The 128,622-nt window shown below is 44.2% G+C and overlaps 12 protein-coding genes across 13 annotated transcripts in view; 5 read left to right on the top strand and 7 right to left on the bottom strand.

Moving 5' to 3' along the window:
* The first annotated feature begins 39,230 nt into the window (after positions 1 to 39,230).
* LOC129592401 (cyclin-dependent-like kinase 5) lies at positions 39,231 to 41,807 on the top strand. The gene is made up of 3 exons (XM_055488424.1): positions 39,231 to 39,747; positions 39,818 to 40,464; positions 40,572 to 41,807. The coding sequence occupies exons 1-3, from the start codon at positions 39,420 to 39,422 to the stop codon at positions 40,602 to 40,604; spliced, it is 1,008 nt and encodes a 335-aa protein (XP_055344399.1). The 5' UTR covers positions 39,231 to 39,419; the 3' UTR covers positions 40,605 to 41,807.
* A 491-nt stretch (positions 41,808 to 42,298) lies between these two features.
* LOC129592402 (kelch-like protein 18) lies at positions 42,299 to 43,641 on the bottom strand. Its single transcript, XM_055488425.1, has 4 exons — positions 43,577 to 43,641; positions 43,164 to 43,229; positions 42,531 to 42,716; positions 42,299 to 42,453 (listed from the first exon to the last, which is right to left on the bottom strand). The coding sequence occupies exons 1-4, from the start codon at positions 43,638 to 43,640 to the stop codon at positions 42,422 to 42,424; spliced, it is 348 nt and encodes a 115-aa protein (XP_055344400.1). The 5' UTR covers position 43,641; the 3' UTR covers positions 42,299 to 42,421.
* Positions 43,642 to 44,053: 412 nt separating this feature from the next.
* On the bottom strand, positions 44,054 to 48,980 carry LOC129592393 (kelch-like protein 2). The gene is made up of 5 exons (XM_055488411.1): positions 48,658 to 48,980; positions 48,300 to 48,424; positions 46,015 to 46,160; positions 45,634 to 45,937; positions 44,054 to 44,179 (listed from the first exon to the last, which is right to left on the bottom strand). The coding sequence occupies exons 1-5, from the start codon at positions 48,879 to 48,881 to the stop codon at positions 44,157 to 44,159; spliced, it is 822 nt and encodes a 273-aa protein (XP_055344386.1). The 5' UTR covers positions 48,882 to 48,980; the 3' UTR covers positions 44,054 to 44,156.
* A 1,300-nt stretch (positions 48,981 to 50,280) lies between these two features.
* On the bottom strand, positions 50,281 to 52,802 carry LOC129592392 (kelch-like protein 5). Its single transcript, XM_055488410.1, has 7 exons — positions 52,603 to 52,802; positions 52,097 to 52,373; positions 51,748 to 52,036; positions 51,157 to 51,676; positions 51,036 to 51,109; positions 50,582 to 50,659; positions 50,281 to 50,504 (listed from the first exon to the last, which is right to left on the bottom strand). The coding sequence occupies exons 1-7, from the start codon at positions 52,791 to 52,793 to the stop codon at positions 50,281 to 50,283; spliced, it is 1,653 nt and encodes a 550-aa protein (XP_055344385.1). The 5' UTR covers positions 52,794 to 52,802.
* A 3,700-nt stretch (positions 52,803 to 56,502) lies between these two features.
* LOC129592390 (kelch-like protein 3) lies at positions 56,503 to 60,820 on the bottom strand. Its single transcript, XM_055488409.1, has 7 exons — positions 60,630 to 60,820; positions 60,217 to 60,493; positions 59,909 to 60,143; positions 58,708 to 58,734; positions 58,126 to 58,626; positions 57,142 to 57,327; positions 56,503 to 56,643 (listed from the first exon to the last, which is right to left on the bottom strand). Exons 1-7 carry the CDS (start codon positions 60,818 to 60,820, stop codon positions 56,612 to 56,614), a joined length of 1,449 nt encoding a protein of 482 aa, XP_055344384.1. The 3' UTR covers positions 56,503 to 56,611.
* Positions 60,821 to 62,873: 2,053 nt separating this feature from the next.
* Positions 62,874 to 65,072, bottom strand: LOC129592389 (kelch-like protein diablo). Its single transcript, XM_055488408.1, has 4 exons — positions 64,894 to 65,072; positions 63,664 to 63,940; positions 63,287 to 63,595; positions 62,874 to 63,197 (listed from the first exon to the last, which is right to left on the bottom strand). The coding sequence occupies exons 1-4, from the start codon at positions 65,070 to 65,072 to the stop codon at positions 62,874 to 62,876; spliced, it is 1,089 nt and encodes a 362-aa protein (XP_055344383.1).
* Positions 65,073 to 69,023: 3,951 nt separating this feature from the next.
* Positions 69,024 to 75,172, bottom strand: LOC129592428 (kelch-like protein diablo). Of its 2 annotated transcripts, none has more exons than XM_055488460.1 (8): positions 74,940 to 75,172; positions 72,433 to 72,460; positions 72,247 to 72,370; positions 71,831 to 72,107; positions 71,468 to 71,771; positions 70,579 to 71,208; positions 70,235 to 70,321; positions 69,024 to 70,141 (listed from the first exon to the last, which is right to left on the bottom strand). In XM_055488460.1, exons 1-8 carry the CDS (start codon positions 74,958 to 74,960, stop codon positions 70,134 to 70,136), a joined length of 1,479 nt encoding a protein of 492 aa, XP_055344435.1. In that variant the 5' UTR covers positions 74,961 to 75,172; the 3' UTR covers positions 69,024 to 70,133. The 2 variants fall into 2 exon arrangements, with proteins under 2 accessions (XP_055344435.1, XP_055344436.1); XM_055488461.1 differs by having other exon boundaries at positions 71,831 to 72,098.
* A 3,485-nt stretch (positions 75,173 to 78,657) lies between these two features.
* LOC129592468 (gonadotropin-releasing hormone receptor-like) lies at positions 78,658 to 82,826 on the top strand. Its single transcript, XM_055488513.1, has 7 exons — positions 78,658 to 79,098; positions 79,622 to 79,755; positions 80,429 to 80,588; positions 81,052 to 81,265; positions 81,744 to 81,932; positions 82,101 to 82,181; positions 82,448 to 82,826. The coding sequence occupies exons 1-7, from the start codon at positions 78,751 to 78,753 to the stop codon at positions 82,588 to 82,590; spliced, it is 1,269 nt and encodes a 422-aa protein (XP_055344488.1). The 5' UTR covers positions 78,658 to 78,750; the 3' UTR covers positions 82,591 to 82,826.
* A 1,947-nt stretch (positions 82,827 to 84,773) lies between these two features.
* On the top strand, positions 84,774 to 86,224 carry LOC129592483 (histamine H1 receptor-like). The gene is made up of 3 exons (XM_055488529.1): positions 84,774 to 85,451; positions 85,742 to 86,056; positions 86,145 to 86,224. Exons 1-3 carry the CDS (start codon positions 84,896 to 84,898, stop codon positions 86,192 to 86,194), a joined length of 921 nt encoding a protein of 306 aa, XP_055344504.1. The 5' UTR covers positions 84,774 to 84,895; the 3' UTR covers positions 86,195 to 86,224.
* A 3,128-nt stretch (positions 86,225 to 89,352) lies between these two features.
* On the top strand, positions 89,353 to 105,854 carry LOC129592398 (thyrotropin-releasing hormone receptor-like). The gene is made up of 8 exons (XM_055488419.1): positions 89,353 to 89,460; positions 89,536 to 89,845; positions 89,990 to 90,279; positions 100,354 to 100,586; positions 104,295 to 104,449; positions 104,715 to 105,237; positions 105,345 to 105,570; positions 105,642 to 105,854. The coding sequence occupies exons 4-8, from the start codon at positions 100,383 to 100,385 to the stop codon at positions 105,701 to 105,703; spliced, it is 1,170 nt and encodes a 389-aa protein (XP_055344394.1). The 5' UTR covers positions 89,353 to 89,460; positions 89,536 to 89,845; positions 89,990 to 90,279; positions 100,354 to 100,382; the 3' UTR covers positions 105,704 to 105,854.
* Positions 105,855 to 109,948: 4,094 nt separating this feature from the next.
* On the top strand, positions 109,949 to 110,941 carry LOC129592388 (melatonin receptor type 1A-like). The gene has a single exon (XM_055488407.1). The coding sequence runs from the start codon at positions 109,949 to 109,951 to the stop codon at positions 110,939 to 110,941; it is 993 nt and encodes a 330-aa protein (XP_055344382.1).
* A 9,602-nt stretch (positions 110,942 to 120,543) lies between these two features.
* Positions 120,544 to 128,622, bottom strand: part of LOC129592387 (uncharacterized) — a 10,103-nt gene continuing 2,024 nt past the window's right edge. Inside the window, exons 3-4 of the mRNA XM_055488406.1 lie at positions 122,289 to 122,598; positions 120,544 to 121,834 (exon numbers count right to left, since the gene is read on the bottom strand). Coding sequence (XP_055344381.1) covers positions 120,635 to 121,834; positions 122,289 to 122,598 — 1,510 coding nt within the window. The 3' untranslated portion in view covers positions 120,544 to 120,634. The remainder of the gene's footprint in view (positions 121,835 to 122,288; positions 122,599 to 128,622) is intronic.

The raw sequence follows: 128,622 nt of genomic DNA, 5'->3' as shown, positions 1-128,622 counted from the left end.
TTTTGCAACCGTTAAGTGCGTGTGCGAGATTCACTGTTTTAGCTTTTGTAACTGAAGGGCGTGAGCGCCGGATGAAACTTTAGGCTTTGTAACTGAAAGGTGCGCGTGCGAGATTAACACTTTTAGGCTGTATAACTGAAAGGTGCGTGTGCCAGATTAAACCTTTTCGGCTTTGTAACTGAAAGGTGCGTGTGCGAGAACCATACTTATAGGCTGTATAACTGAGAGGTGCGTGTGCAGGATGAAACCTTTTCGGCTTTGTAACTGATAGGTGGGTGTGATTCCTACTTTTAGGCTGTGTAACTGGAAGTTGCGTAAGCCGGATGAAACCTTTTTGGCTTTTTAACTGAAAGGTGCGTGAGCCGAATGAAACGTTTTAGCATTGTAGCTGAAACATGCGTGTGCTGGACAAAACCTTTTCAGCTTTGTAGCTGAATGGTGGGTGTGCGATCCACAAGTTTAGGCTGTGTATCTAAAAGGTGCGTGTGCCGGACGAAAAGTTAAGGCTTTGTATCTGAAAAGTGCGTGTAATTCATATTTTAAGGCTGTGTAACTGGAAGTTGCGTAAGCCGGGTGAAACCTTTTTGGCTTCGTAACTGAAAAGTGCGTGTGCCAGATGTTACCATTTACGGTTTTGCAACCGAAATGTGCGTTTCCGGAATCCACTTTTTCAATCTTCCGCAGCTGAAGCCTTTCTGTGTGAACCTGGCCCCGGCTAAAACCCGTTCGGTTTTATTGAAATTTAGAAACTTGTTTACTTGGAATTGTTGCCTGACCGAAACAACCTTTGCGCTGCAGCGCGGCGCGGAAGCGCCGCGCGCTGTGCTTGTCCTCCAGTATATTAAAGCAGAACTCTCTGTTCGGAACACCGACCGCCTCCAAACCTTTCTGATTGGCCGGAATCAGCCTTGCTTTCCTGATTGGCCGGAACCAGTCTTTCGTTTCTGATTGGCCAAAACCGCATGTAACTTCTAAGCGTTCGCAGCCTTTCGAACTTATTGCTTTAACGACATGGTATTCACTAAGCTTTTCAAACCTTAGAACAGTACCGTAGCAAACTTTCCTTATTCAGCTCATTCTACCTGTACACCTAAGATTACCAAATCAGCCAAAACAAACTGATCAACCAGAACTACCAGATCAGCCAAAGCTAGCAGATCTGCCAGATAAGTTAGAACAACCAGATCATCCAGAACTACCAGATCACTTAGAACCAGTAGAAGTTTCGATTTCAAACTGACTAAGCTTTGGAAAACTTAGTAAAATTAGTAATTTTACTAGGTTTTTAAAGGTTTATTTCGATTACTAAGGAATGAATAGTAATCGTGCTGAGCTTTGGAAGGCTTACTCTGGTAAACGGTTTACCCAACCAGGATTTTTGTAACCGCGTGCGCGATTAACTTGTTTAGCTTTTGTATCCGAAAGGTGCGTGTGCCGGACAAAACCTTTTCGCTGAAAGCAGCCGAACGACTTTTTGGACTGGAAATCTTAAAAAAGCTGTAGCCTATACGCATTAGTCTTTACTAAGCTTTCGAAAGCTTAGTATCGGATTTGGCAGATCCCACCAAAGGCCACGGGTGCGGGGCCCACTGTATTAAGCTTTTATCACCCCAGAGGGTCTGTTAAGTTTTTTGTCAGTGAAGGCATTTCAAGCCTTTGGTCATTGAAGGCAGTTTAAGCTTCTGGTTACCGAAGGCCTTTTAAGCTTTTGGCCACCGAAGGCAATCCAAGCCTTTGATCACCGAATGCCTATTGAGCCTTTAGCCACCGAAGGCTTTTAAGCCATTGGTCAGCGAAGGCTACGCGTGCGGTACCCGCCTTATTAAGCCATTGGTCACCGTAGGCATTTTAAGCTTTCGGCCACCGAAGGCGTTTCAAGCCTTCGCTAACCAAAAGCCATTCAAGCCTTTGGTCAACTAATGCCTATAGGGCCTTTAGCCACCGAAGGCCTTTAAAGCCTTTGGTCACAGAAGGCCTTTTAAGATTTTGGTCACTGAAGGCATTTTAAGCCTTTGGTAATCGAAGCCTTTTGGGCCTATAGCCACCGGAAGCCTTTCAAACCTTTGTTACCGAAGGTTTTTTAAGCCTCTGGTCCCCGAAGACCACGCGTGCGGTACCTACTTTTTAAACTTTTGGTAACCAAGGCTTTTTGAGGCTTCGGTCACCCATGGCCTTTTAGGCCTTTGGTCATCAAAGGCCACGCTTGCGGTACCTTCACTTTTAAGCCGTTTGAAAGCGTGGGCCTCGTTAGCGCGGCGCGTAAGCGCCGCGCATCCTGCTTGTCCTATATATTAAAGCAGAACCGTTATTCCGGAACGCTCCTGCTTCCAAAACGTTCTGATTGGCCAGAACCAGCCGAACCTTTCTGATTGGCCAGAACCCGCCTAGCGGCTTTTAAGCTTTTGCAGCCACTTAAACCTGTGCTTTTGCGCGTTTGTCGTTACCAGGTTTCCGAAACTTAGTACCTTCACCTGTGAAAACCTTCGCCTGATAAACCGGATCCCAGCTTCAGCATTTCTTCTTACTAAGCTTCCAAACATTAGTTCTTTAAGAAACCTGATAACTTTAATTTACTAACCGGTACCGTCTTTTTAGCCTTCAATTACCTTGCAGTACCACCTTTTAAGCCTTTAGTAACCGAAAGTCCCGCGTGCGGTACGCGCCCTTTTAAGCCTTTGGTCATGAAAGGCCGCGCGTGTGGTACCCGCCCATTTGAGCTTTTGGTCACGAAAGGCTGCGCGTGTACCCGCCTTTTTAAGCCTTTGATCACCGAAGGCCGCGCGTGTGGTACCCGCCCATTTGAGCTTTTGGTCACGAAAGGCTACGCGTGTACCCGCCTTTTTAAGCCTTTGATCACCGAAGGCCACGCGTGCGGTACCCGCCTTTTTGAACCTTTGGTCACCGAAGGCCACGCGTGCGGTACCCGCCCATTTGAGCTTTTGGTCACGAAAGGCTACGCGTGTACCCGCCTTTTTAAGCCTTTGATCACCGAAGACCACGCGCGTGGTACCAGCCTTTCTGAGCTTTTGGTCACTGAAGGCCCCGCGTGCGGTACCCTTTTTTTGAGCGTTTGGTCACCGAAGGCCCACGTGCGGTATTCGCTTTTTTAAGCCTTTGATCACCGAGGATCCCGCGTGCGTTACCCGCCCTTTTGAGCGTTTGGACACCAAAGGCGACGCGTGCGGTACCCGCCTTTTTGAGGTTTTTGTCACGAAAGGCTACGCGTGTACCCGCCTTTTTAAGCCTTTGATCACCGACGGCCACGCGTGCGGTACCCGCCTTTTTGAACCTTTGGTCACCGAAGGTCACGCGTGCGGTACCCGCCCATTTGAGCTTTTGGTCACGAAAGGAACCTCGTGCGGTACCCGCTTTTTTTTAGATTCTGATCACCGAAAGCCAGGCGTGTGGTACCCGCCTTTGTTAGCTTTTGGTCACCGAAAGCCAGGCGTGTGGTACCCGGTTTTTTAAACCTTTGATCACCGAAGGCCACGCGCGTGGTGCCCGCTTTTTTGAGCCTTTTGGCCACGAAAGGTTACGCGTTTAGTACCCGCTTTTTTGAGACTTTGATCACCGAAGGCCACGCGTGTGGTACCCGCCCATTTGAGCTTTTGGTCACGAAAGGCTACGCGTGTACCCGCCTTTTTAAGCCTTTGATCACCGAAGGCCACGCGTGCGGTACCCGCCTTTTTGAACCTTTGGTCACCGAAGGCCACGCGTGCGGTACCCGCCCATTTGAGCTTTTGGTCACGAAAGGCTACGCGTGTACCCGCCTTTTTAAGCCTTTGATCACCGAAGACCACGCGCGTGGTACCAGCCTTTCTGAGCTTTTGGTCACTGAAGGCCCCGCGTGCGGTACCCTTTTTTTGAGCGTTTGGTCACCGAAGGCCCACGTGCGGTATTCGCTTTTTTAAGCCTTTGATCACCGAGGATCCCGCGTGCGTTACCCGCCCTTTTGAGCGTTTGGACACCAAAGGCGACGCGTGCGGTACCCGCCTTTTTGAGGTTTTTGTCACGAAAGGCTACGCGTGTACCCGCCTTTTTAAGCCTTTGATCACCGACGGCCACGCGTGCGGTACCCGCCTTTTTGAACCTTTGGTCACCGAAGGTCACGCGTGCGGTACCCGCCCATTTGAGCTTTTGGTCACGAAAGGAACCTCGTGCGGTACCCGCTTTTTTTTAGATTCTGATCACCGAAAGCCAGGCGTGTGGTACCCGCCTTTGTTAGCTTTTGGTCACCGAAAGCCAGGCGTGTGGTACCCGGTTTTTTAAACCTTTGATCACCGAAGGCCACGCGCGTGGTGCCCGCTTTTTTGAGCCTTTTGGCCACGAAAGGTTACGCGTTTAGTACCCGCTTTTTTGAGACTTTGATCACCGAAGGCCACGCGTGTGGTACGTTGGCCACCGAAGGCCCTTTAAGCCTATGGTCACCGAACGCCTTTTAAGCCTTTGGTCACAGACGGTTTTCTAGGCCTTTGTCCACTGAAGGCCTGTTAGGGTTTTGGTCACCGAAGGCCTTTTAAGCCTTTGGTCACTGAAGGCCTTTTAAGCCTTCGGTCACTGATGGCTTTTAGACCCACACTTTTAAGCCGTTTTTAACCGTGGGCCGCGTCAGCGCGGCGCGTAAGCGCCGCGCGTCCTGCTTGTATATATTAAAGCAGAACCGTGATTCCGTGACGCTCCTGCCTCCAAAACCTTAGGATTGGCCAGAAAAAAACCTTACGTTTCTGACTGGCCGGAACCCGCCTAGCGACTTTTACCTTAAACCTGTGCTGTTACGCCCTTATTTTTACTAAGCTTCCGAAATTTAGTGCCTTTAACTGTAAAACCTTCGCCTGATAAACCGAATCTCACATTTAGCTTTATTCCTTACTAAACTTCAAGACCTTAATGCTTTAACAAACCTGATAACTTTAATTACCTTAACAAACTTTGGCGCACCCACCCTTTAAGCCTTTGGTCACCGAAGAACACGCGTGCGGTACCCGCTTTTTCGAGCCTTTAGTCACCGAAAGCCACGCGTGCGCTACCCGCCTTTTTGAGCCTTAAGTCACCGATAGCCACGCGTGCAGTACCCGCCTTTTTGATCATTTGGTGACCGAAAGTCACGCGTGCGGTACCGCCTTTTTGAGCCTTCAGTCACCGAAGGTCACGCGTGCGGTACCGCCTTTTTGAGCCTTCACTCACCGAAGGCCACGCGTGCGGTACCCGCCTTTTTGAGCCTTCAGTCACCGAAAGTCACGCGTGCGGTACCCGCCTTTTTGAGCCTTTGCTCACCGAAGTCCAGGCGTGCGGTACCCGCCTTTTTGAGCCTTCAGTCACCGAAGATCACGCGTGCGGTACCCGCCTTTTTGAGCTTTTGGTCACCGAAGGACACGCGTGCGGTACCCGCACTTTTTAGCCTTTGATCACCGAAGGCCACGGGTGCGGTACTCGCTCTTTTAAACCTGTGGTAACCGAAGGTTACGCAATATTCCACGCTTTTAAGATTTTTGTAACAGAAGTATTTTGGCTTAACCTGTTTCTAGATACATTAACTGTATTCGATTTTCAATAAGGCTTATTTAGCATATGGAACCTTTTTACTTCGATTGGTTTAGCAAAAAGAGCCCAGCCGACAAGAACCGCCTTTGCACTGCAGCGCGGCGCGTAAGCGCCGCGCGCTGTGCTTATAACTATTAAGACAGAACTCTCTGTCCGTAACGCTCCCGCCTCCAAATCGCTCTCATTGGTCAGAACCAAAACACTTACTAAACGAAGTGAACCTACTGAACAAACTCACAAACTGTAGTGAACCTGCTGAACGCACTTACTAAACAAAATGAACCAGCTGAAACCAACCAAAACCTTAGCGAACCAGCTGAACCCAACCTAAACCTGATTGAACCACCTGAACCCAACCGAAAAGTTAGCGAACCGACTGAACCCAACCAAAACCTTAGTGAACCAGCTGAACCCAACCTAATCCTCAGTGAACTAGCTGAACCCAACCTAAAACGTAGTGAACCGACTGAACCCAACCAAAACCTGATTGAACCAACTGAACCCAACCGAAAAGTTACCAAACCGACTGAACCCAACCAAAACCCTACTGGACCAGCTGAACCCAATCAAAACCTTCGTGAACCGACTGAACGCAACCAAAACCTGATTGAACCAACTGAGCCCAATCGAAAAGCTAGCGAACCGACTGAACCCAACCAAACCTTAGTGAACCAGCTGAACCCAACCTAATCCTCAGTAAACAAGCTGAACCCAATCGAAAAGTTAGCGAACCGACTGAACCAACCTAATCCAAAGTGAACCAGCTGAACCCAACCTAAAACTTAGTGAACCGACTGAATCCAACCAAAACCTAACTGAACCAACTGAACCCAATCGAAAAGTTAGCGAACCGACTCCAACCGAAAAGTTAGGGAACCGAGTGAACCGAACCAAAACCCTACTGAACCAGCTGAACCCAACCAAAACCTTCGTGAACCAGATGAACCCAACCTAATCCTCAGTGAACCAGCTGAATCCAATCGAAGAGTTAACGAACTGACTGAACCCAACCTAAACCGTAGTGAACCAGCTCAACCCAACCTAATCCTCAGTAAACCAGCTGAACCCAACCGAATCTTTAGTGAACCAGCTGAACCGAACCTAAACGTCAATGAACCAACTGAACCCAACTAAAAACATTAGTGGACCGACTAAACTCAACATAAAAATTATTGAACCAAAAAAATTTAACCTTATTCTTAGCAACGCGACTGAACTTGACCTAAGCATTGTTGAACCAAATAAACCTAACCCATTTCTTAGTAAACCGCTTAACAACGTAACGTAACCACGCTAGAGTACGTTCAGTGACGCTACCACTCGAGAGCAAGCAGCGGAATGTAAGCACACGAAAGAAAGCTGTGTGGCCCTATTGCAGAGAGCAATTAGCGCAATTTTACCGCGCGAGAGTAAATGGCGTAACGTTACGACGCTAGAGTAAGCACAATGACGTTACCCCGAGAGAGTAGGCAACGCAATGTTACCACGCGAGAGTAAGCAACGTAAGGGTTGCCAGTTAAATAGCGTAAAGTAGATAAAGCTACGTAAATCTATTAGTGAGAGTAATTAGTGTAATCTTCCCACGCGAGAGTAAGGAACGTAACGTTACCACGCGGAAGTAAAACAAGAAGCGTTACAACGTGAGTGTTAGCAGCGTAACGCTACCAAGCGAAAGTAAGCACAGCAACGTTACCATGCTAGGGTAAGCGAAATAACGTAACCACGGAAGAGTGAACAGCTTAATATTAACGTGAAAGTAAGCGGCTTAACGTTACCACCGAAAGTAATGAGCGAATTTTAATTTTTAACCACTCGAAGCAGCGTAGCGTTATCTCGCGGAAGTAAGTGGAGCAAAGTAAGAACGCGACAGTAGGAAACACAACGTGAGCAAGTGAGACGAAGCAGCGTAACGTGATTACGCGAGAAAAACCAGAGTAAAGTTACCGCGCGAGAGAAAGCTGCGTAACTCCACCACGCAAGATTTAACAGCGTAAGGTTACCACGCGAGAGCAGGCAGCGTAACGCAACCACACGAGAATCTATGTATCTACTACGTATCTACTACAGTAAGCTACGTATAATTCTTGCAGAGGGTAACCAGCGTAACGTTACCACGTGATAGTTTAGCGGCGTATTATTACTACGCGAAAGATAACGGCATAACGTGATCGCACAAGTCACGTCATAACGCGAGAGTTCACGGCTATGCTAACGGTTAGGTAAACGAAACTGTTTGCGTTAAATATTCTGCGTAAAAACCGAACACACTATACAGTACAGCTAGCTTGTTAGTTGAAAAGAATAACGTGCTCTAGTTAAGGACGTCCGCTAAGTTTTGAAATGCTACCCTTTTAATACATAAAAACTACAAATTAATCCACCTTCGTTGGATCCGCGGCGCGTGGCGGCGCGGTCGTTGTTAGTCTTAACTATTAAGACAGAACTCTCTGTCCGTAACGCTCCCGCCTCCAAATCGCTCTCATTGGTCAGAGCCAAAACACATACCAAATGAAGTGAACCTACTGAACAAACTCAAAAACTATAGTGAACCTGCTGAACACACTTACTAAACAAAATGAACCAGCTGAAGCCCACCAAAACCTTCGTGAACCAGCTGATCCCAACCTAAACCTGATTGAACCACCTGAACTCAACCGAAAAGTTAGCGAACCGACTGAACCCAACCAAAACCTTAGTGAACCAGCTGAACCCAACCTAATCCACAGTGAACCAGCTAAACCCAACCTAAAACTGATTGAACCACCTGAACCCAACCTAAAAGTTAGCGAACCGACTGAACCCAACCAAAACCTGATTGAACCAACTGAACCCAATTCGAAAAGTTAGCGAACCGACTGAACCCAACGGAAAAGTTAGCGAACCGACTGAACCCAACCAAAACCCTACTGAACCAGCTGAACCCAACCAAAACCTTCGTGAACCAGCTAAACCCAACCTACTCCTCAGTAAACCACCCGAACCCAACCTAAAAGTTAGCGAACCGACTGAACCCAACCAAAACCTGATTGAACCAACTGAACCCAATCGAAAACTTAGCGAACCGACTGAACCCAACGAAAAGGTTAGCGACCCGACTGAACCCAACCAAAACCCTACTAAACCAGCTGAACCCAACCGAAAACTTAATGAACTGACCGAACCCAACTAAAACCTTCGTGAACCAGCTGAACCCAACCTAAACCTGATTGAACCACCTGAACCCAACCGAAAAATTAGCGAACCGACTGAACCCAACCAAAACCTTAGTGAACCAGCTGAACCTAACAGAAAAGTTAGCGAACCGACTGAACCCAACCAAAACCTTAGTGAACCAGCTGAACCCAACCTAATCCCCAGTAAACCAGCTGAACCCAACCGAAAAGTTAGCGAACCGACTGAACCAACCTAATCCAAAGTGAACCAGCTGAACCCAACCTAAAACTTAGTGAACCGACTGAATCCAACCAAAACCTGATTGAACCAACTGAATCCAATCGAAAAGTTAACGAACTGACTGAACCCAACCAAAACCTTAGTGAACCAGCTGAACCCAACCAAATCCTTATTGAACCAACTGAACCCAACCGAATCTTTAGTGAACCAGCTGAACCGAACCTAAACGTCAATGAACCAACTGAACCCAACTAAAAATATTAGTGGACCAACTAAACTCAACATAAAAACTCTTGATCCTTAAAACTTTAACCTTATTCTTAGCAACGCGACTGAACTTGACCTAAACATTGTTGAACTAAATAAACCTAACCCATTCCTTTGTAAACCGCTTACCAACGTAACGTAACCAAGCTTGAGTACGCTCAGTGACGCTACCACTCGAGAGCAAGCAGCGGAATGTAAACACACGAGAGAAAGCTGTGTGACCCTATTGCAGAGAGCAATTAGCGCTATTTCACCACGCGAGAGTAAATAGCGTAAAATTACCACGCTAGAGTAAGCGCAATAACGTTACCCCGAGAGAGTAAGCAACGCAATGTTACCACGCGAGAGTTAGCAGCGTCAAGTTACCACTCGAGAGTAAGCAACGTAAAGGTTGCCAGTTAAGTAGCGTTAAGTAGATAAAGCTACGTAAATCTATTAGTGAGAGTAAGGAACGTAACGTTACCACGCGGAAGTAAGCACAACAACGTTACCATGCTAGGGTAAGCGAAATAACGTAACCACGCAAGAGTGAACAGCTTAATATTAACGTGAAGGTAAGCGGCTTAACGTTACCACCGAAAGTAATGAGCGAATTTTAATTTTTAACCACTCGAAGCAGCGTAGCGTTATCTCGCGGAAGTAAGTGGAGCAAAGTAAGAACGCGACAGTAGGATACACAACGTAAGCAACTGAGACGAAGCAGCGTAACGTGATTACGCGAGAAAAACCAGAGTAAAGTTACCGCGCGAGAGAAAGCTGCATAACTTTACCACGCAAGATTTAACAGCGTAAGGTTACCACGCGAGAGCAGGCAGCGTAACGCAACCACACGAGAATCTATGTATCTACTACGTATCTACTACGGTAAGCTACGTATAATTCTTGCAGACGGTAACCAGCGCAATAGTTTAGCGGATAGTTTACCGCCACGTGATAGTTTAGCGGCGTATTATTACTACGCGAAAGATAACGGCATAACGTGATCGCACAAGTCACGTCATAACGCGAGAGTTCACGGCTATGCTAACGGTTAGGTAAACGAAACCGTTTGCGTTAAATATTTTGCGTAAAAACCAAACACACTATACAGTACAGCTAGATTGTTAGTTGAAAAGAATAAGGTGCTCCAGTTAAGGACGTCCGCTAAGTTTTGAAATGCTACCCTTTTAATACATAAAAACTACAAATTAATCCACCTTCGTTGGATCCGCGGCGCGTAGCGCCGCGGTCGTTGCTAGTCCAGTATATTAAAGCAGAACTCTCTGTTCGGAACACCGACCGACTCCAAACCTTTCTGATTGGCCGGAATCAGCCTTGCTTTCCTGATTGGCCGGAACCAGTCTTTTGTTTCTGATTGGCCAAAACCGCTTGTAACTTCTAAGCGTTCGCAGCTTTTCGAACTTATTGCTTTAACGACATGGTATTCACTAAGCTTTTCAAACCTTAGAATAGTACCGTTGCAAACTTTCCTTATTCAGCTGAATCTACCTGTACACCTAAGATTACCAAATCAGCCAAAACAACCTGATCAACCACAACTACCAGATCAGCCAAAGCTAACAGATCTGCCAGATAAGTTAGAGCAAACAGATCATCCAGAACTACCAGATCACTAAGAACCAGTAGAAGTTTCGATTTCAAACCGACTAAGCTTTGGAAAACTTAGTAAAATTAGTAATTTTACTAGGTTTTAAAGGTTTATTTCGATTACCAAAGAATGCATAGTAATCGTGCTAAGCTTTGGAAGGCTTATTCTGGTAAACGGTTCACCCAACCACGATTTTTGTAACCGCGTGCGCGATCAACTGGTTTAGCTTTTGTATCCGAAAGGTGCGTGTGCCGTATAAAACCTTTTCGCTGAAAGCAGCCGAACGACTTTTTGGACTGGAAATCCTAAAAAAGCTGTAGCCTATACGCATTAGTTTCTACTAAGCTTTCCAAAGCTTAGTATCGGATTTGGCAGATCCCACCAAAGGCCACGGGTGCGGGGCCCACTGTATTAAGCTTTTATCACCCCAGAAGGCCTGTTAAGTTTTTTGTCACTGAAGGAATTTCAAGCCTTTGGTCATTGAAGGCAGTTTAAGCTTCTGGTTACCTAAGGCCTTTTAAGCTTTTGGCCACCGAAGGCAATCCAAGCCTTTGATCACCGAATGCCTATTGGGCCTTTAGCCACCGAAGGCTTTCAAGCCATTGCTCAGCGAAGGATACGCGTGCGGTAGCCGCCTTATTAAGCCATTGATCACCGTAGGCATTTTAAACTTTTGGCCACCGAAGCCGTTTCAAGCCTTCGCTAACTAAAAGCCATTCAAGCCTTTGGTCAACTAATGCCTATAGGGCCTTTAGCCACCGAAGGCCTTTAAAGCCTTTGGTCACCGAAGGCCTTTTAAGATTTTGGTCACTAAAGGCATTTTAAGCCTTTGGTAATCGAAGCCTTATGGGCCTATAGCCACCGGAAGCCTTTCCAGCCTTACTCACCAAAGGTTCTTTAAGCCTCTGGTCCCCGAAGACCACGCGTGCGGTACCTTCACTTTTAAGCCGTTTGAAACCGTGGGCCGCGTTAGCGCGGCGCGTAAGCGCCGCGCGTCCTGCTTGTCCAGTTTATTAAAGCAGGATTCCCTGTGCGAGACCGATCCCGCCTCCAAATTTGATTGGCCAGAACTAGCCTCACCTTTTTGATTGGCCAGATCTTACTGTACGGCTTTTCAGCTATTATAGCCTCCTAAACATTAGCTTTTACGTGTTTGCCTTACTAAGCTTTCGAAACTTAGTATCTGTACTAACTTTGACTATCTATCCAGATCAGACCGATCAACCAGATGCTTCCTCCAGCTTTGGTTCTGAGTCCTGACCAAGTTTTCGAAACCTTAGTAGTGTTTCAGATTTTACTTAATTAGCCAATTCAGTTAGATCTGGTGGAACTACCAAATTCGCCAGATGAGCCAGAACTATCAAAACTTGGCAGGTTATCTTGAACTTCCAGATCAACCAGAACTACCAGATCAGCCAGAACTGCCAGATCAGCCAGAAGTACCAGATCAGCCAGATCGGCCAAAACCAAGTAGAATTATCATTTCTCAGACCGCTGAGCTTTGGAAAGTTTAGTAAGCCTCTAAGCATTTAACGAATATTATAACTGAGCTTCCAAAACTTGGTAAACGAAGTTTTAGGATTTTTGGTGCGGTTTTGCAACCGTTAAGTGCGTGTGCGAGATTCACTGTTTTAGCCTTTGTAACTGAAAGGTGGGGGTGCCGGATGAAACCTTCAGGCTTTTTAACTGAAAGGTGCGTGTGCGAAATCCATACTTTTAGGCTGTATAATTGAAAGGTGCGTGGGCCAAATGAAACCGTTTCGGCTTTGTAACTGAAAGGCGCGTGTGTCGGATGAAACCTTCAGGCTTTGTAACTGAAAGGTGCGTGTGCAGGATGAAACCTTTAGGCTTTGTAACTGAAAGGTGCGTGTGCCGAGAGAAAATTTTTAAGCTTTGTATCTGAAAGGTTCGTGTAATTTATATTTTAAGGCTGTGTAACTGAAAGTTGCGTGTGCCGGATGAAACCTTCTCGGCTTTGTAACTGAAAGCTGCATGTGCCAGACGATATCATTTAGAGTTTTGCAACCGAAATGTGCGTTTGCGGAATCCCTGTTTTAATTTTTCGCAGTTGAAGCCTTTTTGTGCATGCCTGGCCTCGGCTAAAGCCCCTCCGATTTACTAAAACTTATAAACCTGTTAAAATGGGATTCTTTAGCTAAAAGACGCAGCTGACAGGAGCAGCCTTTGCACTGCAGCGCAACGCGTAAGCGCCGCGCGCTGTGCTTGAGAAATATACTAAAGCAGGATTCGCTGTGCGGGACTGATCCCTCATCCAAATCTAATTGGCCAAAACCAGCCTCACCTTTCTGATTGGCGAGATGTTACTGTACGGCTTTTAAGCTTTTACAGCCTTCTAAACATGGGCTTTTACGCGTTATCCTTACTTAGCATTCGAAACCTTAGTATCTGCACTAACTTTGCCTTACTGTCCAGATCAGACCGATCAACCAGATGAGTCCTCCAGCTTTGGTGCTGACTACCTTTTCGAAATCTTAGTATCGTAGCAAATTTTTACTTATTCAGCCAATTCAAATAAATCTGCCAGAATTACCACATTTGCCAGATGAGCAAGAACTATCAAAACCTGTCAGATCCTCCTGAACTTCCAGATGAGCCAGAACTACCAGATCAGCTAAAACAACCAGATCTGCAAGCTTAGCCACAACTACCTGATCAGCCAGAACTTTCGATTCAACCAGAGTCAGCCTAAACTACCTGACCAGCCAAGACTACCAGATCAGCCAGAACTACCAGATCAGCCAGAACTACGACATCTGCCAGATTAGGCAGAATAGGCAGAACTTTACCGGAGCTGCCAGAACTACCCGGCACCCGTCATTTTAAGCCTTTGCTCACCGAACCCCACACGCGCTTTATCCGCCTCATCAAACCTTTGGTTACTGAAGGTCTTTTAAGCATTTTGCCACCAAAGTCCTTTTAAGCTTTTGGCCAACGAAGGACTTTCAAGATTTTGGTCGCCGAAGGTCTTTACAGCCTTTGTTAACTGAAAAACGTTTAAGCCTTTATCACCGAAGGTTTTTTAGCCTGTGGTCACTGAAGGCCTTTAAAGCCCTTGGTCAGCTACGCGTGCGGTCCCCACACTTTTAGGCCGTTTAAAACCGTGCGCTGTGTCAGCGCGGCGCGTAAGCGCCGCGCGTCCTGCTTGTCTCTTATATTAAAGCAGAAATGTCTGTGGATCACCCGACCGCCTCCAAACCTTCCTGATTGGCCAGAACCAGCCTTACGTTTCCTATTGGCCAGAACCAACCTTTTGGCTTTCAAGCGTTAAACTCTTACTAAGCTTTCGTAACTTAACTGCCTGTACGAACATTTACGTAATCAGCCAGAACAACCAGACCTACCTTCAGCCCTTGCCTTACAAAGGTTTTGAAACCTTAGTGCCTTTACAGCCTTTCACTTGAGAGCCAGAACCACCAGATCTGCCAGATAGACCAGAACTACCAGATCAACGAGAACTACCAGATCAACAAGAACAACCAGACCAGCCAGAACTACCAGATTAGCTAGATCAGCCATATAAAACCAAACTACCAGATCAGCCAGAACTACCCGATCAACCAGAACTACCAAAAACCCAGAACTACCGGATCAACCAGAACTACCAGATCAACCAGAACAACCAGAGCAGCCAAAACTACTAGATTAGCTAGATCAGCCAGATAAAACAAAACTACCAGATCATCCAGAACTACCAATAACCCCAGAACTACCAGATCAACCAGAACTACCAAAAAAGCCAGAACTACCAGATCAACCAGAACTTTAAAGAAACCCAGAAATGCGCACTGTAAAGCCTTTTAGACTTTTTGACGTCATCCGATGAACCAGATGCCCGGTGAAACCCTTTAAGCTGTGTAACCGAAAGATGCCTGTGCCAGATGACACCTTCTAAACTGGGTAACTGAAAGGTGGGTGTGCCGGATGAAACCTTTTAGGCTTTGTAACTGAAAGGTGAGTGTGTCGGATTTAATCTTTAAGGCTTTGTAACTGAAAGGTCCATGTGCCGGTTGAAACCTTTTTAAACTGTGTAACTGAAAGGTGTGTGTGCCGGATGACATCCTCTAAACTGTGTAACTGGAAGGTGCGTGTGCCGGATGACATCCTCTAAAGTGTATAACTGAAAGCTACGTGTGCCGGATGAAACCTTTTTGGCTTTTGCAACTTAGAGGTACATTGGCGGAATCTATTTTTTTTATTCTAACGCAGTTAAAGCCTTTCTGTGTACACCTGGCCTCGGCTAACATCCTTCCGGTTTCTCTAAATTTTAGAGAACATATTTACTTCGCATTATTTAGCTAAAAGACGCAGCTGAAAGGAACAGCCTTTGCACTGCAGCGCGGCGCGTAAGCGCCGCGCGCTGTGCTTGTCTCTTATATTAAAGCAGAAATGTCTGTGGGTCACCCGACCGCCTCCAAACCTTTCTGATTGGTCGGAACCAGCAGATGCTTTCTGATTGGCCAGAACCAGCCTTACGTTTCCTATTGGCCAGAACCAACCTTTTGGCTTTCAAGCGTTAAACTCTTACTAAGCTTTCGTAACTTTACTGCCTGTACGAACATTTACCTAATCAGCCATAACAACCAGACCTATCTTCAGCCCTTGCCTCACTAAGGTTTCGAAACCTTAGTGCCTTTACAGCCTTTTACTTGAGTAGCCAGAACCACCAGATCTGCCAGATAAAGCAGAACTACCAGATCAACGAGAACTACCAGATCAACCAGAACTACCAGATCAACGAGAACTACCAGATCAACCAGAACTACCAGATTAGCTAGATCAGCCAAATAGAACAAAACTACCAGATCAGACAGAACTACCCGATCAACCAGAACTACCAATAACCCCAGAACTAGCAGATCAACCAGAACTACCCGATCAGCCAGAACAACCGCGCGCTGTAAAGACTTTAGACTTTCTGATGTCATCCGATGAACCAGATCCCGGATGAAACCCTTTAAACTGTGTAACTGAAAGGTGCGTTTGCCGGATGAAACCTTTTAGGCTTTGTAACTGAAAGGTGCGTGTGCCGGATGTAACCTTTTAGGCTTTGTAACTGAAAGGTGCGTGTGCCGGTTGATACCAGCTAAACTGTGTAACTGAAAGGTGTGTGTGCCGGTTGAAACCCTCTAACCGAAAAGTGCGTGTGCCGTATGAAGCCTTTTTGGCAAAGTAACAGAAGGTGCGTGTGCCGGATGAAACCTTCTCGGCTTTGTAACTGAAAGGTGAGTGTGCGGGATCCACCTAAAAACTGAAAGGTGCGTGTGCCGGAAAAATCCTTTTAGATTTTGAATCTGAAAGGTGCATGTGCCAGATGAAACCTTTTCGGCTTTGTAACTGAAAGGTGCGTACGCCGAATGAAACACTTTAGGCTTTGTAGCTGAAAGGTGGATGTGGTTCATACATTAACGCTGTGTAGCTGAAAGGTACAAGTAGGGGATGAAACTTTTCAGGCTTTGGAGCTGAAAGCTGCATGTGCCGGATGAGACCTTCTCGGCTTTGTAACTTAGGGTGGGTTTGCAGAATCCGCTGTTTTAATTTTTCGCAGCTGAAGCCTTTCTGCGTAGACCTGGCCCCGACTAAAACCCCTCCGATTTTACTACAACTTATAAAACCTGTTGACATGGAATTCTTTAGCTAGAAAAAGCAGCTGACAGGAGCAACCTTTGCACTGCAGCGCGGCGCGTAAGCGCCGCGCGCTGTGCTTGTCCCATATATTAAAGCAGAGATCTGATTCCGGAACGCTCGCGCCTCCAAAACGTTCTGATTGGCCAGAACCAACCTTACGTTTCTGATTGGTCGGAACCCGCCTAGCTACTTTTAAGCTTTTGCAGACCCTTGAACCTGTGCTGCTACGCCCTTATTTTTACTAAGCTTTCGAAATTTAGTGCCTTTACCTGTAACACCTTCGCCTGGTAAACCGAATCTCACATTTAGCTCTATTCCTTAGTAAGGAATAAATTATTCCTTACTAAACTTCGAGACCTTAGTGCTTTAACAAACCTGATAACTTTAATTACCTTAACAAACATTGTGGCACCCACACTTTAACCCTTTGGTCACCGAAGGTCACGCGTGCGGTACCCGCCCTTTTAAGCCTTTGGTCACCAAAGGCCACGCGAGCGGTACCAGCCTTTTTGAGCATTAGTCACCGAAGGCCACGCGTGCGGTACCCGCCTTTTTGAGCCTTTGGTTACCGAAAGCCACGCGTGCGGTACCCGCCTTTTTGAGCCTTTGGTCACCGAAGGTCACGCGTGCGGTACCCGCCTTTTTGAGCCGTTGGTCACCGAAGGCCACGCGTGCGGTACCCGCCTTTTTGAGCCTTTGGTCACCGAAAGCCACGCGTGCGGTACCCGCCTTTTTGAGCCTTTGGTCACCGAAAGCCACGCGTGCGGTACCCGCCTTTTTGAGCCTTTGGTCACCGAAAGCCACGCGTGCGGTACCCGCCTTTTAAGCCTTTGGTCACCGAAGGCCACGCGTGCGGTACCCGCCTTTTTGAGCCTTTGGTCACCGAAGGCCACGCGTGCGGTACCCGCCTTTTTAAGCCTGTGGTCACCAAAGGCCACGCGTGCGGTACCCGCCTTTTTGAGCCTGTGGTCACCGAAGGCCACGCGTGCGGTACCCCCCTTTTTGAGCCTTGGCCACCGAAGGCCACGCGTGCGGTACCCGCCTTTTTGAGCCTTTGGTCACCGAAGGTCTTGCGTGCGGTACCCGCCTTTTTGAGCCTTTGGTCCCCGAAGGTTACGCATTTTTCGTCCACGCTTTTAAGCGATTTGTAACAGAAGAATTTCGGTTTAACCAGGTTCTAGATGCAGTTACTGTATTCCCTTTTCCATAAGACGTACTTAGCATATAGAACCGTTTCACTTCGATTCGTTCAGCAAAAACAGCCCAGCCGACAAGAACCGCCTTTGCATTGCAGCGCGGCGCGTAAGCGCCGCGCGCTGTGCTTGTCCAGTTTATTAAAGCAGGACTCTCTGTTCGAACAGATCCCGCCTCCAAACCTTTCTAAATGGCCAGAACCAGCCTTACCTTCTGATTGGCCAGAATCGATCGTACGGCTTTTAGGCCTGTACAGCCTTTTTATCTTCGTTGCTATCAGGCCTTTACTTAGCTTTCGAAACCTTAGTTCCTGTAAGAATTTTTACGCGAGTAACCAGATCTGATGGATCCTACCTCCAGCCTAACGCCTTACTAAGGTTTCGAAACCTTAGTGTCTGTACGAACTTCTACTTGATTTGCCAGAACCACCAGATCAGCCAAAACTACCAGATCTATTAAGTCAGCTATACCACATCAGACTCTACCAGATCAAACTGTACTACCAGTGGGTGTGTCAAACTGTACTACCTGTGTTTCTCTTGAAGCATCCAGAAATGCCGTGTTCAAACCCACTACTCAGCTCTCAAAAGTTTATTAAAACCAAGCTTCAAAAAGCTTTGTAAACTAAACTTTGGACAACTCAATAAACCTACTAAGCATTACAAACTTTAGTAAAACTATGCTTTAGAAAGCTTCGTGAAACTATGTAGCTCCGAAAAACTTAATGAAGCCTTCCCGCACCATAGCGCAACCAATAGCCTCGCGTGCGGTACCATCCTCCCTTTTAAGCCTTTGGTAACCGACAACCACGCATTCGCTACCCAAGCCTTTGGTAACCGAAGGGCTTTGAAGATTTTTGTCGCAGAAAGCCTTTTAAGCCTTTTGTCACCGAAGGCCTTTTAAGCCTTGGTCGCCGAAGGCTTTGGTCACCAAAGGTTTTTTAAGCCTTTTGGTCCGGAATGAACGCGTGCGGTAACCCCCATATCAAGCCTTTCGTCACCGAAGGCAACACGTACGGTACCCACTCTTCTAGGCTTTTAGTCACTGAAGGCCTTTTAAGCCTTTGGTCACCGAAGGCCTTTTAAGCCTTTGGTCACCGAAGGCCTTTTAGGCCTTTGGTCACCGAAAGCCACGCGTGCGGTACCTGCTTTAATAAACCTTTGGTAACCGAAGGCCTTTTAATCTTATGGTAACAGACGACAACTGAAGGCCACACATGCGGTTCCCACCTTTTCCGGCTTTTTGTAAATTAAGCCACGCTTGCGGCACCAACATTCTTAAGGCTCTTTTAACCGAAGCCCACGCGTGCGGTACCCACCTTTTTAAGCTTTTTGTAACCGATGACCACGCGTGCGGTACCAACTGCTTTAACCTTTTGTAACTGAAGGTTCTTGGTTTTGCCTGTTCCTAACTAACCTTATTTCGCTTTTTCTAAAACCTACCAAGCTTTTTAAACGTTCTAACTGGAATTCATTCAGGGAAAAATGCAGCTGACTGAAATCACCTTTGCACTGCAGCGCGGCGCGTTAGCGCCGCGCGCTGTGCTTGTTAAATATTAATGGTGGTCCGGAAACAAGACGTTGTTAAGAAACCGGTGTTTCAGTAATCCGAGCACTGTGCGTAATCTTACATTATTATTAGTTTTGACCTTACATTATCACCTATTGTACTTACCTTACATAATGTCGATCTTTATTGGTCAAATCAAAGCCATAATACACCGATTTGAAGAAAATAAACACGCTAAACTATAACAGAAAAATTTCGTTCGGCTTTTCCAGTCCTTCCATCGTGCCCAGCACTGACGCCGCATTTCCCCGTTGAATTTCTATGGACAAACGCTGCCGCAGAAATTCGTGCGAGCGTGCTTCTCCGGTGTGCTGCTGCAGTTTTTTTCCCAGTTCTTTGATGATGGCGATCGCCGACGGTCCCCACGGGCCCAGTGTTTCAAAAGCGATCGGAACGAACAGGTAGCGGCCGGCCAGATAGGAATATAGTCCAGATTTCCTTAACTCTTCCTGCATGGCGGCCGCTCCAGCTGTTGTGGAAGTGGCCTTGACATGCGAAAGCGCAACAGTGTATACACAGGTCACATCTCAAGCGAGGCAAATCCGCGTTTCCATGCGAAAGTCGTGCAGCCATCAGGGCGGCGTTCATTGGTGTGAGAAGTGCCCCGCGGCTCCAGTTTCGCGGGCACACCGGCGGATACAAAGGCTCTGAATGCTGTTCAACGCGCCCTGACGCGGATGCCGCCCGGCGGAAAAGGCACATGACAGCCGGTCGTGTTACATAATTACATTGTCACCTTACATTATTATTATTAATAACCACTGTTTTCACTCGTTACGAAGCCAACCAATCACAATGGTACAGCATCCCGTCTGCATAATCGATTCAAAACGGTATTGTCTGGTGCTATTAAAATATGAACTTTAGGTATGCAGATGTGCATAATCTGCTTATTTAACTTTTTTTACCGTTTCGGCCATCTCGACCGTTTCGAAGCTTATACGCCCTTCCACATGCAAAGTTTCTATCCGAAACAACAACAGAAGTCAGTAGAGCGAACCACAAGAACGTAGCAAACTCTCCCAGAGCAAAAACCCATCTAGGACCAGTCAAAACATTGCTTTATCTTATGTGCATAGGTTAGAACAAAACCGAATCTGTAGTCTCTTTCTAACGCCTATCCCCCGGACTGCCCCGGAGCCGGTCTACATCATGACAGAATGTCTATATGGTGGGTGAAAAGAGTCGGATTTCGTGAACATTTCACGCCGTCAAACATTGACCGTTAACAATAACTGCTGCGGTATTAATCGCTTATCGAGTAGGACAAATTCCACCAGCATCCACAGGCGGCACTGCCTTAATGACACCCGGGAGGTGCATGGCTAACAACACGTTCTAGTACAGTAAAAAGATACAGTTAAACGAACAATTTAGATTAGCTGGTTCCGTATGCAATAATCACAAACGCCTTAGGCTGTCAGAAATACCGGGAATATAGAAGTCGATCAGAATTACTGGGCTCAAACTGCTGCTGCTGCTGCTAACAGAAATATTGGGCTCACACTCACAGCAAAACTTGCATATATGCTAACCAAAGCATTTTATAAGAGCGCTCTATATTATAAAAAGAGAAGCTTTAAATAAGGATACTTCTATGGGAGAGTTTGTGCACGATACATCTAAATTTTTCACGGCATGTTTTTGAACTCCCATCGTTTTTGAACTCCCATAGCATCCCATCGTGTTCTCACATTATACGTTCTGTGATCTCGATGTATTACTGTATACAACTTTAAGTTGCTTAATTATTGTAGGACGTGTAGTTTTTAGTGTGAGTTCGAACAGTTTTAAAACAGAAATGCGCTGGAACTACTGTACATCTATTTTTTGTAGTTATTAGAGATCTGCCATAATGGCAGAACAGATGGCAAAAGCATTTCTTATAGATGCAGGTATTTACTTGGATTATACGGTAGACGGCAAGTACACTGATTTATGCATGTGTATTTATGCCGCTGCATATTACTGTACGACGTTCTGATTTACAACAGTCCAAGCGCATGCTATGCCTACTGGTTACTGATTTTTCTTTTGGTCCACAGGCCACAGTTAAGCACCATAAAGTGTGCATTTTATACAGAGTATATACAGTCGTAATACAATTGTAATAGTACTTGCACTATAGCGTTATAGGCACTAACTTTTTCCGTTCACGTATTTCTACTTTGTTTTCAATCGAAGTCCCATTTTACAATCGATCTGACTGGCTTTCTGGCTGTCAGTATCGACTCGACATCTCGCTATTCAAGAAATCCGAACCCTGCTTTGTACCAGCCACATTGCGACTAATATCTATTGTACAAATTTTTTTATGTCACGGTTGAAACAAAAGATTTTGTGTTTCGTGATACATACCACTACCAAGGTGTGATAAGATAGATACCCGGCGAAGCCAGTTGTGCACCATGTAGAATACATTTGTGGTTAAAATGTTGTCATGGATTCAGCTCGGCTTCTGCACAGCCTGCATTGATACCCACTGGCCATCGTCAAAGTTAGTATCTTAATCTCAACATTAAGAGCAAAAACGTACAAAAGCACTGATTGTTGATTAAAAGATTGATTTGTCATCCAGATCATTGTTTTCCGAATGATGCGGAAAGCAGATTCATTGCGGCCCTCACGCTCACCATGCTCGCAGGAGCGGGGAACATGCATCGTGCCCGAAGAGCTGAACGCTTCTGTGCGGGGCATGGAATACGATTTTAAACACACATACTATTACCTGACGTTGAGATTCTCGCTGGTCAATCTTTTTATTGGCATAATTACCGCATTCCTTTCCATTTCCAACCCGGAAGGTGCGAAAGTGAAAGTTTTGTACTCCCAATAAATTTTAATTTTAGAGTAACAGCGGGTAGGTTTAGGTAATCGTGCTCATATTTATTCATAAAGCACATTAATTTTAATGGGAAGAAAATCATTAGAAAGTATACTTCAATGATCAGAAACACTGATATGATGCCGAAAATCTGCTAGTGCATAAACGGAAGCATTTCTATTGGCAAGCACTGTTACTCTCCTTCTCCAGGTGTGCCCGGGGATTTCTCAATGGGATACATCTTGGATGCGTGGGTGATTCTTTGTAATACCGGTGGAGCTCTGTGCAGTTTATGGAGAAAAGGAGTATTAGAAAAGCCTTGTCCTGGACGAACCGCCACTTCTCGGCCTATCCACCCAAAACAGGGTCTATCATTCTGTAAAGTTTACATGTTCGGGATGATTCTTAGCGTCTTTTTGGCTCTGGCCACCGTTTTTCACGGAGCTCTACAGGATGGAACATGCAAAGCGGACATGTTAATTCTTGTGGGCGATATCAGTTTCATTGCGCAGGGGACATGTCTACTGATGGCCGCGGTATCTTTGAGGCGGGGCCATGTTCCGCGCACGTTCAAGGACTGGTGCGTCGACGCGAACAACTCTCCCGGAAATCCGTTGCCCACCAATACGGAATTTTTAATTATGTGGATGATTTCTTCCTGTGCCGTTGAGTTGCCACTTCTACTACTGTCGTCGCCGTTGTTCATTATCTACCAGATGGAAGGTAGGTGCCGATCACTACGAAATCGGTAACTGACTTAATTATTAAGCCGTATTGCCACTCGGTGACCCGCCATTTCTTCCCACTAGGGTAGCGTCTAGCTAAACGATCTCAGTTCTCTTGGGCTTCTTAGGATTTCGTAGGCTTTTTAGCCGTCGCTCTCGTGACGGTGTACGTAGTGCGGTCGACTTATCATCCTAGAGTCAGCTACTTTGTTTATTGCTTTCACAGATCTGCAGAATACCGGGCAAACTATACTTTGGGTAATTTCCCGGGCACGGAGAATATCAAGCAACATTTACGGATTATCTAGTTTATTTCTACGACCAGAGTATGACGCATCTGCACCACACCCGTACCGTTCTCTCAAAGCTGTGTACATAAGCCGCCTTCACTATTACGTATGCTACCTGATCGTCCGAGCATTGCTCAGTGTGGGTGCGATCACGGAAGGTGCAGTAGACAACTCGGCTGGGCATCGCAATAACACATGGACGATGGTCGACGAAGGGCTCTCCCTCGGGATGCAGGCATGCCTGACAGTACTTGGCCTTTTGATATGGTTACGTCCAAGACATGAGCCGGCACCCGCCCTGACAGTCCCGCTCACGATCCGTGCGCAAACTCCCGTCGATACCACGAACGACGCCGATGCTTCTGCCGTCGACGAAGTCATAGATAACTTGCTGCTGCACGTCCATGCGCCGAGCGATAACGTGCCGCCGTATATAGCAGTTGTGTTGCCACAGGAATCGGATCTTCCTCCTTCGTATGCGGAAGTAATGGAGACGACCACAGGATGACCGCGCATTCATCGGTGATGAAGTTGTTGAGAAACTTCGATGGATCGTGGATATTTATTGGAGAACACAGAAAAAACCTGGACCTGTGCGGAAGTTTAAATTACAGTATAGAGCAAATGCTATGCGATTGTAAATTTGTAATACGGACGGATTCTATCAAATATAAAGCAACACGATCACGAATTTTGTATTGAGAGTTGCTATTAGGTCGACATAACGGGTGGCTGAACAAAACGGCCTTCTCGTTCACCAACAGTGCGCTAGGTCTGCCCAATGTCTGATGGACGATATTTTAGTTTCATTGAAAAGATCCATGTTGCAGCATGCAAAAGTACGTAATTTCATAACAGAAACCGAAATTTAACGGTTTTATAAATTTTTTTAAAAACAGGGTGGAGTTGGATAATGGCCTGGAAGCAAAAGCCCTAGATAACACTCATTTTTGAATAAAACGGCTGTTATTTTAACTACTGAGTCACTGTATGTTGTTACTACTTCGGGTATGGTTTTCGTTATTGTAAACAACCGCAATATCATAGTGACCGTGTTTGGTCAAAGAAACGGAAGAATCGAGAGCCCGCATGAAGCCGGCAGAACTTTTAACATGTTAAACGAACGGCAGAACTTAACAGTTCTGCAGAAGTGTTACTGTAGCGGCTCCACCAAGTTATACCACAGCGTCGGTATACCGGAAAAATGCACGTCCAATACACACACGCTAACCGGGCAAAATGCACGGTTTCAATTTTATGTATTGTTTACGTTATTTACCCGTATTATTCTATTTACTCACTTTCCTGCGCTCTAGAATTTTAAGTATATTTAACTGAACTTTTAAGTGCCTGTAAGTTTTATTTTATTCCATAAATCACTCTGGTAAACCGTTCTGTAAGTCACAGGAATCATCAGTGTCTAAAATACTGTCGCTAAAAAAGCTAATCTCTATTTCACAGTCGCTTTTCTCACAAACATTTTCAGTTTCGAAATCATTACTTTCGGAAGTGTTCTCCTTATTTTCTTCAAAGAAATCAGAGCTCTGAAATTCGTCATCGGGCACATCACTTTCCAGAACCTGCGCTGCATAAAATGACTTCCGAACCAAGTCTGGAGTCACATTCTGCCAGGCGCGTGAAATCATGTCTATGAAGTCCTGACGTCCTGGTTTCTTCAGATATCCAGATTTGGTCACTTCGTTATGTGACGCACGCCACGCTTGATATTCACTACGGAAAAGAGTTTTCATGGATTTATTGACACTCACGTCCAAAGGCTGATAATCTCCGGTGCGGCCAGCGGGAATGAATATCTGCTCGACATTTCGGTCTCGTAGTAGGAGCTCCGACGACACTTTCTTGTGGACAGTGGCTTGATCACGGACAAGAACTCGTTTTTCGTTGTCTTGGGGAAACGTATACTTGATCCAGTCATTATCCATTTGCTCGGTCCACCAGGTAGTGTAAGAGCTCTCCACGAAAACGTTCCCAGGAATTTTCAGCTTGGACATGATCGCATCGGATAGGGTGCCGTTTTTTCCCCCCTTCAAAACAACCACAGCGGGGTATTTTCCTCCGTCAGCGCGGATCGTAAGCGAAACGGTTATGCCCTCTTTTTCGCCAGGGGGTTGCTTTACGGTTACCTGTACAAAGTTACACATATATTTCACCTGTGATTTTAAATGCTTCGTCACTGCCCCTCCGGGGGCACCCCAAAAACCACAACAAATCGACAATTTTATTGGCACAAAAAATCAGAGCTCTGTGTCATCGTCACATTACATTAAAAATTGCTAACACTGTATTACAAAATTAAAATAACTTGCTTCTTTCACTCCAACAGGCGAAAGTGTCTCTGGCTTTGGAGAGACAAGGCGGATCATCGTCTGGTCGAAATTAAACACTTGGTCCGTAGGTGTACGATCCAAAACGAGCGAGTTATGCAAGCGCAAGAAATATTCAAGCTCTTCTTCCTAATTTAGAAAAATTTAATTATTGTATCAGAGCTCTAACTTGCAGCTAATTAAGCACTTTTTAAATTTACCAAGTCTTTTTCCGTAAAAACAGATTTTCGAGCGTGACGCGTTGGTACACGGTATCGCAGACACCTTCTTTTGAGAAATTTTGTCATCCAACAATTTGACGCTTTGAAATTCGTATCTCCCTTGGCTTCAGCTAATTTCAGAGCTCTTTCTTTCAGTTCCATGCGCGTAACAATCAGGCCTCTCTTTCGCTCAGCCAGGACAAAGTCGTACAAGTCGTCTTCGATGTCACGATGCTGCGGCTTTCGAACATACTTCTGCTTTCTTGGGGGCTGGTTGCTTTTCAGCCTTCTATAAGCAGATTCGTATTTTTTATTTTTGAAAATAAAGTTTTAAAGATTAATTTCAACAAGGAAATCAAGGAACCTACCTTTTCCAAAACATAAACGTCTGCCATGGAACTCCAATCTTCTCTGCGTAACTTCTTGCGCTGATGTTGGAGGCAGCATAACCCAACATGAAGGCTCTGATTTCTTCATCAGTATACCGTCGTTGTCCACGTGCCATTAAGACTAATTAGAGCTCTGAGAATTACGATTTAATTTTCGGTATATTCAAAAAGATGTCCGCTGCATAAAACTTTCTTGAAATTTATCAAAAAGCATAATTTCAAATTGCTAGTGTGAACCGTGCATTTTGCCCGGTTAGCGTGTGTGTATTGGACGTGCATTTTTCCGGTATACCGACGCTGTGGTATAACTTGGTGGAGCCGCTACAGTAACAGTTCTGCCGGCTACACCCGCCCATTGGGTTCGTTATTTATTGTTTCTGTAAGGGCAATGTTTTGACTACATTTATCAGAAATTGTTTACAACACAGTAGCATGTTTTTCCTTACATAATACGTGTGTCAGATATAACGCGTGCATTTAACATAATTATAGTACACTAATCTTTGCGAAGTTACAGTAGTTTAAAAAGTAAAAACATGGGAACAAATCAGGGACGTTGCCGTTTTCAACAGGTAGCAGCAAACAGCGTGTTTCAAAAAGTAATGCATAAACACAGCGAGAATTAGCGGCAGCATCATACAGACAGCAAATACAAATAAAAGAGCGACATCGGTCGGCAACCTCTCTATCGCTTTCCCGATGCCCACGGAAAATGGCCCGCGCTAAAGCGCTGAGTCTGAGTCTGAGTCTGACCACTAAAAGGCTGAGTCTGAATATTAAAATGCTGAGTGTTCCTGAGACTGCTAAAGTAATATCTCGATAACTTTAACTCTTGACCGGAAATATGCGCCATATGGTCCAGCGAATCCGCAAGTAATGTACAAGTACAACTGAAACATTTTAATCGGCAACAACCCATTCGGAATCAAATACGGGACGTGTACCGTTGGTTTTTACGACTATAACTTGCAGCAACCCGAATGTAGAAAAGAACAAAAGATTTAACCATAATAATTATTATAGCCGCTATCAGACATTTCCGGCTAAAATAAAAAAATTTATTTCTTTTACAACTATGTAATTACTGTACCATGTGTACTAAATAATATGCCGGAAATGTGCGCATGTAACCAGATCTAAGTACGTATAGTAGTACGTTATTAATTTGCATTCGCTTTCAAATGGCGGGACGGTATTGAAGTTGGGCGTTTTGCAGGATGTCGGTTGTTTGAGAACGGGCTGTAGCAGGCACATCCGGTGCGCTGTACCGCTCAGCGTGACAGTCCCGAATACCCGTGTAGCGGGTGTGCGGGAGCATGCCAGCTGGCCGTTCCCCTGCAAGTCGAACCCCCCAAACAATGGCCCCAAATTAAGGCTTCGGGTAAAGCGATATGCCGGTTAGTGGAACTTCCTGGCGTATATAGGATGCGTAAGAGTCAGATCTCCAGCGTCCGGCACGCTGAATGTCGTGAAATGGTGTTCCATTAGCAGATGCACTTAAAGCGGCACCTATCCGGAAACTGTGTGGGGTGAACAGATGATTATTATGAACTCCGTGTAAAGCCAAAGACAGCTCGCGAGTAAAGGCACATCTCAGCACCGGCAGGCCATCGGCGGTGAGGTACAGGGCAGTGTGCGACTTTTTAGACTTTTTCTAAGTGCTAGGTAGCTTCGCATCGCCCGTACAGCACAAACTGACCGACCGGAAGCCTGTAACGAAATGCGACAACCTTCGCGATATTGGTCAGTTTTAGATGACCGGAGGTGTAAATAAACCTTCCCTTTTGCATATGACACATCCTTGAACAATATAAAGTGGCTTCCAGATAATGGGATAATTTCACCAATGCGCAGAAAAGCGAAGAAACACAATGTAAACATGCTCCATTATAACTGTTTTTCATAGGGTGACAGAAGGGAGGAGCAGTCGATATTAATTTTCATAATTCGCATATGATTGATAGTAATTGGTAGTCTACGATCAGAAACAGTACCGCGCAGACGCTTGTAACCAATGAGACATTGTGAAATATTCGGTGCGTTAAACTCAAAATTGAGACCGCATTCTCTGAATGCATTAAAAAGTGCTGATAAATAAACTTTAGCTGATGAATAAGATAAGCCGCACTCGAAGAGAAATGCCACGTAACGTAATACGGTAGATTTAGTAATGTTTACCGAAGACAAGCAAAACCTTCTGCAAAACTCAAAAAATCTGTTTAACGCACTCTGATGAGTTTTCCGGGAAGACGTCGCAATATGATTAGAACGCAGTTTATTAATAGTTGAGTCAAGAGAATTTAGTGATGCATCAGGTGATAATCGTAAAGCTCGCGCAAGATATTTTCCGGCACTGGCGTTGGGTTCAAATCTGCATTTGGCGCTAGCATGAGAAATCGATTTATCTGAAAGCGGGACAAAGCATCAGCAATCTTATTATCGATACCGGATATGTGCTTAATCGTCATTGTAAAATTAACTCGTGCTGCTATGGCCACCATTCGCCGCATTAGCTCCAATACAATTCTGCTTCGCGATTTATAATTTTCTTACGCCTGAGATGCACCAAGATTGTCACAGTGGAAAATTACTTTTTTCCTTTTAACTGTGGTCCCCATAATGTAAGCGCTACAAGTATGGGAATGATCTCAAGGCACTCTATGGAAAATTTAGCGTCCAAAATATTAGGTGGCCAGCGTAGCTGAAACCATGCGCCGTTAAAATAACCACCGCACCCAAGCGTAGAAGAAGCATCAGTAAATAACTGAATCGCATCGCAGCGAGTCCAGTTGACCTCTAAGAATTCTGCTGTGCCGTTCGATTTAGGAAGAAACTCCAACCACCAATCAACATCTTTGTGGAATTCGTCGTCAAGAAAAATTTTTTCGCATTAGTACTGTGTTGTCGAGTCAACTTGCCACCTTTTTTTACAGTGAGTCGTATCCGATTAGCATATAACTTACTGTAAGAAAAGGTGGCAAGTTGACTCGACGATACAGTAACTGATGACAGATTAGCAATCAGCCTTCTCGTAAACAGCCGACCGACCGGCACACATTTAGACGCAAACATAAGAGAACCGATTAAGCTCTGAAGTTGGGTACGAGTACATACAGTTTTCGTCTTCCACATATTGAGCATGGTCACAATTTCAGTCAGCTTGCCATGCGGTAAGCTAAGAGTTTGCGAAACCGAATCGAAAAGGATGCCGAAATTTTAGTTTGGTAGATGGGCCTTCGGTTTTTTTAGTAGCAAGCGGCACGCCCAACAAAGTGCAAAGGTCACTAAAATTAATCATCAGCTGAGAACAAAGATGTGAGTCAGATGTAGTGGCTAGAAAGAACTCGTCAACATAATGTAACATGTAAATATGACCAGTTTCATGCACAAAAATCCAGTGTACAGCATCAGAAATCAGACAGAACAAATACGGAGAAGAACGCGAACCGAAAGGAAGAACAATATCAATGTAGGAAAGGCCGTTACACTGATAGCCAAGCAGATGCCAGTCAGCCGGTCTAACAGGCACCAAACGGAACGCATGCTGAATGTCGAATTTAGCCATCAACGCACCTTTACCCAGCTGGAGAAGAAGACGTGCTGCATCGTCGACTCTGCAAAATGTTAGCGAGTAATCATCTTTGTTGATATAATCATTAACGCTTTCTCCAGTTGGGCGAGACATATCCATCAATATGCGGTATTTTCCATCTGGTTTAGGCCTGACGCCGAGTGAATTAATAACAAATGTACTAAATGGCGGAGTAATAAATGGTCCAACTGAATGCAGTAGTGAAACTTCCGTATCATTTTGATTTTGGAGATGCTGTGAGTACATACGAGCGGACGCTGCATTAGGAGTAGATAGAGTACGAACGGGACCGCGATGACCGATATCCTCTCCAAAACGCAGTATCTGCAGTACTAGTGAAACGTACGGTCGATCCGGGTGCATTTTTAGAAAATGCGCAAATGTATCCGCTTTTAGTGGCGTAATGATGCTACTGGGCACCGTTGCCTGCTTTTGCTTTGCACTGTGGTTCACGATGTTCCCGCTGACCGCAGTTGGCACATCAATGTTGGCGGCCGTATCGTATCGGCAAAATAGACCAGTTGTGCAGTGTTCTTTATTCCAAAGGTGGCAGACTTCGTCGATTTTAGATCCCCCGTTGCCGGCCGGAGGTTGAAAAAAGACTGTCCAACCCAGGAGGTACGGCGGCTGCCGGCATTACTGCGCAGCAGCAACGGACATTCCGGTCGGATATGGCCGAATTCACTACAGTGGTAGCACTGGATGACGTTAGTTCGACTCGCACCAATAATGGATGATCAGTATCATGCCCGACAGGTTGAGACAAATATTCTGTATAAGCATCATTGTTCTTTCGGGACCACTGCAAAACGTCATCAAGGTTGCGACAGACTGCAAGCCGAAACTGCCGGTCGTAAGCAAGCCATTGTTCGGTTGCAATGCATTTCAACGCGGCTGTCTGAGCAATGTGATCCATGTAATTAGACATCGGCAAGCTCAGTTCCGGATGCACTGCACACCGATACATTTTAAGATCATTAAATGCTCTGAACCAGTGGTGGAAATCGCGAATCGGTTCGGTCTTTGCCGCAGATGCCTTCGACGTGGATGGTGCATGTGACATGCAGATGTTGGGCAAAAGGTCACTGAGGTTTACGAACTCTTTCTTGCTGAACAATTTGTACAGTGAAGGTTTGTCAACGGGTGTCAGCAAAATCTTAACATTTTCCGGTAGAGAATCGAAAATTGCAGTCGCTTTACGGCTAAGAGTCGTAGCAGCATTACCGGTGAATGAGACGCCGGGATCATCGCTTACGGTTACTGCATTACCTGGGTCAGACACTGGTGAGAGGTCGCGCAGGCGGTGTTGTAAACTAACGGACTTGCCGGAGTTCTCGATTCGAACACGGCTTGATAACGGGGAAAACGACCGCACACTGTTGTCGGATGCCGGAACTACTGTGGCGACGGATGCCGATAGATCAGCAATCTGTTTCTTCAGTAGTTCTAATTGTTGTTCCATTGCCGATTTCTTTTTGGTGATACCGGGATTAGTAGTTGCGCTTCGGGTGCTTTGTCTTGTGTTGGTGACACCACGTCCGGATCCGCGAGGTCGCCCACGCCCACGATTCGAACTGCCACGTCGCCCGTCGGGTGCCATAATATGTGCGGGTACAGAAGGAGTGCAAATAGAGAAACACGAGATGATGTGTGCAGTATAGCAATACTTTCCGATCAGTTCAGACGAACGACTCAAACTTGCGATCTTAGTCGATGAAAAAATTCTTCAAAAACAGTTTGGACTAGCAGTTTGCGCTAAACAAACGTTATTCGGAGCAAAGCTGAAGTCAAGTGTAGACATGTAGTGAGATGTCGAATATGAATGATTAAACACGTGCTATACAGCAGTGTAAGGTAATACTCTACTATAGCGTTATGTGTAGAATGTTGCCACGGAAACCAGCGGAGGACTGCCTGGGAAAACAACTGCCGCTCATGCAAATTAACCACAATTAAATAAATTTAATTTATCTATATGCACTGACTAGTAAACCTGTGCAACAAAGCTCCCCATATTACAAGTAACGCTAAACAAAGTAATGTACAACTGCAAGAATTTATTTGACAACAACCCTTGCGGTAATCGAATACGAGACGTTAGTACAAGCCCAGTCTAACCACAAGTTTTATTGTAATCAAGCGAAATTGGAGTGGATGGTTTGTACCAACCATCCACAAAGAAACCGGCAGCTGCCCGGAGAAAGCAGTGAGCAAAGATTTTTTTTCCAGGAAAGGATGAACATAATTTTGCCCAAAATTAACTAAATGTTCTTTGACGGAAAGAAGTACATGTTCTTTGCCGATGTCATTTAGGTGTCAGCCAAAAACTATTGCAACATTTATGCATACACCACAAGGGCCACAACTACTGAATCTACATCGCCCTGCTGATTAATAAAAAAACGCCCATACAAAAGAATCCACACAAGCTCATTAAAGTCAATAGTATCGTACTACAGAATACAATCAATACGCATTATATAATATTGGTGAAATCTCCGCATACCACCTTTTACCACCTTTGGCTCCTCGTACAACCTTTCATACCACGTTTGGCTCCTTATACCACTTTTTGTTCACCACTTTCGACTTTGCATACCACTATTTAATTTTTTTAAATTAATAGAAATAAACCTGAACATAATATGATATTCGTCTTATCGTGTCAGCTTGGTATGATACTTCATAAAATCTAAAGATTATAATTACAAGTACAAAACCGAATTGCTGGTAAATTTTCGAACGTTTAAAGCGACTTAAAAGATGTCTGAAAGACAAAACTGCAATGGTGTCGACTGCGGCCGTTCGCTGCGGCTTTTGGATACGATCGTTTCCATAAAAAAAGCCCAGCAGAAGCATCGTACACTGGAAATGGTATCCGAAAATCTATAGCGGAGTGTTTTGAAAAGAAAGAATTTCTACCGCTTAAAAAACGCACCGAAAGAATTAAAGATCCAGGATTTGATTTTATAACCTTTGATTATGCAGCGTTATGCAAAGCGCAGTGCGTCGATATGGAAGGGGCTGCGCTGGTAAACCATTCTGATGCCCCATATAACATTATCCTTTCGTAAATCTAATACGCACTTAAATACAACGGGAACATAATAAATGGTGGTATGCGGAGTCAAAAGTGGTGTACAAGTGGTGGTATTAAAAGTCAAAGGTGGTAAAAAGGAGGTACTAGGAGCCAACGGTGGTATAAAGGTGGTATGCGGAGCCAACGGTGGTATAAAGGTGGTATGCGTAGCCTTCACCTATAATATTTAGAAAACAGCCACAACGAAGGGGGGCGGGGATGACACAATTTGTACCGACAAAACTGTTATGTTATGTCGGATTGCGACAAAATACTTCCAAGACAAATTTTGTATTTTTCGAGACAAAAAACACATTTAAGGGTGATTGTGATCCGTGCGTTTCTCGTATGAGTAAATGACTAAATGTACCGATATTACTATGATTTATATGTTCAACAGTAAATTTATTTTTATTTTGGCCGGAAATGTTTAATAGCGGCTATAATAATTAGTACTAGTAGACCCCGCGCAAACTGCGCGAAGTATCGTATAGAAGTATCGTAAAATATTCTTTATTTTGGCCATGGTTCACTGACAGATTAGTGGCAGTACGTTAGCGGCTGTTAGCCTGTATCACAGCTTACTAATTAAATGTTTATGATCATTTTGAGAAAACACTGTCCGGTTCCGCTGACTTCAGAAATAACCCTACATTAGACCCGAAAATTTGAAAATTTCCAGGAACATGTCCCTTCTTTTTGCAGTTACAAAACACAACTTTTTAAGCTTAAACTCCCAAATCGATCAGCAGCATGTGCCCATTGGTTGTCAAGAAGTATAAATAAGTAAGAAACAGTTCCATAATTACTGGAATTTTTGTAGCCGTATTATTTCTAATGGTTCAGATACCATTCGGAGCTTCGTTAAGTTTTAGTCGGTGCGTTTTGACCGACACAACGATCCAGTGATACGACGGTACGACCACCGATATTAACCTTTAGGCTACTTGGAATAAAAATACTTTCCAATGTCCAGTTTCCTTTTACTGCTTACACACTAAACAATATAAACCGGATGAAAACTTCAAAAATTTCGTTGTAATCTTTGGTGAACTTTTTATCAATAATTCACGTCGAAAACTTTAGCGCAGTGTCTTGCTTGCTACCCCCACTGCAGATAGGCGTCGCCTGTGCTTCTGCATTCCGTTACGTGCCTGTAAAAGTTGCTTTAAATTTGCCAAAAATCTCGCTGTTACCAACAATATACACTGACATTCGCCTAGTATTAATCCCACCACAACATTGCCAACTCACTCATTGTCGCTTGACGCTTACGTCCGCACGGATGTTTTAAGTAATACAGCTCGTCGCACGGAGGCGCACCGGGGAGGGAATTCCCCGTGTTTTTTTAGTTTTGACCTTTGATGGGAGATGATCGGACGGATTGTTTAATTGTTTTATAGGCTTGGTTTGGTTTGGTTTGGTTTTTAATGCTTAATGTCTACAGATACAAGGAATCACTCCTCATCGAGATCTATAGACAAGTCAAATAATTAAGACGAGAAAACAGTGCAACAAAACCGACAAAATAAGGATTATTACATCAATTTCAACAAAGATCAAGCTTATTAAGCGTGTCAAGGTGGTCTTTAACAGAGGCGATTTCCTTCCATGAAACGCTGTCCAGAGCTGCCTGAAACGCATGTAGTGAGCGATAGGATGATGCGTCCAAATCGAGGTCATTCCAGATTTTGGCAGTCCTCCATGAGAACGAGTCTTCACTGGCTAGCACTTCGGTTTCGCAAAAAGTGGTATTCGCAGCTTGAATCGGGAATGGATGGCGCGACATCCGGTCTGCATTTCGGGTGTTACCTGCAATAGTATTGGCGGCAGTAACTGACTCATAACTAGTGAAAAAGGAGTTGCCGAAGGGCATCATGCCGAATAACAGCTTATACGCAACAAACAAAGAGGTTTTAACCCGACGTAACTCAACGCAGTCCCAGTTTACCTCTTGAAGTCGGCCACAGTAATCATTACGCGCGCTTCCCAGACGTAGTCTTTTTAAAAATTTCAAAACAGATCTCTCTAGATCTTCTCTTTGCGTTTTAAGGAAAGGTTTTACCACTGGACTGCAGTAATCCAGAAGAGGAAAAATCAATGCTTTAAATAAACAGATGAGAGCTGCGGAATCATAATGATCGAACAGCGACAACATGTAACCAATACGCTTTCGAATCCTGGTGCATAAATTACTGGTATGCTCACTCCTATAGCTTAAAATGCGTTTTTTTCTACGTTTTTTCTACGTTTTTTAAAACACAACTTGCATTAGCTGCAGTGCATCTCTTGAGAGCTAATCTGGTTTTATCTGTAAACAGGCAGTAGCGTGAATGAGTCTTTCAGTTTATATTCAGCCATTAACAACAATGTCAATGCCTGACGGCAGTTTTGGCGCTTGCCAGTTGCACGGATTGAGTTTTTTTAGATGAGTTGAACTGTTGAGATGAGTTGGGCAGTCAGACCTTAAATTAATCAAAATTCTGCAGCAACTGCATAGTCCGTCAAGGCTGCTGTCGAAGTCTCTTCAGGTATGCCAGGTATGATTTTTCCATCTTCGCAGCATACGCACAGTCTCCAAGGTGGCTGCTGAGGTCACTGTAAAATGTAGATATGCCGGTTTTGATTTTCCCATATTCGCAGCATTCGTAACGTTCGCCAAGGGTGCTTTATAAGTCAACCAAAAGTAAGCCTATTCAAACACATGCAAGGTCTGATTTTTCCATATTCGCTGGTTTAAATACTGTGGTGCCAAGTGAATTCCGCACTTTTTCGTACAGCATGCGAGACAAGCGCTGTATGGGCGGCTCTAGCGTTCAGCGGGTTCACTGTCTGCAGGCTTATGAACTGCCTGAACAAGCAATTTGAAAAAATTCACATTCAGTAGTACGTGTGGGTACGACAAAGCTTTTCGAAGCAGCAGCTAGACAATACGTGATACAGTTCACATGTTTTGTAAACATAAATTGTAAAAATGTTTTTTTGATTAAATTCAAGTCTATCAAGTCTTGACAGAGAGCCGTTTTGAAGCAGGAACGATTTTTCAAGAGTGAGCAACGCTCGGCCCTTTACTACTGGCAGCCAGACGCTGTTCAGCGCGTTCAGCGAAGGCTGAACCCCATATACAGCTCTAGCGTATCACGCTTTACGAAATGGTGCGGAATTCACTTGGCACCACAGTAACTATTTATCGAATCTGATTGGTTCTTCGAGTAGGCGGTGACTTTTTCTTCACTTTTGGTATCTGCTCCGATACATACCGGATCAGCCTCACTGGCTACTATGTATTTGCTTTGCGTATGTATACAGTACTGTATTTACAGTACTGTACGTATACAGTACTGTAATGTTATCATATCCTGGATACCTTGTAACCTTAACATGAACTTGGCGAATCCTGCGAATATGTGCGAATACTGGAATGTAGTATGGATAATAACGTACGTACTACAACTACCAAGTACTGCAACAAATACTGTAAGAACGTAATACCGAAATGTAAGTACAAAAGCTATCAACAATAAATTTTTAAATATTCTTGGTTGAATACTGCAACCAGGAGAACCAGAAAAACATACAACTAAATTAACTAGCTGTATTCTAATAAGCGTAACCCAAGCCTCATTGTATCAATTTGTATGACTGTGTACTACGATTAGTAGACGTACAATAGCGCGGGGTGGTCCTATGAATGAATTATTGGTAATAACAACTAGTAATAAAGCTTATTTGTACGACCAAAAAGAAAATGAGCGGTATATAATAATCATTATATTTAATCATGAGCAACCACCAAACACTCAAGTTCGTACGGAACCAACAGTGCTGGGTTTGCTATGGGCATCATTACATATTACCAAAACGTGTCAAGCCGACTGCAAAGCAGATATATAATATTGGCACTAATTCCATGTATATCCCACCTCGTTTTTCCTCATTCGCAGCGTTCGCAGTGCTCGCCAAGGGCACAACAGGGATCAAGTGCATCGCATCACTAATTCAAAGTAATTAATATTATTTCATTAAAATATTAATCCACTCGACTAAGTAATCAGAGCAGCACATCTGTTTTTTGTCCTAAAAGTGGCAGTGACGTTCGCTACGCAAAAATGCGTACGCTTGGGCTTAGGGGTTACTGATCTCATATGGAGCCCATTCGGGTTGCTGCAAGTTAATAGTCGTAAAAACCAACGGTGCACGTCCCGTATTTGATTCCGAATGGGTTGTTGCCGATTAAAATGTTTCAGTTGTACTTGTACATTACTTGCGTTGCATGTAGTACGGGGATTCGCTGGACCATATGGCGCATATTTCCGGACAAGAGTTAAAGTTATCGAGATATTACTTTAGCAGTCTCAGGAACACTCAGCATTTTAATGGTCAAACTCAGCCTTTTAGTAGTCAGACTCAGCCTTTCAGTAGTCAGACTCAGCCTTTTAGGGGTCAGACTCAGACTCAGACTCAGCGCTTCAGCGCGGGCCGGAAAATCACTTTATTTGGGTGGGGCGGAAACCAGTCGCGTGCTTCAGGCAGTGGCGCACCATCTTGACCGTCTGGCTGCTTCTAAACCGGCAATTAGCACAGACCAGCTGAGCGTCGCTAGCCAGACACCGATGGCCTGGGCTGAAAAGATGGGAGACTGTGCGAGCGTTAATACCGACGCGGCGACCGATGTCTGCAATGTCCATGTTCTCGTCAAACAGCTGAATGACCAACTGCTGTTGTGCGGATGTGACCTTTGAATGGGCTTTCCTGCTACCTTACAAGCAGGAAGCATGCATGAACGGCTTAAAGATTAGTGTGCTCGGCTATGGTGTGGCAGGATCATGGAGATACCTCGCTGCGAGAATGTTTTGCCGACCAGCAACAAGTCCCGCTGGACATCATATTTTGTAACGCCGGCGCGCTTAGCGATCGCTGGCGCGCTGAGTCCCTGCTGGAACATGCTGTAGATCATGTGACGCTGCTGTGCGGTGGTTTTGCGTTGGAGACGCTGTCGCTGGGCTGGCTGGGGATCGGCGATCTGGGGTGCTAGATCGGGGAACTCCGGAGACTGACGATGGTCACTGGCTGGGTCCGCTGAATCATGGGTCACGATAGCTAACGCAAACAAAACACAATTCTCAACTCGCTGCGGTGGCGTTCCACGGAAGCCAGTTATTTTATATCTACTTTCACGTGCTAACACTGCTTCTACCATTTCGGCGAGACGATTGGAGCGCCGCAGCGAAATTCCCAATTCCATGATTCCGAACAATTCTGTCGAAATTCAGGCGAGATCCACGCATCGATTATCTTACTTCAGGAAAAATGAATGCTACTCTTCAATCAGTTCGGTACATCCAAAAAGCCAGAGGCAGGACAAGATATGTCATAACAGATTGCATAAAAAACGAGAAACTAACAGAAACAAAATTAACAAATAGTACGTACTAACGCTGCTACGCACGCTCTTCGCTCTCGAGAAGGCTGATTTACGCTAATCGGCATAGTGCATACCGAGCAATATGGTGCACCGAAAGGGTAAGAGTTTGGCAACCAAATGTTTATTTGTAAACAACTTTTTTTAAAAATGCTGCAAGAAAATGTTTTTCATTTTGAGAAAAATGTTTGTAAACAAATTTTTATAAACAAACGTTTTTTGTTTACAAACAATTTTTTGTTTACAAACAAATGTCGGTAAACTGTAATCAAATGTTACGGATAAACCGCAACATAAACCTATCACCGCAAACGGACACTGTCCGCCGGACAGTGTGGCTGCGTTCAGCACGTTCGACTCACCAAAATGCTGTGTCTGTCAGTTTCGGGCGTATTGAAAATGAAGAACGATCCAGTGGATGTTGTGTAAATATTAATCGTGTTACAGTTTTTCGAAATTTTCGTAATTTTGAAGTTCACTAAATTTGTGATTAAATTAGTGATCATGTGTTGTTCCGATTAAACATTATTTGCACAACGTCGTGTGCTGCGTGAGCAGTACCATGATTCTGCAGTTTTGTAGAACATTTTTATTTTTTTAATAAGGTGTTTCGTTTCATTGGTGGTGATGGTGGCGGGAAAGGCGACTGAAGATCCGGATTTGATTTGATTTGAATATTTATTTTTGAAGATGTCGTTATTATTACAAAGGAGATTCCAAAAATAATTTTCCCTATTTGTATTAGATTAATGTAGCTGAAGACGAATCGGCTAAACGACGGTGTACCGTGGAGAGTATGGCTGATTCGAACTCACTTTCCATCAGTAAGAAGCGTGAATTGGCTGAAGTATCGGCTGCTATGAATTTGTCTGGGGGATATGTTGTTGAGATCGCGCTACCGTCGCTCCTACAAGGCATTCTCTTAATTTTCTTCAACTTTTTACAAAATATTTTAAAGAACCTAAACTGCAGGCTATTTTGACTCTGTGTGCAAAAGAACTACCACAGCCTGTTTAATCTCTCTCTTGTGAGACTGATACTGTATCACTAGTATGTAAGAGATAAAACAGATACAGATGGAAAAGTTTATATCAGTATCACATGTACAAGTGCAAGACAAAACACGGTGGCTGCAGCCTTATCACTTTGTAATTTAGCTCGCTAGCAGCAAGAATTTAGCAACATTTCAACAAGCTATGTAATCTAAGAGCCCATATTATCGAGCGGGAGATATAAGCCGATGCATGGTTTTTAGCTTTAGCTGCTGGATATACGCAGTTGTTTTGTTTAAAATTCATTTCCTCGGCCTTCACTAGAAAATTTGGATTGTGTCTGGGATTTCTTAATTATTTATCATGACTTCGCCAGATACCGTAATCGAGCGGAGGGGTTCGGCAATGGAAGCACCAAGTTTCAGTCGACACTTTCATTACGGCGCACAAGATTTCGTCTGCATGGGGCGTTTTACATATATTTATAAAACAAGGTGCGCAAACAACACTGTTGCCATCAGAGTTGTCAATTATAACGGTGACACATATGAAGAAGCTGTAAGGCAATGCACCCGAAATTTTGACAATTTAAAGCAGTTTCAACATCCCAATTTAATAATGTATCACGACATTCGGGTTTCCTCAACACCAATCGGAGCAAAGATTGAATTTATGACGGATTACTGCCCAGGTAGGATTGATGCGGCGGTATGAGTGTTTTATGCTCCTTCAATTCTGATAATGTTGCCGATGTTTTTTAGGTTTGGATCTCGGCAGGCGCATCGCGACTCTTCGAAACGACGCAGTGATCCTTAACGCAGTCACAGTTCTGACGTATGTGGAGCAAATTGCGTCGGGGCTCAGTTTCTTGCATGAAAGAAATTTTATGCACGGGGTACTTTCACCTGCGACAATATTGATAAAGCGGCTTAACAATGCAGAAGACAGACTATTAATCGGCAGCCTGGAAAATATTTCTCCTGTCAGCCCTACCCTCGAAGACGAGGAGCAGGAACTCTACTATGATAAATTTCACTGGGATTATACATCTCCGGAACTAACGAACTATATTAGAACACCCGACTTTAGCACATACAAGCAAAACGTAAGAAACGAAGGAGCTCATGGGCTGAAAAGCGATATCTGGAGTTTGGGATGTGTCTTTCTACGGTTGGCTAACTGTATAACAGGCCAGCACGAGAAAGCCCTCTGCAAAGCGGGTAGAAAAGTAGTTATCGATGCTACGGTTGAAACCGATCGTTACATTTCCTTATTGCTCAGCGGGTACAGCCATTATATTTCTGAGACGATACCAGACGCCATACGGTACTGCATTCAAGACTGTCTGCATAGAAAAGTTCAACGAAGGATGACTGCCATGCAACTTTTGTCGCGTTTAAATACAGTGGTAAGTTTGCTCTTTCTAGTTGCCATGTTGTCAAACGCCAGTGCAACTGTTTTAATAAAACACCATTCGTTTGTGGCTTTAATCAAACGTTTTAATGTATTGTACAGATCACAGAGATCCGAGAACTGGAATTGCCATAAGGGCTAACCAACAGCGAAAGAAATGTCACGACGACTTATACACGTTTCCGCCAGGTGTCCGTCAAGATTACCTGCCATGAACAAGGAGATAATATTGAGCTCATGATTACTCACTACATATTGCGTCGTAATAATGATTATGTGATATCGATGAATTACCGTTTATCGTATGCGATCGCGATCCATACATTTAAAGAGCGCCTCAGTCCACCAAAGTCATTCTATTATTTCTAGTCATTTTCAGTCAGCTAATCAGTTACGAGGGCCCTTTCATAAGTTTTAGTCTTTGCTGCACGGTTTTGAACTAAATCAAATTTACTTTTTCGAATCCATAAAATCTACTTCTCTACTCTGTCTGCTCTGCAGGCATCTGCTCCCCAATTCTTGAAACGAATTCAAAGAAAAATGACGCGGTAAAGAGGAGATCGAGCCATAAAAATTCTGTTTCTCTTCTTTTTATGCTTTTTGCTCTTAGACATCTCATATTGCATTTAAAGTGAAAATTATTTTGAACTAGTAGAAGGTTAGGCTATGTGGATAAAATGGCTGCGTCAAGATATTCTTGCGTGATGTTGCAAAACAAATGAGAGATAGGACGAAAAGTGTAGGTGCGAGCTATCTTGGGGTTGCCCCGTGCGGAGGCTATACCGTGTCAAAGTCAATCTTCTCCAAGCTTATCTGCGAGGAGCTGCAGCGATTCCTTGAAACCATTGCTTCCTAAATGTTTAGTCCCTCTGCTATTGCTTTCATGGTTCAACGAGATTATTATTGTTCGTGGCTGTTTTAGAAGAGACGTTGTCTAGATGTAAACATTAAAGTATGGTTCCTCAATTCCCTGGTCTACGTCACAGAAGATTGCCCAGCTCGAAATAGCTTAACCAGTCCACAAACGTTAGAACGTGATGGCAATGAATCAAGGAAAAGAATAAATAATTCGCCAAGAAATAAAACTCCAGTGTTCTTTTCTAGCAATTTCTTGAAATATGTAAGGAAAATCCGCGGTCGGTAAAATGTTAACTCATTATTGACGCGAAGCATTTTGAGCCCGGGTGCCTTTGCACGAACAGATGCCAGTCGCCAGCCGTGGGAGGTATCACCTCGGCCATTGCCCTATGATCTAGTTATGAATGCTACAGTTTTTGAAAAATCAGATCATAATTTTATTAATTTTGGTTCGTATCAAAGGCGAAAACTTATGAAAGGGCCCTCGGACAATAAAAACCTGCACTTTGGTCTTTTAACAGTTCTCGTGTTCTGGTTCAAGTGGCAAGAAAAGTATCACTTTCGTTGATACCTAAGACTGTTATTTAGTAAATTTTTTTATGCAATCTCTTTTTCGAACTGATACGGTTTAATTAGACACTCGACATTCTAACCAAACAGAATATATTTAGGGACGTTTAAAAAAATTCAAACACGCTGAATTCTGAAATAAATGAGAAGTCGAAGTGATCACTAGCACATACCTACTTTACAAGCTGTATTTCTGAAACAACACTGTACCATCAAGCACTTCACAATACGCAGTCATTACAGACCCATACGAACAATGCGCAGCGCACGCGAGACTCACACCCAATCAACCGAAGTATCCAAACTGAATCGTTAGTGAGCTTAGTGATAATTGAACTTTAATCTATTTCTATCCTATCTAAAAAATAATGCTGAAAAATAAAAAATAGCAACCAGTCAAAAAAAATCTGACACTCGACAGCCGCTGGAACAAAAACTGAATACGAAACTGGGCTCCAGGAATCATCAAACAAATACCACATTAATCTTATTGGTTTGAAGGGAACCGTGCTGTTCATACACTGTCACTTCTCCATTTCCATATTTGAATTCATACCTACAATACAGCACATACCTAATCTCCTGTTAAGTCAAAACATTAACTAAACAGTATTTTTTAGATAAATAGTCTACCCGGCTTCATTGTCATCACAGCGCAGCCAGAGAGACGCTTCGCTTCCGGCATCTTGCAGCTGTGCAGAGTCCATGTGTCTATGTCTTCGCTGTAATATTCGATCGATTTGTCCATTCCGCCCATGACAAAAATCTTTCCGTCCACACACGCGCTAACAGCCCAATCCCGATGTCCGATTGCGTTTTCTGAATCAACACGAATAAGAACGAGCGCAGGGCAACTTGCAGTAAAGCTTGGTAATAACCAACAAGTACCACTTCAATAGGTACAAACACAAGTACATGTTGAAGGTCTTGTCGAAGTACAAGTCCTAGTTATTAGTTAACCAACTTAAACATCCTTCGCACTTGTGACGTTTCGCTAAATGACTTCACGAACCGAGCGCTCAGCGGTAGGTATGTGCGGATAGCTATCTCGTAAAGAGAAGCTAGAGCGTCTCTCAGATCCGGTATAACCGACTGCGCGACCGATGGAAAGATGGCTGAATTATTCCCTTACAGCAGGTATATGCAACTGAGTGTCCGATTCGTGAAGCCGTACAGCCAAAATGTTTGAAGTGCGAAGGACGTATGTATTTTACATGTACAAATACGTGCATGTACAACATATAAAACTATGAGTAGCGCACATACGTTTTTTCTGCCACTGACTGGCAACGGGATCGTAGGCCTCCACGCAGTGTTCCGTGTGCGATCCACCTATATGTTCAGTAAATACGCTATAGCCCACTGTCATTAGATGAACTTTATGAGGATTATTAGCGTGGGCCTCATAGAAGAGGCGAATCGAGTTACGATAAATCGCGAGTCCCGCGAGGTGGCTTTACATGGCCAGTGCGTGTCAGCCAACTCGTGCGGCTGAGCAACCATACCAAAGCTAGATTCGCTTAGAATTTGACCTATGCTTAGACACATATCTTCAAAAGCAAATCCACTTACATCGGCTGTGGAAAATTAGCTTTGGACGGATAGAGCAGGTCTGCTTTTCAGAAGATGCCAACCTTCTGATAACAGGACAACTACCTCGTACCATACTCATTCCTTACCGATCACGTATATCAGTCCACTGAGACCCACGCAAGCAGAGCAGCGGAATCGAAACGTCGGCATGTCCACCAACTTTACCCACATGTATTCGTTGCCGGATCGTAGGAGTAAGTGCTGTTAACCGCTTGCCAACTTGAATTCACACCACCGAACACGAACAGCCGACTGTTAAACGCTACCATGGCAAATGCCGTCAGTGCCACCGGCAGATGCGCCACGGATTGCCAACGATCATACTCTGGATCGTACGACTCCATCGATGACAAAACCCGATCATGCGAATTCGTTCCTCCAGCGGCGTAGATGCGACCATTCAGCGCCGCCACGCCCATTTTACTACGCCGGTTTATCATCGGTTCGACTTCGGTCCAAGCATTGCGAACGCTATCGTATCGCCAGACTCGATCCTCGGACTGGGCAGTCGGCGAATGACCGCCACGTGCAAACAACGAGCCGTTTTCCAGCACTGCCAAGCCGGCCCCTTTAATGTTGTCTGGCAAACTTGAAATGCTCATGACACTGGAAACTGATGGTATGAAGACGTCCACGTCAGTGCATTCCCCACTTCCCAAAGCCGGCTCACCAACGTACATTCCATAAACCTATCAACCCCAAAACAAGGCTAACCCTCTTTTGCCGCAGTATTCTCCGGTGGTCGAAATAGTAGCCTTCTGCTCTTCAGCCTCATTGGATCTGGCTGCTCCATGCGCCAAACAGCTCTGTACTAATCTACCGCAATTTTCAGAGTAGCCATCGACTATTTTCCGGCATTAAAAGTTACGGGAAACCTAAGCACTTTTAAAAATCTACGAAAGCCAAGGAATCTGCTATTTTAAAATCTGGAATTCGCCGAGTTTAGCTTCTTCTTCGTTTTGTACTATGTATTGTGTAGCGCAATACGCAAAGCGGCTTTCATATTTTCGAAACTGTTATGGCTCTTCCCCTAGATACAGTACGAATATGCAAATTTTCTTACTTTTCCTACAATGCCATCACAGTATGCCAGTCAGTCAACTGACATTCTGACCTCGAATGGTCAGCGGAAGTTTCTGCTTCCTACTCCTACTTACTACCCTGCGCAGTAATTCCTAACTTCGTATGCGGTTTCTTTCATCTAAACTAATTACTCTGTAGTCCGTCTTGACTGGCTTGCTCTAATAAAATTACACTTCCTACTTAAGAGTCCGTCAAAATATATTATCAGCTTCCTGCGTCTACTTAATCACTCAAAGCAAAAGAAAACGAAGTGGCTATTTTACCGCACTATGGTCGGTAAAATAGCCTGTGACTATTTTGTCGCACACTGCGTTACAATAGCCTTTAGCTGTTTTGCCGCAGTATGGCAGGCAAAATAGCCTGTAACTATTTTGCGGCAGTTTCCGGTTGAAATTAAACTGTAGTTTAAGCTGTAGTAGTGGTTTAAACTGTAGTAGTTTTAATCCAGGAAAACCGGGTACTAGAAGGGATGAAACTATAGTTTTGAAAATTGGCAGTCTGGGACTCCAAAATTCAATTAGAGAAAATATTTTTTTTTAATTTTAGCGACCATATGTCAAGCAGGAGATGACCATGTCGGATTCACACGCATGGTAACCATGTTGCACCGACATGTTATACATTGCCGCTTATAACAGCTGAAAAAAAAGGTTTTTGTGGTCTGTTCACCTTTCATTGAATGGGCTTTTTGGCGCCAATTTGAAACCGAATAGAAATGGCTGTCAAAGTATCCTTTGCGAATAGACACTCAGTGAAGCCGTCCATTCTCGGCTAGATCCATGCGCAATATTTTGTCCCAGTTGTAAAAGAACCTTCCCAAGAATGTGCTTCCTTCCCAAGAATTCCAGCGAGATAAGTCGGTTTCCGGCAATAACTCAAATTAAGTACAAAATATGGTTCTAGATAAACGTACCTTTACGGTGGCAAATTAGCTAGGACCATAGTCACGGCATAGTGCGGCAAAATAGCAAAAATCTGTTTAAACGCAGTGTGCGGCAAAATAGCAAAAGGCTATTTTGACGCACGGTAGAAAAATGCGGCAGAAGAGCCTTAGTCTTACCATACGATTCCCGCGGTCGAGAACGAGACATGACGGGCTCTGCTTGACGGTTGGGTAGAACGCTAACAATCCCGGATGGCAGTGGCAAAGGGGGAGTCGCTGAGTTGATAAGGCCATTGAAGAGCGCCAAGAAATACTTCTCCAAGGAGACCGGCCCCAAAAAGACAACTCGCACAAACTGCAGCAGATCGGAGAGGGAAGCCTTCCGTCCGGCTTGATCGTGGTCCAGCCAGCGCAGGACCGCATCCAGCACGTCATCCTCTTTGTCCACGCGCAGATCATCCGACGTAATCAGATCAGCAATCTACAGAGTAAAAAGCAAGAGATGTCACTGTACTGTAATTCTTGATTTGCTGCGAATCAGTGAAAACTGCTGCACACCTTGTCTGCATCGATAAGCAGAAAGTCAGGACACTTTGAAATTTGATGAAAACTACGAATAACCATGGTTTTGGCTTTCGCGGCCAAGGTTAGATTATTATGTCGATCGGCCAAGCACTGAATCATTAAGGCCATGGCTAGTTCGGCTTTATTCATAACAGGCCATTTTGCAGAAGTAAGGCGCTTTACAGATTGAAGACTGCTCTATCCGATGGTAAAAACATTGAACTGATAAAATTCCAGGGTTATGAAATATAAATTTTTTAAGTTAGCTGCCTAAACTGAGTAACGATGCTAGCAGTGACTGGCCCGGCTCACCATTACGAACGCATATGCAAGTTAGCGCACCTGCGATGAAATCAATGGAGAGCACAGAATCGGGATACGCATCTTTTGTTCTACTGCCAGCCATAAAACGGAGCACTGGTCAGCGGAATCAAAGCAAACACCGAAAGACAATAGATTTTGATCACACTCAAGTGTGGTAAGAAGCGGGCAATGGCTGTCTGGATAGTCACTATGGTTTGATATGTGTGGTGGGCTGAAACATTCAACATGCCCATGAGTGATATAAACTTGCATGAACTTTCGAAGACTACCGTTCAAATTGCACCAGATAAAGTTTGAAAACTAACTCCTAATTCAGGCGATCTAACATAATTTTTAAACTTGATGCACTGGGTGTGGAAATACCTTAGAAGTATAATTGCGAGAGCGATTTTGAAAAAAATTGTTTTAACTCAAGTTATTTACGAAAATCGAAACCCTAAATGTGTTTTTTTAAGTTTGTGAAGTTTAAAAAATTTTTTTCAAAAAAAGCCCTCGCAAGGTGCAGGAGGTCTACGTTTACGATTTTCTGGGTGGACTATCTAAAATTCTGTATGGTTGCCTGAAGACTAGTTAATTTTTTAGCGTGATTTATTCAGTTCACATTTTAAACTGTGTGTTTAAAGCCAAACTGTGTGTTTAAACTGTGTGTTTCCGGTTTTAAGTTGTGAATTTTTCTCAATTTAAACTGGATATAACAAAGTATCAAAAAAGAAAATACGATTTCAAAAAACTTAAAAAACCGACCTTCTTCATCTGAATAAAGCCAAACGGCAGGGTGTAAAAGGTGGCAGTGGCACCTGCCACGCAGTTGCCACCGGCAATGGCATGCGCCATTTCGCGACTGGCAAGCGGTAAAACATGGCAATTTTCAGAAATGCAAAAACAGCTAGAAATGGTTGTGCGACCAAGAAAATTCAGTTTAGAAAGAAACAAATTTCAAAGGCAGTGATACCGCTTATTTTTGCATACCCCGGCGTAAGACCTTTACTGTGTCCATCAACACAGTGAGCGCTGCAACACCGTACAATGTTCTAAGTTATTACAAAAAGTGGGGTATAAATTGTGGCAAATGCACCGACTCACCTAACTGCATCTGCCACACATGGCTTCTGTTCACGTGGCAGATGCACTTATTCCGTATGTTAATTTAAAGTTTTCCTTCTCTGTGTAGCCACCGTTTCATCGGTAAACTGCATGGTCACTTCTTGAGCTTGTTGGTATTTCTTAGGTTATTTAGGTTTCGTTGATTTCTTAGATGTCTTAGGATTTATTTCTTAGATATAAATTTCTGATGTGACGTGAGCTATGGTTCGAAAATTAGACGGGTGCAAACTGTAACATATCGATATCGGCTAATGAAAGTATTCAAAATTGAAATGCAAAAATTGCATTTAGGTTCAGTTTTGTATGTGGCAAAGTGTTCATTTCCCGGGCAGACATGGTAAGTCGTAGAGTGTTTTCTCGTCGTAAAATCTGTGCCCGGAACTCGGCTACCAAAACAATGGTACGGTTGAGGCTGATTTTGTTATATCCCAGACCACAGAGTTTTGAATTGTCTTATTTTCGAATCTGGGTATCATAGATTACAAATACTTTTTTTACGAACATAAGCAGTTCGTTTTGTAACTGCGATTTTGTAGTACGGATTCTACGATGACGATTTTGTAATTCTATCACATCAGACGCAGAAGATGTCCATGAAGATCTAGTAATGAGCTGAAGTTGAAAATAAAAACGGTATTTTTAGTTTTCTGATGATTGCAGTTTTATAATTTCTTTAGTTACTATAAAACATAGTATAGTATATTAGCGGTTGCCAGTTGCCATGTTTTACCGCTTGCCACTACGCTGCCAGTGCCAGTGGCAATTGCCAGTGGCAGGTGCCACTGCCACCTTTTACACCCTGCCAAGCCAAACTAGCCATGGCCTTAAGCAACTGGAGATATCCATGTGACTTTCCATAAAATCCCAGCACAAATCAGCAACGGGTCCAATGTCCAGAAACAGGGCCGCTGTTAGAATCGGCTGAACATTATCCGCATCGATCCGGATTTCCAGCGTGTAGGCATAATTGATTAGCCTGAAATTGTTGCACAGAGTAACCAATTATTATATATTGCCTTCGTCAAAAATTAATGTTATGATTGGAAATGATCTATAAAGTCTAATTGTTCCCTTTTTCAAACCGTTTCACGTTTCCCTTTGCTTGCCTTAAACACAACTACAATCACAATCACCAGGCCCACAATCACCAGGAACCCCGCAAGAATCGTGCATTTGATCACATTCAGTTTAACGCCGTTAGTGACTTACTCGTTCAATGTGCTCGTGGAAATGTTCTTTAGTTGGACGAACGATTCGGAAGACTCTTTGAGGCCCTTCGTAAACATCGTGCGGAAATACGGACTGTGCGCGCTGAGAACGTTACGATGACAGGGAATGCCAGCCGACGAATCCTCCGCGCCTTTCACCATAACATCACACAGGGCCCCCTTGGCCTTCGTATCCTGTAGTTCCCGAAAGAATTTTTCGGCCATGACAGAGCAAGTCTAATTTTGTTTTCACTGAATCTGGGTAAATTGCACAAATACCAGAATAAGTACTACGCAGTTATCGAAATCCTTCTGCTCAAAAACAACACGAAGTAGTTCAGCGCGACAAAGACCAGCAACTGGCAGACCGCTGGAGTTTTAATGTGCGCACAAGCGCGGATGACGCTAAGCTGTGTGAGAGATACAGTTTATTCTAGAGACAGTCGTAACGGTGCGCCTCATGGAAAGTGCCGGTGCCGGACGCCTTCTTCAGCGCTGTGGGCGGTTGTACATGCAGGGAGCACTATTCGCATACAGAGTGTAAATTGCACTACTGTCCGTCTGTCAGCTGGGTCTGAGTCACTCTGATTTGCGCTTTTGGTCTATAAGCAGTAAGTTACTTTATTGGGTAGTATACAAATGAACACTGGTAAAATAGGCAGTTTATACTGAACACTAACAATAAGCAGTTATTAAGCGCATCCAGCCTTGTGGAAATTACTCCAACAGTGGCCCAGCACATATTAACGAATCTGGCACGAGAACTATTACGAATGCGTTATCCCGAAAGCGTTTTTGCATATGTTGAATAATTCGTGACATTTTGTAGCAGAATGATTTGTAACATCGAGGTGAAACTTGTTTGTGTGCGCAACGATGACAGCAGGAAATTTCCAAAACTTTTAACGCAATCAAGTGTACAGAGTACCAAAATGTCTGATTACTTTAAAATGTAATAGTCTTCTTCAAATTCTGCACTTATGTACACAGTGAGCGGACATGAGTTTGAAGATGGTTTTGCGCTGAGTTCGAGTAGCACAGTTTTCCGGATTTTAAATGTTCTAAAGTGTTGTGGGGTGCTCGAAAGCGAATGGATCCGCTTGTACACAAATTTGGTACGATGTCCCGGTAGGCATACAGGTGGTACCAAAACTGAAAGGCGCACTGTTGCAACCATCCCGACTGTTCGGAAGCTTGTACGCGTTTTAGTAAACAAAGTTTGTTTCACAAAGAACAACAGAAGTAGGACGCACCACAAGGACACTGCACCACACTTTCCAAACAGAGCTATGTACTCTGTACATCACGGACCAATTCAATTATAGCATCAGCGATTGTGCTGATTTGTGCAAACGTCAAAACAAAGCAGAATCTACAGTCTATGTTCCTAAACACTTAATGAAAGTCTGTACTGTCTGCACACCGCTCAAAAAAAGCCCTGTCCAACACGGAAATTCATGAAATCAGGCAGTAAACAATTTCAAGAATCCCTTTCTAAAACCATCACCATTCTAGAACGAATCCATGGCTTTTTAAAATGCTCTAACTCGTCAAACGCTCCGACACTGGAGTAATCAAACCGCTAACCAAAAGTGCCACCAAGACCATTTTCGGCTACAATTATTCACAGTGATTTGCCGGCGTTCAAGGTCATCACAGCGCAACCCGTGAGTTCTCTCTCTTCCGGCATCTGGCAGCTGTGGAGAGTCCATGTGTCGGTGTCTTCGTCATAATATTCGATGGAAGTATTCTCAACATATTCTTCAGGTTCATCCACTCCACCCACAACATAGATCGTTCCCCCGACGCAGGCACTGACCGCTGAGTAGCGGTTTACTATCATATTTTCTGAAAAGGTATGAAAGAAAACGCAATACCGTTACTACACGAACGTGATGTCAGTCGTGTACGGAAAATTTGCGCACTCTTTTTATGCCACTGATCGGTAGCTGCATCATAAGCCTCCACACACTGTCCAGTTTCAGCCGCATCCGCCGACCTACCTGCAGATAGCATCTCGTTTATCATCATATGTACAAATATAAGAGGAGAAAAACTGGCAAGCAGGCGGTCAGTCGTCCGCTGTGCAAAACAAAAATTACAACAATAACCAGTGCACAACCGAGACGCATTCAGTACGGACAAATATCCAACACTGCGTTGGAAGAACCTTATAGTTTCGTCACTGATGATTCTAGGTAAAGTTCATAAGCCGGCTACTGCCATCCCGGACCGCTCCGATGTGGCGTGCCAGATCGAGAAATCGAAGCATCTGTTAAAACTAAGCATCTCCTTTTGCCCTTTGCATCCAACCATGTATAACTCATTTAATGCATTACGATTTTAGTTAGTCATACTGCACTGGACCATAATCCTTACCGATTACGTAAATTAGTCCGCTGGGGCTCACGCATGCCGTACACGAACGTCGCTCCGTCGGCATGTCGGTACGCCTGGTCCACACATCTTCCACAGGGTCGTAGCAGTAGACACTGCGGACCTCTTTTGATTCTGCAGTTTCTCCTCCGAATACAACAGCCGATTATCAAAGACCACAAGCCCGAAATCCAGCAGCGCGACCGGCAGAGGTGCCACCAACTTCCATTTGTTCTGTGTCGGGTTGTACACTTCCACGGATGACAAAGAGACGGAAGTCACGCGACGACCCCGTGTTCGTGCTCGACGATCAACACCGCCCACAACATAAATACGCCCATTAAGCGCCACCACGCCCGCTCCGTAACGTTTCTCTCTCATTTCTTGGCGCTCGTTCCACGTGTTGCTGCTTGTGTCATACAGCCAGACCCGGCGCTCCGACAGGCCCTTTGACCGTCCTCCGCATGCCAAGATGATACCGTTCTCTAACATCCCCAAGGCAGGCCCATCAAAATTTTCTGGCAGATACGTTAGACGCTGCACGACTGACGTTGCCGGTATGAACATCATCAACGCCATACGAGTTTTCTTTCCATTCTCTTTAGGATTCAACTGACCAACGCAAATGACTGCCTTTGGCACGCCTGAAGTCAGAAAAACGAAAGCAGTGAACGACTTGTCACTATCAATGTAAAAGGGAACTTTTATAATTTACCGTACGATTCACGGGGGCGACATCGAACTGTGATGGCGTCCGCTCGATGGTTAGACAGTGCACCAGTGCTCCTGGACTCCAGTGATAAAGCAGCAGCTGGTGAGTTCATAAAGCCGTTCAAGTTCTCCCGTGGCGTAAGACTAAGGAAGTCTATCCGCACAAACTGCATTACATCAGAAACATGCGCCTTCCGTCCGGCATGGTCGTAATCCAGCCAGCGCATCACTGCATCCAGTACGTCATCCTCCTTTTCCACGCGCAAATCGTCCGAACCGATCAGGTCTACCATCTGCAAAACAGGAGATATAACTGCGCTGCAAAACTCTCAGTGTGATGCGAATCAGTGCACCTTCTCCGCGGTGATGAGTAGAAAGTCAGCACTCTCTGAGATCTGGCTAAAGTTGCGAAGAACCATAGCTTTGGACTTCCTGGCCAATGGTGGATTGTTAAGCTGGTCGGCCAAGCAGTGCACCATCAAACAATTGGAGATATTCATGCGCTCCGCCACAAAATCCCAACACTTTTTAGCGACGGGCAGAATGTCCAAAAACAAGGCCGCTGTTAGAACTAGCTGAACGTTGTCCGCACTGGGCTCAAATTCCAAAGTGTACGCGTAGCTTATCAATCTGGAAATATTTGAGTACTGTAGCTCTTTTGCCTTCGTTAAACACTGACGCTGTGGTTGTAGAGTAGTTTCTACTTTAAACATAACGAAAACATTCAAATTATTCCCTTTCATAAACCCTTTCCCTGTTATTTGTTCCCCAAACAGGCAACAGCCGCAACACAGCCACAAGCAACCCGCAAAGAACCAAACATTGGTATATACTGACATCAACGCCGTGTGCAACTTACTCGTACAACGTGCTTGTGGAAATATTTTTAAATTGAACGTTGGGTTCGGAAGACTCTTTCATGTCCGTAGTAAACATCGCGCGGAAGTAAGAACTGTGCGCGCTGAGAACGACGCGGTGGCATGGAATGCCAAATGATGAATCCTCCGCGCCGGTCAAAACAATATCACACAAAGTCCTCGTTGTCTGCATATCCCGCAGTTCTCGAAAATATCCCTCAGCCATGAGAGAGGAAACTTCAACCGTAGTTCAACGAATACTTTCTATAAGTATAACAAAATCGTCTAATTATCTGTGCATTAGTACCCTGCAAGTATGAAATCGTCTGATTACTGGTAACTATGCATACAGTTCTGATAGTGAGAGACGAGAACTAACCAAATGACTAAATATACCGTCAAAGTTAACTCTTTACAGTTCTGGCAGATGTACTTCTTTTATTTCAATAGCTGGATAACAATATCAAGGTCTAGTTACGATTAAACAACTTAACATTCTCAACAGTGCCAATCACAGAAGCCGCGTTACCACGTTGAATTGCTAAGGAAATATTCTGTTTCAAATATTCAAGACTACGAATCTCGCCGGTTTGTAACAAAACCCTCTTTCCAATCTCATTAACAATCCTCTTTCCCGATGTACCCCAACTGCCGAAGGTTTCGAAGCCGACAGCAGCAAACTCGTATAGTCCTGACATGAAGCTGTATTTCCGTATTTTCTCGGCTTCAGCCTGGTCAGCGGCCGCTCCAGCCTTTACACATGTATGATTGGCACTGCATCATTTCAGACACGTGCATATTAATTCCATGGAAAATATCAGTGCCGGAAGTTGCCTCCAGAGCCCTCTGTGTGCGGTTGCCCAGCGCACACACGATTCATAATATGTATCGCAAAGCACGGCACTCACCGCTTGCCATTCCTTGGCTTAGAGATGGCAGCGGCTGGCTGAAAGCCGGCTAAGCCGCGGCTTAGCCGGCTATTAGCCAGCCGGCTAAGCGTTTTTGGAAGCCGTAGCCGACGACAGGCCGGCTGTCTACGCCGGCTAAGGATTCCAGCCGGCTGAGGCTTAGCCGGCGGCCGCGTCGGCTTAGCGGCTTGCGCGGCTTCGTTGTCAAGCGATTGGCGCCCTCGAAAAAACGCATTGCGATTAGCGCAAGGCGCCGCACACTGTAATTCTGTTGTACGTTTCGCCGTAGTTCGGTTAAACTGTTAAACCATCAATAACTGCTGGTTAGGCAGGAATTCCTGTCTCGCGAATGCACATTTGAACAGTGCTCAAGGCTTGGCTTCACTCCCTGATTGTTGCGAAAATCAGCTCTAAAATGATCTTACAATTTTTATTCAATCTCGTAATGCAGTTCTCCTTGTTTTGATACGGTTTAAAAATTTGATCCAGATTCTATACCAAAAAGAATGGTGATTCTGTATGAATTCAAACAACTGATACGGATGTTCGAATTCTTTAATATATCTATCTAATGACTTCGAGGTCATCATATGCAACTAGTAGCACGGAAAAATATGCTCAAATCGAATTCCATAAAACTCGCGCTGTACTTCTGTCATTACCGTCATCTTAAAGATGTACGCTTGGCCGCAATCGAGGAAGCTAACGAGATGTGCGTCATCAAACACTGAATGATATGAGGACGTCTGTTATGTGCTCGGGGACGGCAGTCGCCTGGCAACGTTCGCTCAGCCACAATAAAATAATTAGTCTTATTATTTACAACAATTTTTCAAAAGCTGCAGGGCGGTTCAACAACTAATATTGGAACGGGCTTTTACTTTACAGTTATTATTCTTATGATCTATCTTTCTGAATAACGAACAACAAAATTGATAAGAAACAGCCGCAGAAATAATAAGTCAGTCCTTTAAAACTGCTTTACGAAAACGACTTCAAGGCTTCAGATTCAACTAAAATGAGAGTCATTAGTTTCGAATGGTATGCGCGCAAACGGTTTTCACGGCAGTGTATATTATGTAAATTTAGCTGCACAGTGCCATAAGGCAATACAAACGTGTTATGAGTGCGCGAAAGCGGAAGTTTTCGTACATGTACACGAATTTGGTACCATGTAGCCGTACCGGGTTACTTCCCTTAACTACGACTCTACGAGTAGTCATGTTTCCGCATTCTGGGCACTTGCACAATAAGTCTTTGCATTTCCTGCATGTCCCACTGAAGGTTAAAGCGCCAAAACGTCTCAGATGTTTTGGACGGTTACACGCCGTTGCGGCGTTTTTGCCCGAGTGTACAAATGCGTATATACCGGCGGGCGTATAAATCGTTAACTAGTATACAACCGAATTGAATCACAAAACCATATTCAATAAGGGCAAGATTTTTGACACAACTGGAACAAAATTAAAGTACACTTCGTGTTGCGCTTCGCCCCGCCTGGTTGTGTTTCAGCCACCGCAAAACCGCATCCAGCGGAAGAGTATGGTTACGCAGATTCACCGGTCATTTCCGACGTTAAGACGTCGGAAATGTCCAAAGTATCGGTCGCTATTAATTTGTCTGGAGGATCTGTTGCTGAAATTTTTGGAAATGTGTCTTCCACGCAGAGTTAGGCAGAGGCAGCAACAAATAATGGTTACTGTAACATTATACTTATTTGAATGTTTTATAGTTTAGGTGCTTGGTAATTTCTCTATTTAGTTAAGTCGTGATTCGGTTATTTTTTCTAGGTTTATTTCTTGGCTTTTTTGTCCTACCAGCCTGTTGGGGACATCGTGCTCCCTAAGTTAACGAGGGATGCAGCAAAGCAGTCAGAAGCGCCCCATTGTTTCCGTATCGGCGTAGAAGAATCCACCGGATGGCTGTCGTGTTTGGAAATTGCTCAACGAAACACTTAGCCCTCATTTCCTTGGTTTAAGGGTATAGTATAGTAAGGTTACATTTGACCAGCAGGACAGATCTACTCAAACCGTGAAAAATCCTTAACGATAACCTTTTCTGTGTTGCTTTGATTCGATTCGTTTGATTCGGCACTAACAGCGCGGTTATTCGTTTTTAATTGTTTTGGACGTGTTGTTAATTTAGGGCACTAGAAGGGTTGGGACTACATTTTTGAAAATTGCAACTCCGCAAAGAAAAATTGAGTTTCAAGAAAAATATTCTTTGACATTTTAGCGACCGTATGTCAAGCAGGAGATGACCACGTCCAACTAACGCGCATGGGAACCATGTTGGGCCGACATGTCATTACATTCCAAAAATAAATTCGTAAATAGATAAATTTGAATAAATTAACTTTTAAATAAATCAAATAAAGGTTGGGAAGTGGGAGGCAACCAGGACAGCCAGAATCCATACATTGTAAGCTCCACTGTCCAGTACTGGTATGAAATGTCGGTTGAGAGAAGTTTTCCTGGCATATCAGACTGAACGTCGACGTCTGGAACGTCTTGCAACGTTTTTTTTGGAAAGTCCTGTTTTAGTTTTTTAACGTGTTTGTTTCGATTGTCTTTCGGAAGGTACTACGTTTTTGCTGTGTCAAAGATTAGAAAAATTCCTACAAAAGAATTTTAGTAATATCCCTGCCACTGATGCAGGTGACGTGCAGCTCCCCTGTCTTCTGTATAGCCGCATTGTGTCCGTAACTCGATGCGTATTCCCGTGTTATTATTGCTGCAAAATCTGGTGTATAACCTTTGTTTCAACTTATACGAAGAAATGCCCCTTGAAATTAAATATCCGATAACTAAGAAAAGCATGTAGGACAACAGTTCCAGTCGTCAGAACAACTAACAGTTCCCATCGCATACAAAAGTCGCTTTCCCGCGATTAAATTTCACATTAGTGTTGTAAATAATGAACATACACTACGTAAGTTTTACTACAAACAGAATAACCATGAGAAATAATCCATACGAATACTACTCCGAGCAAGAATGTCAACAACCGATGCTACAGAACACGCACCGAACCGACACGCAACAGTGCTCCCGGTCCCAGGAATCCGCTTCTGGATATTACCGATGACCCGCTTGCGAGGATGTTATTTATCGACTCCATCAGCCAGACTCGCACCTGCAAGGAACAATACACTCTTATAACGGCGAACAAGTGATAGCAATGCGATGGCCATTCACAACCAAAAGACTTCGATGGGATGCTACTTCGATGATTTTTGCATGCCGGGGTCGGGGTCGCAAAGTGAGTCGTTGCATCAACAACGCAAAACCAAACTGCTACGATCTGTTAATTTCATCGACCTAGTGCATTTTGTGTTAAATAAAACTTTATTAACTTCTGGGAAAATACTGTTTTTTTGCATTTCCATGGGTTTAAGGAAAAGGAACATCCTTAAACCCGTGAAAATGCAGTGTTATTGAATTCTAGAGATTTGTCTTCCGTGTGTACCAATCCCGGTAATTTCGGATCTCTATGACAGTAGTGACCGGAATGCGAAGACGAATTGTGAATGTAAGTTGAATGAAAAGAAATCCAAAATCACGAAAGCACTGACAGACTAGTAATCTTTACGAATTGTATCGGCTGGATGAAATACTACTTGATTCAACCCACTTGGCTTCATTGACATTACAACGCAACCGGTGAGATACTTCGCTTCCGGCAGAACGCATTTATGTAGGGTCCACGTGTCGGTATCTTCGTTGTAGTATTCGATCGACTTAGTGGTTCCGCCAATGACAAAAATCTTTCCGTCCAGGCATACACTGACAGCGGAATCCCGAAGTTCGATGGTATTTTCTAAATCAGTTCGGAATTAGGGTTACAGATTTAAAGCGGACCACACAAAATGGAGCAGCTGACTGCACCACAAACTGACGATAAACTAATGGTCTGTCGGTAGAGAGATACAGAAACGTACGTTTTTTCTGCCACTGATTGGTAGCGATGTCATAGGCCTCCACGCAGCGCCCGTTCTCAGGGTTATACCCACCTGCATGCACGTTCATTAAAATTATGGTCGGTTGAGAATCAACGGAAGTTAAATTACTGTTGAAAATGCTTCTTCCCTACATAAGATTATCACATTAATTCATTCGTTGTTGGTTATTCGCTTATCGCTGGGCATCGCATGCCCTGCAGTAGCGAAGGTGCTTATGACGTCAAAGCAGAGCCGTGATATGATGATGTCTTTCACCACCGCAATACAAAATAAAAAGAGACCGAATAAACCAGGCACAATCGGTGGTGCTCGCAGCAATCTGTACCACCCCCGGCGTCACTTAACTTTCACAGTTGTAATTCACCTCCGCCAATGGCGGTAGACTTCCAGCTCTACAAACGGCACTCCTGCTTGTCTCGCATATCGGTAGCGGGTAGAGAACGACTCACCCGAATTCAAGAATGCTATAAATGCTTTAAGACTTTCATAAAAATATTAAGTGTGGTTCGAGTAGTGGCAGGCGCTTAATACAAATATAACCGCGCAACCGAGCGCATGCAATGAGAGGACACAAGGCGAATCCGCGCAGCCACAATTTCTGTTCTACCGTAATTGACATAACGGGTAACGACACTCGTTCCTAACCTTTTACATACCGATCACATAGATTAGTCCGCTTGTACCCACGCACGTAGTGCAACGGGACCGTGGTGTCGGCATGTCGGCCATTTGGCTCCATTTATAAGTGATTGAGTCGTAGCAGTAAGAGGTCTGCACGATATGCTGACGCGAATTCGTGCCACCGAACACAAATAGTCGATTCTCAAAGGCCACCATCGCGAAGGCTGTCCGAGCATGAGGCAGACTAGCCATTAAATCCCAATCATCTCTCTGCGCATCGTACAACTCCATCGACGACAATACCCGACGATCCGAGGCAATTCCTCCGACAGCGTAGACGTGGCCGTTCAACGTCGCCGCACTCAGTTCATAGCGATGATGGTTCATTGACTCGACTTGGGTCCATGTACTTTTCGCTGTATCATAGCGCCAGACTCGGTCTTCCGAGGCGCTGGCACCAGAGAACCCGCCACATGCCAATATCGAGCCATCCTCTAACAGCGCTAAGCCGGGAGCCACAATATTGTCTGGGAGGTCTGCGATACGCAGAACACTCGACGTTGATGGTATGAAAACATCCACAGATAGAGTATCCCCATCGTCGCCATCCAACTCACCAGCGCAAACAATGGCTTTCCACAAACCTATCACCACAGAATCAACGGTAAAAAGCCATGTTAAATCTGGGAAGGACAGAACTGATATCCTCCCCCAAAATTCCTTAATTCGACCCTCGACAGAGTCAGATGCGCCGCTTCCTGCACGTTGCCGCCGGAGACACGGCAGCTGGAGGTCAGCAATTGTACTGCAGTCATTTTTAGTTAGGACATATTGTAGCCGTACAAATGAGATCTGTAGTGAAGATGTACATCTCATTGGTGCTAGTTCAACCGGAAACATCTGAATGTGTACTTGTACGAGATTACCAGTTCTAACGTGGATTTTCTAGACTTCTGAGATTGTTTGAATGTTCTGAAATCATTCTTGCTCTTGCCCTTGCCCTTGCTCTTCCCCAATGACTTTTCAGCTGATTAAAAATGTTTGTGCACTTTGACAATCGCGCCGGTATCGGTTAACATGCTCGCAATTGCATAACTGACTTTTGGGTAATTCGCTAACTCGTAACATCGCCGACGGTCACCGACGAACCATCAAACCTCGTTTTATCGTGGTACGGGTGTGTAACCCACTCCACTAGTGGCAGCTTAGAAGTTGCCGTTGCAATATTATCATGTAAACTATGCAGATTGAGATCTATGTTGCCCCGTATGGGATACACTGAACTAGCGAACTATGTCCTGGCCCGGATACCTTATACTGTCATACTTCGGCCGGTTGCAACATCCGTGTCACCGTTTCTGCATCGTCGGTTTCTGCTGACAAAATTGTCCTGAATGTATCCTAGTCAACACTTTCTAGTCATAAAGATTTGTAGATACTTTATGCTTTTCGACCATTTACAACCTGTTTCCTAATTTTTGACTCGGAGGTGAAAACAAGGGCTCAGTTACACACAGCCTTACCGAGAGTGAGTGTGCTTTTGGTTTGGTGCGTTCACATAGATTCATTCACATTTAAATCAGCGAGATGGTCAAAGGTATGCGTGCAACGGTAGTACAGCAAGTACAGGCGCATATAACCACACAGTCCACACTCACTGCAGTAAGTTCGAACTAAAACTTAGGAAATTGACTGTATTATCGCCAACGGCCCCGAGGACCTAAATAGAAGTATAAACTAGCAACACTGTCTCACCGTACGATTCGCGGGGTCGACATCGAGCCGCGATTGCCCCTGCTTGACGTTTCGGGAGCTCACGGTTAACGCCGGAGGGCAAATCGGGAGCAGGCGCGCTGTTAACGCTATTCAAAAGCACCAAGAAATACTGTTCCAGGGAGGTAGGACCCAGGAAGCCGACTCGCACAAACTGCAGCACATCGGAGAGCTGCGCTTTTCGGACGGTTGTGTCGTAGTCCAGCCAGCGCAAAACCGCTTCCAACACGTTATCCTCTTTGTCCACGCGCAGATCGTCGGATGCAATAAGCTCGGTCAACTACAAAAATGGCTTCTGAATTCTATGGACATGCTATAACCGAAACATCTCCTCATTGTTTTGAACCAAGGACCTTTTGTGTGTCGATGAGTAGGAAGTCAGCGCTCCGTGAGATTTGGAGAAAATAGCTGAGAACCATGGCTTTGGCTTTGGCGGCCACGCGTGCATTGCTGTGCCTATCTGCCAAACAGTGAATCATCAAGGAACTGGAGACATCCATGTGCTTCTCCACAAAATCCCAGCACAAGTTGGCGACGGGAACAATGTCCAGAAACAGGGCCGCAAGCAGAATTGACTGGACGTTGTCTGCATCAATCTTGATTTCCAGTGTGTAGGCGTAATCAATCAGCCTGGATAAATTAAGTCATTGCGGAAGGCAATAGCAAAACGATTACGGCAATCAATTTTATTTGCAATAAACTATAATAATATAACAACAATACAACATTATTATACCCACAAGGACCATGTGCGGGTGCAACTTACGCTTTCAGAGTGCTCGTGGAGATGTTGTGGAGCTGCACACTGGATTCGGACGACTCTTTCAGACCACTCGTGAACATTGTGAGGAAATACGAGCTGTGCGCGCTGAGTACGTTGCGGTGGCACGGAATGCCATCTGACAAATCCTCAGCGCCTTTCATGACGACATCACAGAGAGCCCCCTTGGCTTTCATATTTAGTAGTGCCCGAAGAAATTCCTCAGCCATGACAGAGGATGCTTGGTCTTGGTTCAATGGATAATGCTGGAGTAGTTGGTAGGAAAAAGAAGTACGGTACTAGTTCTGGGTAAACTCGGTTCACAATCAACGTAGAGAATTAAATGCACTCCTTCGAAATATCTGATGTCTGGGTTCCTTTTTAATAGCTTTATGTTAGTCTGCACCGAGCGCGAAGCGTGAGGTGCTACTCTATGCCTTCGTCAAGCGATGCACGCATTCATAGTATTCCGTAGCAGAGTATACGCTTCCCGTAGCAGAGTTAGTCTGTCGCCCACGAAAAGCGTCGGTCACGCTTTTCCAGTTCCACAAATTTTCATTTCCATTGGCAGTGGTATTTCATAGCGTACGCGCTGTTTCAAGGATGTCATTAACATCGTTTTCTAATGGTATTGGAAGCGCGCAATAATACTTGGTGTCGTTAATACTTTAGCACGAAATTTTCTAGTCAGAATTTCGATAAGACCATTTGTTTTTATCCACGGCGAAATCTTTTTTGAATGTCTTCCTAAATGTAGTGTTCTGTAGTGCTTTACTGAACGTTATTTCCCAGATTGACAGTAGATCACGGGATCGTAACAATAAACTGAAACACGCCAGCGCAAAACTTGCACCAGCGAGCTTATATTACATATACGCTGGTTACACCATCCCGGAAGAGCGCCATCAGAACTGGGTTCGCGGTGCGCCATGTCGATTCGTAGTTGCACATTCCCAGCGGACCGGCGCTCGCGCTCGGTGCAATGATGTGGTTAACAACCACCACTAGTTTATAACTAATTGGACAATATGACTGTATGAATAACTGCCCTTGTTGTCGACTACAAGTCATTAAGCTGCAATCTATCCAGTTAATGGCATTATGGCAAGATTGACACTCGATGCCTCAACCGTATATGCCATCCTTGGGCGGGTGGCAAATCAGCCCGGAATGTTAGGAAATCAAACACCTCCACGTTTTTCGGAACCGTGATTCATGAATTCGTTCTCTTGTGCCCAAATCGAGCTATATCACTCTACTGCTGGATTATTTCCCGTTGATTGCCCGGCTTCATTGCATTCAAGAAGTCCAAAGAACCGTTAGTAACGAGTTCGGAGCAAAGATACTGTATTCAAAAACACTCACAAAGCTGGATTTGAACGAAATTTATTGTCTTCAGCACTATCCGAGTGAACTTTTAATGACAGTAGATTGTAAACATTTCACATAAATAAAAACCAAATATCAAAGCAAAAAACAATACTTCGAAGTACAGAAGTGTACGTAGCGCCCGCGAAGCACAGTATGCAGCGGGGAAAAAAACATGTCTTCCAGAGGAGGATTTGCCAACACGCGCTGAATGGGAACTGCACCACGGCAGTGCTCCATGAATTTATTTAACGATTATCTCGGCGCTCTTCAGGCAGAATACAACTACTGGTCCCCTTTGTCAGTCAAGTGCGAACCTACAATGAATGTAGAAAATCTGCTGGTAAATCAGCTAGTACTATTATGGCGTTATCCCCGTTTATTACCCGGCTTCATTGTCATCACAGCGCAGCCGACCAGGGAATTAGATTCCGGGATCTGGCAGTTGTGCAGCGTCCACGTGTCCGCGTCTTCGTCGTAATATTCGATCGATCTGTCTTCTCCGTCCAGGACAAAAACCTTTCCGCCCACGCACGCACTAACAGCTGTAATCCGTTGCCTGATGGTGTTGCCTGAATCACCAAGTAAGAGATGTATCAGGCAGCGACAAAATATCCAGTCACGAGTGCCGAGCAGCAAGATCGAGCCGTCGGCATATCGGCCATTTTATTCCACAAGTTCTCTACGGGATCGTAGCAGTAGACACTGTCAACACTTTCCCCATGTGCGTTCAGTACGCCAAATACGAACAACCGTTGATCCAAAGCCAGCATGGCAAACTCCTGAAGTTCATCCGGCAAAGCAGCCACGAACTGCCAACGATCTTCCTGTGGATCGTACGACTCCATGGACGACAGTAACCCATGATCAGGATCCAAGTCATCACCCCCCGACAGCGTACACGCGGCCGTTCAGCGCTGCCACACCCATTCCATAACGCCTTTGCTGCAGTGGTTGGAGTTCCGTCCAGGCATAACCAGCGTTGTCGTAACGCCATACTCGGTTCTCCGAGGCCTCAGGGCCACTTCGTCCGCCGCATGCCAATAACGATCCGTTCTCCAGCACCGCCAAGCCGGGCGCATCAATGTTGTTGGGCAGACTAGCGAAACGCAGCACACTTGACGCGGATGGCAGGAAAACAATCACAGAAGAAGACTCCTTCCCATGTTTCAGACTCCGCAACGCAGACAACAGCTTTCCTGAATCCTACCACCGGAAAACTGCCGGTTACTAGCAGAATCAGAATTAAAACTTTAATGGCGCAAACTAGTCAACAAAGGAAAAGACAGGAATACCGTACCGTAGGATTCCCGGGGTCGACATCGAGAGGCGATGGCTTCAGTTTGACGGTTGGGCAGGGCACTGGCCATCCTGGACGACAGCGGTAAATCCACGGCTGGTGATTTGTTAAGGGCATTGTAAAGCGCCAAGAAATACTTCTCCAGCGAAGCAGGACCAAGGAAAACAACCCGCACGAACTGCAGCACATCCGAGAGATGCGCTTTTCGTCCGGCTGGGTCGTGATCCAGCCACCGCATCACCGCTTCCAGCACGTCATCCTCGTTTTCCACGCGCAAATCATCTGACGCAATCAGATCGACCATCTACAAACAGAGGGATCAACGGGGCTGCAATAATACTTTGCTGCAGCATAAACTAAAGTGGTTTGCACCTTTTCTGCATCAATGAGTCGGAAGTCCGCGCCCCGTGAAATGCGGACAAAATTTCGAAGGACCATGGCTTCGGCTTTTGCGACCAATCGCGCATTTTGATGCCGAACGGCCAGACAATGAATCATCAAGCAACTGGCGGCATCCATGTGCTTCTCCACAAACTCCCAACACAAATAAGAAACGGGCACAATGTCCAGAAACAGGGCCGCTGTCAGAATCGACTGAACATTGCCTGTATTAATCTGGATTTCCAGTGTGTAGGCGTAATCAATCAACCTGAACAACGAAAGTCTTGATTGAGGCGTTAGCTCTCCCAGTGATAAGGTCATAGCGCACTTAACAATAAAAGTACGTCCATAATTTTATCGGTTAGTTACCCTTCGAAAACTTCGCTATAGTCTCGGTATACGAGTAAAATTGCAACAAGAATACAGAGGAGTGAAAACAGGACATTATTATATGATTTCGGCAACTTACTCCCTCAGGGTGCTCGTAGAGATATTCTTCAGCTGGATGTTGGATTCGACTGATTCCTTCAGTCCGCTCGTAAACATTGTGTGGAAATAAGAGCTGTGCGCACTGAGTACGATTCGGTGACACGAAATGCCAGGTGAAGAATCGTCCGCGCCTTTCAGCATAACATCACACAAGTCGCCTGTGGACTTCATAGCTAGTAGTCTCCGAAAGAACCCCTCAGCCATGTTTGATCAGGTAGATGTTGGTATTTGGTAGCAGCACGGTCCTTCTAATTCAGATACACGTTTAGATGCTATGGTAGTAGACTGGAATAGCTCGAATATCTCTCGGCTCGCAATCAAAGTTGAAGACTGAATGTGCATTTGGAACTTCAACAACTGCGAAACCGCCGAAGGCCGGTAACTACTCTAGGCTGACTGGAAATCCTATAGCCGTATAGCGCTGGCAGGCGACCACAAATGCAATGACTATTCGAAAAATTTATAAATCCGACTGACCTTGCAGTTCGATTAGTATTTAGTTTTAAGTATTCTGACTCCCGGCTAGTTGAAATGCAGTACAACAATCGCCCTTGTTGGACTGCGACTGCAAGTGCATTAGCTTCACTCGATCCAAATGCCTTTTGAATATTTTTATTGGTCGGCGTATCATCGTGTACGTACTGGCTTCGCCAACCAATAGAAAAATTCTAAAAGCTGTACACATCTAACGCCGCACGGGTTCGCGTCTGCTAGAAATGGAGTCCCACGCACTCGACATAACCCACGTTCATCCCGAACAACGCGTCCTCCAGGTGGCCCTGCGCCTGACTCAGTTCAGCGTTGCGGTAATTAACATATTTCTCAGGAGCCGATACAAGGTTGCGGACATCCACTTTCCTCAGTACTTCCTGGGTTTCCGCTACCAGATGGAAGTTCTGGTTCCGTAACATCGTTGAAAACACGCTGATACGCTGATACGGCGCTGATGCTTGCTTATCCGCACAATCCTGATGCCTGTGATCTTTTTCACAAGGATCACAGCTTCGTACTCGCTTTCTTAGGAATATGATTTGTGGGCGGCGGTGGCATTTGGCCCATCACTGAAAAAGGTTATAGGTGGACAGATTTTTTAAGAAAGCTCTTAGGCATGCCTGGCATGGTAGTCGGCGTAAGCTATTGTGTGACGCATCTTCGACTGATCGTTAACCACGACAATTACCACGCGTGAGCCCAGGACACTTGGAAACTTCTACCACTGTGGCGGAAATTTCGCGATTATGGCGGGTTCATGAAGCACTGTTCTGTTGAATTTCGGTTACCGCACCATGTGGCAGACCTGCCTTTGGGAGTGTTTGCTTTAATTTCTGGCATTGTACGATGGGAAGCAAATCAGTTTATCACGGTAAGTTAGCCTATTCAATGATGGTTTACCCAGTCGGTGTAGCGTTTGATTTGATTCAAGAATTAAGGGTTGCATTAGACCAATGCAACCCTTATGTCCAAGATAATTGTGGATATATCCGGAAACGTTGTGGATACATCCTATATCCCGGGGCTTTCTCGTGGATATTACCATCCTTGATCCTTGGCATTAGCAGTTCAAAACGGACGCAACAACGCTTAATAGCTCACATCAAGGCCAACGTAAACGTACTTTAAGTTTAAAAAAAATAGCGGTTAGCAACAACACTGCGTTGCCGCGGCCTGACAAGCGCACTGTTCAGCGCGGTTTTTTGCATATTATTTCAGTGCAATGATAAGGTGAATCGGTCGATTAGGACTTTACGTATACATTAGAGAGATTCATTTCTGTTGGCTTACCGCAAATCAGACTTACCAAAAGCCAAGTGGCAGTGAGTAACAACAAATGGCGCGTAAAAAACTACCCAATAATGCGATAACATAACAACTGTCACCGCCGCGATAAGTGAATGACCGAACTTACACTAAGTCAGCCTGTTGATAAACAACCGAGTGCATGTACTTTATGCATCTTCCCATCGCACATGCAAAAAAGGAGCACGAAAATGTTACTGTAGATCTAATTACTTGTATCTGCAATACATTGGTAAAGCTAATTATTGCCGTCTTGAATGACTACCTAGTTAGCATTAATATTGCTTAATTGATAATTATTGCACGAAATTACCACCTAACTAGTAATGAATGCCATCTCGAAGTCATTAAATCAATGGTAGCATATGCATCTCTCTGCGTTCGTAATTATGTTAAATCTAAATTTGTTACTGCACAGCGTCGATAACAGTAGAGTATAACAGCATTAACGTGCGAAGCAGTGCATTTGCATTGCACTCACCGTGTACACCGTGTAATACGCGCAATGCATGGATAACTCAACGATGCCCAACGGAAAATCTAGTCGAGACTAGATTTACCGTTGGGCAATGTTGCCTTAAAGTGGGCATGTGTCGACTGTTGCAACAAACCAATGCACAACGCTTGCGTTATCTCTGAATGACACATAGGAGCATGACGCAGAGCCCGTTGGGCTGCATTATCATAAGGCAGTCAGAACTGTAAGTACCTATTGATTTGGCCAAGTCAGCCATAGAAAAACCTGCCAGGCACCAGCGCAGAGCTGCTATAGCTAGAGCAAGTGCACGTATCGCGGAATATACCAGCGTCGGATGCTATCTGAGGCGTTTTGGGCGGCTGCAAGAAAGTGAAAAAACACACCCGTACATTACAATACATCTGCACGTGTGGGTCTTTTCTTATCTTTCACAGACCTTTTGGTTCCATGCTTGAAGGGAAGCCGGCTGACTTCAGGCCTCTAGTAAATTCCGCGCTGATTACGTCGTGTCGCGTTAGTCTTCCGACAGACCGCTTACAGCGCAGTCCATCCCGGGCTAACTCGTCGACCGACCTACCACAAAGTGTGGAGCACACGTGTCGAGTAACGATCGCCGATCGGCGCTCCCATAGGTTATACTGTGTTACATCAACTGAAAGTGTTAGATCGGATACGGCAATTAAGCAATTAGTTACCGAATCTTCGCCTTTAAAGAGATTTTCTACGCATGTACTAGACAAATTTGGTACCATGTAGGCATGTACCCGGTCTCTTTCCTTGATGTACAGCTGATACACAATCAAAATCGCACCGACCAACCGGTTAGTTTAGCGAAAAGAAATATTGCTTTGTTGTGCTTGGATCCCGTGTTATATGTTTTGTTGTTATTAACGGAGGGAAGGTATAGAACAAACATTCCGCTGTTAATGGCGGCCCGGAAGCGTGACGCTGCTAATAAACCGGTTTTCAGTATTCAAAACAATGTGCGTAATTTGTTTGCGTCACCTTACATCCTATACGAGGACATTTGGGTGCTGTGAACATACCCTGCACGATTAGGCTGCGATGAACAGCCAGCTAAATTTATAGCCGTTTGCATTCAGACTGTGATATCAGTAGCGTTGCGAGCTACGGCTAACCAGCTGTTCATCGCAGCCTAATCGTGCAGGGTATGTTCACAGCACCCAAATGTCCTCGTATATTAAAGCAGAGATCTGATTCCGGAACGCTCCCGCCTCCAAAACGTTCTAATTGGCCAGAACCAGCCTTACGTTTCCGATTGGCCGGAACCCGCCTAGCAACTTTTAAGCTTTTGCAGCCCCTTAAACCAGTGCTGTTACGCCTTTATCCTTACTAAGCTTCCGAAACTTAGTTTACCGGTAAAACCTTTACCTGTAAAACCTTCGCCTTTATCTGTAAAACCTTCGCCTTTATCTGTAAAACCTTCGCCTCATAAACCGAATCTCACATTTAGCTTAATCCCTTACTAAGCTTCAAGACCTTAGTGCTTTAACAAACCTGATAACTTTAATTACCTTAACAAATTTTGCGGCACCCGCCCACCCCGTAGCCTTTGGTCAACGAAGGGCACGCGTGCGGTACCCGCCCTTTTAAGCATTTGGTTACCGAAGGCCACGCATGCGGTACCTGCTTTATTAAGCCTTTAGTAACCAAAGGCTTTTTAAGCCTTTGGACACCGAATATCGTTTAAGCCTTTGGACACCGAAGGCCTTTTAAGCCTTTGGACACCGAAGGCGTTTTAAGCCTTTGGTCACGGTCACCGAAGGCCTTTTAAGCCTTTGGTCACTGAAGGCCACGCGTGCGGTACCCGCCTTTTTAAGCCTTTGGTCACAGATGGCCACGCGTGCGGTACCCGCCTTATTAATATTAAGCCTTTGGTCACCGAAAGCCACGCGTGTGATACCCGCTCTTTTAAACCTTTCGTAACCGAAGGTTACGCATTATTCGTCCACGCTTTTAAACGTTTTGTAACAGAAGAATTTCGGTTTAACCCGTTTCTAGATACAGTAACTGTATTCTCTTTTCAATAAGACTTACTTAGCATATAAAACCGTTTCACTTCGATTCGTTCAGCAAAAAGAGCCCAGCCGTCAAGAACCGCCTTTGCACTGCAGCGCGGCGCGTAGCGCCGCGCGCTGTGCTTGTTTATTTTATTGGCTGACGTTACTTAATTACCACTGTTTCCACTCGTTAGGAAGCAATACAATTATGATGATACAGTATACCATTACCGTCTGCATAATCAATACAAAACGATGCTTGTGCAGTCGCCGTTGTTAACCACATTCCTGCAGGAGCTCCGATCCCATTTAAAAGGTACTGGATTTATTGAACTGAAAAAATAACTACGTGTACGGTGTGCGTGACGCTCTTCGTGGCGTTCGACAAATTTTATGCTCTTGACGCTTCATTTTATGCTTACTTGCAGCCTCTCGCTGCTTTCGATGCAAGTTACTGAATGTTTGACGCGGAGCACAAGATTACTATGTGGTGCGCTTTTGTGTACCCGTAATATACCGTATATATTCTTTTTCGCTGCTCAGTCTTCCGACAGTTTCATGGCTTACACGCATTTGTACGATCCACAAATGGTTTCTTTCCCAAACTACAACAGAAGCAGGTTCAAGCAGCAGAACGCCCACAAGAACATTGCAAAACTCTCCAAACAGAGACACATTCAAGGACCAATTCAATCAAAACATAATCGATTGCGCATACACCCAAACAAACGGAAGCTTCAGTCAATTTTCACAACAACTAAACTGGACCAGGATGCAAATAGTTTCAAGGATTCCTTACTAAAACGCCTTACTACGATTTGTGGAAGAGAATGCCGATCTCCTAGAGATCATCCACAATGCGCATTCACATTCGTCAGATTCGTACCTGTAAACGAAGGATCCATTGTCAAGACGGAAATCATGCGGATTTTGACAACGGCAGGTAGAAAGAATATCAGTCCGCAGTCCATCGCATAATGACATTAATTCTTTTCATGTGGTGCTAGTTTGCACGTACGTTGACCTTCTCGACTCTTTCTCGTAGCATGAGATATAGAGTAACATGCGCTGGACATCCGCAAATAAAATAAGTTATCGCTATGGGTAGTCCAAGGTACCCAGTAACCACCACCAGACTGATTCCATAATTATAAGGAGTATACTGATCCCGACAAGCGCGTTTCAAACTGTATTAGCAAACCACGAGCCAGAAATGCCGCCGCAACCAATTTCGACTACAGTTATTTCCAGCGCTCACCGACGTTTCGTCGACCGACACCATGTCGACCGCACTACATCGACCCTCACGAGGGCGACGGCTAAAAAGAGGTTTCTTAGGTATACTAGAAAACTGAGCTGGTTTAGCTAAACGTTGGTTCGACGTCGTGACAGGTCGACATCGTGTCTACTCGACGAAGCGACGGTCGACGAATTTTCGTCGACGAAATGGCGGGTCACCATTTCCAGAAATTTACCAGTGTTCAATGTCATTACAGCACAACCCGTGAGGACTCTCTCTTTCGGCATCCGGCAGCTGTGCAGAGTCCACGTGTCGGTGTCTTCGTCATAACACTCGATCGACGTATTCTCGACATATTCGTCAGGTCAATCCACCCCACCAACAGCATAGATCGTTCCGCCGATACAAGCGCTGACAGCAGAATGACGATTTACGATCATATTTCTGCAACGATATGTGAGAAAATGCAAAAAAAAAACAATAATTACTTGACACAAATTTAGTGCTAGTACTATTATGTTCGAAGTATTTACGCACTCTTTTTACACCACTGATTAGTCGCGATGTCATAAGCCTCAACCAGATATCCACATTGTTCACCTTCATCAGCATCCGCCGACCCACCTACAGATTGCATTCCGTGTTTGTAAAATACAGGACGGAAATAAGCGGAAATTTATGTGGTCGGCCCACGGTTGAAAAATGTGGAATAGTAGAACGAAGAACACATCCAATGCTCTGTTAAACGTTTGTCTGCACAAGGTTCCGTTAAAACGAACGATTAATTTCTTATCCTACACTGCACAGAGTAACCGACTGCCAGAATTTCGAATCCCAGTTAGTTGTCCGTTGGGGTAATTTGTAAGTACTCTATTCCCTACCTATCACATAAACCAGTCCACTGGCACCCACGCAAGCCGTACAACTACGCCGCACCGTCGACATGTCGGCCATTCTGCTCCACACATTTCCTACGGGGTCGTAACAGTAGACGCTCTTCACCTCTCCATTGAAACGTCCAGTTTCCCCTCCAAACACAAACAGCCGATCATCACACGCCACAATAGCGAAATCGACCAACGCGGTCGGCAGAGAAGCCACAAACTCCCACTCGTCATCCTCTGGATCGTACACCTTCATGGAGGACAAAGTTACGGAACGACCCTTGGTTCCAGCTCGTAAATCAACACCGCCGACAGCATAAATACGACCATTAAGCGCCACTACGCCCGCTCCATAGCGCCGGTGCCCCATGGCTTCGACTTCCTTCCACGCAAAGTGAGTAGCATCATACTGCCAGACTCGGCGTTCCGAGAGATGCTTCGAACCTCCTCCACATGCCAGTATCAAGCCACTGGACAGCATCGCCAAAGCAGGAGCATCGAAATTTTCTGGCAGATTTGTTAGAGGCAGCACAAGTGAAGTTGACGGCATGAAAATGTGCAAGGACAAGCGAGTCTTCTTCTCACCACCCTTCATCTCACCAACGCACACAATCGCCTTCGCCGAATCTGCAGCATAAAAACGGCGTTTACGTAAGTAAGTTTTAGCCGGACAACAAATTAAGCATCACTGAAGCAGCGAAAAACACAAAAATCACGGCTCACGCCAAACTTTAGTGTACAGATCGTGCCGTGACCATCATTTTAGGCGATAACAGTGCTGTATTTTCGTTGCACCTGGACCTCTAATGCTCAATTTGTAGCCTGGTTTATACACTTGTCCGCTATAAAAGCAAAATAAACGCTGCAAAATGATCCGATAGTTTACCGTATGACTCCCGGGGACGACTTTGAGATGTCATGGCCTCGGCTTGACGGTTGGGCAGAGTTTGAGCAATTCCGGACGGCACTGATGAAGGGGCAGCTGGTGTACTGATAAAACCATTGAAGAGCAACAGAAAATACTTCTGCAGTGCTGCAGAACCAAGGAAGACCAACCGTACAAACTGAAGCAGCTCGGAAACCTGCGCCTTTCGTCCGGCTGGGTCGTGCTCCAGCCAGCGCACTACCGCTTCCAGCACGTTATCCTCTTTGACCACGCGCAGATCATTTGATGCGATTAGTTCGACCAACTATAAATAGAATTGTGTATGAAGTATACAAAACAGCTCTTATGAAACCTGCTGAGCACCTTATCTACATCAACGAGTAAAAAGTCAGCACTCCGTGAAATTCGGAGAAAATTGCGAAGAACCATGGCTTTGGCTCGCGCAGCCAGTCGCGCTTTGGTATGTCGATCGACGAAGCGGTGAACCATCAAGCAAATGGTGACATCCATTTGCTCCTCCACAACATCCCAGCACAGACTGGCGACGGCAGGAATTTCCAGAAAAAGCGCTGCCGCCAGGATGGATCGAACATTGTTGACGTCAATCTTGATTTCCAGTGTGTAGGCATAACTAACCAGACTGCATGCAGATAAATGCGGTAATGCAACTAGTTTTACCTAAGTAGGTAGTTAAAAGCTTTGGAATCAACCAGTCTCTCTATCCACTAACTGCACAGCATCATGAACTCCAGTCACCGTGTTATCTGTGTGCAACTTACTCTTTCAGTGTGCTCGTGGAGATGTTGTTCAGGCGGATAGTAGACTCTTGAAGACCACTGGTGAACACTGCGCGGAAATATTTGCTGCAAACACTAAAGATGTTCCGGTGGCAGGGGATACCAGCTGAGGAATCGTGACGTTTACAGCTAAACTGTGTGAGCCACGACGATAAATCAGCGAGTTACCGTATCGAATTCGCCCGTGAATTTCCACCTGTGGGCATCGGAAATTTTAAACTGTATCAGATTGCTTAATCAATGCAACGTCAGATTTCCACCGTCAACTTGCACTTAGCAGTTGCTGTGCCTGCGCGTTACTGCTGAAATTCATCGAAATTATAATTTTAATTTCTTGAGTGTTTTCGAGTTCGCTTATCATTTATTCGTGATTTGTTGTCATGGAATCCAATATACCGTGTGCGAAGTCCTTTGAAGATGGCTTTTCCTATCAGCCAACGCTTGTGCAGGTCGAAATCGCGAAACACAAAACCCAGACACGACATCGATGGACATCTGCAGAAGACATCAGGCTGCTGCGCCAGTATTTGTGCACAGTTAAGGACCACACAGGAAAGGCAGACGAATTGTGGCTTAAGATGCACCAGCGTCTTATCGAGTTCGAGCCACTGAAGGAGATATCTCAGCCTGCAGTACGAGAACGAAGCCAGAGACTTGCTGGAGATTTTCGCAAGTCAAACAGACTCGACGAATGGCGCACTGGAGATCCTGGAACGTTTAACGAGCAAGAACAGCTGCTGTGTGAGATACTCGAATTCGAGGCCGACGCTGCTAAACGCGCATCCACGCAGAAGCCGCAGACAAAAGAGATGGAAAAGCAGGCGCGTGAAGACTTAAAGTTTCAGGTGGCAGCAAAGTACAGCATGAAGAAACGAAAGCGCCTGTCTGAGACTTCTGAACCAGACTCAGACGAACCGATCGGTAAGAAATGTTATTGGATCGTTTTCGAAACCTGTTTTATTTAAATCAAAGCATTTAATATATCTTTTTTATTATTATTTGGTATTTTTTATTCAAGCTGTCGAAATCGATGTTTTTTTGTTAGATAATAAAATTGTAGATAAATAATGTCATTGTTTTGCCAGATGATTTTGATGCTCGTGTGAACGGATACGGTCCCTTCGCACCGGACGACGAGAATGGAAACAGTGGTCGGCTTCCCAAGCGTGAACGGATGAGCTGGAACGGAACGGTGCAGAATTTTTTGTCAGACTCAAAATCGATGCGAGACAAAGAATTGCAATTAAAAGAGTCAGCGTTAGAACTGGAAAAGAAGAGAGAAGAACGACTGCCTGCAAAACAGACTATGAAACTCGAAATTCGAAAAGGAAAATTGGAAGTTGAAAACAAGAAAGAAGACAATCGCTCGGAAGAGTTGAAAGTACAGGCGTTGAATGCACAACTTTTTGCTAAGTTACTGGAAAAATTTTCTCGTTCAGACTAATCTAGCATCGATTGATGATGTTTTTCTCGAAGTCGAGTATCTCATTACGGTGGCTAATACTAAAGTCAGAGATTAAGTCGTAGTTTTGCTATGACAGTTTTTGTTGACTTTAGAACTGTTGTACTCTGTGTTTACCAAGAAAACTGTTAGAAATTATTTCCAACGCTGATCTGTGTAATTCCGGTGTTTTATTTTGAACAGGCACGCTGAACGTTTATTTTAACGATTCCGTAGATGAGATACAAATATTCGAAATCGATTTATGGCTGCTCAACAGAAACAGTTCCACAGAAAACCAACAATCTATTCTCTGTTGTTGTTTAGGTAAACTTCCAGGGTCGGAGGGACTACAGAAAAATAATCAGCAACTTTTCCCCCGTACCCCAAGCAGACACGATAATTCAGTAGTAAAGTTCCAACTGTGTAGAGAAGTCCAACTGGCTGCAAAAATATTTTGAGATTTTTCCGGAAATCGAGGAAAGCAAACTGTTGGACTACTTCTCCGAAACCCCACTCAACTGCGATACGACACGCTGACATGGCTTCGTTAAAATCGTACTCGATCTGATTTTTTTGCTGGTTTAAAGGGACCCTCGAGATACGCCGAAATCGGATAAGCAGGGTCTCCATAAAGGCGAAAAATTTTTCCCATTTGCCTTGCACCTCGCACCTCGCACACCTTGCATATTGTAATTCATTCAAGAAATTAAGAACTGCTTTTCGAAATCGATATTAAACACTCTTGATTCGTTATTCACGTGTTTCGTAACACACCCTACGCGCGTTGCGCTATGTAAAAACTTAACAAGTGGACACTTCGCGCTAATTTTTAGTTCCACTCTTATTATGCGTTCAGCGATGCGTTCAGCTAATGAAAAACTTATTAATAAATCCTCTTTACGTACATGTGCATCTCAGGGGTCCACTAATAAATACACGAGCACAACCCAAAAAAACAACAGTATAAGGCATCGTAGTCTTTCACACACGCAGCATTAGGAACACAACTCTGTTATCAGACACCAGCACGTGGTAGTTTTTGGTAACAAGCTGAAAATATTTACTGGGATGTTGCACTAAAGTTTGTAACTGCACAGAGTTACTTCTGCAGTTTCAATGAAGCAAAATACGCGGTTGGGAAAATACTGACACCCTCCTAACAACGTCCCCAACCCTCCCCCTTAACGCACCCCATGCATATCCCATATTTACGGTACCTGAATATGCATACCTTGTGGTAATGTTGCCGCATTTACATAAGTAAAATGGACGACCGAAAAGCAACAGCAAAACAAGCCAAAGACGGAACAAAACCTTGCCATTTTAACAGGCTTTTTAAAATATCCAGGAAATAACAATGCGATTGCACTTCGTGGTTTTTCTGTTTTATTGCGTACCAGTAAAATACCTAATACCAGCCTGGTGAAAAACTCTTATCAAGTGCGGATCATCATCGCCGCTTATTTTGCTGCAAACCCTACTTCTACAGAGACTGCCGCTTGTTATCTTTGCATCTTACTGCGCGCAGGACTCGGACTTCGCACCCAGGAGAACGAATTAAATCTTGCTTGCATCTGGAACGTAAAGTTTGAGTATGACTGTATAAGTAGAGTATATATGGAGAGATTTAAGTGTGTTCCACCGTTTCCGGTTAATGTTGGTGCCAGCCAGCCTGTGGTTTACTATGTGGCTGTACTGTTTTATATAAAGCGCTGCTGTTAATGGGAGACCTTCCCGAACACGTCCGCGTCAGATCAACTATCATCAACATACACTTGGTAACATTAGAATCCTTAGAAATTCAGCTCACCCCCAAATAAAGAACGCGAGTTTACGGATTTCTGAGTAACTAACACAGACATGTTGGCTGACGAAAATTTGCTGATAGCCTTCTGGCCGACACGTGAGATGCTGACAGTGATATCGTTTCAGGATTTCGTTCAGTGAATTGTTGAAGAGCTAAATTATCGCCGAGTGAGCAGATTAAGTCAACAGCATGCCAGCCACGGAAACGTAGGTCATAGAATGGATATACAGAACTAAAAACACAAAAGTTTCGTAGCACTCCGGTTTCCATAGACCAGGGAAGTTATTTCGATTAAGTACGAGTATGTATATGACTGTATGTTTATTAACGTACGGATAAGTCCCCTACACCGCTCACGCTGGGCGCCGGCTCGCTGGACTTTGAAGGAAATCTCTCGTTGGACTAGAACCCTATCGCATAGCGAGAGGGTTCTAGAGAACTTCTCTGTTCGTTAAAATCGAGGAGGTGCAGTTATCTGACTTATCTGGCCTCTTATTTGATTTTGGATATTATTACTGCCGCAATCCATGCAAAAGTGCAGACTCTGACACAAATTCGCGACGGATGCTATGTACTTGGCACCTGGAAGATTCCAGCATTTTCATGCCTAGTAACGTAGTAAGCAACATGCCGCAATGCTGTGTCCCGGTAGTACGGGTCATAGTAAATGGCTGTACCGGTAAACCCGACGCCTATCCTTGTGGATGACTTTTATTACGGCTGCCAGCTTTGTTAACTGCTGCAGCAAATAACAAAGGCTACTACTTAAACTCACCACAGCTGGGATGAGTTTAAGTAGTAGCCTAGAGTGCGAAAAATGCGAGTATATATAAAATCAAACAATTAGATACTTCGTCTACGGTGTAATGACTTAATTAAACTTCTCCTTTGGCTGGGTAAGTGTTCCCTGTAATATCTCACTTGAAATTATGTAATTAAACCCGTTAACGACAACCTCTCTGATACTGCACTCGTGCGTTGTGGTGCCGTATTATGCGGGAAAGCTGGGTTACCTGTTCCAGTGCACTATTTCCAGTAGCACGATGACTATCATTTTTTGTCTGGATAAACGCCACTTTTATGCAGACGAAAACAATTTTGGACACTTTAAAATACATAGATAACAGAATAAGAAAGTTCAAATAAGGCAAAAGCACTCATGAACAAAACATCGACTGTATTATATGCCGTACAGTAAAGAATATGCCGTACATTAATAGGTACATCAATAAGATACCCGGTGCTGTTTTTGTGAATTTTTTCGCTTTTTGCTGCTGATAAAAAACAGTAATTAGCTTTTTAAAATGGTAAAATAGCACCATAATATATTTTCTCTGAAGCAGATCTCAAAGCAAAGCTCTGAAAGCATCAACAGCTGTAAAATTTGGTTGGTGTTTATTGTCCAGTGAACCTTAAAACTTTATGAGGTAAAATCATCGGGAAGATCGGTACAGCAGTTAGCAGAACTGCTTTATAGCGGTTTGTCGTATGTCTCTAGTTCACCTCATTCATCGGTGAATTTCAGTCATTTCGAAGAACCATGCCGGTTATGCAGGATCCGGAAATGCTTTGGAAATTGCATTAGTCTGAATAACAGGATATTACCACTTCCGCCTTTGGGTTTAAAGGATGTTTTAATAATTGTTGTATTGGCAGTTAGGTATGCAATTATTTGCAGCTGGCTGTTCCCTGTGGACGTGGACGGACAGCTTCTTGTGGATATTATCCTTTTAGGGTAGAATGCAAACACGAACGTTGGATTAATTCACGCTTAACCTTTCGAGATGTCGTGTCATTTTCTCTCTGTGCTATTGTTTCACACTAATTTTATTAGTCAACAAGCACAAACACATTAAATGTGTTGATTGTGTTCCGTGTATTTACTTCCTTCATCCCTGCTCGGAAAGCGCCGGTGGCTGATTGTTCACTACGGCGAAAACGGATCATCACGGCTGCCAGTAAATAAACGAGAGCAGTATGTCGTCACGGATTTATTTGTAGCGACAGCAGAATGCCTGGAAAATGGTTGCTAGTTTGCATGTCAACTTTTTAAAATTACCAACGAACGAAAGCTATTTTTTTAAAAGCCCCCCCCCCTTCCAGGGGGCCCATATTCTAGAAAATATTAAATTCTTCTTTGCTTAGTGCTTCGTTCCAGAAATACCCGAAATAAAATTCTGTGAGAGATTTATACCAACATTATTTTGGCTGGTTGTTATTGGTAGAAGTCTCCATTTTCCAAGCAACAATACCAACGCAAAGTGTTGTGGTTCCAGTTAAGTCTTATGCGTTAATTCATTTACGCATCTTCGGTTATACTTTTGTCATTTGCGCAGCACTATCTGTACTCTAGTCGGGACGAACAGTTCTCGTGTGGCGTACTACGGACACAGCCATCTGCAGAGCTTAAAATTAATGAAAATATTGATTTCAAAACCAGCGTTGCAACGTCTAAAAAACTTTAAGATCAGCAAAACAGGACGGGATAGTATAACAACGGCCTACTTTTTTCCATTTTGAAAAGGGTTTGTAGCGTTTTCACGAAATGGGATGTTACAGAACGCCAGAAGCTAATTAACAACTGAACATTTGCGCATTATTAAAGATGGTTTGGTTATTTATGTTTCGAAATGCACAAAATTCCACTATAGATTACAGCGACCGGTTTGTTGCACTCAGGTTGCGATTCCATAGGCTTGACCAATACCGTAATGATGGGGCTTTGTTGACATGCATACATACAATTAAATTGTGTATGATGCCATATATATTCGTATGCATGGCAATAAAGTCCTTTGAGTACGGTATTGCTTTGACATCGCTTTTCTTAAAGATATGTACTAGTCTACCTTGAAATATTTTTAAAATTTCGGGAAGGGTTTTGCCCCTATACATTAGATTGAGAATGGGCGGAGTACTGGGTGGGCTGGTTGGTGCCAGCCAGTTGGCCGATATTAATACAACGAGATGGTATACGCCTATACGTGACGCAGAGGAGTCGATGCATTGCTCCAGACAGGCTGTTACATCCAGCAACACTCCTTGTATTAATTTCTGATTTGCAGCAACACGCAAAGGCGCACTTCAATCCAAGCAGCCAGCGTAGCAGACTTAATCTTCCTATGGCTCTTAGGTAGCAAACACACCATTCCTTGCCTGTGCATCCTTAGCCTAGCGATATCTCTCAGACCGCACCGAAGCGCGCTTAATTGAGACGCTCACGATTTTCTATGGCATGCAGAAAGCCAGTGCCTACCTAGCATCTGGAAGTTTTCTTTCGTTTTTCAAGGAGACTCCGTTATACACCGTCTTTGGTAATTTGACTTTTGCACTGGTGGTGCGATCGGTCATGGATTATGCGGAAGGAGACGCCGCTTTTTATGCCCGTTTAAATTGCACGAGAAATAGTTCGGCGGATGTTCTGATGTTTCTCAACCGGAGTGATCCCGGCTACTTGACCCAGAGATACCACTACATCAGCATTCTGCTCGTTCTGGCTGGTTTCGGTGTGGTGCTCAATGCCAGCATGATTGCGCTCCTGCTGAAGAGTGCCATATATCGTCATTCGACACTGAGCATCTTGGTAAGGAAGCAACAGATCGTTCTACACATTAGAAAAATTAAAACCAGGTTTTTAACAGCTGAGACACTTTTGTACTTACCTGCAAAAAAATGGCGCGTCGGCGGAAAACACTAGCGTAATGTGAAGCTTAATAGCAAACCATAACATACGCTGCACTGGTTTCACTCTCCTGGGTAATGACGAGCACGAGCCCCCCCCCAGGTTGCACAATTTTGATTATATCAGAGGTCAGGCGAGCCCGTACTTGTAAAAACTAATTAAGAGATTCAGTTGTTAAATCTGCTTACGAAACTTAATAATCTTTACCATTACCGCCTCGCCTGACCTTTGATGCTGTTAACGGTAGCACATTCCGACTGAAACGACAAAATTTAATATATGTTTTTGGTGCTTATTTGTGCTGTCGGCTGTTTTACATATTGTGAGTTATATCTCCGTGAAAAAACTTACGCTAAGAGCTAGCTAACGGCATTTACCTATACGCTGCAGCGAAGTAATTTGGTACAGTATTTCCAATTTCCAGTTACTGCAACTGTTCGTGGCTAATTTGATGGTATCGGTGTTCTGTTTACTGGCCGACGGGATCTGGAACATCACCGTGCAGTGGATGGGTGGGGATCTTCTCTGCCGCGTCATCAAATTCTGCCAGATGTTCAGGTGGGCTTTGTAACTATCTCACCATTGATTTTACTTTGCCATTCTCTTCATCGGCCTACATACTGCTGTGTTAATGTCGACTTCCGTGTCGTGCATATTTTTATGTAGCTGGCAGGATGTAACGATTAGGCGCGCTATGTACCTTGTAAATGAATCCACCTGTGAGCCGTGGCGCACGCTCTGGGCCCACTTGGAAGGCTCGGCCTTTTTAAGGCTCGGCGAGAATTCGCAGAAATTACATGCACACGATATATTGGAGAAGATTAAAAGATAGTGCGAGCTATTGTGCGCGCTGGTCCCGTGTTAACTGCGTTGGTGGTGGTAACAGTTCGGATTGACTGATTACCGCCTGCAGCCCTCACGCTCCATGCCAATATCCATCAATTAACGTGCTTTTCATTTACTCGCAACTTGACGTGCAGATGTATTGATTAACTGGAATTTCATTTCGCTCATAACTACCCAAACCGAATGTGTGGCGCATAAATGGTTTTCATGGCAGTGTACACAAATCAATCAAATAAAATTAAATCAATAAGTAATATCCAGTATCATAAAACGTCCAAAAAATGTTTTTGGTTTTGCGCGAAAATGAAAGTTCGCTAGAACGTACACGCGCTTGGTCCGATGCATCGGAATCACGTGCCTTAACGTGAATGTAATACTGTTCCAGTTTATACGCCACCACCTTAATCCTCACCGGAATGAGCATCGAGACCTGCATTACTGTGACCTTTCCACTGAGTAAATCCAGTAAGTCGGAAAGTCAATCCCGTGTGAAAGTTATCACCGGATTCGCCTGGCTGGTGTCTTCGATGTGCAGTGTGCCGCAGGTACAATAATTTAATCAGCAGTGAGAAAAGGCGTCAGAAAGGTTATTTTTATTGTATACACAAAAACTAATCATTTTTTAATATTTTTGCATTAAAGAATGCCCTTATCAGCCACAGAATTTTTGCGAACTGTCCACGGAAAATAAAATAAATAATATCTCTTATAATTTATGTAATATATTAAAGGTACACAAATTCACATGCAAATACTATATGATATTTAGATAACATTAAGAGAATCTGTTCCATAATCAAATGCGCAAAGTTGCGCATACATCCTTTGATTAAATTTCAGAAATCGGCAATTCGAATGACGCAATTTATGATGTCTAGATTTAGGATTTTACGTTAAATGTCCAGAGGATGTTTATGTTGTGGCATGAAAGTACTCAGCCATTATTAAAATCTATTTAAAATAATTACGAAGACGTTCTACATTGGCATTGAAACAGTATTTCTGCAGGCAGTGATTTTCCATACGGATCGCGCTCCAATTTGCGCAAAATTCTATCAGTGCGTTACGCATGGCTTTTACTCCAGTGCCGATCAAGAGCTCGCCTACACCCTAGCAACTCTCATCATCATGTGCTTGATTCCGTTGTGTATTATTGTTATCTGTTATTTGGTCATTTCCATTGCCATCACACAGGAAGCCCGGATTGCGGCTGGAAGTCCTGGTAGGCGTTAAACTGTAGGAAGTAAACAACCCAGAATATTTCCGGTTGCAGTTCGGGGAAACGCTAATAACCGGCGCTAAGGCCATAAAGTTTGAACTACTTACTCGGGGCCATAAAATTTGAAGCACTAATAAATACGTATATGCGATATTACCATTATGTTACCAATTACCATCATCTGGCATTAATTATTTACCTCCTATAATTTATAAATATTAGACTGCAATATACAATATGTAGTGCAACTACATCGCAATTCCGAAAAATGCCGGTTGCAAGAGATTCAAGATTAGGCGGGTGGTCAGCCGGAAGTTTGTGTGCTAAACGCTGACGCGTGTGATTTGACCGCGGTATCTTAATTTAGGCAGTATAAATGAAATTTTGGCGTCCGTTGCACCTGACAATGGCTGATAAGTTAATTTCGATTTCGACCCTTATTACTGCCTTTCTACATGTACTTTGAGAATTTTATGCACAGATTCTGCCACGAATGTGCGATTGTGTATGTGCCACCCAGAAGAAATCAGCATTTCCATGCCCAGTATGCAAAATACCGCGATACTATGCCACGCTAATACGGGCCACGGTAAACGGATGTACCGGAAAACCCGGCAAATATCTTTGTGGATGACTTTCATTACGGCTGCTAGCTTTGTTATTTGCTGGGGTAAGTGTAAATAGTATGCGCCTGGGCACGAAAATATGTATAGTACAGCACATCGTACAGTACAGTACAGTACAGTACAGCAAGCAGTCGTGGCACGAACATGTTTCCTGTAATATTCCTTGAATTTCTAATTAATCAGATGTCTGATATTCCCTTCGTGCGTTGTAGCGCCGTACTACACCGGAATGCTGGGATACTTATTCCACTGGACTATTTCCACTAAGACGATGACTATCATTTTTTGCTTGGGTAAGCGCTACTATTATGCAGCCAAAGAGATTTAACAAAATGTAAAGCAGATAGGAGATCAGACAGATGTAAAATGAGAGAAGAGTATATACCAAAACATCAAAATAATATAGATATAATATTAGCAGACAAGAAAAAATTAACGAGATACCGTTGTTACTTTCTGTGTGGATTGTTTTGCTTTTGGCTTTTAAAATACAGTAAAAAGATTAGCTGAGCGAAGAAATATTGTTGCAGCTTTATATATTGAATTTTGATCCATTTAGGAATGAGTTTTTCGGTGATCAACCCGATTATTTTTGGTGGATTCCTGCTGACACGTCACTCCACATGGCAACAACAGTGGCAATTCACAGCTAGGCGACCTTCTGTATTCGCGTCCATTTTCTTTCGAGAGCATGAAATGTAATCTGAATAATTCATTTTGGTGTTGGTGTCTCTTCTGCCATGCTCTGTAGATAAGACGCTTATTGTACGAGGAAAAGCTTTCTCTAGCACAAATGTGCAATGGCTACAGAAGATTACTACTATAGAAAAGAATTTTGATCATTCTCTCGAAAAACTCGATTTCTTTTGTTTTTTAATGCCTCCTTATTAGAACGAAAATTGCTGTTCTACCACTCAACAAAAAATTATCTGGGATGTGGATACAATATGCTTAACCATTCATTTGCATAGGAGCTGGCGCTAGCCAAAGTCTCACTTCCTGGAACGAGATTGATATGGCATTCGGCAAATGCTGCCGAATACTCCATGAAATCAATCTCGGTTCGTGAAGTGACCCTTTGGATATCACCAGCTCTTTGTAATCCGATACGTCAGAGAGGCTGCAACAGTTTTGACAATTCGTTTTGATTTTATTCAGCCGTGCTGGCATATTAATAACTAATTCATTACTGAACGAAGACGTTACGATGGAACGCCAGAACGGCGTTCAGTAATACCACATGCGTTCAGTATATAACGTGCAAGATAATACTGCCGTCCAGAGTTTGAATGGAGTCAAGCTGGATGCGAATGAAATGGCTCTGTCAAATCTGCGGCAAGTCTGAATGTAAGAAATGTAAATAAAGTAAATGTAATAAAAGAAAACACAAGTGTCACGATGGTTTACCACGTTTATGACCGTATAGTTAACTCACCTTTACAGAGACGAACATATAAACGTTAGCAAAAGTGCATTTTCAATGCCAGTTTTAGGCACAGTCTTTTTCACGAATTTTACCAAAATCCTCGTATTAAATTGTTTCGTGACTTGTCGATTACTTTGCAAACGCACTGGCGTTACGTTTGTACATTAGGAGCAAAACGGCAACTCGTCACTCGCCACTACTATTTCGCAACGCTGATTATGCGTGGTAAGGAATAAGCGATTTGGGTGCGATTCAGCTTAAAATTAATCGGTGACATAGTTTTATGCGATGTGTGTCAGTTCAAGGCTTTAATCAACGCTCTTTTGTTAGGTATTCCAAACAAAAAATTGCGCATTAATTTTAAAGTTTGTTAAAAACCAGTAAAAACTCATCAACAATTATTGATAGAATTAAATGGCTTCAGTAGTCTGCTTTTACGAAGGGTAAATCTGTCCATTGTAACATTGTGAAGCATTTGTTCATATACGTACTCAGTAAAACAGTCAGACTGATTTATTTCTGTATAACATCTTCTCCATCAAGGGTTGGTGAAAGTTAGAGTGCTGGCCCTGCTGGGTGTACACATGAGCAACATCGTATGATTTCATATGAAAACAGTACGAGTACACTCATTAATATTAACAATTATTATAAGAATCGTATTTACACCAACAGACATAAATACAGATACCTATGTAATGAAGCATTAAACGATGAAATTTTTCCACCTTTCCTGGAATAAGAACGACCCTTGGAGCGAGGAGGGAATCTTTTCAATATAACTTTCTTTGGTAAGTAATTTTACAAAGTTGAAACGCAAGCCAACGACGATTTTCTAGAGTATACATTCGGTTGCCAACTTATCGTTACAAATAAACCCTTGACGACCATCCTGTTTTGCTTAATGTGTTGGCGTCAGTTATGACCCGTTTTCGAAGTAGCAAATAATTAGTCATCGGCACTTTCCGAGTAGACATGCTGGAAATACAGAAATATATACTCATTTAATTGTGTTCGTGCTTAGTGACTTGACTAATCAAATCTATATGAACAAAAAGCACAGAGAGAAACTGCCACGACATCCAGAAAGGTTAAGTTTGAATTAATTTGACATCCGTCTTTCTAAGTTAACACGAATAATGAACGCAGCTTTCCGCTTACGTCCGCAGGAAATGGCAAACATATACGTTTAAACCGTCATATACGCAACCGCCAATACAGCAATTATTTAATCATTTTATGAACCCAGCAAGGGAAGTGGTACATCCTGTTATTAAGGTTTATGGCAATTTCTTCCAAGCACTTTCAAATAAAACCGGTATAGTTTGACGAAATGACGGGTTTTCGCCGATGAGCACAATTACCTAAGCCTTAAGGATATTTGACATATAATTATAATATATATGGTAGTTCTGCTAACTGCTATTTCGACATTATTATTTAAATGTTATACCAACTGGCTGCTTTTACCTCCAGCCCGTATTTACGTTTTGGTGGATATTGATATCAATGATATCAAATGATATCAATTTTCAGATCTTTTGATTATCCTGACTCATTTAATTGAGGATATAAAAAAATATGGAAGTGCAAAACCTCAGCGCTAATGCTTCTATTAATTTATCCATGCCCCTTTACAACCCCAAGCTCGCAGTTACTCTTCAGTCAAGCGCAGCCAACTGGATTAAGTTGATTTTGACCGCTGCATCGGTTGGGCTGAATGCCGGTGTCGTCATCTACCACATCCTCCGTCCCAAGTATATTACGCCTTTCACTACGTATTTGTTAGCCTTGTATATTGGCAACTTGGTATTTCTATTCACCACCTGGCCACTTTCCATTCTTCGGGACTGGATGGGGTACTGGACACTGGGAAGTCCGTTATGCATCTTCAGTTTGTACATCAGTAAAGTGTTTTCTGCTGTCACCGTTTCACTTCACGTCTTGATTGCGATAAATCGTTGGTGGGCTATCAAATACCCTATATCGTACCGCAACCGGCACAATAAGGCTGTGGCGGCCTGGATGTGTTTTGCAGCTTTCTGTTGGCCGCACACGCTGGGGCTGGCGGGATTTGTCGTTGAAGTGGTGCAGCATTACCAGCCTGTCCTGAATCCTCAATGCCGACTTTTCTATGGTTCGTTCTAATTTTACTTAAAATTTTTATGCGGCTTACGCTACACAAACTACTTAACAAGGTTATTATACTTAATACTTTGTAGTATTATGCACCTGAAAGCAGTATCAGCTGTTCCCTTAACACCGGTGATCTTTGATGCCATACTCCTGGAAATGTGCTGTTATCACTAATTCCACTTTGCTACATGTAAAGCGCATCTAAAACACCCTCCTCACAAATTCATAAGAAACTAAATAAGCGATATTTTCGTAAAGAAGATTCTGAGTAATCTTACCATCTGTATGCAGGCAGCATGTTGGATTGGAATCGCGCAGAAAACATCATCTACCGCCATATCCCATTAATAATCATTGTTGTGATCTACTTATTCCTGACCAGCAAACGATGGTGTAACAGAAAAGCACGAAAGCCGGGAGCGGTTGCGGCGATCGCAGTCTCTGGTCCTGCCAAAAAAAGCGCGGTTGTCCACTGCCCGCCTAACCCGGAAAGGAACCGCGCAGCCAAGGACAAAGTAAAGCCGTTTCTTGTGCTGACACTGACCTGCTTTACCGTCGTTGTGTGCTGGTTGCCCATACAGACATGCGTCTTTATGTGGCATTTTAGTACGAAACCTCCGAATATTATTCTTGAAATTTGTGCATCTTTGTACGCAACCCAGTCTCTTTTTGATCCCTTAGTGTTTATTTTTAGCTTGCGTCGCACCGGCCGAAGAGCCTCACTGGACCGATCGTAGGCTATAATTACTTTTACTGCAGGCATCTTCTAGGTAAAAATCTCAGCGTTAGCATGAAAACATTTATAAGATTAAATCAGAGGAAATTGATTCCAGGTATTTCTATACAAATGGTAATAATTTTTGCTAAACAGCTTCCTCAGCTTAGAAATGGAGAAAGTGAGCAACTGGTATGGCGATAGCATTTTCTACGTGGTCGTTTGGCACTCAGTAAACCCGTAAGCGAAAAGGAGCCTCGGTGTTTTTAATTTGTTGCTTTAAGCAGGTTAAATTTTTGAGCAAATATATGATTATAATACCTACATGATATCACATGTACCACCATAACAAGAACAAGTAGAGGCGTTTGTTAAAAATAACTTTTAAGAATTCATATTTGGCTCAGTCTTGTTTCGAGTCACACTGGACTTTCACTTGCACCTTTCATAAAGTGCAATGACATTCCGAGAGTGCGCATAGTGCAACAAAAGCTTTAATTTAATTTAACTTCTTTCATTTACTATGAAAATTTGTCGCCGCAAAAATGTTGTACAGTATATCAGCAAACCACGAAATGGCAACCAGGCTATAGCTCTGCTTTGTCTGCGCTGAAATTTTGCATCGGTCCCGTTGCACGCACAGCTGTGATTGCTGCCGCTAGTTATACTGTTGGTAGTGGTGAGGAGAACGACGCTCTGTTGCTCTTGTTCATCCTTATGCCGTTTCGTCGACACCCTTGAGAACTCGCCACCTTCCACTGTACTGAGGTGAGGCCCGTGAGGGATACACAAATCACCGCTTCATGCTTTCGTAGGCTCTCATCGATCTTGAGATAAACTACCACCGCCGCCAACAGCGCAGTGCAGTAGAATAATAACAAATCCGCCCCAAATATCACCATGCCACGGACATGAATCTGATTCATGTGGTACACTTGCGGTAAACGAAATTCACAGAACTCACGATAGCTGCCTTAAGGTACGTTGCGTTGTCGCGCAGGAACCAAGCTTAGTGGCTACCCAACTGCTGCTGATGCATTAATGTTCACTGTTTTCGGTGTTTATTTTTCCTTGGCACCGCAGTGCTGCTCCACAGCTTTAACGAAAATATTCAACCGCATTATCCGCGGAACAAAATGTGCAAATTATGACGACCAAGATGGAATCAGTTATTAACGCAAAGAGGATGTTGACTAAGATGGAACTAATTATCAACACAGTGTTTAGATGGACAAAGCTGCTAGCAAAAGACAGTGTCATGCTAGGGGTTGTATGGAGCAGCCGCCCTATGCTGATGTAGAATTCATGCATTTCCTGTGGAAATGGTCAGTTCGTGCCTTCTTTTGTCCCTTATTTTTGCTTTTCACCTTTAATAAGTATCATATTCCAGATAAAAACTAAGTACCAATAACAAAATTTATAACAGAAACACTTCCTCTATGCTATCCTGGTCAGGGAATTGTTCCCATTACACGTATTGCATTTCCACGTTGTATTTGGATAGATAGTCGCTGCTTAAAAAATGATGTATTATATTTGTATTTTTTCCTTATTTTTGTATTTTTTCACTTTGGGCAATAAACTTTTTTTTTGTAGGAAGCTCTTGTTCTCCCACTTTCACATTTATCTGTTAATCTGAATGGGTGACCTTCCTGTGACAATAGGATTCCTATAAAATTGTTCACCCTGTAGGACGTTTGACGAGTCCTGACGTTTGACGAGTGCACGACTACAAACTTGTAGAATCGTCATGCTGCCATCATTCTTGCATCATTGTCAGTCCAACTGCTCCAACACAACGCTGCGCACCGAAAGAAGGTACTTTTACGCTTACCTGGGGATGCGGATACGATAGTCACCCCTGACGCCTTCGCACGGCTTCAACGACAGTAATTACAGACTAAATTCAAGCATGACTGCCGGACGGATGATCACGGATAACCATGTTCTTTAAATTGTAAAGAGCAACCTGTAATGGACGCAGTCTCTTTACCTCTGTAGCCACGTTTGAAAATGCCCTCAGTCCTCAGAGATTTTCCGAGTTTAAAAAACCACCGCAGCAATCATGCGCTGATTCTCAACTTGTCAAAATGAGACACCATGAACCGCACTGAATGTCGGCATTGCACTAAGCCATATTTGTGAGAACCAGTTAAATGAGTCAATATACCTCGTATAACCAAAACAAGGAACACCCATAGAGAAAGCAAAAGCACGAGTTTTACAAATGCACAAACTGCTAATTTCAGAAAGCGCCTGAATAGATAACACAGCGATTCTGACGGAATGAAAGGAGAATTTGTTAAGGTTTTCGATAGGGGTAAGTTTTTAATTCACTGTAATATCATCATGCTCCACCGTGGAGCATGATGATATTACAGTGAATTTATACGCCTTTCCGGCCGTAAGCCATTAATCGCCTCATTGTTGTATCGGTCACGCTTGCAATCAGTATTTGACATACCACCATACTGGATTCTGTATGGATCAATAACTAGGCTACTGCCGCCAATTATTCCGTGCAATTTCATTTTATCAGTGGTTTGTGGAATAACGGATGTGTCAGCAACCAGTGAGCCGGCAGATGCTTTTATAATACGACCACATCGCGTCGTTCCTGTACATTACGATCGGGAAAGCCAAGTGCCACTGTTAGTCCTCCCGAAAAAAGGCTCCCTAACGCTTTCTTATAACGAAATATAAATGCGGTCTACCGGACCCATGGATACTGTTTGCCGAATGTCCGGTGCTATCCGGCATCGAGCGGATGTCCCACAAGCAATCAGGGAGCAAGGGCATCATGCCTGGCAACGACTCTGTGGAGTTGCACCTGACACTATTGCAGAATGCATAGCCGTTTTCGATGAGTGCGGCGATAGCTCTCTTGTGTTGCCTGGCAATGCCTGCTACTCGAAAATTCACGTCAGGAATAAACATTCTGTTTTTTTTTCAAAATCACGTACATTTTAAATTTAAGATTGCGTATATATAGCGAAAATTTCTGCGTTGGCTGCATGATGTCCCGTAATGTCTAAAAGATCAGAATAACTGAATTACTTGTTTATGTACGCAGTGCGAGTACATGTTTAATATCATAAAAATACCGATGTTTTATAGACACCCGATTCTGGGAGACACTCGGAGAATTCTGGGACACCCGATTCGACAAATTCGATCGCCTTTCATCGCCTTTGTCCTACTGGCCGCAGGCTAATAACCCACATAAGAGGATCAAACAGCATCTGTAGCATATACAGCGTGTGGCAATATTGTGCCGCTGTGAAAAAGCCAATTGGTGGGTTCGTATGCAGCACCATGTGGCAGACAGAAATAATATCCAATACAAACTGAGCTAAAATTTACTGAATAGATACGGCAAGGACAATGGAGCGGACGACTGCCGCTCTCGGACGACGTCTTGCTGCCAAATCCCATCCTCCACGCACTCATCAACCCCAAGCAAGAGTAACGTAGAGCCGTCAGGCGCATGGAAACAAACGGAAAGAGAAGGGCTAACACTGCAAGGACGTTTTGGTCGGCGCAGCGGGGCTCTCCGGTGTCATGCAGCGCGCAAGCATGTCGACAAATTACCGTAGAAAGGTGCAGAAGTATTCAAAAATCAGGAACCGTTGAGAAAGCTCAGCGCACTATACAATCTCTCCTAACTGGGAAAAGCAAGAGTAGGTCGCTTTTAATAAGGCAAACTTGCAGTACGGTGTCATCATAAACAGAGCTGTTTTCAATCACTTACAAACGTGATTCATGCACTGTAAAACAAAGATGGCTAATTAATTAATCTCAACATGAATTTTTTTCGTGTGCAGGACAGCTAACGTAACAAACTAATATATGCGGCCCGGGTGAACCGCCACTGAACCAGCACTGAACTAGCATGTACCAGGTACCGGGGCACATTCTTGCCGGTCAAAATCCGAAATTGCCGAACCAACCGACAGAAAAAAATGCTCTGTCGCATAACGTCACCTCCCGTGTCTATGGATAACGTTACTTCCCGCTTCCGCAATAAGCCGACATCCATCCATACTGGCTAGTTGAATTAAACGACGTTTGCTGTGCGGCGGCCAAATCTACACAAAAAGCCTCCCAAAATTATGTAAGTTTTCTAATGCTATATCTCCCACTTTAAGCGCCTTCAACTAAAATTACCCATACTGTTACTTATGCCCTTCAAGGAGGAATGAAAACAAGTATAACTTAATAATCATCGCACAGTTATGGTAATAAAGAAAGAAACACGCTATATTAATCACAACAGCAAAACTTCGTTTAAACTATCCACTCCGTCCATCGTGCCAAGGATAGATGCTGCATTTCCGCGCTGAATCTCCAACGATAGTCGTTGACGCAGATCCTCATGTGATCGACGCTCTCCTGTGTGCTCCTGAAGTCTTTTGCCCAACTCCTTCACAATGGCGATAGCCGACGGGCCCCAGGAACCCATCGTCTCGAAGGCGATCGGAGAAAAAATGTAGCGCCCTTGCAGATAGGCGTACAGTCGGGACTTCTTTTCTTCTGCTTGTACAGCAGCAGCACCTGCCGTAATCGACGTAGACGGAAGATGGGAAAGGGCCATTGTGTCGACGCACGTCACATCCCAGGCCAGACACACTCCTCTTTTCCAGGCGAAAGTTGTACAGCCGTCAGGTCGTTGATCTGTTGTGGAGGACATGCCGCGTGGTTCGAGCTTAGCAGGGACACCAGCTGAAACACAAGCGCGGCACAAAATACTGTTATGCCCTCCATGGCGCGCATGCCTACCGGCCGAGTAGGTGCATGATAAACCGTGGCGGCCCAACTTGTCAACATGTTTGTCACATTTGGTGCAGTTATGTGGCTCGCAGATATCCGCTCCCAGACGCAGGCCAATCGAAATTTTCATCGTTTCGTCGTCGAGCAGGTTGCCGATGTGGGCCGAAGGAAGCGCATTCAGCCAAATACCGGCTTCCGGTCTGGACTGTGCAAGGAGACGGGCTGTGTTGACGCTGTCGCCGCGAAACAAGTCCAGTAAAACTGAAACTGACACATTACACAGCGGTAAGTCCCAGGTTTTCTGAAGCTTTCGGAAGGCAACTTCGGGCATTTCCGGTTGTCGGGCTTTACCTTTCCACATTCAATTGCTTCGGAAGCGTCCACTGCCGGTAGGTGAGGAAGCATCGACGATAACAAACACGATACGGAGTGAATCGAAGCCAAAACGGCTGGAAGTGATAATTCCTCCGCTCGTCGTATGCCGATACCTCCTCGACTGACTGGAAGGGTCGCTTGCCTCCAACACGGGTAGTCGTCGTGGTTCACCCGCACGTTACTGAGTTCTTGGAAACAGGAGGGCAATGACTCATCAATTTGATACAGCAGATGTGGATGCTTCCAAGCATTGCAACATCTAAGCACATATATTATTTTCAGGGCACCCAAGCAGTGTCTGAGCAAATATAGTGCATGATGGCGAGGAAGAAGTTGCAGGCGCTCACAAGCTCTCCCTATTGCACTTGATTTCGCTTGCAATGAGTCTTCAATCGCATCGTCTAGAACCGGGGCACCGAGCAAGGTTAAAGTCGTACTGGACACAACACGGGGCTGGGGATGATGTGAAACGAAATCATCGATGACTTCCTGCCGTTCACTCTCTGAGCCTCCCCATACAAAGTGTTCACATTTAGCCTCATTAATCTCCAATCCAGTGGAGCGTGCGCCTGTGATAACCCGTCCAAAATTTTCTGCTAGTGTCGCCGGCGCTCCGCAGGGTTCCGTCATCAAGGTACCAAGCGTTGAGCACAGTATCCAGGGTAGCGATAACACGAAGCAATGCCAGGCAAAACAGCAGTGGGCCCAATGGGTCGCCTTGTTGTACTCCAGACTCGGACGAAAGCACCGTCTGATCGATGAACAAAGAAGAATGATGCCCATACGCTGACCAATAGTATTCGTCGTATTCGGGGAAATGTTGATGCACCGCATCTAAAATCACTTCTCGGGATACAGTATTGAAAGCATTGCGAAAATCGATCTTCACGAGTGCTTTAATGCTCTCCGGTGAGGACTGGATGAAATGCCTGGTGGCGTGAACGATGGCTTCAGCCCGCCCCGGACGTTAAAACCAGACTGGTGAGGAGTGAGCAAAGCGGTTGCCCGGTCCGCCATCCTAGTGCACACGATTTTGGCGATTAGACGACGTAGTGACAGCCCTACTTGCTATCGGGTGCAGCCCACCGTCCTTCTTCCGCAGCGCCAGTAATTTACCACCAAAGAAGATCGGCCGTATAACAGCGGGAATTTTACCTTGCTGAACCAGCGTCAACACAGAGGCAACGGGTTCGCAAAAGGGTCCGCTTTGGTCATCTAGCTTTGAGCCCATAAAGTCCAGCAAATGTTGAGGCCTTAAACCGTCTGGACCTGCAGCTGAGCCTCGTGGGAAAGTGTGGATGGCAGCGAACACTTCTGCAGAAGTTATTATAGGCGCAGCGACAGCAGAAGTGGCGTGGCGAGCCGAGACGGTGGGGGGCTTAAAGGGTGTTTCTCGCGCAAATTTTGGAGAACTTCGGGTGTGCAGACGGCCACTGAATCTGTGGACAACAACACTCGCATAGCGCCGGAGATGGATCCATCATCGATCTTCTGACCAACTTGCCGAACAAGATCCTCTTCGCTGCAGCGTTGTCTCCGACTAGTGGGCGGAGGGCTTGGGGGTAAATCTGTACCTTGTTCATACAAAGCTAGGTATAACTTTGCCATGCCAAGTATAAAAGCCAAGTATAACTTTGAGAAACTGTTACTACTAACAAATTGCTAGGGATCGCCAAAAGATTACATTACTGACGATCCCTGACGTCCTTCCTCGTGGTTCACCCCGATGGTTTTTGTAAGTTTTCTTCTTTTACCTGCTCAGTTTCATGAAGCGCAAAATGGTGTTAAATTTAGATTTCTGCTTTCTTGTTATATGTATAAATTATGAAACAAAGTAAATATGTACTACCGCTTTCTCAAGAAAGTAGCAAGTGTTTGTGACTAGGTGCCAGAAACGGAAAGCTACGCAGCGTACGTACAGGTTACAAAGCGAAAAATTATTGAAAATAATTTTCTGTTAGCCAGTGCACTTCGAACTTCTGTGTGACCAACGGTAGGCATCATTTGGCATAAAATTTGGTTTTTATGAGGGCTGCGAATCATGTATCCACAAAAGAGGAGGCTTTTCAACATGTTTTGCTGACGTTATGGTAATTAATATACTACAATGTTTTCAGTTGACACTTGTAAACAGCACTTGTACATGTGTGTAGCCGGCAAGAATGTTAACATGTTCACGGTTCACGGTGTGAGCATATTTGACGGGCGAAAATGCTTGTGAGCATTTTTGACGGGCGAAAATGCTCACGAATGAAATCATGCAGGGTACATGTAGATTTTCCTGAGAAATGACTGAGACACCACATTTAAAAAAAGGATTGTAAAGATGAGTATCCGGTGCTGATACTACAATTTCGCCGAAAAGACAATTAAGGTAAGTGTCCCGGCAGTGGTACTACTCGTAAGTGCATGTATATTAATATCTAGTAATCTATTGACATTCGATCGCTTTCGCGCACGAATAAACACTGATTTGCAATGTAATCAGTCAGGCAGTACCCAACTGATTTGTATGCCTACACTGGGTTAAACAACTAGGCCCATAACACTTTTTCCCATTCAAAAATGAATTTAAAAAATATCATTAAGGAAGTACCACGAAACAAGTTTTTATTCACGAGGCGGATTCCCCAACTCTTGATTCTCTGATCAGCCTGTACTTGGTATCGTTAGAATCCATAGAAATTTAGGAATCGTTACCAAAAATCAACTTTTCCCCAGCTGAAGAACTGGGATTTAGAGACCGTTCAGAGGCTGTTCAGACCGCAATAGGATCTACGGCGTCCATTTACGGATGCGTGCTTACGCAACCGTCTTTAATCGAGAATACAAAGCAGTGTTTGTCGATAGCTATCGCACCTTTTTACCCCATTGCGCGCACTCACATCGACTGGCTGCATCGGCATCAATGCAACATTGGACGATGGCCCGCGAGATAGGGTAAAAGGTGCGACAGCTATCGAGAAAACACAATACAGAACCATCAGATCTGCAGCGAGACTAGTCGCAGGTACTGCGCACAAATGCGTATGGCGCATGCTGACGTTCTGATTGAAGCCCGCCATCATGTATGTGCTGGTTTCTCCGAGATCTCTAAATCCCCGTTCTTTAGCTGGGGAAAAGTTGATTTTTGGAAAATATTGCTAAATTTCTAAGGATTCTAACGATACCAAGCACAGGCTGATCAGAGAATCAAGAGTTGGGGTATGCGCCTCGTCAGAATCATCTCTGTACATATTTATCCCCAGCGGTAAAATCGCAAGAAGACAAAGTAAAATTCTGTTTTCGGCACACAACCGCCAACTTAATTTTACTTATACAGTAACTTCCATTTTCTGTATCTGAGCAAGCGGATGTCGCGCGCACAGAGGGTTTTGAGCCCCCCATGTACATCATTTGGTTGTAGAATGGTTTTATTACGGTGCAGGTAACCCGTATACCGGCCATGATTTATATACGCACCATGGGAATTTACATTGTACACCTGGCCACGTTTATACGAAGTACTAGTTTCTTTCATTCTCATATGAATCCGTACCTAATATGCAGCACAGCGCAAAGCGGAAGTATATATATGGAACCCACTGCAGTTTGATCTCTGTAGTCTTCAACACTGTATTGTACAACACATAAAAACAGATGTTGCTTGTTTTCACTTAGAATAACCGATAAATAACGCACAGATTTTCAGATATGTTTAAGCATTGCCCACTTTTTTTCCTTGTACATCGTATCTGTATTTGTGAGTACGGACGCCCAGCAGGGATGCTCACGATGTAAGATCTATGCAGTAATCGGATACCGCTAGCATTTGCCGCTCTCGTATGCCGATCAGACGCGCTCTTACTCCGCATGAAGGCAGGCAGGCGGTTCATGTTACACTCGTGAACATGGGAGCCGGGCAGGGATGTTCACGTTTGTGAGCACGCGTGCCGGGCGAGGATGTTCACGCTTGTAGTTGCACGGCAATCGGTAAAACAACGGTAATATAAACCGCTCTCATCAAAAACTGATAACAAGCGTTTTTTCTTTGTTGGGGCCGATCCTCGTACTTCGTTATCTGTGTAATACATAGCACGTACAAATTTGCATTAAGTTTGTAAACTTGTGTGCCGGGCGGCGATGCACATGTTTATTTATGTTAACTTTTCGAGCTGCAAAATGTATTTCCAGATTTTTATTTATCAAAGGATTAAGATGAATAAATAGCGAAACGGGATTTTTCGGCTTATACCGGGTGGCTGAACGAAATGGCCGTCTAATTTATCAAGGTGTGATGAGTCTAATGTCTAATCTAATGTCTGATTGGCAACATGTTGATATCATTCAAAAGAGCAATCTTCACCACACACAAAAGCTAAATTAAACTAGACTTATATAAAGGTCAAACTTTACCGTAAATTATTTTGGAAAATTGGGTGGAGTTTGAGGATGTCCCGGAAACAAATTTTCAAATTTCCCTATTTCTAAATTAAAAATTGCTGTTAATCAGTTAAGTAGATGGCAGTATTTTGCATTAGTATTGTAGCGATAGAAGTTGTACAACCATAAGACCACCCAGTTATTTTTCATCATTGGTTATGAATTTCTGTCCTTTTACCGGCTAGCTGTCCTTCTTCACAATTTTTAGAATTCAGTCTTGCATTCGCTTGTTATAGCTTGCATCAGCTTGTTCTGCTTATTAAACTCTTGCTGAACCTTGTCCCTGTGTTGCACTGTTCTTGCCATTAAACATGCCGTGAACTTCCGTTGTTACGTTCAGTAATTGTGTTACGTCAGTAAGAGCGTCCATGACGGCGCCGTTGCCGGTCGTGCCTACCTTTCATCTCAACAGCCCACAAAACATCGTGGTAAGGTCAACACGCCAACCCACTAGAACAGCAGCCAGATCGGCTACTGTTACAGTATTTTGCTCATAAGCCTCATATTCGGGAGCACGCGTGCCGAGCGCGAATGTCCACATTATTTTTAGCACCAGTGCCGACTTGGCCTGATATGTATAAGATTGCGAAACCCAATATACTGCAGTACAAAACTTAAAAAGTTATTGGAGCATCGTAGTGAATTATCGTTGCTATGCAGACTTTGTTCAGTTTGTTGCACTATATTTGGTTAATTCTTTATTATCTCGGTTCTTTTTAGACGTGACACCAGTATGCAATGGGCACCGTGAACCCCGGGAATTTTCACGCTAACATACCGTAAAATCTCGAATCAGAAGCCCACGACCAAATTTAATTAAATTAAGGCATGCTGGGGCTCGGTGTTTACGCCAATGTACGTATACAAATCAGTTGGCTACAGAGTTCGTAAAACAATGCACAAACGTGCTTGGGAGTGCGCAAAATCGAATGTTTTATCACATGTAACATGTACCTTGTACCGGCACACTTCCCTTAACTGCAGTTGTGTATTAACGCACATCCCATCTTTAGAAAAAAGTTTTCTTCGATGCTGGCCAAAGTCATCATGGCATAGTATTTACAGCCAATTATGTTGCATAATTTCTTAAAGCTTAATAGTCAACGAAGTAAACTATTCATTTTTACAAACGCAAACATACTCGTCCGGCACACATGTTTACGAATTCAGCGCAGGTAGAAAAGCCGCAAAACATAAAGCATTCAGTGGCAGAGGCTAATGACATAAATTAACGCATCTTCAAATATCTGATAACGAGAGCAGCTCATGTCAGCAGTGTCCGATTACCATACCGTTATAATAGTGAGTCGGCGAAGTCCGCCGTAAACCGTAAAACGGGCACCGCTTTTAATCAAGAGTACAGAGTTAGACAGAGCGTGTGTCCAAACGAATTTCTGTCTGCTCCCTTGATTAAATGCGTTTTACGGCGCCCGGTCGCCTGCCCAGGCGGACTTCGCCGACTCACTAATCGTGAGCATTCCCGGCCGGCACGCGTGCTCACAAACGTGAACATCCCTGCCCGGCTCCCATGTTCACGATCGCAGTGCAGTATTATCGTTCGTTCGCATACTAGCATCCGTCGAATTGCAAAAAACCACACCGGCAGTTCTTGGGAATACAATTTTAAAAAATATAATTATACAGAATGCCATAATGTTTGTAAGCATTTTAATATGCTGTAGAGTGTGGGCAATAAGTATTCAAGTAAAATACGTAAGTACCTATACTTGAAGTGCACGCTTCACACTTGCTCCAAAGTTTTACAGCCACAGGTTCTCTCTAAAGGTAATTAAAGCCCCTTCCCAAATGCACGTTCGTTGCAGCCCACAGCAGAAATTCGCGGCTTGACTTTGCTGAAATATTTGCAGGGGGAGTAAATTCCGATTTCGCACCTAAAGCTAAATCACTTTTGTGGTTATATCAGGTTTCTTAACAGAATTATAGGGAGCAATAGACACAGAATGAGGAGAGTGACCAGTTGTTTGAAATGAATTGTGAAACTGACCGGTTGCTGGAGTATTTGATTATGAAATTAAGCAACTGTAAGCCGATAAGTCAGCTGGTTACAGTGCACCTCAGAGACTGATTTCGTTGTTTCATATTATGTACGTACTAAACACCAAAGATCACGCAGGGGCTACTTATTTAAGGCATGATAGCATCTGAATTATGAATATAATTCTGAATTATGATTGAACCGGTATAGAGCATCGAAGTTCTAAATTAAAACTGGCTTGTTACCACTATTGCTAAGTTTTATGTTTTATTAAGTGTTATGAAATTTTCTAGATTTATTTACATGGCTAAAAAATGTTGATATCCCCGCCCAGCGCCGATGTTCACGACCATACAGCAGACTGCCACGCAGAGACGGCCGAGTTATTCCTCTGATCTGATTGCAAGTGTGGCTTGCATCAGCGGTATCCGACTACCGCCGAATAGCTAACGTGTTCATCACTGCCCGGCATCATTCACTAAATTAACGTCTATTTTGTTCTGCTCGCAAAGCAACATACCCGTAGTAAAGAATCAATTAAATATTATTCAGAAATAAACAGTGTCACGATTGCGTATTGTAAAGACGGACTGCCAGACAGGGAATCTTCTGCCCAATACAATGCCATCTTCATCATAGCTGTGTAGTCCTGCTCCAACCATACAGAATCGCTTAAAACTTAATGATAAAAGTCGCCGAAGTTTAGGAAAGACTGGTTTTTATGAGATCAACGTTTTATTTCCCAACAACATATTAATGCCATCCTTTGCGTACTGAGAATACAAGAACATAAAACATTTAATTTCAGACTGGATGCAGAGAAAATCTACACTTGACATGCATGATTTCATTCGTGAGCATTTTTGCCCGGCAAATATGCTCACACCGTGAACCGTGAACATGTTAACATTCTTGCCGGCTACACATGTGCACCTCTGCATCGTTAACATATGCAGCAGAATCAGTACATACAGGTAATACAGGTAATAGTACATACAACAAAGCAAGCGGAGGTACTTACAGCACCGTACAATGTGTGACGTTATTGATAGATATCGTCTGCCCGAGAGGCGAGGCATCACTGCAGACGACTGCTTTTCATAAAGTTCCATCCAATGGCTGTATTACTGCAGCGGCAATAACACAAACTTACAAAGGAAGGTCTCGTTTGGCTTTAATTTCTGAGTACCAGTGAAATTACAACTGTAATCAACCATCCACAACGGCTGAACGTAATGTGAAAGCCGAGATCTTTAGCAACTCACAAATAAGGAAAACAATTAAGACAAAGGAATCTATCAGCCATATAAGACAGGTGTAGAGGCATCTGAGAGATAAATTGCAGACGCGTCCTATACTCCCGGGAAAACCAGCGTTCAAAACACCCACTCTCCAGCCGATCTACCCTTTCTATTCGTGCAGAAGGGTGTCCAGAGGAATAACGACGTGAGAGCGAGACGAAAGCTTTCTTCGTAAATGCAACACCTTCCTACTTCTACTCGGATAGCAATGGATAAATACGTTATATGAGTAAGTTTGCCGCTGATATGCCGGTAGGGTGTGATGCTGTCCATAATGAGATGTTGAACCTTTTTGCAAACCCAAGAACAAGGGAATACCGCGTTCAGTATCCCGGAATGGGGATACGCATAATGCACTGCATGGTCTTGTTAATGTCTTACACGGCTTGGTAAAACTACATAATTAGAGAACTACGTACAGCAAACTGCTAATCGACAGAACCATGATTTCTCTCGCAGTTTGGCCTGCATCACTTATTTCGTGCTGCCATAGCGGGAAACTTCACGTGCAGCGTGATTTTACCCCCTCGGGACTTATCTGGCAGTTATCAAAGGCTTACAAGGGGCTCATCTTGCGGCCCAACGCGCGTCAAGCATACTGTTTACGCCGATCAGCCATAAATTAAACTTCATTTACGCGCGAGCGTGAATAATATATATTCCAGCAGGCATAATCCTAGGTGTTTATCTTCGTGGCTAGTGGGACGTCCATGGCTCCATGACCGATGACGCGTCCAGGCTCTCAAGAAGGCACATGTGACTGTATCGCTGTCATTCAGAAAAAGAGCAAGATTTGTATGGCGCACTGTAATATGTTATCCGACCGGGTGGACATGCGTTGTTGAGCACGCGTAGGTACTTAATAAAAAATCAATAATTAAACTGGATACACCGGTGTATACTTCACCCGCTGGAGCAGAAACCCCCTCTCTTTGTCTCACATTACGGGTGGTCTCGCTTTATATACCGTCTTGTGGCTCGTCTGTTGCGTCGTGCATCCTAAACAGCGCTCGTTTCCGCGATTACACGCCGGGTGATGAACTAGAACGGCTTCTGGATCTATCTCTTTTCTTCGCACAGCCAGCTTATTTTACCTATGTAAGCTGCGGAGCCCACAGGGACCGCAAATAATAGTACCAACTCACGGGCACAATGAGTGTTTTAGCGGCACTATGTCATTGCAGTGGATGTTGTTGTTTATTAATAGTCCTCTGTCTGGTACCGGTATGCACGACGAATCACATGCTACCTATGAGTTCAACATTAACTGATGCTGAGTTAGCCATCCTCTTACGAATTTACAACCAGCTGGCTAATATTTCAGACGCCGACGAAATTCTATTATCACATTTTATGGAAAAAAACATGGATATGTTTTCTAATTTCTCTGCGGATGTGCTCCCATTTGTGGAGTCGGTGGATTTGACACTATCGTTTCGCATTACTGCCACCGTGCTGCATTCAGCCATTTTCTTACTGGGAGTGTCTGGCAACACTCTGCTTGTCGTGGTGGCACATAGATCCATGTTTCTCAAGCAGCCTATGTACACCTATTTGGTAAGCATATACAGTATATTTGCATACCTGTTGGGTGAGCTGCTAAAAATTTTGGTTAGTGATTCGGAAATTGTTTTCCTGATTTAAAGTGGAGAGGCAATTGCATGTAGAAAGGGCTAAATGCTTTCAAAAGACTTGAAAAAGCGACCTTCTTCAACCGAATAAAGCAAATGTATCGAGTTTTACCGTTGATAAAATTCCGTTTTAGCTGGAAAATCAAAATTATGAACTTCTGTGTCGGAGAAGCCCCGCTGCGTGTTCACTGCCCACGGGTTTCTTTAATTGCTGCTACAGTAAATTTTTTCCTCTCGTAGGACATATTATTCTATGACTTTGAATCGATCGAACCGATGACGCAAGCCTTTGACAGTATCCCTTACTGCAAGGTGCAAACCTAGACTGAAAAATGTAGTAGGAATCCAGCTATGTAATTTATTTACCAACAGGAATTAACAGGTTCCGAATCTGTTGTTACCTTTTGACTCAAGAATTAGCTGGAAAATGAAAAATCCGATACAGCGTTTTCAAATAGCAGTTCTTTTCCAGCTAATTCCTCCTCGTATTAAATTTATTTGAAAGGATCCAGCTTTGATGCTTTAATTATCAAACTATTAGAGAATCGTCCGATATTGCATATTAGAACGCCACCCCACAGTACCCTGGCAAACTGGCGTGCTGCAACTTGCAAGTGAATGCTACCGCATTCAGTTTTCTCACTCGCCAGGGAACATAGGCCTAAAAATTCTCATTATGAGAAAGATGGTGTACTATACTAACAAGTTTAAAAAATATTTTAGCTGCTGTAATCAAAAGGGCGTGACAAAAAAAAATTAGACGGTTAAAATAAGTTTATTTATTGTCACTTAATGCAAGGCAGGGTAGTACCGGTTTTATTCGTAATTTTAATTTGATTTAACGAATGTGGCAGTAACTTGCGTAGGCTCTTGGAGCAATCGAGACCGGCGTAACTGACGCGGGCCGGACCTTTGTTGCCATAGTGCACAATTGCACATATTCAGAAATTCGTTTAATTTCGACTTGTAATTATTAAAATCGTAAAAATAGTAATTTTTTACCAATAAGCAAATAACTACTTCACAACGCGTTTGGGAAAAAGTGCACTTTGGCATCAGAGGCACGGCCCACCGCACGCGGGCGTCATTACGCTGCTCCTCGACTGCAGGTACTACACTGCCCTATAACATATACATTTCAAGTTTTGTTTGGCCACGCGGCCCACTCCCTTTTGATTACAGCCATTCAAATGTATTTTTAAACATTCCAGTATAATACTATATGCTACCTTTCTAAAAAAAGAGAATTTTCTGGATTTGATGTGCCCTGAACAGTCGCACTATTGGATGTAGTGACAATCTGGATTTACTAAACATTTAATCTCGTCAGGTTGAATTACCGTGGGCGGCAAGATCAGCTGAGCTGCTACTAATATTTAATCATGTAAAATGTTAATAACGTATTATCCTACTGTCCATAGGACAACCGAAGTCTTTCGATACCGGCACGTGCTTATTATGGATTAAATACCGCGCTCGGTAATGAGAGTTTATTTTGCTGCAAGGCACGATTCAGGTTTGCTGAACTTTGTACCTGAATGCCAAGTGCGTACCGAAATCTGTGGTCCTGAGAATAAAATATAGAACGGCTTGGTCATTACCAAGTAAGTAGCTTAATCAACACCTAATCAGCACCTTAATTAAAATGTAATAATCAAATAAGCCGACCGAATGGCAGCAAAGGTGCAATAATTCAATAAAAACTGAAGAATATAAGTCTGCTCATTTGCTTTCTTGTACCGAAGCGGAAATTACATTTACGTTAATACTTCTTACCATCCAACATCCTTATTGCGTTCCTATAGTGGGTGACACGAAGATCGAGTAATTACAGTATTAAGTGACATATTTATTTTGGTCTTTTAATTCGACAAAGGTAGAACAATTTGTCTCTATGGGATTTTTCGGAAGGGGAGAATTAGTTCTTCTCTATTAACACTGTGGTAGATGACTTCTTTGTTACCTTTTTATGATAATTCCGTGATACAAAAACACCTGTCTTGGTGCTTTATGTACTGGTTTATGCTATTGATATATTTTTATTGTACTAATTTAGTAAAGCTGATGCTAATACTAAAAATTTGGTGTTAGCTGCAAAGTATCTTTTATCATATTAACGGATAAGGAATTTTTACGCAAAAACCGGATTTTTTGGCCTGTTCTCATTCAGGTCAAGTACTGAACACCAAATGCTGCAGCAGCATTTCAGCGTAACCAGGGTTATGCTGAAATTACTCGCATGGACGCAGTATTTATGGCAAAAATTATGAACTATAAGTCCCGTTCGCGCTAGCGCGCGGCCCGTTGTGTTTGAGATGCATATTATGTACATTCGGTGATATTAAAAAACTTTTTCAAATATTTTCAACAGATCTACAAGGGGATTGTTGTTTGTTAATGCCCAGGTAGTTACGTCGAGCTTTTGAAATTGCATATAGAGTACAATCAATGTTAAGGGGGGTTGCATAGGCATTAACTTACTACGCAGATACACTGAGACTATTAGCAACGTCCGCACGCTGAGGAAGGACATCTTAGTACCGGTGTTGGGAAAAAATGCGGAACTCAGACCACGCAAGTTGAATTCAAACAAAATCTGCAAACCAGTTCTTTGAACGCAGATTTCTTAGCAGTGTTCTACGAAGTGACTTGGTGCAAGGCTTTTTTTGCAGGGACCCTATCTCAACTGCATTTGTCATGTAAACCGCAGTTTTGTGTAGCATCCTGTCGGGCAGTAAAAAATCGCGACCCAAATGCATGATGAATTAATCAGAATTAAATAATTATTTTTTTCGGAAATTTAGAAAAAGGTGTGAATGTAAAGCTGTTCCAGCGCATTCACTGTGGATACCCCTTTTTTCTGTTTAAAGAATTAATTTATTTACCTAAATTAGCTTCAAAAATCGTAATCAGTTCAAACGGAGACGAAAAGCCACAAGATTTTGAATCCTCCTGGATGGTACACGTAAAACTTTTACACAATTTTGATAGACTGAGTCACTGAGTGATAAAAGAGAGTGCGTCAGATTTTCAAAATAAACTTCAGCGTTCTAGGATTCAATAAAATTTTCTATCGAACGAGCTTGAACTTGGGCGAGTGATTCGCCGAAACAACCGAAAAACCGGGACGGCCGTTTTGTTTAGCCACCCGGTACTGAACATTTATTACTGTGACGCCGTCGGGAACACTCCTGCGTGTCCTCAGCGAGCCTTAGAGAGATAATTTTATTTTAGTAAGATGAACTTCATCTACTGCATTTTAGTAAAATGAAAGTTAGGGTTTTACGGCGATGCCATGTGACGTCAGCAGAGTAACATTGTGGGACGTCGTTGATCCTACAAGATTTCTGCAGTATATCTGATTGCTGCAGAAAATGCAGACATGATGCCCGACATTTTTATAAGTCGCCAATATCGGTGTACACCAATCACTGTGCGCGGTACGGTGGTACCGTAATCGCGTAATGAGACTGATAGAATTCCAAATAATACACCAGGTGGCGACATGTACGTCACACAGTAGTGAACAATGTATCCAGCTTAACATGATCCTGTTTCCTAAAAAACGATATTCTTTGATGATGGTGATACTTGCAGTTTTTATTCTACCGGTAATGCTGTACGGTTTCTGTAGGTATCGATGGCTTATGCCGATCTACTGGTCTGTTTAACGGCCATTCCGGAAGCCATTGTGTCGTACCATTTTCGAAATCATTGGTTCCTTGGCCAGGTGGGCTGTTCCATATTTGTTTTCCTCAATTTTTTCGGGATTAATGCCGGGGTCGCCAGGTAATCTGCAGCAAAGGAATCTGAACATCTATCACATATTCGGGAATCGGGAACACCACCTGGAGCTCTAACTTCTGCAAAGTTTCGTTGTTCAAACAAACTCATTTAGACGGAAAACTAAAGATTTTATTTTAACTTTTACATTTTGTTGAGCTGCAACAAGGATATACAGATAAACAAATGTTTCGACGTAGTTAATGCTAATTTTGAAATAAATCTTACTTCTCTGCAATGTAAAAAAAAATTACATGCATTTGTTTTACAGCATGACCATGATGAGCTTTGAGCGCTACCTTGCCATTTGCCGTCCATTGCTAGCCCGCAAAATGTGCACCGTGGAGCGCACGCGCAAGATCATCATCTGCTTATGGATCGCCACCGCAGTCTACTGCTCACCGTGGCTGGGTCTCACCAAAGCAAAAGCCATCGAGGGCACAGATTGGGAGGTCTGCGATTTTCGCTTAACGCAGGCGTACTATATCTTGATTTTTGGAGCGGATTTGTTGTTATTTTACTGCACTCCACTGCTGGCGGCAGTGATCATCTACGTAAGAATCCACGAGACGTTGCGCAAGCGTGAAGCGGCGATTGACGTTTTGATTAGTACGGCGGAAGACTGTAAACTCTCAAGGGAGTCAGCAATGCGGAATAAGGATGAGCAGGAGCCAAGCAAGCCACTTTTGTCTGACTCTGGTAGCGCTGTTATTAACGGCAACGGGTACAGCTGTGCTTTCAATCGAACTGAATCAGTACTAACCCAGCGCAAGCAAATCAGAGCCCGCATACAGGTAAGCGTGGCCTTGTAAATGTTTATTCATATGTATTCTGCAGTCGTTTACAAATAAACAATCACACGTCCTTTAACAAAGTGTGACACTGAGAGCGCATCTTCTAGGTTGTGCGAATGCTGTTTGCAACCGTATTGGTGTTTGCCATTGCCTGGTTGCCATACCGTGGGTTGTTGTGGTACAACACTTTTGCGGCCACGCCCTGGCTCAACGAGTGGTACTCCTTGTTCGCCAAGACACTCATTTATCTCAACTCGGCGATAAATCCAGTGCTTTATAACATTATGAGTGCGCGGTTCCGAAGAGCATTTTATCGGATTATCACCTGCAAAAGTAAGGGCATTTAAAGCGAAAGTGCACCCAAGACCGAGTACATATAATTACTTAATCGTCGATGTTTGCAGAAGTACGCCAGTCGCCTAAAAAAGCCAGTGGTGATGGAACGAGATCCACACTTTACGTGTAATGTTGACAGCCTAAAGTCTGTAACTCCTCAAGTCGGTTTAGATATTTGGACATTGTTGCGCAATTAGTTTACAGCGAAATGGCGAAGCTAAAAAATGAAACTCGTATGCAGAAATTCCGAGGTGATGTTTGCGGTCCCGCGAATGAACATATGCTGCAATCTGCATGCTTTGTTTTCTGCAATCCTAGCCAGTTTATTATCCGCTACTGTCCTTACAAAAGCGCAGATCATTAAAGATTTTCTGATGCTTTCAGGATGTTGGAGATATTTCAGACTTAAAAATCCTGCCCAAAAAACCCAAGAGTTGCTCATATTCCCCGGCTTCACCGCAGAAGGTTATCCTTTTCAATTAACCGCTACGCTTCAAAATTTAATAACAGGAGAATCCCTGCCAAATAAGATCAATTCTACGCCAGGTTTCCATTTTAAGGGAAACTACGACACTTTAATGCTGCATTACGGTGACAACCTTGTAGAATACAACAAAGATAATGCTTTACTTCTGCATCAAAATCTCGTGTTTTTGGAATTACAGTGTCAGTCCGGAGGGGAAAAGATGCTGCACTCATAGGTCTGAATATATTTAAAAAACTAACTAATGTTTTGTGGATAAATCTGGGTTTTTAGTATTATTAAGGATCCGGATGCGTGGAATCGTAAGGCGTATATTAAACTGATGAGCACAGGAAGAAGCAGAACCGAGACATTTCGCTGATACTGTTGGTTGCCGCGGTTAGTAAAGCGCTTTGGTCCAGTGAGTGACCTCGTTTCCGGCAGTACGCGGTTTGTTGTCACCGTAAACACAGTGGTTATTAGCCAACTGACTATCGTACATTCGAGCCAAGTATGGAATCTGGTGTGGGAATTTCCAGTTGATTTGGAGAATAAAGATTTTTCCACGGAAATGGGACACAGATCTATATCTGTGTACTCTTGAGATTTTTCCGGTATGTTTTATGCACTGCCCAAAACATGTCAGTACACTGAAGGTAAAGAAAGATTGCACATTTTGTAGCGGTTTTGCGGGCAGTTTTGGAGATTTAGAGAGTGTAACTGGTTGCGCAAAGGACTGTGAAAACATAGACAAGGAAAAATGCGTTAACGGTCGAGGCGGGTGCTCTGTACGCGATGGACTTGCGCGGTTATTAATCGAATACGCTCATCTTGCCAGCGGTTGACAGGATTATGAGTAACTGTTATTTTTGACTTCCGCCGTGCGCCGCCAACAGCGATAAGTGTCCAGGCGCTATATAGTATAACGCGCGCTGCTGGCACCAGAAAACTATTTTTTTACAAGATTAATCAACTTGTACTTACGTACACGGCTTCAGCCAAATCCACAACTACGCGTAATGTTATGTGGGGCAATATTAATTTATATGTACTGTACTTTGTTACCTAACTATACTAGCAAGCCTGTAAAATCAGTTAACCCTTGCATAGCTGCATGCATTGCTTTATTTGTCAGAAATTTAGTCAGTGCTAATATTTTGGAATAGATAAAGTGATATGAAAATGGTTCTTGCGAATTACGCCTGCCGGTTCTTCATCGCCCGTTAAATTTTAGTAACTCATTTTCTTCGACAGCTTGGAGAAAAAGTTAAGGAATAAGGATACGAGTATATCATTTTGGGTTTCACTTGAAACGGGGAGCATGCACAATAGGGAAGAAAACTTTGGGAACTTTCTTTGTACTTCGCATTTCGTGCACCAAGAAACTTTGAAGCAATACACTGGCTTTCAGGGTTCACGATAAAATCTGTTTTAAACTGATTGCTTAATGTATGGATGTGTGCCTCCTCTTTTTGATGTAAATTGTGCGGGACGCTATGCGAGAGGTATAGAATTATTACGAGATTCGTAAAAAAACACAAAGTTGACTAATGTAAAACATCGCCGAGAATGCCATATCTTTGGTGCTCGGCATGAGAAAAGACTTCAAAAGAGTCAAAAGACCCTTGCACATCTTGCACAACTTGAACAAGTGCTAGATGTAAATACCCCACAAAACTGACGAAAACGCAAGCATTATTTTATAACATGCATGAATGCGAAAAACTTCGAAGTAAAGACAATGAATAAAAGCTTAGTTTGCTTTATTATCGCCTCCGCAACTTCAAAGGAATTTGTGCGATGTTTGTAGGTAATAATTTGTTGAAGGATATCGTATGTCTTATTGCCATAATTATTATGAATCTGGTATAAAGAGTGGAAGCTACAAAAAATTGAACACCAGGCAGCCATGTCAATAACATGGCGAAAGTGATCCAGGCTTCGACTTTCATTAAGAGGATTGCACAATAAGGGCATCGCTGGCAACATCGAGTGCTTTTAAACAGCCATGGAGTGCGATGCTACCTTTGATGAATGGTTCAACTTCATTTCCTTTCAACTTCTTGTCGTTTCGGAAAATGTCAGTTTTGTCGTTACAGGGTACCGAACACCAGTGTACGGATCGTGCGGGTGCTAATGATGATAACAAGTTAATTTTGCGACGGATCCATCAGAGACCAAATACAGCTCGGCTAATTTTGTATGGGGTATAATCACATGAGCACGTGGAGCACGCGCACCATTGATTTAACTTTTGAGCGCTACGGTAGAGTAGTGACGTACGCTTCGACATGCCTGCACAAAGATGTTGCACAGCTCACTTTCCTGCAAACGACCAGAGAAAAATATGGATTCAAGAAAATTTGTGTGACCCAAAAATTTATTACAAAGCTAAACTAATTTTGATGATTTGAAGTTATTTTTTCCTTGCTGCAGGTCATTTTGTTCACTCATGCTTAGCGTTTGCAGTTGTGTGATATTCCCATGTACCATACAGGTGAAAACAGTCTGCGCTATTACACAGTTTGTTTATTGTCAAATGTGTTTGTGTATTAGTAACTTCCCTAATGTGCAAGATTAAAAAAGTTGAAATAAAAGTTCGATTAAATTTGTATTTCTCATGGAATTTTTTTAATTTTTTAAGGCAAAGTCTGCTGGCGGCTGCGCGCTTCGAGCAAAAACGCTGGTTCTACGCCACGCTTTGCCATGCTGGTCATTGCGCATTAAACACGCCCTAAACCTTATGAATTAAACATGGCTTCAGTTTTTCTGTACCTTTGACAAAAAAAATTCCAAAAAACCTGCATTAACAGCAATTACCGGTTCGGTTTACGTGAATCGGTAGTGGTCCTATCATTTATTTACATGTAATTCACGCGGTCTAAAATACTCATCGATTTCTATCGTAATTAACGCGAAGCGCAGCATCAAAATCTCCAGCAAAATTTTGTTCCATGCGTGATTTCCGGAAAACGGTTCATCGGCTTCGCGCAAAAATTTTCTTTAATTATCGTGTCGTTTATAATATAATTATATAATATATATATGGCCTTTACTCCAGTACCTCCCGGGGTGCCAGGAGCAGCGCCCATGGAGTTTTGAGGAGAATGTATATTATTAAATTTCTAACGTTTCAATCTCGGCCATATACCGTACAGAGGTGTTTCAAATAGGAGTAACTGAGAAGAGTATTCATTTTCTTGCAGCCTTGGGCGAAATATATCAGACCTCACCGAATATCAGACCCATAACGTCCATTTTACTCCATTTTCTTTTAAAATCTATTCAAAAATTTCGTATTTTAATATCTAACAATACGGCGCGAATCATTGGGCGTCGGCGGGATACAAACTGTAACCGTGTGTATGGTCACGGTGTTACAAAAGTAAGCCGTTGAGTGTTCCTGCCGCAGGAACACTCAGCGGCGTCATGCAGTGCTCTGTGCGCTCCACATACGATAAATGGCTTTCTGAAAATTCTGTGGTCACGTGTACGTTGAAGGTTGCTCGCAGCCGTGCACTGGCTGTTTTGCACTACAAGGTTTTGCACAACAGCATCCAGCATCCTGTTGCATGCTTCCGGTTTGGCATCAGTTTACCGAACATCCTGTCTCCCAGAGATAATCCGATATTACTGCCTGCGGTGGATTCTTTGACTTGTCTCGGTCGGCAAATCTTGTGCGGATGGAATACTTATTGCGTGATAACAACGTATATGGACACTGCTGAGTCGCGGTAGCTTTGCGTTTATATAACGACGCACTCACTCTTTTCCACCATCTACCGCAGCTGCTCCACTAATCAAGCCCAACAAGGCATTCTGTTGTTTCCAGGTAGAGCTTCAGATCTGTGTTTGTGTATCGCTGAATAGAATTCTTCTTCGACACGAAGAGAGCATCAGAACCGATGCGCAATGGGTAACCGAACCTGTAGTAATGAAATTATTGCATACAGTTCCAACACTTCCAACAACCATAGTCTGGACGCTGCCTGCCTCCACTACGGCTACTGGGGCGATCCCCTAGCTGCAATCGAGATAACCACCATGGTGGCGGTGATTGTTTGTAATGTTGCCGGCCTCGCCAGCCTCGTTCGTACCACCGCAGTCAGTGATTCATTCAAACCGTACATCGCGAACCTCCTACTAGCCAACCTGGCCATGGCCGTCCTGGAGAATCCCCTGGATATCCTCTTCGAGTTATCGTGCGATCGATGGACGCTGTCATGGGCAGTTTGCGATTTATTCCTGTACTGCAACTACGTTTTTACCGGCTGGGAGATGCATGCCCACCTTCTCATTACCCTCAACCGCTTCTGGGCGCTGATCTTCCCTTACCATTACCGCCAGCGGCACACCATCACCACCAGCTTGTGCCTCACGTTTGGCACATTCATTTACGTTCATCTATGGACTGTACCTGGTCTAGTCCTGGATTCCCTTTTCTACCGAATAATGGAGGAAGAGTGCGAGGTCAACGGCATTGCGCAACGGTTATGGGTGCTGGCGGTGCATATCTTCCTGTTTCTGGCTCCGATTGTCTTTGTGGCGGGATCCTACGTGTACCTTGTGGTTAGACAGAGGATGCGTCAGAGTACTCGTCCCGCTGGACCGGGTTTGGAGGCATACCCTCGGCCGACAGAGGATGGCATAAGCGAGCCTCCTGCAGCGCACAAGAAGGCGCGTCGACAAAACAATCGGGCTTTCGTCATCCTGACGCTGCTGACCTGTAGTGTGGTAGTCACCTGGACGCCCTACCAGGTCTGCCAGTTGCTACAGGTCTTGGGCGTGACGGTAAACGATGACATGGTAGGCGCCCTGGATGTTTTGTGGATTACCCAGTCTATCTTGGATCCGCTATTGTCGACCAGCATTATCTATGACATACGAAATGTTTTAAAAAAGTAGCATTTAAATGTTTTAAAAAAGTAGCGATCATGCCGGTATACGGTACACAATTTTTGCCACATGCACGGCAACTTTTGCACCCTCAACGGCAACTTTCGCGCACCCTCCGATAAATGTTTCCTGGCATTCTGTAACCGAAAGATGTGCGCATCGTCAGCCGTTCTTGCGCGCATTATCCTTTTTGGGAATTATAGCGTCAAATGTTAAAACTTTAAAACAACTGTACTCAGAATCACGTTATCGAACGATTCCCTTCAAATTTACAAGAGCACGCAACTAATTTTTAAAACTGTTTTCACATCGAACCAGATTTTCATCACGTGTATTAATTACGTATCTCACGGATTGACATTTGCATGCTTGTTGACAAACTGAGCGTTCGGAATTACAGCGAACATTACAAAATTATGGGTTATGCGTAAATCCATATTACGGCGCGCCACGCCACACTGTTTAAACACGTAACATGCATTTGGCTGGCTAGTGGCTTCTTGCACGCAAAATATTTTAATGAGAATAACTGTAATGGCGGAAGGTGGCTAGAAAACGATCGTTGCAGTATGAGAGACAATCTAGCTGCGGAGCGCATCTACGCAACTAACTTATGTTATGGCCGGCATTCTAGCGCCAACTTCGCGCTAATATTGCTCTACCTGTAATTGACCATGTCAAGGCTTGACATGCTTAGTTTGTCATTAAACAGAAGCGGTGCGTTGTACGTTGCGGTTGCCATTAAACAGAAGCTGCAGTAGAGCAGTGCAACAGGAAAGGGCGTAACGAATAGTCCAATCTACAAGTACATTACACACCCAACGAAGTATCTGAAGTGGACTTCAACAATCATGCAAAAGCGATGCGTAAGCAAGGCTTCCCTAGTCTGGGTAAGACAGAACAATTCCTTTACTGTATCCGCTCGCACATCTTGGACCACAGAGTGTGTGTACGGGAAAAACGCGCATTCAATATACACACTCTAACCGGGCCAAACGCGCGATTCGCGAATCGCGCGATTTGATAAATTTCTGATGTCTTTGCAACATCTGGTCTGGAGAACTTCTTGAATATAAAAAAAAATTGGAGCTCTAACAATTTTAAACTTGTTTATGCTCGATAGCAGCCATTAACATACAGCTTTGCCGTAAGCACGAGTTACAAACTGATTTGTTGTGGTTTTTGGGGTACCCCTGGAGTGGGATGGGTACGTTCAGCGTCAACATTCTTGATGGCGATGAACCACAGAACAATTCGAGCTTTCAGCTGCAGAACCTTTTTTCCAGAGTGAACTGCCATTTAAATGAAAATTCTTGGTTTATTGGACAAATTCACAAGAAGAACTGTTCATCTTGAAACCAAATGAGCAATATTTCGTAGTCGTGCATTTTGCCCGGTTAGAGTGTGTATATTGAATGCGTGTTTTTCCCGTACACAAACTCTGTGGTTCAAGATGTGCGAGCGGATACAGTATTGTCACTTCGACATTCCGAGCAACAATCGCTTTCTCATCACATTTGAGCCAACCAGCCATTTTCAGTATGCGAACTGTTTGCAGTTCATGGGAGCGGGTAATCGGTTTTTGGAAATGCCGAAGTGCGTAATGCGTGTCCAAACATCAGACACACATTGTTACTCAAAATCGACCACAAAGGTTTGTGTTTGTGCTCCCACTGCGCTAAGTGTCCAGTGATGTAACCAGGTGAGCACACCAAGTCGGCTCTGTTTCCACCTGCATGCTATTTCAATAAAATTACACGGGATGTCTGTCGCATTCCCTCGGGGCCGGTCATGATATAGCGCTTTATGGATGTGGCGAGGATTTCTACGCAAACTCCCGTTTTATTTTAATAACAGCCCTGTCATATTTGAGACCGAATGTTTGACCGGTACGGATCTATCCAGCTGATCGAAGCGCAGCTGCATTACCGCACAAAAACATTACCGTGTTATAGCAAGGCACAACTTTACAAGGACAATAAGTATCTGTCTGCCCCTTTCAGCACTTCTCCTGAAACTGCTGCTATGCACCTAATCTGGAATTTTTGGCTTGTTGCTCTGCAGGTATTCGGTTTTCTCAACAGTGTCCCAAACGAATCGCTGTTCATTTCATGTTGCCGTAAAGCTATAACAGTTGTGCTTGGGACTTCACAAGTTGCTGCCATAGTCTATTCGTTCTACAATGAAATGTCCAAAGACATCGATCCCGATACTTCATTTACTGCCGCGATTCTGTTTTTCCTTACGTACGTGTCCGAAATCAACTCTGCAGTTATTTGTTTCCTGGTCTTTTGGCGAGCAAGCGAAACTGTCCGAGAGTGTGTGATGAATGTGGCGGCAAAAGCTGGCGTGTTTCTTGACAAACGGGATAAGTTTATCATATACACTATTATAGCAGCCAACTTGTGCGCCGCAGTTGCTTTTGTGGCAGTATTTGTCGGGAGCATCGAAATTCATGCCGTGATGAAAGTGGACATACACGAAGATTACGCCTTAGTCAAGCGTTTTATCAGTTTCGGCGTGTACAAGTGTTTGTATGTTCTTTATTGCTTCTTCTATGAAATGGGACATGCCGGCCGATCACTTCTTTTGAGTTTTGAAATTTCTTTCGCTTTGCTCGCCGGCAAGTTGTTTCGCAAGATCACCGATCAGCTCAGTAAGGAACCGAAGTCTGATAAGACAGTACATTCGCTGCTGCAGGAACATCGGGAGGCAGCAGATTCGGTCAGGACATTCGATTCTGTCATGTCACTGGTGAACGCCGTTTTGTTCCTGCAGTACCTGACGATGACAGTTTATTACGCTCACGAAGCGGCAGCTGATTACAAGACGAATCATGCCGTCAAGATGGATCATCTGTTACTGGTTGCGGAGAATATTTACCTCTTAACAGTTAGTGGTTGTGCGCAGATCTATGTTAATGAGCAAGTAAGTCAGCGTTCGTCAGTACGACCGTTAAAAAATTGAGTAGGGTATTCTGAAGGTGGATGGCATCGGGTCACTGATTAAACTGATAAATTAACGACAGTACAAACCAGTCTAGTTTGCTTTCTTTTTTACGTGGCTTCCTTCTGAACTGATCGATTTGTAATTCTTTCGTAGGCGTCACTCATCCTACGGCTTCCCTATGGACCCAGTGAAGCGTTCGATGCGTACACAAATATTTACCAACGAAATCCTGCTGGGAGCACAATCGGGGGTGTTTCGGTAACCAGGGAATCAGTTGCTGCTGTGAGCGAATTAAAATGACCTTTAATAAACAATGTACTCTCTTTGTCAATGACTCAACGGCTCACACTTACCATAATTTGCAGGCAGCCGGAGCGATTGTCAGTTACATTTTATTGTTCTCCGAACTGGCCGATGGCGAAAAACCTGACGACTGCGCTGGCATGCGCCGACTGCTGGCGGAAATTTCGGGAAATATTACGTTGAATCACATTTTTAACCACAGCCATCCCGTTATAAACTAATTTTTTTTAAATAATCCAGCTGTGCAATGATCGTCAAGATTTGGCAAAGTGATTCGTTGGTGACCGGCAATTTCTTTTTAATGTAATTTTGAAAAGTCCAAAATAAGCGAGTGCTTTTTTCCTGGCAATATTAACGTTGTAAGATCAGACAAAATGTAAAGGATGGTGGTTCCTGCAAGATTGATAAAATAACGTTTTTGCTTGCTTCTAAACGCTTAGAGTAGTTAAACCGAACCAAGGTTTAAAAAAAGGTATAGATAGAAGTATACTTAAAACGTTCGCTTTTGCGAATCACTTTTTTTAATGCTTTATACCATTATGCATGCGAAATCTATATTTGCCCGGAATGGTTTGTCAGTGACAGTTTTATGCATGACGTCTTGCTGTGGCGGGATATAATATAAATGTACAGATCTTTTTTCGGTACCTCTGGACTTACCGGAGTATCTCAGTAGACAGTATCTGGTCAGTGTGCTTATGCGGAGCCCACTGCTATGTGCTTCATTCGGTCCAGACAACCTACTCGTAGTGCTTGTGTGCATTCGGTAGCAGTGACCGATGCAGAGACACCACGAGTTACATGTAGCTTGAGTATATAACTGAACACGAGATTGATCCAGCAGCTTTTCAGATTCTGGAGAGGATAAAGGTAAAAATATCATACCGCTTCGCATTTTTGTATCATATTCGTTTTATGCATTATTTCTTATTGCTATCCAAGTGATACGGATACCACGGGCATGGGGTACCAATTCTTCCGTACTAACCGGCTAAACTGCATTGCTAATAATTCAGCAGACCCGTTTTACGGTATTAATGAGACCAAATTCCATACTGTATTTCATTCGGTGTATGCTTATATACCCAACAGCTGAGTCACCGCAAAGGTTCGGTTAAATGTGAACGCAATACGGTGTTAAAACTTGATACTGGTAATACTTAAGGGAAATAGCCCGGTACATGGTGCCAAATTTGGGTACATACACGAAAACTTCCCTTTCGCGCACTTTTTGCATCGTTTTGTTGCATTCTGTCGCCAAATGATTTGTATACTTTGGTGTGAAAACCGTTTGTGCGCGCAACATCCGGTTGGTAAGTTATGGGCGAAATAAAATTCTGGAAAGTTTAAACGCAGGAAGGTGTACCAAAAGTCTCATTATGAACCGATCTCTTTCGAATTTTGCAGCAAAAGGCGCATAAGTAGGAAGGAAGAACGTTTTGATGGCAAAATCTTGAGAACATATAAAAGAGAGCATTGTTGAGCAGCAGCAAAATGACGTAAGCATCGAAAGAAACGCGCTGGTGTTTTACTTTAATTACCACAAGCAAAACTCCACAGTTAAGGAAAAAAGCAACCAAGGTTTTGACGACATTGATCGGCCCGACAAGGGGAACACTCCCAAGATTGTAGATAACGGGTGGAGGCAGCTGTGTTGCATTGCACAAAATTCACGAGAATTTACATGAATAGTTTAATGTCATCTTTTGAGCTATATTCGTCAGCTGACAGCCCTATGACTTTCCGCCACCAATAAAATTCACTTGGCAGATCACAGGTACCTAACATACGAGATGTGCAGCGGGCTGCCTAAGAAATGGTATTCACGATAATGTAGGATCGACATGGTTCGGTGATTTTCCGCACGATGGAAGTCACGACAAGGTTGATCAATTAAGAAAACAGACACTACTCGTTTAAGGCTCTACAGGCAATTTTCTTTGCATTGCGTTTTATCACTAATCACTTCGAAGTCTCTCTTATTCTTTCACTTTTCTTCTGTGCTTTAAAGATTATTTACGTCAGCAGCAGAAAGAGAAAGTGGATTATCGTAATGTTCCCTGGTCAAAACCCAGCAGGATTCCTTGCTGCTCTCACGGTAGCCGGCGGCTCGGTTGTTCAAAATAAATAAATAAAAGATTCCATCCAACAACAGATTCCATCCGGTCTGCTAATTTGCTAAGACACACCGGACATGCAACCAGAATCGTTAATGTAATTAGCGACCACCAGAGACAGATAAGAGCAGCAAGTTGTACGCAATAGAATAAGCAACGCGTACGTCAGAGCACGTAAGTAATACACGCAATTACACTACTATCGTGTTGATATGCTACTGTACTCAATGTACTACGGAGAATGGTACCGGTAATCGCAGCGACTGCCAGCAGCTGAGAAATTAAAAATCTTCAATGTAATCCAAGTGGGGTCCTGTGGCATACCGTTTACTAAGTTTTTGTTGCAGCTGTTATTCTTTTTCAAAACCGACGATGGCCTAAGCACGACTAATACTGTAGAGTAATCCTGCACTTGACAGCTTTTTCGTATGCCATGTGCTGTACGGCACTGTACGTAGTACTGGCAAACGTTCAGCTGGCTCAGAGCCGACTGCACTGCACTCGCATGTGCTGCCTGGCTAGTCACAGGAATCACATATGAATGGTGAATGTGCTCGTACGTACAGCGTCCGTCTATCTGAGCTGTAAAAAAAGCTATCAAGTGCAGGGTTACTCTACAGTACACTTCTGTGAGAATACAACTTCTCAAAATTCTGTCATCGCTGACGTGGACAAAACAAAAGAATACTACAGCTTCCAGACAAATAATACAAATACGTATTACAAATTCCTTTTTGTTATTGTTGCATGTCTATGTGGAACGGGGACAGCGGAAATGTATTTCCGTGGGCCCTCTATAAGAGGCAGCCAAAGGTGTCACAGTACGTACTTCACAGTGCATGCATGCCACAGTACGTACCGGTGCTTCCAGAAAAACCGTATACAAATGCAATAAGAATTAGTGACTATCGATAACATCAAGTAACAACGATCAAACAGCTAAAATGCAAGTTAAAAACTGCACAGCTACCAAAACATTTTTCAGCCGTTTTCAACCAATGAGAGCGTTACATCCGTCACTGTAAACAAATATGCGAGCAATGGAACCGTAGTCCGTAGGGATGTGTGAGCGGTTTTGGGACTCTATTTTGCGGTCAACGTTATCCCAGAAACCAGTTGGCTCGCGGCACCAGTACATAACGTGAGCGAATTTTGCGGAGAAAGCGATGTACCAAGGATGCATCTTGGTGCTGCTTGAAGCCCTTTCCGTTTTCCAAAATGGTAGAGAGCAGCTTCGAATTGGATCGTAGCAGCCTCGCGGATGTGCTCAGTGGCTTATCTTCGAAGTGTTTCACGCGCACAACGTGCGCCAGATTATTCGGCAAGCTGGAATCTTCCGCCTGGTAGCCGGATACGAATGCCGTAGATGCTGTGGCGCGTTGTAACATGAAACAAAGTCCGCGCCGCCGGGCTGCGACCTGGACAGTGGGCTGGTTGGAGTGCTTCAAAGAAGCGAGAATCGATATAGACACACAAGCAGCTAAAATAATTACAACGCTAATCACCACGGCCGCGATCAAGACGCGGTGTTTGACGGATGACTTGCCATTAAACATTTTAGCCAAAAGCAATAACAAAGCAGCAATATACAGTCTGTATTTTGATGTTGACTCTCACGAAAAGCAAAACATAAGCTGCCGTACGCGTTCTTGTGTAAATGCTTATATACGCCTTAAGCGTATGTACCTTCTAAACATTTCGTTACGCGTTTCTAACAAACCCGATTCATGTTGAGCGTTGCACTGTGTGTGCGTCATTATTGGACTCCATCAAGCTGTTGTCGTGCATCATTTTACCGATCTCAAGGATAATGTCAATACCTTTGAGAAAAAGTGCAATTTTATAATGGATTTGGTGGAAGGATACTGATGCTGTTGCGTGAGCATGTTTGTGGCTTGCTTCCGTCTCGAAAATGTCTCCAACAGGATGCGCGCTCTGAAACGGAAGCGAAAAAGTATGGATTTGACATAAAGTGGCCTGCTTGGGAATGTTGTTCCGGGAAGGAGGCGCCGACTTATTACTTAATGATCTCTCCCAACTTCAGCAGGGCAAAAGCAAAGTAGTACCTAATGTGTGTTGGATTGCAATTGGTCAATTTAAGTAACCGAGATACCAGTTTCTTATTGGCTGCTAGCCAGGTGGAAGAAGCAGCAGATTGCCAGAGCACATCAGTACCTGTTCACGCAACACAAGCCACGCGGTAGCACGTCAGGTGACGCAATTGGTTTCTGAATTGCCAGTTCAGAACTGGAAAATTGCGCTACTTGTTGATCAGCATCCATAGTTAAAGCTTTAAAATTCTAACATAATTAACATTATTATATGTTACATAGGCTAACATTATTATATTACATATTCTGCGCTTCCCCGAGACGAATCAGAGAATAATTTCTGGTTAAAAAATTTATTGGCACTAAAGCCGTTCAGAGCAATCCGTGCTGACATAGGAAAGTACCACTTCCGTGACTAGCACTTTGGTAAGAATTTGTTTCCTTATCCGAAATTTGTGGAAACTGCGAACTTAAAATTGTACCACTGCATGACCATTTGCTAGTGCTTTGTAAACCGGCAGCAAACTGCCCAATTAACCAGATCCGGAACTAACTGGGTAATAATCAGTGAAACCACTTTATTGCGTATCTTTAGCCCGATAATTCCGTCCTTATGCGGATACGTATCCAATCGTGCTGAATTTGAGGTCCCAGTGCAAATCATTTTATCCTGGATGAACAACTCTGGCGCAAGGGGACTGCAGTAATTTACGCATGCGATTAAGTTAAATAAGGGCCAATATCCGGCTCGTCATCTGTACTGTACACCTTTATGGAATACCATAGTAGAATATAAATATAATGCGTTTCATATGGATGTGTATGGCTGATGTCTTCCATTACCGCTGCCTTGATCTTGAGAATTCACATATAACATGAGAATTATGTTGCAGTTAAGCCTTCGTCGAAAGCTGATGTCCGTACCTCTGAAAACCCGGGCAGAAGGCACGGGTGCAAGTTGGTGCTTATTTGATTTTAAGACGAACGCTTTTTCATTCGAATCTGTCGAATAAATCAAATTTTTTCCTTATTTTTTAAGTTATATTGGAAAAATATTCTATTGCTAAATTAATCATCGACAGGTATTATATATCCAGAACACTTTCGCCAGACGCACTTTCCCCCCAGGCACTCCAAAAACCACAACGAACCAGTTTTCAAAATCCTAAATCACATCAGAGCTCTACGTTTATGGCTGATTACGTAGCCAGCCCATAAACGTAGAGCTCTGATACAGGCGAGCTCCGCAAGCGGACGGCAGTGTGTGAAAACCAGCCACCGTCCGGAAGTCACTGTTTCTGACGCTTAGCAAATGTTCGAAACATGGACTTTAGGCATGGCTCTTTCAGGTTGTGATCTGCTAGCAAAAGCAAGACCATAACTAAAATGTACAGAAAATGCGCTCTACAAGGAAATGTTAGCTGTCACGTGGAAATCTATTACTCCAGTGAATTATGGCCGCCAGCTCTTTGCACCTAAACTTTAGTATTATAGATTTTATCCTGCGCACCTGTAGTTTGTCCTGTTCGCGCTACGCTGAATTCTCTGTTCGGTAGACCATTCATACAGCCAATCAGTGTGTTTTCACCGGCACCGCCCTGCTACCGTACATTACGAATTCACCGCGTATTTTAAATTGTCTATTTCACAAATTCAAGGATGCTCACAGCACCCTCAAGGCATGAATAGTGCAATACAGGTTGAATACATCAGAATACTGGTGGAATACGCAGATGCCAAGAATACAAAGCTAAATAACTTGGGTAGCATTTTTGGTACGAAATCGTTCACAAATCGACTTGTAGGTATTGTCACAGAGACAAATGATAAAACGGAAAATGAAGGCAAATCTGACTGCTAAATCGTGATCACTGACAAATACCACCCTAATCTAAATGAATCGGCACGGAAACCACTGAAAAACACTCGAAAAGTCCCAGATCCCGACTTTCTAAACAAAGGAAACCTTTATTCAAAAGCGAGAAACAAGACTGAAAAATCGCATAGCCCGGCGAAGCCGCATAGCCCACAAATACAGCGCTAACGAACAGGAATGAACAGAAATGAACTACCGCTGGAAAGAACCAATCATCGCTAAACAACGCTAAAGGCGCATCCCATGTTACACGTCCCCCCGGAACGAAAAGGCTGGACCCCAGCCGCACAAAGAAAGGTAATAGAATAAGAAAACTATAATGATACGTATTCATGTTGCGAAAATTTCGAAAAATAACTAGACATCGCGCCCTTAAAATACAATCGTCAGTGAGAGACAATGACACCTATTTCGGATCCTCCGCGCCAAGGTCCTCTTTCTCTGCATCTTCCGGTGTTCCCGACATCTCCGCGTCGCCACTGTTATGAGCTTGTTCATCCTGCGCGTCGACCAACATTTCTTCTGACACAGAATCGCCTCGCTGCTCTTCGGTTTTTCGTCGGTGCTCCGCGGCTTGAAGCCGGATGTCGCTCAGCGGAAGGTTACGCAAGACTAACGGAATGTAATTCTCGTAGTCAACATTCACATACACGGGGCCACTTTCTTCCGATGTAGTCGGATTGGGGACAGCGTAGAAGAATCCGAATCCGTCCCAAGGCTCATAATAAACAGGTGCCGGCTTCACCCCGATGTTACTTGGAATGGGGAAGTGTTGTTGTGCGGCAATCTCCAGTGCGGTGTGGCTGCCGGCAGGGACTGGCAGTTGCAAGATCATGCGTGCCAATAGCGGTGCAAACCGTGCGACGATCTTGATACGGCGGGCCAGGGCGAGATACTTCTCGGCATTGCCGGAGACAAACGCATGATGAATGCGAACCCACTCGCGGAGGGTGGAGTCGGCCGGAAGCGAGCGGCTGCCACTGTAGTGAAATGGATACCCGTTGTACTGATGTTCCAACAGGGTAGGTGGGCCAATGTACCACCGCACCACGCGTGGATCTCCGGGTACGACGGGAAATCGGTACATGTCCTCGTATTCTTCATCGGTGAGCGACAAATCATTAAGAAAATCCCAGTAATCATCCATTCGCATGTCGCGCAGAAGCCACGGCATGGGTGGACCGCGTCCATCTGGTGGCTGTGCTGACGAGTTGGCGGCGGCCGTTGTATTTGCGCTTCCGGACTTAGATGACACTGTGGTGACGGCCGACAACACCGCACTCCCGGGCTCAGGCTGTTGCGCCGGTACGACATTGGCCGCGTTGTACACTGCTGCCAACTGCTGAGACGGGGTAGGCAGAAGACTCATTGCTACCGGCCGCGGAAGTAAGCCTCCTTTCCAGGCTGGAGTTACAGTCAGGGACGGCACTACAAATGGCGGAGGCATGTAGACCGGCGGCGGCGGCGGAGGGTTTTGCTTCTCACGCTGCTTCTGCATCATGATTGCCAGTCCGCGCATGTATATGTTGGGCATGCTGCCGAGTCCCACCTCCATCAACGCGTCCACTTGCGGCAGGGGAAGCAACCCCGAGCGCGTTGTGCCGTGCTGTAGAATAAAACAGCATTATAAGCGTCCAGCGCAATTACTGCGAGAGCACGCATAGAGCGAGACGCTTATCTTTCCGGACAATATCTCAAAACCTTAGGTGCCAAGCGCCAAAATGGCGAGCTATACCGCGTAAGCGCAGCACACGTACGAATGTTCACTAAACTTTAAAAACTTTTTCGCATTTTCTGCGCACCGGAGTCTAGTAGTCCCAGGCTAAAAAGTAAGGCGCTGCTGCGTGATTCACTTGCGTCGAACGCTGGCTGCATTTCGCAATATGCGCAGTTCTCGTGTTACTCACGCGGCAACCCGATTGCTTCCTTACAGTTAGTCATTACATTACTTATTATCAACTGAACACGAAAAACAAATTATGCGTCGGTTGTTTATCGCAGACTGCGCACCAAACGTGAAAACGCAGCAACAACTACTCTAAATTATACTTCCCACGTACCTCCTCGCGCAGAAACAGCGATTCGAAGCGCTCTTGCGGGCGGAGATTACGTGCTTCTTCGCGGATGGTAGGAAAAACTGCTGCACAATCATCTACAAATGCTTGCAGTGCTTTATCAGCGTACACGTAGTTCTCAGCCAAACGCTGAAACCCTGCTGGAATGTTGGAAGCGGCGGCGATAATCGCATAACGCGTGTTTTCGTCAGAGACGGACTCCAGCGCACGGAAATAAACCTGGTCAAATTGCGTGTGCGTGCAGCTATCCGTCACCAGTTGACCCGAAAACTGGAATCGAGCGTGGATCGCTGCCCTGCACGCAGCACACGGAAAAATGTCCGAATTGTTTCGCGATCCCATCACGCTAACTAGGCCACTCACTGTGAATATGTATCTACGATAGATTCAGAACAAAATATATCATAAATTAACGTTCAACTAACGAATGCTACCAACTAGCAGGACAGCTGAGATTCGTGCAAGCACGGCTAAATATAACGAACCCCATGGCTAAAATATCACTGCGTTGTGTGCACTCCACGATAATCTCGTGTGATGAGCCGTCTGGGACGCAAATTATACCGATCTTGCCTATCGCAACGTTCCCGCTTAGCTACGTCTGAGTCACTGTCAGCAACTTCCCAATCTTCTGACTGAGAGTTCTCTTGTTGTGTCTCGACTGTCTTATCAGTACTCCTCTGAATGTACGGTTGAATGCGCTTAACATTCACTGTATCCGGCTTAGCACGCCGCCGGGTTTTAAACATTGGCTTTAGTAAATATACGTTATCACTACATTTGATTACAACTTCATACGGAAATTTGTACTTTGGTGTTAACTTAGTATTGACTCCGACTTTACGTGAATAGTTTCGAACTTTCACTAACTGTCCCGGTTCAAATGACACTGCTTTTCGGTGTTCGTCAATACGCGAGGCATCGCGGCTTTGCTGTAATTCTATTCTAGATTTCGCAAGATCGTACGATCGTGACATCCGGTCTGCTAGCTGCTGTACATAATCGGGATAGCCCCCGTACCGTGATGGTTCACATGTCTTAAAAATAGTATCAAACGGGAAGTTCGCTTCTCGACCGAAAAGCAAGTAAAACGGTGTGAATCGAGTGGTTGTTTGTTCCACCGCATTATGCGCAAAAACCACCGACGTCACGTACAAATCCCAGTCCTTTTGATTGTCACTAGTGAACATCGAAATCGCTTGCGAGATAGGACCCATCTGCCGTTCGCATAGTGCGTTTCCTTGCGGATGATACGCCGTTGTGGCGACGTGCTTTAGCCCTATGAGCTCGGTGACTTTTTCGATCAGATCGTTTCGAAAATGTGTACCGCGGTCAGTCAGTAACTTGAAAGGGGTACCGTACTTGAAAATAACGTGCTCTACAAAAAATTCAGCTACGACTGCTGCGGTGTCATTCGGAATCGGTTGAGCAATGACAAAACGACTGAGATGGTCGATCGCCACAACAACATAACGGTTTTTACGGCATGTTGCCGGAAATGGACCAAGGATGTCCATCGCTACCGTATGAAAAGGCGCAGGTATCGGCATATGCTGCATTTCGCCTTGTGCCTTTAGTTTTGACAGTTTGCGGGCCTGACATTCGTCACAACTTTCTACGTATTCTTTTACGTACTTATGCATACCCGGCCACCAGAATCGTGGAACTATAAGGTCCCACGTTTTCCGAAATCCCATATGCGCCGTAATGGGTAAGTCATGACATGCTTTCAGAATTTCTGCTCTAAGCTGACCAGGTACCACAAAACAGCAGTGCTTGCTGGTTAAGTACCGCTTATAGCGATAAAGTACGCCATGTTTAATACAGTAATCTGCCTTGTACCAGCGGTTATTCTCAGACTGACCGTTCGCCATGTCCTCAATAATCGTCCGAAGACGTACATCCTTTGCCTGTTCTGCCCGGAGATACTCGTAGTCTTGTAAGTCCACATCAGCATCGCCTATGCATGTGCTAGCAGCAACTGCAGTAAGATGTACACTTTGGCAGTTAACTAAGCCCATACTGTGAGATACGGGAGGAAGATCAATTTCTTCCTCAGGTGCTGCTGCATCGACCGGAAAACGACTTAAACAGTCGACGTTGCCGTGTAAACACGCTTTCCTGTATTCTACAGTCATGTCAAGCGCACTTAACCACAAAGCCCATCGTACGCATCGCGGATTAGTTCCCCGCGTTTTTAACAACGATACCAGAGCTTGATGGTCGGTTCTCACCGTGAAACTGGTGAACTCAATGTAATGCCTAAACTTAGTGACAGCGAAGACTACCGCTAAACACTCCTTCTCTGTAATCGGGTAGTTACGTTCATGATTTGATAACGTACGACTAGCGCATGCTACAATGTGCCCGTCTTGCGACAATATGGCACCTACCCCGTGCCCACAAGCATCACATTCGATGACAGTTGGTCGACTTGGGTCGAAGCGTGCTAGCACCGGTGCAGTGGTCAGAGCATTTTTCAACGTAGCAAAACTTTTATCATGTACTGCATTCCATCCCGTCTTGACATCGATATCTTTTCGCGTTAACGCGTACAATGGATCCGCAATATGCGAGAACCCTTTTATAAACTTCCTGTAATAGCTAGCCAAACCTAGAAATGACTTAATATCGGTTGCGGACTTGGGAACCGGAAAACGCTCAATTGCGGCAATCTTTTCTGGGTCCGTACGTATGCCGTGACAATCGATAATGTGCCCTAAAAACTTAGTTTCGTTGTATGCAAACGAACATTTAGCGGGCTGAATGGTTAACCCGGCACTGCTGATCGCTTGGAGAACGGTTTCTAACCGATCAGCGTGCTCCTCAAAGCTGTTAGCAAATATAATAATATCATCTATGTACACAAGACACATGGTCCATTTCAGTGCACCTAGTATAGTGTCCATTGTAAGCTGAAATGTTGCTGGTGCATTGCACAACCCGAACGGCATACGAAGAAATTCGTACAAGCCGTCTTGGGTTGTGAACGCAGTTTTCGGTTGATCTTCGGGAGCGACCGGTATTTGCCAGAAACCCGAATAGCAGTCGATGCTGCTGTACCAACTACTATTGCCGACAGCTTCCAGCAAATCCTCCGGTAGCGGCAATGGGTACACGTTTTTACGTGTCAGCGAATTTAGCTGCTTAAAATCGATACAGAACCGTACGCCTCTACCTCCTGGCTTTTGAACAATTACAACCGGTGAACTCCAAGGCGAGCGCGACTTTTGTATTATACCTTTTTCTAACATTTTGTCGACCTCGTCTTGTATAAGTTTTCTGCCGTGCCACGATGTCCGCCGCGGAGCGGATTTAAACGGCTTAGAGTCACCGGTGTCGATTGTATGCGCATTGAAGTCCGTCTGACCGTACGGTTTACGTTTCGTCGGAAACAGTCCGCGCTGTGAGCGGAGTATTCGCATTATGCGCTCTCGCTGTTCAGCGTTTAAAGAAGAATTAATATTTACGGTTTTCAATGCTTCTTCAAATTCCAAATTTTCTTCATCTGTAAATGTGCCAACGTCACCCGTACAACACGTCAGATCGAGGTCTTCTTCGTACGACTCGATAGTCCCTACGAGCGTACCTTTACGTATTATACGAGGATTGTCATTAGGGTTTACCACAAATAAGTCCAGACGGTTTTCGAATACGTTGACAACGGAATTCGGTATGGCTACCGTTAAGTGATTGGACAGTACCTCATTCTGAAAAAATACGCACCGCTGCTGCTTAACCTTTACTCTAGGTTTTGCGTGGAAAAATACAGCGCTACGCGGCGGGATAGTCACCGAATGCGTCGCATAAGTACGGACGGGTTTAGAATGCACTACGGGCTCTACCTTATTGGTGCTCGAGTCTAGCGGAAGTTCACCCGCTATGTCGTTATCCCAGCCCGACGCCTTGTCGACAGTTTCTGCGCTAAACACGACATGTTTTTGCTGAACGTCTACTTTAGGGAAAGACTGTTGCTGACGTTTAAAAGAACTCATAGTAACAGTAGCTTTCAGACTGTTTATCAGTGAAAACGCCTCGATAGCATTGCGCGTAATTGCGGCTTCAGCCGAATTCAGACAACCATTCCAGTGAATGACGGCATACTTAATGTTCTCGTGGGGCGGGATAACCATAATCTTATATCCCTGTAAGTATGGGCAAGCATACACTTCAGTTAAAAACTGGGAAATCGCAACGGACGAAAGACTGCACCTGTCGTCCCATTGAATGTCCACCCACTGAATCGTCTGTTCTACACAATCATTCGGCAGTATGTTAGCTTTTAACAGGTCTACACATTTAGGTTTCCGTATAAAAAATTCCATTCCCAATAAAAACTGCTGCTGAATGTCCGCGACAAATACGGCGTGCGCATACGTTGCGTTCAAAAACTTAACATTTACTATAGTGTACAATGTTAGTGGTTGCACCTTACCCGTAATGCCGCGCATATACAGCGGACTGCCGCTTCGTATAAGATCATTATATACGATTCCTTGTTGATCACAAAACGCTTCGGAAATTAGCGAGAAATCTGAACCAGTATCTATTAGCGCGGGAACATCGTACCCGTTAACTGTAACGTTAAACCGGAAATGCTGTGCTATGATAGGAATATCAGTCTCAAGCCGTTCAACAGCACTCACTGTCGCCGGAAGTTCCGTGCTAGCAGCAGCGTTAGCTGACCCACGGTAATCCGAAAATTTTCGGTAACCTGTACCTCCCGGCACTGCATTATAACTAGCATCCTTCTCACTAAGAGGTAATTCTAGCGTACCGACAGCTACACCTCCCACTACTGTCGGCTCCCGTTTTTTGGCGGTCCCGCACTCGGTGGGCGGCTGCCCGCATTATCTGCGCTATCGCGTAATGACTCGCGGCGTTGTCGACGCTGCACCTGGTACTCGCGCACAGACGGCGGAAGTTTGGCCGGGTCGACCTGATACCACTTACAGCTGGGGCTTACATGGCCTTTTTCTCCACACGTCCAGCAAGTTATGTTGCTGGGGGTGGGCGGTCGACTTGTCCCTTGATTAGTCCCTGAATCAGTTGGCCTGCTATTCTGCTGCTCGGTTTCTGAGAATGAGATTAAATCACCCGTCGACCGTTCTGAGAACGAACTGCGCCTATGGCGATTCCTATTGAAATGATCACTGACATGCAACTGTGACTGAATTCCCACTGCAGCATCGCTGGTTTTCTGCGCGAGAATGCGGCTACAGTTACGTGCTTGCAGGAGGAAGTTTGCAGGTGTCAATGGCATATTAGTCGCAACCAAAGTATACAATTCAGGTAGCGTACGCAGACCATTAACCAAGTAATTAACCTGCATTACCGGAGTAAACACGCATCCGCAGTCCGCGATTAAATCCATAACCGCCTGATAGTAATCATCGATACTCTCTTTTTGCGGTTTATAATACCGAGAAGCTAGATCTTGAGAAGCGACTAACTCACGATCGTGCTCATAAAACTTTTCCATTAGCTTAATTTTCCACTCTGAGAACGAAAGGCGTCCTACGTACTGTTTACGCACGTTGTCATAAAAATCTCCAGCCCTCCCTTTTAGAGCTTGCACCAAACCAGCAACCATAAAATCATCAGACCATCCGTTAATAAACGCAATCTCTTCATACCGAGCTATGAAGTTTTCTACTCGTTCTGTTTTATCCCCTTTAAACTCTGGGATTTTAACAATCTTCTGTGAAGGTGCCTGCATGAACATGTAAGGATTATATGCAGCAGTGCCGGAAGTCGCATTGAGCTGCGCTGAAGTGGTAGTGTTGAGGCCAGAGTGCGAGACGCGGTGTGATGGCGAGTTTAACTCGGGCTTTTCACTTCGTACACCGGAACTGTTATTACGTCTGCTGATACCCGCGTGATCATCGTCTACTGACGCGGTCTCGTCATCGCGTGAGCTAAAAACCTGTCTGATCTGCCGGGAGAATTTAATTGCCAGCTAACCTTTCTGGCATCTCCACGGTTGCTCTCAGAATACATGTCACACTCCATGTTGTCTTCGTGCGCGAATCGCGAGCGGGTTGGTTCGCTCCTAAATGCGGAGAAACGAACATCCTGGGAAACAAAATCAGCCGAATTAGTGGTCCCGAACGGGCGGTTATCCACTCCACCAAAAACATTTGGATGCTGTCTGAACATGCGCGCTTTCGCACGATCCTGCGTTTGAGAAACGTTGCTGTGAATGTTAGGTCGTTCTCTGTATGGTAGGTCGAACGGCTGCGCGCCGAATTGTGACGTCACACGCTCAGGGCTGTGGATCATGGACTCCGGCCGCCTTTGTGACGTCATGACATCATGC

Source organism: Paramacrobiotus metropolitanus, unplaced genomic scaffold, assembly GCF_019649055.1.
Source record: "Paramacrobiotus metropolitanus isolate TYO unplaced genomic scaffold, Prichtersi_v1.0 Parri_scaffold0000052, whole genome shotgun sequence".
Taxonomy (NCBI): Eukaryota; Metazoa; Tardigrada; class Eutardigrada; order Parachela; family Macrobiotidae; genus Paramacrobiotus; species Paramacrobiotus metropolitanus.
The sequence above is the reverse complement of the archived record's forward strand: the minus strand, read 5'-3'. Positions and strand labels throughout refer to the sequence as shown.

What these genes read in the sequence shown, in the direction of transcription:
- LOC129592401 (XM_055488424.1), top strand. Translation starts at nt 39,420, where the DNA reads ATGACTTCGCCAGATACCGTAATCGAGCGGAGGGGTTCGGCAATGGAA. An exon ending in TATGACGGATTACTGCCCAG is followed by an intron (nt 39,748 to 39,817) that starts GTAGGATTGATG and finishes GATGTTTTTTAG; the next exon opens with GTTTGGATCTCGGCAGGCGC. An exon ending in TGTCGCGTTTAAATACAGTG is followed by an intron (nt 40,465 to 40,571) that starts GTAAGTTTGCTC and finishes TGTATTGTACAG; the next exon opens with ATCACAGAGATCCGAGAACT.
- LOC129592402 (XM_055488425.1), bottom strand. Translation starts at nt 43,640, where the DNA reads ATGCCGACGTTTCGATTCCGCTGCTCTGCTTGCGTGGGTCTCAGTGGA. An exon ending in TGGACTGATATACGTGATCG is followed by an intron (nt 43,230 to 43,576) that starts GTAAGGAATGAG and finishes CTGAACATATAG; the next exon opens with GTGGATCGCACACGGAACAC. An exon ending in TGTGATGACAATGAAGCCGG is followed by an intron (nt 42,454 to 42,530) that starts GTAGACTATTTA and finishes GCTGTATTGTAG; the next exon opens with GTATGAATTCAAATATGGAA.
- LOC129592393 (XM_055488411.1), bottom strand. Translation starts at nt 48,881, where the DNA reads ATGGCCGAAAAATTCTTTCGGGAACTACAGGATACGAAGGCCAAGGGG. An exon ending in TCCACGAGCACATTGAACGA is followed by an intron (nt 48,425 to 48,657) that starts GTAAGTCACTAA and finishes CAACAATTTCAG; the next exon opens with GCTAATCAATTATGCCTACA. An exon ending in TGCTTATCGATGCAGACAAG is followed by an intron (nt 45,938 to 46,014) that starts GTGTGCAGCAGT and finishes TTTACTCTGTAG; the next exon opens with ATTGCTGATCTGATTACGTC.
- LOC129592392 (XM_055488410.1), bottom strand. Translation starts at nt 52,793, where the DNA reads ATGCAGACAACGAGGACTTTGTGTGATATTGTTTTGACCGGCGCGGAG. An exon ending in TACTCATCACCGCGGAGAAG is followed by an intron (nt 52,037 to 52,096) that starts GTGCACTGATTC and finishes CCTGTTTTGCAG; the next exon opens with ATGGTAGACCTGATCGGTTC. An exon ending in CGGACTAATTTACGTAATCG is followed by an intron (nt 50,660 to 51,035) that starts GTAAGGATTATG and finishes TGCTATCTGCAG; the next exon opens with GTAGGTCGGCGGATGCGGCT.
- LOC129592390 (XM_055488409.1), bottom strand. Translation starts at nt 60,820, where the DNA reads ATGAAAGCCAAGGGGGCTCTCTGTGATGTCGTCATGAAAGGCGCTGAG. An exon ending in TTTGCCCTCCGGCGTTAACC is followed by an intron (nt 58,735 to 59,908) that starts GTGAGCTCCCGA and finishes CTGTGGTGATAG; the next exon opens with GTTTGTGGAAAGCCATTGTT. An exon ending in TGTAATGTCAATGAAGCCAA is followed by an intron (nt 56,644 to 57,141) that starts GTGGGTTGAATC and finishes TGTTCCTTGCAG; the next exon opens with GTGCGAGTCTGGCTGATGGA.
- LOC129592389 (XM_055488408.1), bottom strand. Translation starts at nt 65,072, where the DNA reads ATGTTACGGAACCAGAACTTCCATCTGGTAGCGGAAACCCAGGAAGTA. An exon ending in ATGAACGTGGGTTATGTCGA is followed by an intron (nt 63,941 to 64,893) that starts GTGCGTGGGACT and finishes TTCGTTGTTCAG; the next exon opens with GTTGATTGATTACGCCTACA. An exon ending in CCCGGGAATCCTACGGTACG is followed by an intron (nt 63,198 to 63,286) that starts GTATTCCTGTCT and finishes TTCCGGTGGTAG; the next exon opens with GATTCAGGAAAGCTGTTGTC.
- LOC129592428 (XM_055488460.1), bottom strand. Translation starts at nt 74,960, where the DNA reads ATGCGGCAACATTACCACAAG. An exon ending in TCCACGAGCACACTGAAAGA is followed by an intron (nt 72,108 to 72,246) that starts GTAAGTTGCACA and finishes ATCTGCATGCAG; the next exon opens with TCTGGTTAGTTATGCCTACA. An exon ending in TACTCGTTGATGTAGATAAG is followed by an intron (nt 71,772 to 71,830) that starts GTGCTCAGCAGG and finishes TTCTATTTATAG; the next exon opens with TTGGTCGAACTAATCGCATC.
- LOC129592468 (XM_055488513.1), top strand. Translation starts at nt 78,751, where the DNA reads ATGCAGAAAGCCAGTGCCTACCTAGCATCTGGAAGTTTTCTTTCGTTT. An exon ending in ATTCGACACTGAGCATCTTG is followed by an intron (nt 79,099 to 79,621) that starts GTAAGGAAGCAA and finishes TCCAATTTCCAG; the next exon opens with TTACTGCAACTGTTCGTGGC. An exon ending in AAATTCTGCCAGATGTTCAG is followed by an intron (nt 79,756 to 80,428) that starts GTGGGCTTTGTA and finishes ATACTGTTCCAG; the next exon opens with TTTATACGCCACCACCTTAA.
- LOC129592483 (XM_055488529.1), top strand. Translation starts at nt 84,896, where the DNA reads ATGGAAGTGCAAAACCTCAGCGCTAATGCTTCTATTAATTTATCCATG. An exon ending in TCAATGCCGACTTTTCTATG is followed by an intron (nt 85,452 to 85,741) that starts GTTCGTTCTAAT and finishes ATCTGTATGCAG; the next exon opens with GCAGCATGTTGGATTGGAAT. An exon ending in CGTCTTTATGTGGCATTTTA is followed by an intron (nt 86,057 to 86,144) that starts GTACGAAACCTC and finishes GTTTATTTTTAG; the next exon opens with CTTGCGTCGCACCGGCCGAA.
- LOC129592398 (XM_055488419.1), top strand. Translation starts at nt 100,383, where the DNA reads ATGGAAAAAAACATGGATATGTTTTCTAATTTCTCTGCGGATGTGCTC. An exon ending in AGCCTATGTACACCTATTTG is followed by an intron (nt 100,587 to 104,294) that starts GTAAGCATATAC and finishes CGGTTTCTGTAG; the next exon opens with GTATCGATGGCTTATGCCGA. An exon ending in ATTAATGCCGGGGTCGCCAG is followed by an intron (nt 104,450 to 104,714) that starts GTAATCTGCAGC and finishes TTTGTTTTACAG; the next exon opens with CATGACCATGATGAGCTTTG.
- LOC129592388 (XM_055488407.1), top strand. Translation starts at nt 109,949, where the DNA reads ATGGGTAACCGAACCTGTAGTAATGAAATTATTGCATACAGTTCCAAC.